Source organism: Lactuca sativa, chromosome 4 (assembly GCF_002870075.4).
Source record: "Lactuca sativa cultivar Salinas chromosome 4, Lsat_Salinas_v11, whole genome shotgun sequence".
NCBI lineage: Eukaryota > Viridiplantae > Streptophyta > Magnoliopsida > Asterales > Asteraceae > Lactuca > Lactuca sativa.
In genome coordinates, this window is record NC_056626.2 from 282,206,695 (window position 1) to 282,350,873 (window position 144,179).

The window sequence follows — 144,179 nt, forward strand, 5'->3', positions numbered from 1 at the left end:
CATCAAAGTCGCTCCTTTCGAAGCGCTATATGGACGTAAGTGTAGATCACCGTTGTGTTGGGCTGAGGTGGGCGACACCCAGCTAGCAAAGGAACTAGCATCAGACAAGACATTAACGGGATCGGAGATCATACGTGAAACCACGAAAAAGATAGTTCAAATCAAAGCTCGACTACAAGCATCGCGCGACCGACAAAAGAGCTATGTTGATAGATGGCGAAGGCCATTGGAGTTTCAGGTCGGGGATTGAGTATTGTTAAAAGTTTCTCCCTGGAATGGGGTCATTCGTTTTGGAAAACGGGGAAAACTGAACCCACAATACGTTGGACCTTTCGAGATTCTTGCCCGAATTGGTCCAGTGGCGTACAGACTGCATCTACCCACGGAGCTCAGCAGTGTACACCCCGTGTTCCATGTTTCCAATCTAAAGAAGTGCCTATCCGATGAAACTCTCGTCATTCCCCTTGAAGAAATTGAAATCAATGAGAATCTCATGTTCGTAGAAGAACCAGTTGAAATCATGGACAGGGAGGTGAAGCGTACTAAGTAAAGTTGCATCCCGATCGTGAACGTCCGGTGGAACGCAAAGCATGGGCCAGAATTCATGTGGGAACGTGAAGACCAAATGAAGCAAAAGTACCCTCATCTAATCTAGCATTCTTAAATCTAGCTTTCAAAAGAACTTCGGGACGAAATTCCCTCTAACGGGGGGATGATGTCACAACTAGAAATTTTTGGTGCGTTGTAACTACAACACTTATGACAACTATGAATCAAAAACATGAAAGCATGCATGATGCTTACTCTATGACAACAAAATTTCAATCAAACACTTCATACAAGCACTACAAATAGTCAACAAATAATTGGAAACCCTAGAAGTCCTTGTTTAAGTCCATTTTGGACTAGGACTTCCTTATTGGGCCCAATGGACGAATAAGCTTCCAATTGGAATATCATGGGCTTAGAGCTCTTGAATGGGCTCTAATTTGACCCACTTTGTAACAGCCCGAAATCCAGGTATTCTTCTTTTGCCCTTACATCTTGGTTAAGTTGATGATTTAGGGTTTTCATGGTAGGCGAGTACGTTGGGCGTACAAGGTGTACGCTGCGCGTACTAGCGCGCCTCATTTGGACGCGTTTCCCCTCAGGTATGCGGGGCGTACCCAAGGTTACGCCCGACGTAACTTATTCAGACCCAAACCTTAAATTCCTTTGATGGGGCTATAAAAGGAACATGTGGCTGGTCTTCTCAGCCACCATCCCTCAGAGTGAAACCCTAAAAAGAGTGTACCCTCGTTCTTAGGCCATTGTGTGAGTATTCTAAGCTTGGTGGTGTCATTTCAAGGTTGCAAAGGAGAAGAAGAGCTTGTTGGAGAGGCTAGAAGTGGTGCTCAAGTGTAGATCTGAACCTTGCAAGGGCTAAAGCTTCATTTCCAGGTATAAAGTTCGGATCTTGTCACTTGGTTCATGTTGTATGCTTAAAAGGTCATTTTCTAGGGTTTAAGTCCCAAAGGTGGAGACTTTTGTACAAATGGCCTCCATAAGCTTAGATACTTCATATTTCTGATCTATTGGGGTTGTAGACTCATAAAAATGGCATCTTGGATGTGGGGTTTGCACCATGCATGAGATCTAGGTCCTTGAGTTTGAATAAAGGGTTGTTATGTGATTATGGAGACTTTACAACCGTGCCAAGGCTTAAAGGTCTCGACTTTATGGGTTTAGACACACTAGAAGAGTCGGATCTAGAAGTGGAAGTAATGGCTTAACCGATTAAGACCAGAAATTGAGAGTGGCTGATTCTGGGGATTACGCTGGGCGTAACTTCCAGTACGCGCAGCGTACTGGGTGGAGACCCCGATCAGGGAGGGGTTGGCGACGTACGCCCCGCGTACTCTCAGGGTTTGACTTTGTTGACTTCTAGGGTTTTGATCAATTTGAGGACTTTAGGTCAAGGAAGGGTAAAATGGTCTTTTACCCACTGGGGAATGATGATAAGGAGTAAAGTTCTAAGTGGTGGAAGTCCTTGTGTAATAAATGATATTTTTATGTTTAGGCGAGGTTGAGCAGTCGTTCCGGGTCGGTGTTAGCGAGGACACGAGATCTTAGACTTTCCACAAGGTGAGTCTTCTCACTATACTATACCCGGAAGGGTTTGACTGTGTGATCGGAAGGTTGGATATGGTATGAGATATATGTGTTGTGTGTGATAAGTTAATCGTTATATGTGCCATGTATGATATGCTTGATATGGGCCGGAAGGCATTATGTTATGGGCCGGAAGGTGAATATGTTATGGGCTGGAATGCGTTGTAATGTGGACCGTAAGGTTGGCGTGGGTAGGACAGGAAGGTTTACCTAGTCGGGACGGAAGTCCCCTGAGACACATGGAGCGGAACGTCAAGGCCTGGAAAGGCGTATGTGCGTAGGTTGTATTTTGGGGAACTCACTAAGCATTTATGCTTATAGTTGTTGTGATATGTGTTTCAGGTACCAGCAAGGACCGTGGGAAGGCGCCGGCATGATCTGTACACACTGATGGAGGATTTATGATCTTGGGATTTATATGATTTGTATTATTACATGATACATTGGATCTTTATGACTTATTTTGGATGGAAATATATTTTTAAGAAATGAAAATTTTGTTTTAAAATTTTCTGTTGTTACACACTTTCATTTATTTTAATATTTTGGGCCATATTGGGCCTAGAATGAAACAAAATATTTAAATGAACCTCATTGGGCCATAACTAACCTAATTAGCCCTAATGGGCCATAAAAATCATTACTTGATTTATTTTGGGCCAATAGTTATCTAAATTAGCTATGATTTGGACTTAGGCATTTAAGGGCCCAATTCCTTCCTTTTTCTCTCGAAATCTCGGCCCAAGCCCAAGAGAAATGGAAGAGTTGACTTGTTGCATGCCACATCATCTTTGTATGGGGGATAACTAGGCATTACACTTCAAACATCCATGCACTTCTCATCTTTCCATGCAAGCTCACTCTCTCTCTCTCTCTCTTCTTCTCCCTCTTTCCCTTTCGGCCGAATCCAAACAAACACACACACACTTCACTCAAAATTCTCTCAAGGAAACTCTCTCCATTTCTCTCCAAACTTTCGAGATCTAAGAGACTTTCAAAGAGATTCTTCCACAAAATCATCATCCAAGTAAGTTGATTGTTTGATCCATGCTTTAACTCACTTCTTTTCATCAAAAGTCATCTCTTAATCCATTCAAACTCATGATCTTGCATCTTAGAGCACATTAAGTTCGAGATCCTTCAAGAAAGGTTGCTAGGATCGAATTCTTCTTCATCTTTTCCTTCCATTACCGAAACCACACCCAAGGTGAGTTTCATACCCCTTCCTTTTCGGTTTTTATGACTTTTATGGGGGAGAATACAAGTAAATGTGTAGATCTATGTGTAAATGTACGCTATGTGAGATTTGATGCATGTATGTGTGTGATATCATGTGTTTTATGATGAATATGTTATCAAAAAGTGTCTAAAAACCAAGATCTAAGGCATGAGAAAAGAAAGAAACATAACTTATGTTATTATACACTAATAAAGTCAAGAAAAATGGCTTATAAGGCCATGATGAACATAATCTAACATTAAACCCATCTTTGGGCTTAAAATGTCAAAATACAAAACTTAGGGTACAAACCGACAAATTTATAGTTTCTGGAGCGTCAAAAGGTTCCAAACAGTTTCTATAATAATTTTTATGAATAACAACATTTTTAAGGGACTTAAAGTGTAAAATTTGAACCTAATGGGCTAGATTTGGGCTTTTCGGCCCAATAAGCCTCAAAATGCGAGATTTATAAGTTTGAGGGGCTCAAAATGCAATTTTCTGTAAAACACGGGATTTGAAGTGTATTAAAACTATTTCAAAGGTCAAAATGCTTTTCAATTCAAAAAGGATAAAAAAAATGTAAAAATTTTCTATTTTGGGAGAAAATTGTAAAAGTTGCGAAACTGGGGGTTTTAACCGAGAAAACATCATTCTGGAAGGGCTAAAGCTGTTTACAAAATAAATTTTGGGTTAAAAATGTCTTTTCAACAAGTATATGATACAAAAGTGTCAAAAAATGTTTTAAGGACTAAAAATGAAATTCTTTTATATAAAGGACTAAAAGTGTTATTTTTATAAAAGAAAGGTTGTGAAAAGGTAAAAATCTTACTTTTCAACAAATTAATTCATTAAGACAAAATACAAGATCCACGACTACCGACGAAACAGAAAAACAAATACACTCTCAACAACAAATATCGTTACAAAACGAATTGATTCGGTCTCGAATCAATAACATAACAAAAATTAATAACCCAAGTAATTCGTTAAACACGCGGCAACTATGATGAGTCAACATACAAAATTTGGGGTTGAAAGTATCAAATCGTGCTTGTTGGGCCTTGCTAGCCCAATAACATGATCTTCGGGCCCGAAGGGAACACGCTTACATGTTAATGGGCCTCCTATGACCCAATTCCATATAAAAGGACATTCAATAGCTCTATTGTGCTATTGGGCCCTAATGGTCCATTAGTACTGCTAGTAAGGTCGAGAAGTCAAGAGAGTTGAGCCAAGTGCCTTTCGCATTCCCAATAGCCTTGAATACCTTATGGAAATAAAGGGGGCCTCATACCCTCCTTACTCCTCGGTTGACCGGCTTATGAGAATTCAAGTAAACAGATTCGTGGCGTTAATCAAGAGAAGTCAGGGTGGTTGGATTATGTGAGTAGTACGGACGACGCCTTAAGGATCGTTCGTAACCTGTAGTTATAAACTAGTCATTTTCATTAATGCGTGATTGTAACAACTCACAAACCCTAATTAATCCAATGTCACCTGGGTAATCAAAAACATTCGTTGTATCGGTATAACAATAAACAAGTCATGTAATTTGCGTATTGGGAAAACATCGGGTTTTCCCGGAAAGTGCAACATTTTCACCTATGTGATGTATACAAAGTTCAACAATTATACATGTTTTCAAAATCGACAAGCATATTTATGGATCTTCACACTTTTTATAAACAAATACTCTTTTCAAAAAATATCGGATTTTCTGGGTTTTTCAAACTTCACAAAAATCATTTTTCCATAACATTACATATGAACTCACCAACATTTCATATGTTGACGTTTTTCCAAAATAACTTGTATTCTCAGGTAACAGGTAAGCCGAAGAATAAGTATCAGGATATGTCATGGTGTTTTGTTTAAATTATATATCAGACAGTTTATGTAATGGAATTGTAATGTTTAAAACAATGTACTGAATGTAAACAATATCAGTTGTAATATTCCAATGCATGGTGATGATTTGTGTTATGATTCATGTATATTAATTGTGATGGTATTCAATTTGAGTCAGAAGAGCCCTTGGACGTTTCCGCCGTTCGGTTCGGGGGTGTGACAGAATAACCTTGAGAATAAGGATATTTTGGTTCTCTCTAGTGAAATAGGCTAGCCCTCTTAGTGTACCCACACTAGTGCCAATTTCACCAACCAAGGACATCTTTATATAGTCTGGAGACTAGGGTTAAACCCATGACCTTTCATTTCATATGATCCATGGGTTAAACACTCCATGGACTATCCATGAAAGCTTAGCCGAACCTAAATGAACTTGGCTCACCACACACACACACACACACACACACACACATATATATATATATATATATATATATATATATATATATATATATATATATATATAAGAGTCCATATTTAATTAGTTTCTTTTGATCACTTAATTAATTATAAATTAATTCCTGATCAATATTAATTAAATAATATGATTATATATTAATATATTAGAACTTATAATATATTAATATATATCACCAGTATCCTTTTTCCGCATCTTGTCTATCCAATTGTCCCGATGCCATGCAACCCAAATGGACCATGCCGGTTCGGGTCAAGTCATACCAATTATAGTTATGGACTTAGACATGAATCCAACAGTCTCCCACTTGGATAAGTCTAAAACTATTATTGCGTATGACTTCAGGAGCCGATCAACAATCGTAGCTCTCAAAAGCTTCTGTCGAACTCTGACCTTTGTCAATGACTTGTCCATTAGATAAGGGATCATATATTCCTCCATTCTAGATATCACATGGACTGAGACATGGACTATAAATCATTCTCTCTGTCCATTTGTTGTTTCCCGATTTCCGATTCATGATGACTGACTGATTGAACAGATCAAATTAGTCCAGGATTGGCCAAGTACTTATAGGTATCATCATTAAATCATCAAGGGGCCCATAGATATCTCTATTATCCCGAAGGTAAAAGCAATGGATAAACTTCGACTAATATGGCTTGTTCTACTACTTGTTGAATCATACACAAAGGCACGTTTTATAACATCGAGTTACCAATGTGTTTTCATGCAATCAATATATAACCAAATCATAGTAACAACTCATATCTCTAGGTTTGAAGAATATATGATACTACTGTCTCATGATCACTTGTGATAAAATCCATGAAGTGATTCAAATGAGCGTGGGTTGAATCCAATACTCAGAACTTATGAGCACTCATAAGTGCTGTAGCACCACTTTGTCCACCATCTTAGACCTCTACAAGCCAACCCATGACAGTCTTGATTCATATCTACTTCTAACATATGACCGATTATGGATGGTTTGAATAACTTAGTCATTCAGGAAGAATGACCTAGTTTATTCTAGAAGTCAAAACATGAAAAATGAAACACAAGAATAATTGAATCTAGTATGGTATCAAACCTATGAATATAAATAGAACACTTTTTATTTATCACCATATTGACTACTCGTTATTCATTGTTTTGGTTTTATCAACTTAATACTTGAATTAAAAACACTAGTAGTCCCATGCTCCAAGCATGTACACTATGTTTTTCTAAACAATAGCTTTGCCATACAGTAAGTATGCACTCTATGTTTGTCTATGATACTTACTTTGTGAAATAAACCAATTGAAGATAATTTCAATGATTCTAATTTCACATTCCCAAATCCTTATCGAAAATGTAAGAATTCCAAATTCCTATCATTTATCGAAATCTGTTAGATTTTAAACTTATATGCATTGATCCTCTTGTAATGACTATGCACAAAGTCACCAAGACTTGTCAAAAGACATTACAAAGTATTCCAATGGAGATCAATTCCATGGGAAACATCCTTCTTGCATTAAGTTTTCTAATCTTACACAAATTGAACAACTTCCACCTATGGAATCATTTCCATATTCCCATTTTAACTATCACTTCTGAACAAGAGTTGCCTTTTTTTAGAATATGTCAATATGGTCCTTCCATAAAATAACATTATACTTCCAACTGTCCCTGAGTAACCAATCATTGGTAAACCTTAGATTGTCCGACAATTGCTTAATCATTTTAGTCTTATCCAATTCTAGACATTTTCCCTTCTTAATGCCCCAGGCATTTGGAAAATTTTAGAGAGGATGAATATTATAGCACATGTAACCGATCCTATATCTGAAGCATATGGGACACGATTCATGATGGCTTACATAAAGACATGATTCTAGACCAGTCTTTTGCTACAATATTTCTATTTGCCAATTTCTCATAATTCAGATGATGAAAAGCGATGCCGTAATCATAATCGAATTTTTAGAACGCAAATAATAGACCCATATATAGAATTTCCTTATGTTGAGCCATTCCAACACAAAATTCATATATAACCTTGACTAAAGACGATTAAAACCTCAATCTAAGCTTTTAGAATTGAAATGAAGTATCATTTCCTCTCCCTTAATACTAGCAAAACAACTTTTTCAACCCCTGCAACCTCACGAATTGAAAATTTTGTTTTCTATAATTAAAATTGCTAACTTGCAATACTTATCATATTTATCATGCTCCCACTAACATGATGATTATTAGCATAACACATATGCTCCCAGTAGCTTTGACATGTACTCAGAAATCAGCTGGACTTCTAGAAGTCAATACTTTACTGACTTTCTTAAAAAAGTTCAGACTTCTGATACAAGATGCTTTGATAAAAACTTTATCAAAATCATACACCTTTCCTTATATGGCATGCATGTGTGTCTAAACAATTTCAGAACTATGAAAAGGGATGTTGTAGTCATAGTCTTAATTATTTAGATCTTTTGCCATCTGCTTCAAATCTACTTCGTGGATGTGTTTCCTCACCATCATTTTCATGAATCGGAGAGTAACCTTATGACCCTTAGATTTTATGGTGTATGTGTTCTTATCCATGTGAATTGTCAAAACCATAGTCACAAGACACGATTAATGATAAATCCAAACTCATATGGATTGAACTTGTGCAGTCTTATCTTCTTGCCACCTGGCAGCAAAAGGGCCTGCCATTGCTTCCAAGTTGTTATGCAACCAATTGAGAACTCTAAGAACTCATATGCAAAGCCAACTTTCACTGGAATGGGCACATAAATAGAAATATGTCAACACGACATGTTATAAATCTCACGACGTGTGCTAGTGTTAAACTACAGTTTTTTATTTTTATTCTTGATTAGATCTTGAAATTCTTCTAGGATCTTTAAGACTCCCACTATCCTCTTGACACATAAGACTCACTTGCCAAATATTCAAGAGATAGTTTGGATTCTTTATCAAGACAAACACTTCACACAACTGGTATTAGTTGGTCTTTGTTTTATCCAAAACATCACAACTTACCAATTTCAAATGTACAAGAGTAGGATACTTTTACTCTTACATTTGACTAGTGTTAATAAACCTTTCTTTAAGATTTGTCAATCAACTTACAGTCTTGGTGTATGACTCTAAGACTTGTTTTGTAATGAGGTATAAATCATCTTCTTGATTTGACCACTTTAACAATTCATAGCTCCTCTTCTTAGCTATCAGAATGCACTTAGAGGATGAATTGTGATAAGGTCTCTTAATCATTAAGATGATCATGTAACATGTTACTAAAGTACTCTCCCATCTTTTTAGATATGAGAAACTTTTATCCTTCTTCCTAATTTGATTCTTCTCGTTCGTTCTGCCATACATCGAAAATTTTTCCAATGTATCAGAATTACACTTAAATTGTAAGTGTAACCATATTTACTAAACTTTAGTAAATCACGACGAATAGTCTTATACATATTTTGTGGTGGGCTTGATCAGTGCACAAGAATGTATACTTGATTCAATAGTCCTTTACTTGACTCATACATCCATGTGAACAAGTAATTAGTCTTAATTTTCCAATACTTGAAAGTTCTCATTCATTATAATATACAACATGCATGATTCCAAGTTTCGGTCCAATTGAAACTTGGGTTATGAGAAACTTTCTTTCTTTGGTAAATTTAGACACTACCACAAATGAAAGAATCAAAACCATTTTCCTATATTACTAGCAATGGAATCATATAAACAACAATATGTTTCAAAAATGTTCTTGTAAGGATACTTAAAATAAATAAAATCAAGAATTTCCTTTTATTTTAAAACTTTTACGAAAAACTTATCCTTACAATCCATATGAAAACCTTGTTGTTATATATTCCGAAGCAATGTGTCATAACTCCTAAGTATCAGCTTCAAAATTCTAATGCGATCGAAGTCCATCTTCGCGATCAAAAGCAACATATACTTGCTTTAAGCTTTCTCTCTTTTCTTTGATTCTTATAACATCACCATGTGACTCAGTCACATTATGTAATAAGAATCTCCAAATAGGAGCTTAACAGAGTTAAGCAATGGACTTTACCTGAAGTAGAGTCAAACTTATTGACTTTAACATCCTTAGGTAAATTTGGCAGCTTCACAAACAATGCCCCTTCCTTTGGCAATTTTACCAAATGGACCCTTTGTTAATGGTACATCGGACTATCATAGACTTAGCATTTCTCTTTACCATTTGGTCAACCGAGTTGACTATGACCGATCCCTTTCCATTGGGAAGAGAATGATTTTTCTAGATTTCCAGTTTCATCATTGTCAATGTCCATAAAGTTTTGGGAAGTCGGTCTTCTAATTAAATTTGCTTTACTATCCTTCCAAATAATTATTGATTCAGTAGTAGCAAGCAAATAGATAAGATCATTAACAGTCTTGTCATAGTCTGTTTCATAGGAGTCCCAAAGGAACTCAGTATGTAACTTAGAAAGTGATTGAACCACTAACTTTCTCGAGACTTTGACACCCAACTCTCCCGGCTTGTCAATATGTGAATTCATCTCCAAGATGTGATCACACCTAGACCTTGCCTTGCCAATAGGGCTTGAGTGACCTTCAATTTGTGGGTTAGGGAGAATAAGTGGAGGAGGTGGAGGAAGTGAAGTTCCAAGAGATTTGGGAAGATCATAGATTTCTGAACTAGACATCGTTTGGAAGATATTCAAGTTTAGTTTATTTAAAGTCCTTAATGTAACACCCAATATGAAATATTAAGGCTAGGACCCAACAACCTATTTTTAACTGGAAGAGGGATGCTGTAATGCAAGTTATAAAATAGTTGAAAGTAGGTAAATGACGATTTACCAATTTCCACCATGAAAGACGAAATATAATTAAGTTTTAATTGGATTTGAAACTCCTAGATCTGTTGAGATACATTGAACTTTCAATGGCATGTTTGAATCTCAGTGTGCCCTCTCAAGTTTGTGACAGGGATGCCGAGGATCACAAACAAGGTGTGAATAACCATGCAAATTGACTTGGTACCCTTAGTTTTATCACCTAATCGATGTGCCGGTTAACCACATAAGCTCCACCGATCTATGATAAAACTTAAGTCACCCTTTTTCACCCATTTTCAGTCGCATGTTAGTGTGCTGGTTAACCACACACGCTCCACTAACGACTTAACAAAGGTACAAAGTGTAATTTCATGGGTTAGTACCAAATTCACATTTTCCTAAGTAACTAAGATTGGGTATTAATAAGAGTTTAGTTACTTAGTATTTATCATTAATACTTTTAATGAAGGGAGAATTATAGTCCTTGTCCTACCCGTTCGACTAACGACCCTCCACCAGTAAAGGAAGCGGTGGGTGAGAGTGGACACCCATTAAACTGTCATTTTATAGGCAGTAACTGTTGGATAAGGTGTCTAAGTCCATAACTTATTTGGTATATACTTGACCCGACCGGCATGGTCCATTTGGGTTGCATCTCATCCAAACTATTTATGGATAATTTTATGAGAGTTATACACATATGTTTATTAATATATTATAAGTTATAATATATTAATATGTAGTTATGTTATTTAATTAGTTTGAGTCTTAAATTAATTATGAATTAATTTAGAGATTAAAAGGAAGACTAATTAGATTATGGGCTATTGGGTTTATATGGTGTGGGCTAACACTCATTTGTTAATGGGCTAGGCTTGGATGGAAGTCCATGGATGATCCATGGAGCTTTTAACCCATTGGTCCTTGGAAAAGGAAAGGTCATGGGTTATTAGGGTTTCACCCTAACCATGTACACTATATAAGCATGCTTATGGAGCATGAAATGGAAACTAGTGAACTAGTGTGTGTGTGCTTGTGTGTGGCTGAAAATACAAAGTGTGTATACTCTCTCAAAGTTTTCCAAGAGTTTGTGGTGTTTTGTGATTCCATTTGAGGCATTCACACTATTGGTGCTTGGCCCTCAAACTCCTTAAGAACCAAACTCATCAAAAAGGTATGTAATCTCTTCTAACTTTTTATGTTGAAATGTTCCCCATGCCATGTTAGATAGGTTATTAACCTTGGAAAATTATTATTTTGCATGTATTTAGACAAACATAGATCCAAGGTTTATTAGGGTTGCATGCACACTTAGGAAGTGTTAGATTGCTCAAAAACCCAACAGTGGTATCAGAGCCTAGGCTTGCTTGTTTGATACTTGATGCAAAATAGTTGAAAAAGTCGAAAAAATTGTTGTCTGCCTGATGAACTCGCCGAGTCCATGGGGGGACTCACTGAGTCCATGTGTATCTTCAACCTACTCGCCGAGTAGGTTCATGCACTCGACGAGTAGGAGCGTCAGAGTGCAGATTTTTGACTTTTGCTGCTGGAAATGCACTAGAAACATTACCCTAAACTGTTTTGGTGTTTTAAAACTTGTTTTAGTTGGTGTAATGGTTGTTCTAATCCATTACAATAGCATATATCAAAATTCCATGTTTTTTATATGTTCATATAATTCGTGAAATTTTGATGACCATGTTCATGATCTTATGAATTTAGAAGATGATAGGAATTATTTGTTGAATTGTTTAGAATTAATTCTTGATCATTTATGTGTTTTAATGGAGTCCATAATTTGTCCTCAAGTTATGGATATCCAAAGGTCACTTTCTTTAACACACACATTTAAACACATAAGTTACATGAAAATGAAGAGTCTTCATTTTATGAACCTTTAATTCATAAGTTATGAAATGAAAAGTTTTGGATAGTTACAAAACTTGTCCTCAAGTTTTGGAATTTGTAAAGTTTCACACACTTTAATAAACTTTAAATCCAACCCTTAGAGTTTTAATAGTTAAAAGTCAACCCTTATACTATTTATAACATTAATGGTTAATTATTATATATATGTATAAGAATAAGTCGTTCTACCGTTAGTAGGCCTCATTCATGAAGCCGGTCTATAAGGTGGGTATAAGGTTGTTGCCTATAAAATGGCGACTTAATGGGTGTCCACTCTCACCCACCGCTCGCTTGACTGGTGGAGGGTCGTTAGCCGAACGGGTAGGACAATGACTTTAAATCCTCATTAAAAGTATAATGATTATTATAAAGTAACTAAACCTTTTTAATTCCCAATCTTAGTTATTTTAGGAAAAATGTGAATATGGTGCTAGTCCATGGAATTCACACTTTGTACCTTACCAAGTCGTTGGTGGAGCGTGTGTGGTTAACCGACACACTAACTTGGACTAGTAAGGATCACGAAGGGTGACTTAATGTTTGTCATGGATCAATGGAGCATGTGTGGTTTACCGGCACATTGATTAGGTGATAATATTAAGGGTACCAAGTGAATTAGCATGGTTATTCACACCTTGTTTTGTGATCCTCGGCATCCCAGTCACAAAACTTGAAGGGCACAATCGAGATTGAAACATGCCATTGAAAAGTTCAATGAATCTCAAAAGAATATAGGAATTTCAAATCCAATTAAAACCTAATAATTCATTTTGTTTTTCATGGTAGAAATTGGTGAATCGTCATTCACCTACCTTTCAAATATATTATTACTTAGATTACGGCATCCCTCTTCTAAGTATAATATATTGTGATTGGGTCCTAGCCTTAATATTACATTTGGGTGTCTTATTAAGGATTCTAAATATCTAATGTAAACTTGCTTTCTTCCTTCAGATGTCTTCCAACACTAATGCTTCAGGCTCTAACCCAACTGGTTCTTTCTCTCTCATGAATCTTTGTGGGAGGGTCATCTTTGATGATTCCAACTTCATGGATTGGATTAAGAGCATCAGGATGGTTACTCGTTATGAGGACAAGGAATATGTCCTTGATAAGGAGTTAAAAGAGCTTGATGAGTCTACTGCTACTCCTGAGGAGATCGCTGAATTCAGGACACATGAGAGAGATGCTACTAAGGTGGCATGTATCATGATGGCCATGATGACAGCCGAGCTCCAAAAGTCATATGAAGATTACTACCCTTTTGAGATGCACCAAGACCTGATGGAAAGTTACCATCAGAGTGCTCGTCAGGAGCGTTATGAAATAATATCCTCCATAATAACTACCCGCATGAAGGACGGTGATTCCGTCACGGCTCACATGCAAAAGATGCAAAGGTGTGTGGACCATTTGCTGAAGCTGAATGTGAACATCCCTGAGGAGTTGGCAATTGACATCGTTTTGCACTCCTTACCTTCTTGTTATGACCATTTTCGTATGACATATCATATGAACAAGGAGGAAGTTACCCTCAGCAAGCTTCAAGGACTCTTGAAGACCGCGGAAACCGGTCTTAAGTGCAAGGCGGTTGTTACCTCTACTACTCCTACTCCAACATCTACCCCTGTTTTGGCTATCGGGCAAGGCAAAGGGAAAAAGAGGAAGCACCCTTCGAAGGGTACCAAGGGAAAGTCTCTTGAAGGCTCCTGATCGAAGACCAAGAGCGGTTCTGTCACTCCTTCTGCCATTCCCAAAGATGCTGAATGCTTCTATTGCCATGAAAAGGCACACTGGAAGCGAAACTGCCCTAAGTACTTGCAGGATCTAAAGGATGGGAAAGTGAAACCCACCCATGCAGGTATTTACACTATATTGTCTAATTACTCATTATATTCTAACTCTTGGGTGCTTGATACAGGATGTGGTATTCACATATGTTCTGATATGCAGGGCCTAAGAAGAAGTGAGGATGTGGAGCACGGGAAGATAAACTTGATCATGGGGAATAGGAAGGCTTCACCTGTTTCCAAGATTGGAGTTTATACTTTGTTGCTTAATAATGGGTTAAAATTAGATTTGAATAAATCTGTATACTCGTCTGAAATGGCGAGAAATATTATTTATTTTCATGCTTTGTACAAACAAGGTTTTACCTTTTCGTTTGATAATGAATGTGGTGGTATTAATGCTTTCTTTAAAAATGTGTTTTATTTTAAAGCGTTACCTTGTGATGGTGTGTATGAAACTGTGTCGATTGTAGACAACTTAGGAAATAATGTGTTGTATATTGATTCTTCTACTAGCCTAGATAAATCATCATTGTGGCATTGTCGTCTTGGACATGTAAACAAGAAACGCATAGGCCAACTCCAAAAGAGTGGAGTTTTGGAATCATTCGACCTTAAATCGGATGATAGTTGTGAATCTTGTCTACTTGGAAAGATGAAAGGGGTGAGGGTTTTGTGGACCTAATACATACTGATGTATGTGGGCCATTCAAAACCGCCACAAGGGATGCTAATCGGTATTATGTGACTTTTATTGATGATTTTAGTAGATATGGGTATGTCTACTTAATCAAACATAAGTCAGAAACCTTTGAAAGGTTTAAGGAATTCAAACAGGAAGTAGAAAATCAATTGGGCAGGAACAGTAAGATGCTTCGATCCGATCGAGGTGGTGAGTATCTTAGTACCGAGTTCCTTGACTATCTTAAGGAGTGTGGGATTGTCTCACAATTGACTCCTCCCAGGACACCACAGCTGAATGGTGTAGCTGAGAGGCATAATCGAACCTTGTTGGACATGGTTCGCTCTATGATGAGTCGAGTTTCACTACCAATCTCTTTTGGGGGGTATGCCTTAGAGACTGCCGCCCATATCCTTAATTTAGTCCCTACAAAGAAGGTTACCAAAACACCTCATGAGATGTGGACTGGGAAGGTTCCCAATTTGAGCCACATCAAGATTTGGGGTTGCGAGGTTTTCGTGAGGTGTGAAACTCATGATAAGCTCGAACCCCGGAGTGAAAGGTGTATTTTCATCGGCTACCCACAGAAATCCTTCGGTTACCTCTTCTACAGACCCAGTGAGAATGTGGTCTTTGTAGCAAGAAGAGGGGTCTTTCGTGAGAGAGAATTTATAAGCCAAGGAGACAGTGGGAGGCAAATTGATCTTGAAGAAATTCAAGAAGCAATTGGTGAAGGAACCTCAGACACTAGCAATCAACCTGAGGAGGAAACTCCTGTTGAGCAAGCTAACATGTCTGTACCTCCGAGGCATTCCGCACGGGTTAGGGACACACCTTCGTTTTATTATGTCTTTCATATTACTACGGAAGGTGATACGTTTATCAGTGATAGTACACTAGTAAATTTGGATGAACCTAGCAGTGTTAAGGAAGCCATGGCAGGCCCGGAGTCTGCTAAATGGAAGGAGGCTATGGACAGCGAGATACAGTCCATGTATGACAATCAAGTTTGGAACTTGGTTGACAATGTACTAGGCCGTAAAACAGTCGGGTGCAAATGGATCTTCAAGAAGAAGACCGACATGGAAGGAAAAGTGCATACTTATAAGGCTCAACTGGTTGCGAAGGGTTTTACTCAGACTCAGGGTATTGATTATGATGAAACCTTCTCGCCGGTAGCAAAGATTAAGTCTATTAGGGTTATGCTGGCCATTGCAGCATTTCATGATTATGAAATATGGCAAATGGATGTCAAAACCGCTTTCCTTAATGGAAAGTTGGCTGAGGATGTGTACATGAATCAGCCAGAGGGTTTTGTTAGTGCAGAGTACCCTAATAGAGTATGCAAGCTTGAGAAATCCATTTATGGATTAAAACAAGCATCTCGTAGCTGGAATCTTTGTTTTGATGAGAAGGTAAAAGAGTTTGGCTTCTCGAGAAGTGAAGATGAGTCTTGCGTGTATGTCAGAGCTAGTGGGAGTATAGTTAGCTTCTTGGTACTGTATGTGGATGACATACTACTTATAGGAAATGACATCCCAACCCTGCAGGAGGTTAAGTCCTGGCTTGGGAAGTGCTTTGCTATGAAGGACCTAGGGGAAGCTACCTATATCCTAGGGATAAGGATATTAAGAGAAAGGAGTAAGAGACTAATTGGACTTTGTCAGAGTACCTACTTGGATAAGGTGTTGAAAAGGTTCAACATGCAGAATTCCAAGAAAGGAGATTTACCGATCCAAAGCAATGCCAAACTGAGTAAGACTCAGAGTCCGAGTATAAAGGCAGAGATAGCTAAGATGAGCCAACTACCGTATGCTTCCGCTGTTGGCTCGATCATGTATGCTATGACTTGTACCGGCCCTGATGTAGCATTTGCTTTGAGCATGGTCAGCAGGTATCAGGGGAACCTTGGAAAGGCTCATTGGACCGCGGTAAAGAACATTCTCAAGTACCTACGGAGGACTAAGGATTAGATCCTTACCCTTGGTGGGAGTGATGACTTGAGAGTATTAGGGTATAGTGATGCTGGTTTTCAGACTGATAGGGATAACTTCCGCTCTCAGTCGGGCTGGATCTTTACCTTAAATGGAGGGGCAATATCTTGGAAGAGTTCCAAGCAGGAGACGGTGGCTGATTCGACTTGTGAATCAGAGTATATAGCAGCGAGTGAAGCAACAAAGGAGGCGATATGGATAGAGAACTTCATCGGAGACCTTGGAGTTGTACCAACTATTAAAGAACCTATGGAAATTTTCTGTGACAACAATAGTGCGGTTGCCTTAGCCAAGGAACCAAGAGATCATGGCAGATCCCGACACATTGACAGAAAATATCACTTCATAAGACACAAGATTGAAGAAGGACTCCTCGTGGCAAGGAGGATATCGTCAGATGAGAATCCTGCAGATCCCCTTACGAAGGGACTGACGAGGGTTAAGCATTTTCAGCATGCGAGGCGCATCGAGCTGAGGGACGATATTAGTTTTACAGATTAGATAGTTTTCCTGAAACTTGTAAAATGTAATCGACGTTTGATGATGAATAAAATTTGTGATTTATTTATAAGTAAAGTGTTACTATCATTGTCAATTATTTACTATTGTTTCAGTTTTGCATGTTTTGACTTCCAGAATAATTAACTTATTCAAACCTCCACAATCGGTCATACGTCGGAAGTAGGTATGAATTAAGATTGTCATGAATTGGGATTGTAGATGGCTAAAGGTGTTTAGACATGGCAATGGTTGCTGCAACGTTCATGAGTACTCATAAGTTATGAGTATTGGTATAAACCCACGCTCACTTGTATCACTTCATGGAATTTATCTCGAGTGATCGTGAGACGATAATATCATATAAGTCTTCAAACCTAGAGATATGAGTTGTTACCTATGAGTTGGTTGTGCATTGATTGCACGAAAACGCATCAGTAACTTGATGTTATAAAACATGCCTTTGTGTACAATTCAACAAGTAGTAGAACAAGCATATGAGTCAAAGTTTATCTGTTCCTTCTAGAAATAGAAGCGATATCTAGGCCCCTCGATGATTTTGTGTTGACCCATGTACCGGGCCCGTTCAGAACTAAACTGATGTGTTCAGTAAAGTTCTTTGTCAAACAAATCGGAATTCGAGAAACAACTGCCAGACAATAAGCAAGACATAGTTCCATGTGTTTGTCCGGCTGATATCATGAGAACAGAGGATTAAATGATCACTTGTCTTAAAATGGCGCTTCATAGTTCAACGGAGTTTTCGAGAGCTACGATGGCTGGTTGGTTCCTGAAGTTATATAGGCAAATACAGTTATTAGACTTATCCAAGTGGGAGTCTGTTGGATAACATGTCTAAGTCCATAACTTATTTGGTATATACTTGACCCGATCGGCATGGTCCATTTGGGTTGCATCTCATCCAAACTATTTATGGATAATTTTATGAGAGTTATACACATATGTTTATTAATATATTATAAGTTATAATATATTAATATGAAGTTATGTTATTTAATTAGTTTTAGTCTTAAATTAATTATGAATTAATTTAGAGATTAAAAGGAAGACTAATTAGATTATCGGCTATTGGTTTTATATGGTGTGGGCTAACACTCATTTGTTAATGGGCTAGGCTTGGATGGAATTCCATGGATGATCCATGGAGCTTTTAACCCATGGGTCCTTGGAAAAGGAAAGGTCATGGGTTATTAGGGTTTCACCCTAACCATGTACACTATATAAGCATGATTATGGAGCATGAAATGGCAACTAGTGTACTAGTGTGTGTGTGCATGTGTGTGGCCGAAAATACAAAGTGTGTATACTCTCTCAAAGTTTTCCAAGAGTTTGTGGTGTTTTGTGATTCCATTTGAGGCATTCACACTATTGGTGCTTGGCCCTCAAACTCCTCAAGAACCAAACTCATCAAAAAGGTATGTAATCTCTTCTAACTTTTTATGTTGAAATGTTCCCCATGCCATGTTAGATAGGTTATAAACCTTGGAAAATTATTATTTTGCATGTATTTAGACAAACATAGATCCAAGGTTTATTAGGGTTGCATGCACACTTAGGAAGTGTTAGATTGCTCAAAAACCCAACAGTAACCTTATACCCCCTTATAGACTGGCTTCGTGAATGAGGCCTACTAATGGTAAGACAACTTGCTCTCATACATGCATATATATATATATATATATATATATATATATATATATATATATATTATTAACTTATAATATTATAAAGTATAAGGGTTGAATTTTAACTTTTAAAATTCCAAGTGCTTAACTTGGAATTAAAGTATTCATGGGAAAACTTTACAAATTCCAAAACTTGAGGGCAAGTTTTGAAACTATTCAAAACTCTTGGACTTTCATAACTTATGAGTTTAATTAAAGTTTTAAAACTTTAATTGAAGAGACTCTTGGACATCCATAACTTGAGGACAAGTTATGGAGCCATACAAACTATTTATAAGAAAAGACTCTTTATTTTTTTGTAACCTAAGGCATTTTTCTGAGTTTTAACAATCATAAGTGTGACTTTTCATATAACTTGGGGACAAGTTACAAAAAAACATTTTATGAACAAACTTTTGGATTAATTTTGATTAAAAACAACTAACACATATTTTTTATTAATCTAAAATAACTCATAAAACAAGGTAACACAAAAAAAACTTTTCGTAATCCATAACTTCTGGAGTTAAATGCTTGTTTTATGATGAAACTTTTCATGTTCCATAAATTAAGAATAAGTTATGGAATTCTTTTAAAACATTAACACCAAATTTTGTAACTCCATAAAAACTTTGAATCATTTTTTTAAACCTTTTCATATCTATAACTTATGGAGATTTAAAAAAAACACTTTAGATCAAACTTTTAAAACTAATAAAATAATCATATCATTTTATTTTTTTCTAAATTTGACCTAATTCAACTCATATAGCAAATGATTCAAATTTTACAAATAATTAGTTTTTCACAAAACAAGTAATTATCTTAAAATTTGACAAACGTCATGTTTTTTAATCCTTTTTTCCAACTCTGAAAATAATACATTTGCATCAATATAACAGAAAACAACCCATGCCTCTGATACCACTATTGGGTTATGAGCATTCTAACACTCCTTAGTGTACATGCAACCCTAAATACCTTGGATCTATGTTTTCTCTATTATACATGCAAATATGAATATTCCAAGGTATTACCCTAACTAGCATACAATATTTTGATACTTGGGTAATATAACAAGTTAGAAGACATACCTTGTTGATGTAGCTTGTCTTCATGAAGCTTGAGTGCCTAGTACCCCAAGTGTGACACCTCAAATGGTTTACACAACACCATGAACACTTGGAATAACCTTGAGAATAAGGATACTTTGGTTCTCTCTAGTGAAATAGGCTAGCCCTCTTAGTGTACCCACACTAGTGTCAATTTCACCAACCAAGGACATCTTTATATAGTCTGGAGACTAGGGTTAAACCCATGACCTTTCATTTCATATGATCCATGGGTTAAACACTCCATGGATATCCATGAAAGCTTAGTCGAACCTGAATGAACTTGGCCCACCACACACACACACACACACACATATATATATATATATATATATATATATATATATATATATATATATATATGTATATATATATATAAGAGTCCATATTTAATTAGTTTCTTTTGATCACCTAATTAATTATAAATTAGTTCTTGATCAATATTAATTAAATAATATGATTATATTTTAATATATTAGAACTTATAATATATTAATATATATCACTAGTATCCTTTTTCCTCATCTTGTCTATCCAATTGTCTCGATGCCATGCAACCCAAATGGACCATGCCGGGTCAGATCAAGTATTACCAATTATAGTTATGGACTTACACATTAATCCAACAGTCTCCCACTTGGATAAGTCTAAAACTATTATTGCGTATGACTTCAGGAGCCGATCAACAATCGTAGCTCTCAAAAGCTTCTGTCGAACTCTAACCTTTGTCAATGACTTGTCCATTAGATAAGGGATCATATATTCCTCTATTCTAGATATCACATGGACTGAGACATGGACTATAAATCATTCTCTCTGTCCATTTGTTGTTTCCCGTTTTCCGATTCATGATGGCTGACTGATTGAACAGAATAAATTAGTCCTGGCTTGGCCAAGCACTCACAGATATCATCATTAAATCATCAAGGGGCCCACATATATCGCTATTATCCCGAAGGTAAAAGGAATGGATAAACTTCGACTAATATGGCTTGTACTACTACTTGTTGAATCATACACAAAGGAACGTTTTATAACATCGAGTTACCAATGCGTTTTCATGCAATCAATATATAACCAAATCATAGTAACAACTCATATCTCTAGGTTTGAAGAATATACGATATTACTGTCTCATGATCACTTGTGATAAAATCCATGAAGTGATTCAAATGAGCGTGGGTTGAATCCAATACTCAGAACTTATGAGCACTCATAAGTGCTGTAGCACCCATTTGTCCAACATCTTAGACCTCTACAAGCCAACCCATGACAGTCTTAATTCATATCTACTTCCAACATATGACCGACTATGGATGGTTTAAATAACTTAGTCATTCAGGAAGAATGACCTAGTTTATTCTAGAAGTCAAAACATGAAAAATGAAACACAAGAATAATTAAATCTAGTATGGTATCAAACCTATGAATATAAATAGAACACTTTTTATTTATCACCATACTGATTACTCGTTATTCATTGTTTCAGTTTTATCAACTTAATACTTGAATTAAAAACACTAGTTGTCCCATGCTCCAAGCATATACACTATATTTTTCTAAACAATAGTTTTGCCATACAGTAAGTATGCACTCTATGTTTTTCTATGATCCTTACTTTGTGAAATAAACCAATTGAAGAGAATTTCAATGATTCTAATTTCACATTCCCAAATCCTTATCGAAAATGTAAGAATTCCAAATTCCTATCATTTATCGAAATTTGTTAGATTTTAAACTTATATGCATTGATCCTCTTGTAATGACTATGCACAAAGTCACCAAGACTTGTCAAAAGACATTAAAGAGTATTCCAATAGGGATCAATTCCATGGGAAACATCCTTCTTGCATTAAGTTTTCTAATCTTACACAAATTGAACAACTTCCACCTATGGAATCATTTCCATATTCCCATTTTGACTATCACTTCTGAACAAGAGTTGCCGTTTTTCAGAATATATCAATATGGTCCTTCCAAAAATTAACACTATACTTCCAACTGTCCCTGAGTAACCAATCATTGGTAAACCTTAGATTCTCCTCGACTATTGTTTAATCATTTTAGTCTTATCTAATTATAGACCTTTTCCCTTCTTAATGCCCCAGGCATTTGGAAAATTTTAGAGAGGATGAATATTATAGCACATGCAATCGATCCTATATCCGAAGCATATGGGACACGATTCATGATGTCTTACATAAAGACATGATTCTAGACCAGTCTTTTGCTACAATATTTCTATTTGCCAATTTCTCATAATTCAGATGATGAAACGCGATGTCGTAATCATAATCGAATTTTTAGAACGCAAATAATAGACCTATATATAGAATTTCCTTATGTTGAGCCATTCCAACACAAAATTCATTTATATCCTTGACTAAAGATGATTAAAACCTCAATCTAAGCTTTTAGAATTGAAATGAAGTATCATTTCCTCTCCCTTAATACTAGCAAAACAACTTTTTCAACCCCTGCAACATCACGAATTGAAAATTTTGTTTTCTATAATTAAAATTGCTAACTTGCAATACTTATCATAATTATCATGCTCCCACTAACATGATGATTATTAGCATAATACATATGCTCCCAGTAGCTTTGACATGTACTCAGAAATCAGTTGGACTTCTAGAAGTCATTACTTTACTGACTTTCTTACCAAAGTTCAGACTTCTGATACAAGATGCTTTGATAAAAACTTTATCAAAATCATACACCTTTACTTATATGGCATGCATGTGTGTCTAAACAATTTCAGAACTATGGAATGGGATGTCGTAGTCATAGTCTCAATTATTTAGACCTTTTGCCATCTTCTTCAAATCTACTTGGTGGATGTGTTTCCTCACCATCATTTTCATGAATCGGAGAGAAACCTTATGACCCTTAGATTTTATGGTGTATGTGTTCTTATCCATGTGAATTGTCAAAACCATAGTCACAAGACACGATTAATGATAAATCCAAACTCATATGGATTGAACTTGTGCAGTCTTATCTTCTTGCCACCTGGCAGCACAAGGGCCTGTCATTGCTTCCAAGTTGTTATGCAACCAATTGAGAACTCTAAGAACTCATATGCAAAGCCAACTTTAACTGGAATGGGCACATAAATAGAAATATGTCAACACGACAGTTTATAAATCTCACGACGTGTGCTAGTGTTAAACTACAGTTTTTTATTTTTATTCTTGATTAGATCTTGAAATTCTTCTACGATCTTTAAGAATCCCACTATCCTCTTGACAAATAAGACTCACTTGCCAAATATTCAATAGATAGTTTGGATTCTTTATCAAGAAAAACACTTCACACAACTGGTCTTAGTTGGTCTTTGTTTTTTTCCAAAAGATCACAACTTACCAATTTCAAACGTAGAAGAGTATGATACTTTTACTCTTACATTTGACTAGTGTTAATAAACCTTTATTTAAGATATGTCACTCAACTTACAGTCTTGGAGTATGACTCTAAGACTTGTTTTGTAATGAGGTATAAATCATCTTCTTGATTTGACCACTTCAACAATTCATAGCTCCTCTTCTTAGCTATCAGAATGCACTTAGAGGATGAATTGTGATAAGGTCTCTTAATCATTAAGATGATCATGTAACATGATACTAAAGTACTCTCCCATCTTTTCAGATTTGAGAAACTTTTATCCTTCTTCCTAATTTGATTCTTCTCATTCGTTCTGCCATACATCGAAATTTTTTCCAATGTATCAGAATTACACTTAAATTGTAAGTGTAACCATATTTACTAAACTTTAGTAAATCATGACGAATAGTCTTATACATATTTTGTGGTGGACTTGATCAGTGCACTAGAATGTATACTTGATCCAATAGTCCTTTACTTGACTCACACATCCATGTGAACAAGTAATTAGTCTTAATTTTCCAATACTTGAAAGTTCTCATTCATTATACTATACAACATACATGATTCCAAGTTTCGGTCCAATTGAAACTTGGGTTATGACAAACTTTCTTTGTTTGGTAAATTTAGACACTACCACAAATGAAAGAATCAAAACCATTTTCCTATATAAAGTTTTAAAATAAAAGGAAATTCTTGATTTTATTTATTTTAAGTATCCTTACAAGGATATTTGTGAAAAACATTGTTCTTTATATGATTCCATTGCTAGTAAACAGTGCCCCTTCCTTTGGCAATTTTGACAAATGGACCCTTTGGTAATGGTACATGGGACTATCACAGACTTAGCATTTCTCTTTACCATTTGGTTAACCGAGTTGACTATGACCGATCCCTTTCCATTGGGAAGAGAATGCTTTTTCTGGATTTCGAGTGTCATCATTGTCAATGTCCATAAAGTTTTGGGAAGTCGATCTTCTAATCAAATTTTCTTTACTATCCTTCCAGATAATTGTTGATTCAGTAGTACCAAGCAAATAGATAAGATCATTAAGGGTCTTGTCATAGTCTGTTTCATAGGAGTCCTAAAGGAACTCAGTATGTAACTTAGAAAGTGATTGAACCACTAGCTTTCTCGAGACTTTGACACCCAACTCTCTCGGCTTGTCTATATGTGAATTCATCTCCAAGATATAATCACACCTAGACCTTGCATTGCCAATAGGGCTTGAGTGACCTTGAACTTGTGGGTTACGGAGAATAATGGGAGGAGGTGGAGGAAGTGAAGTTCCAAGAGATTTAGGAAGATCATAGATTTCTGAACTAGACATCGTTTGGGAGATATTCAAGTTTAGTTTATTTAAAGTCGTTAATATAACACCCAATATGAAATATTAAGGCTAGGACCCAACAACCTATTTTTAACTGGAAGAGGGATGCCGTAATGCAAGTTATAAAATAGTTGAAAGTAGGTAAATGACGATTTACCAATTTCCACCATGAAAAACGAAATATAATTAAGTTTTAATTGGATTTGAAACTCCTAGATCTTTTGAGATACATTGAAGTTTCAATGGCATGTTTGAATCTCGAGTGTGCCCTCTCAAGTTTGTGACTGGGATACCGAGGATCACAAACAAGGTGTGAATAACCATGCAAATTGACTTGGTACCCTTAGTTTTATCACCTAATCGATGTGCTGGTTAACCAGACAAGCTCCAGCCTTTGCCACACATTTTCAGTCCCATGTTAGTTTGCTTGTTAACCACACACGCTCTACTAACGGCTTAACAAATTTGCAAAGTGTAATTTCATGGGTTAGCACTAAATTCACATTTTCCTAAGTAACTAAGATTGGGTATTAATAAGAGTTTCGTTACTTAGTATTTATCATTAATGAAGGGAGAATTATAGTCCTTGTCCTACCCGTTCGGCTAACGGCCCTCCACCAGTCAAGCAAGCGGTGGGTGAGAGTGGACACCCATTAAGCTGCCATTTTATAGGCAACAACCTTATACCCACCTTATAGACCGGCTTCGTGAATGAGGCCTACTAATGGTAAGACGACTTGCTCTTATACATACATATATATTATTAACTTATAATATTATAAAGTTTAAGGATTGAATTTTAACTTTTAAAATTCCAAATGCTTAACTTGGAATTAAAGTATTCATGGGAAAACTTTACAAATTCCAAAACTTGAGGGCAAGTTTTGAAACTATTCAAAACTCTTGATTTTTCATAACTTATGAGTTTAATTAAAGTTTTAAAACTTTTAATGAAGAGACTCTTGGATTTTTCATAACTTATGAGTTTAATTAAAGTTTTAAAACTTTTAATGAGGACAAGTTATGGAGCCATAAAAACTATTTATAAGAAAAGACTCTTCATTTTTTTGTTACCTAAGGCATTTTTCTGAGCTTTAAGAATCATAAGTCTGACTTTTCATATAACTTGAGGACAAGTTACAAAAACACATTTTATGAACAAATTTTAGATTAATTTTGATTGAAAACAACTAACACATATTTTTCATTAATCTAAAATAACTCATAAAACAAGGTAACACAAAAAAAAGTTTTCGTAATCCATAACTTCTGGAGTTAAATTCTTGTTTTATGATGATACTTTTCATGTTCCATAACTTAAGAATAAGTTATGAAATTCTTTTAAAACATTAACACCAAATTTTGTAACTCCATAAAAACTTTGAATCATTTTTTTTAAACCTTTTCATATCTAAAACTTATGGAGGTTTAAAAAAAACACTTTAGATCAAACTTTTAAAACTAATAAAATAATCATATCATTTTATCTTTTACTAAATTTGACCTAATTCAACTCATATAGCAAATAATTCAAATTTTACAAATAATTAGTTTTTCACAAAAACAAGTAATTATCTTGAAATTTGACAAACGTCATGTTTTTTATCCTTTTTTCCAACATTGAAAATAATACATTTGCATCAATATAACAGAAAACAACCCATGGCTCTGATACCACTATTGGGTTATGAGCATTCTAACACTCCTAAGTGTACATCCAACCCTAAATACCTTGGATCTATGTTTTCTCTATTATACATGCAAATATGAATATTCCAAGGTATTACCCTAACTAGCATACAATCTTTTGATACTTGGGTAATATAACAAGTTAGAAGATATACCTTGTTGATGTAGCTTGTCTTCATGAAGCTTAAGTGCCTAGTGCCCCAAGTGTGACATCTCAAATGGTTCACACAACACCATGAACACTTGGAATAACTTTGAGAATAAGGATACTTTGGTTCTCTCTAGTGAAATCGGCTAACCCTCTTAATGTACCCACACTAGTGCCAATTTCACCAACCAAGGACATCTTTATATAGTGTGGAGACTAGGGTTAAACCCATGACCTTTCATTTCATATGATCCATGGGTTAAACACTCCATGGACTATCCATGAAAGCTTAGCCCAACCTAAATGAACTTGTCCTACCACACACACACACACACACACACACACACACACATATATATATATATATATATATATATATATATATATATATATATATATATATATATATATATATATATCTAAGAGTCCATATTTAATTAGTTCCTTTTGATCACTTAATTAATTATAAACTAATTCTTGATCAATATTAATTAAATAATATGATTATATATTAATATATTAGAACTTATAATATATTAATATATATCACTAGTATCCTTTTTCCTCATCTTGTCTATCTAATTGTCCCAATGCCATGCAAGCCAAATGGACCATGCCGGGTCAGGTCAAGTGTTACCAATTATAGTTATGGACTTAGACATTAATCCAACAATTTGGATGCGGAGTCCGAAGTAATCAACCCCCTTACCCGATTAGGGTGCCCGCTCATCGGATGGGCCCCACTAGTCTTACATCCCCCTGGGGTATCGACCTTTGGAGGTGGAGCAGACAGCAGGGACAGCAACCCCCGTTCGACATGTCACCCGAGTTTAATGACTTGAGGAAGGGAGGACCGGCTGATCCCGCGCTTCCGTTCATGGTGAGACGATTGCGGAACACTGGCGATCTAGCTCAGAGCACCGCCGATCAGACGCACCAGATGCGGACTAGGGTCGAGCATGCAGAGCAGGAGACACGAGAGGTTTTCCGAGAGTTCCACATGAGGCTGGTTAGGTGGGAGGCCCGACTCCGATATGCGGAACGACATGTGGCTCACCTTCATGGAGCATCCACTTCCTCGGCACCACCCCCTGGCACATCCCACCATGACTAGGACTAGTTGTATCTGTCTTTAGTATTATGCTACTATGATCTATGTTATGTACCGTTGACTCTATGTTTAATTGATTACACTACTCATAGAGTCGTTACGCTGTCGAACTTTCACCGCTTATGTATGCTCTTTCGAGCAAATTTTCATGTATCAAAGTACGGATATTATTAGTGAAAAATATGTGTGTTCTATTGTGATATTGTTATCTGTTATGCGTTGAGTATCCATAATTGTATGTTAACATGTGAAAGAACTTAAGTACATGCACTACACCTAGTTTATAGGACCACAAACTCACAGAAATCCTAGACACTCAACATCTTTCCACTCCTTGACATAAAGATGACTCAACGACCAACCCGTGGAAACCCTAGGCCAACCCTACCCGAAGTCAACTCAGCTGCATTCTAAGCAGCTGTATATGTTGCGGTCACCACAGCCATGGCGCAAATTCACCAAGGGAACAATGGAGGAGGCAATGGACAAGAGGTTGGAAGTTCAAAAAATGGAATAAATCAAGGACCTACCAAGACATGCTCCTACAAAGATTTCACCAATGCCAAGCCACGAAGCTTTAATGGCACTGGGGGAATGATAACCCCAAAAAGATGGATTGAGAAGGTGGAATCAGTGTTCGAGATATGCGAGTGCCCTAAAAAGATGAAGGTGATGTTTTTCGCATGCACGTTCGTCGATCAAGCTCTCACCTGGTGGAACAGACACGTGGAAGCCATGACACTCCCCGTAGCCAACTCTATGCCATGGGCATAGATGAGAGAAATGTTGATGGCCGAGTACTGCCCGCGAGGCGAAATTTAGAAGATGCAACAGTAGTTGTGGAATCTCACCGTCCGAAATTCCGACATTGACGCATACATATCAAGGTTTAGCGAACTGTCTCTGTTGTTCCCTGGCATGCTTACTTCGTAGGGAAAGAAAATCGAACGATTCATCTGGGGATTAACTTCCCCAATTCAAGGAAATGTGATAGCTGCAAATCCCGAAACCTTCGACAGTGCCAAGAGGTTGGCTAAGAAGCTGTACGACCGCCACAGCAAGAAGGGCGATAAGCCAGGGGAAGCTGAAGGCAAAAGAAGAGTGACAACAAGAAAGGAAAGAATAACAAGAGAAAAGGATGACAAGGCTCAGAGTCGTCAAAGAAGCAACAGACAGTGACAGTTAATGTTGCAACCACCCAAGTTCCCTCCAAACCACATGCTCCAGTCTCAGCTGCTCCATGTGCTCCTAGGCATTATTCCGGAAATCTCCCAATGTTCAACAAGTGCAATCTCCATCATAATGGCGAATGCAGGGAGATGTATTGTACTAGTTGCAATCGAAAGGCTCACACGACAAAATATTGCAGGACCTATCCTCCCCATAACCAGCAGCAAGGAAATAACAACAACAACAACCGCAACAACAACAACAATAACACCAACAATAGTGGCAACAATGCACGACTGAGCCACACATGCTATGCATGTGGAAAGTCTGGGCATTTCCGTTGAAGCTACCACAACAAAAACTGTTGGGTTTTGAGCATTCTCACACTCCTAAGTGTACATGCAACCCTAAATACCTTGGATCTATGTTTTCTCTATTATACATGCAAATGAGAACTTCCAAGGTATTATCCTAATCTAGAATACAAAACAATGAATATAACAAGATAGAATACATACCTCTTTGATGTAGAAAGTCTTGATGAAGCTTGAGTGCCTAGTGCCCCAAGTGTGACACCTCAAATGGTTCACACAACACCAAATACACTTGGAATAAGTTGAGAGAAACTTGAACACTCCTTGAAATCGTCTAGCCCTCACACTCACACATAGTGCACGATTTCTTGAGCCATGGGATTCTTTTATATGGTGGCTATTAGGGTTACACCATGTAAATCATGACTTTACCCATTCCTTATGCTCCATGGATTTTAACCTCCATGGAGCATCCATGGGTCACCCCATGGACTTAGTCCAACATAAGGAATCTTGGATCACAAGCCCACATATATAAGAATGAATGATTTACACAATCAACCCACATATTTAATTAGTCTCCTTTTGATCACTTAATTAATTCCAAATTAATTCTTGATCAATACTAATTAAATAACCTTATTAATATATTAGAACTTATAATATATTAACAAACCTTAAGTGTTATTTCTCTCATTTTAGTCTATCCAAATGCATGATGTCATCCAACCCAAATGGACCATGTCGGGTCGTGTCAAGTCTTACCAATTATAGTTATAGACTTAGACATTAATCCAACAGTCTCCCACTTGGATAAGTCTAAAACTATTATTGTGTATGACTTCAAGAACCGACTGGCAATCGTAGCTCTCAAAAGCTTCTGTCGAACTCTGACCTTGTAGATGAACTCTAACCTTTGTCAATGACTTATCCATTAGATAACGGATCATATATTCCTCCATTCTAGATATTATATGGACTGAGACACAGATTCTAATCATTCTATCTGTCCATTTGTTGTTTCCCGATTTCCGATTTATGACGACTGACTAATTGAACAAATCAAATCAGTCCTGGCCCGGCCGAGCACTTCCATTTGTCATCATCAAATCATCGAGGGGCCCACATATATCGCTTTATCCCGAAGGTAAAAGGAATGGATAAACTTCGACTCATATGGCTTGTTCTACTACTTATTGAATCATACAGAAAGGCACGTTTTGTAACACCGAGTTACCGAATGCGGTTTCATGCAATCAATGTACAACCAACTCATAGTAACAACTCATATCTCTAGGTTTGAAGAATATAAGATATTATCCAATACTCAGAACTTATGAGCACTCATAAGTGTTGTAGCCCTTTGTCCAACATCTTAGACCTCTACAAGCCAACCCATGACAGTCTTGATTCATATCTACTTCCAACATATGACCGACTGTGGATAGTTTGAATAACTTAGTCATTCCGGAAGAATAACCTAGTTTATTTTGGAAGTCAAAACATGCAAAAATGAAACACAAGAATAATTAAATCCAATATGGTATCAAAACCTATGAACATAAATAAAACACCTTTTATTTATCACCATATGATTACACATTATTCATTGTATATTGTTTCAGCTATCAACTTTATTCTTGAATTTAAAACAATAGTTGTCACATGCTCCAAGCATGTACACTATGTTATCTAAACACTAGTCATGTCATACACCAAGTATGCATACTATGTTTGTCTATGATCTTTACTTTGTGAAATAGATCAACTGAACATACCTCCAATGATCCTCTTTTCACAATCCCAAATCCTTACTGCAAATGCAAAAATTCCAAATTCATGCGAGTCACTGAAATCTATTAGATTCTAAACTTTTATGCATTGATCCTCTTGTAATGATTATGCACAAATTCACAAAGACTTGGCAACAATCATTACAAAGTATTCCAAAGGAGATCAACTCCTTGGAAACATCCTTCTTGCATTAAGTTTCCTAATCATACAGATTGAATACTTTCTAACTTTGAAGCATTTCCATATTCCATTTTGACTATCACTTTTGAACATGAGTTGCCTCCTTACAAATTATGTCAATATGGTCCTTCCAGAATTATCACTATACTTCCAACTGTCCTTGAGCACCCAATCTTTGGTAAACCATAGATTGTCCTTGACAATTGATTAATCCTTTTAGTCATATCCAATTCTAGACCTTTTCCCTTCTTAATGCCCCAGGCATTTGGAAAATTTTAGAAAGGATGAATATAGCACATGTAATCAATCCTATATCCAAAGCATATGGGACACGATTCATGATGTCTCACATAAAGACTAAACCAGTCTTTTGCTATAACATTTCCATTTCTATTTGCCAAGTTCTCATAATTCAGATTATGAAAAGGGATGTCGTAATCATAATTGAATTTTAGAACGCAAATAATGGACCCATATACAAAATTTTTTTATGTTGAGCCATTCCAACATGAAATTCATATATATATATATATATATCCTTGACTAAATACGATTAAAACCTCAATCTAAGCTTTTAGAATTTAGATGAAGTATAATTTCCTCTCCCTTAATTATAGCAAAACAACTCCTTCCCAATTGAAACTTTTGTTTTCTATAATTAACATTGCTAACTTGCAATACTTATCATAATTATCATGCTCCCACTAACATGATGATTATTAGCATGACACTTATGCTCCCACTAGCTTTGACATGTACTCAGAAATCAGCTGACTTTCTTACCAAAGTTCAAATTTCTGATACTAGATTGTTTTGATAAAACTTTATCAAAATCATACACCTTCCCTTAGATAGATTATAGGTGTGTCTAAACAATTATGTAGAGGGATGCCGTAATCATAATGGTTGGACCTTTTTGCCACTTCTCACAAGACCAGGTTAGTGTGCCAGTTAACCACACACGCTCCACTAACGACTTTGAGAATGCAAATATCGCAATTGCTATCTAGCTAAAATCTACTTAGTGAAAGTGTTTCCTCACCATCATTTTCATGAATCAGAGAGAAACCTTATGACACTTAGATTTTTATGGTTTATGAGTTCCTACCCATATGAATGCTGGATTAATGTCTAAGTCCATAACTATAATTGGTAAGACTTGACACAACCCGGTATGGTCCATTTGGGTTGCATGGCATCATGCACTTGGATAGACTATAATGAGAGAAATAAGACACTTATGGTTATTAATATATTATAAGTTCTAGTATATTAATAATAAGAATAATAAGATTATTTAATTAGTATTGATCAAGAATTAATCTACGATTAATTAAGTGATCAAAGGAAGACTAATTAAATCTATGGGTTGATTGTGTAAATCATCCATACTTGTATAGTGGGCTAATGCTCCATGGATAATCAAGTTGGGCTAAAACCCATAGGATGGTCCATGGATGCTCCATGGTGTATTTGAATCCATGGATCCAAGGAAATGGAAAGTCGTGACAATTAGGGTTTACCCTAATTGTAACACTATATAAAGATCTTATTCCTGACAAAATCGGCGACTAGTATGATTCTAGAGAGGGCTAGCCGATTTCATGAAGTGTAGAATTCTCTCAAGTTATTCCAAGTGTATTTGGTGTTGTGTGAACCATTTGAGGTGTCACACTTGGGGCACTAGGCACTCAAGCTTCATGAAGACTTTCTACATCAAAAAGGTATGTATTCTATCTTGTTACACTCATTGTTTTGTATGCTAGATTAGGATAATACCTTGGATGTTCATATTTGTATGTATAATAGAGAAAACATAGATCCAAAGTATTTAGGGTTGCATGTACACTTAGGAGTGTTAGAATGCTCAAAACTCAATAGTGGTATCAGAACCTAGGCTTGTTTTCTTGTTATACTTGCAAAAAAAAGCTGGAAAATCGAGTTTTGATGCTGTCTTCCCAGCAGACTCGCCGAGTCCATGAATGGACTCGCCGATTCCAAGGCAAAAAGCATCCAACTCGCGGAGTTGGTTCGCGCACTCGACGAGTTGGACCCCCAAGCAGCATAAATTCGACTTTTTTGGCAGGAATTGGACTAGGAACATTACCCTAAGATCTTTTTTGAACTTATAAACTTGTTTTTGATGTGGTAATGTTCATGCTAATTCAATTTCAAAGATAATTGTCAATATATTCATGTTTTGTATTAGTTTAAGGTTTAGACTAATTACATGAAAAAGTTTGATTTGAATTATCTTGTTCTTATCAGTTGCTTAGATTAATAGAAAAGTTGAGTGAAATAGTTGTTTTCAATCCAAATTAATCTAAGAGTTGATTCTAAAATGTGTTTTTGTAACTTGTCCTCAAGTTATATGAAAAGTCACATTTAATTTTCATAAAACTCATAATAGTTGGCAAAGGTTACAAAAATGAAGAGTCTAGTTCTAATTAAATGGGTTTATGACTTCATAACTTGTCCTCTAGTTATGGAGGACCAAGAGTCTCTTCATTAAATAATAAATTTAAAAAAGTGTAACCTTATATAATTCCATAAGTTATAAAATAAAGAAAAGTTAATTCTTTTATTAGTTTAAAGTCTTCCATAACTTGTCCTCAAGTTATGGAACTTGAAGAGTTTTTGGATTAAAACTACTTTAAACACATAAGTTATGGAATTAATTAGTTTTGAATAGTTTCAAAACTTGCCCTCAAGTTTTGGAATTTGTAAAGTTTTCTCTTATGAATACTTTAATTCCAAGTTAGCCCTTAGAATTTTAAAAGTTAAAATTCAACCCTTATACTTTATAATATTATAAGGTAATAATATATATATATATATATATATACATATATATATATATATATATATATATATATATATATATATATATATATATATATAAGAGTAAAGTCAGTCTTACCGCTAATACACCTCATTCACGAAGCCGGTCTATAAGGTCGGTATAAGGTTGTTGCCTATAAATTGGCAACTTAATGGGTGTCCACTCTCACCCACCGCTTGCTTGTCTGGTGGAGGGTCGTTAGCCGAACGGGTTTGACAGGACTAGAATTCTCCCTTCTATTAATGATAAATACTAAGTAACTAAACTCTTAATAATACCCAATCTTAGTTACTTAGGAAAATGTGAATAAGGTGCTAATCCATGAAATTACACTTTGCACTTTGTTTAAGTCGGTTAGTCGAGCGTGTGTGGTTAACCGGCACACTAACTCGTATTTAACAAGGTAGGTAAAGGGTATCTTAATGTTTATCTTAGTATCGATGGAGCGTGTGTGGTTAACCGGCACATCGATTGAGGGGTAAACACTTAAGGGTACCAAGTAATTTGCATGGTTACTTCACACCTTGTTTTGTGATCCTCGGCATCCCAGTCACAAAACCTGAAGGGCACACTCGAGATTGAAACATGCCATTGAACAGTTCAATGAATCTCAAAGATCTAGTAATTTCAAAACCAATTAAAACCTAATAATACATTTTGTTTATCTTGGTGGAAATTGGTGAATTGTCATTCACCTACCTTCAAATATTTTATAGCTTGTATTACGGCATACCTCTTCTAAGTTATAAAATAGTTTTTTGGGTCCTAGCCTTAATATTTCATATTGGGTGTCATATTAAGGACTTAAGATCAACTATCTTGAATATCTCCCAAAAGATGTCTGCTTTAGACATTTATGATCTTCCCAAATCTCTTGAAACAAGCTTTTCTAATGAAGATGATGTCCCATGGATATCATACTTCTTCACCTCTTCAAATTATTCACCCTAACCCACAAGTTCTTGAAAAGTTTAAGGTCACTCAGGCCCTATTGGCAAGGAAATGTCTAGGTGTGGTCATATCTTGGAGATGTAGTCACATATTGACAAGCTGGGAGAGTTGGGTGTCAAAGTCTTGAGAAAGTTGGTGGTTCAATCACTTTCTAAGTCACATAGTGAGTTCCTTTAGGACACCTATGAAACAGACTATGACAAGACCTTTAATGATCTTATCTATTTGTTAAGATCAACTTCCTTAAAACTTGATGGACATTCACAATAGTGACATTGGATATCTAGTAAAGCATTCTCTTCCCAATGGAAAGGGATCGGCCATTGTCAACTCGGTTGACCAAATGGTAAAGGGAAAAGCTAAATCTGTGATAGTCCCATGTACCATTATCAAAGGGTCCATATGTTTATATTGCCAAAGAAAGGGGCATTGGTTGCGAAGCTGCCAAATTTTCCTAAGGATGTTAAAGTCAATAAGTTTGACTCTACTTCAGGTAAAGTCCACTATCTAACTCTGCTAAGTTTCGATTATGAGATTCTTGATACATGATGTGACTGGGTCACTTGTTGATGTTTAAGAATCAAAGAAAAAGTGAAGAAACTTAAAGAAAGAATATGTTGAATCTGATCGCGTAGATGGATTTCTATCGCATGGTTTGAAGATCGGATTCTTGAGCTACTTCTTTGGAGTTATGATATATTGCTTACGAATGGATATAATTAAAGTTTTCATGTGCTTTTGCACTGTAAGGATAGTTTTTCCGCAAAGTTTTAAAATAAAAGGAAAATTTTGATTTTATTTATTTTAAAAAATATCCTTATAATGCCATTTGTGGAAATTTTTGTTGCTTATAAGATTCCATTAATAGCAAGAGTGGAAATATGAAATTGATTCTTTCATTTGTGGTAATGTCTAAATTTACCAAATAAGGGAAGATTCTCATCACCCAAGTTTCATTTGGACCGGAACTTGGAATCATGCAAGTTGTATAGCATGATGAATGAGAACTTTCAAGTATTGGACAATTAATACTAATTACTTGTTCACATGGATGTGTGAGTCAAGTGAAGGACTAAGGGATCGAGTACACATTCTTGTGCACTGGTCAAGTCCACCACAAAAGATTGATAAAACTATTTGTCATAGTTTACAAAAGCTTAGTAAATATGATTATACTTACAAGCTTAACTGTAACCCTGAGACATTGGAAAAAGGTTCCAATGTATGACAGAGCGAATAAGAAGAATCAAATTAGGCAGAAGGATAAAAGTTTCTCAAATCTGAAAAGATGGGAGAGTACTTTAGTATCAGGTTTTGTGATCATCTTAATGATTAAGAAACCATAGCACAATTAGTTCTCTAAGGAAATCTTAGTGCATTCTTACGACTAAGAAGAGGGATCTTGAATTGTTGAAATGGTTAAATCAAGAAGATGAGTCATACTTCGTTCCAATACAAGTCTTAGAGTCATACTCCAAGATTGTAACTTGAGTGACATGTCTTAAAGAAGGTTTAAAACACTTGTCAAATGTAAGAGTAAAAGTTTCTACTCTTGTACATTTGAAATTGGTAAGTTGTGATGTTTTGGATAAAACAAAGACCAACTTAGGCAAATTGTGTGAAGTGGTTGTATTGATTAGAACCCACACTATCTCTTAAATATCTGACAAGAAAGTCTTATACGTCAAGAGGATAGTGGGAGTCTTAAAGGTCTTGAAAGTCTCAAGAACTAATCAAGAATAAAACCTGAAGTTCTTCTCTAGCACACGACTTGAGGTTTATAACCTATCGTGTTGACATGTTCTGTGCCCATTCCAGTTAAAGTTGGCTTTGCATATGAGTTCTTAGAGTTCTCAATTTGTTACACAACAACTTGGAAGCAATGGCAGGCCCTTGAGCTGCCAGGTGGCAAGAAGTTAAGATTGAGTTCAATCCATATGAGTTTGGATTTGTCATTATCCTTGCCTTGTGACTATGGTTTTGACAACTCACATGGATAACAACACATACACCATTAAATCTAAGTGTCATAATGTTTCTCTCTGATTCATGAAAATGATGGTGAGGAAACACTTTCACTAAGTAGATTTTAGCTAGATAGCAATTGTGATATTTGCATTCTCAAAGTCGTTAGTGGAGCGTGTGTGGTTTACCGGCACACTAACCTGGACTTGTGAGAAGTGGCAAAAAGGTCTAACAATTATGATTACGGCATCCCTCTTCATAATTGTTTAGACACACAAGTGTGCTATCTAAGGGAAGGTGTATGATTTTGATAAAGTTTTATCAAAACAATCTAGTATCAGAAATCTGAACTTTGGTAAGAAAGTCAGCTGATTTCTAAGTACATGTCAAAGCTAGTGGGGGCATACGTGTTATGCTAATAATCATCATGGTAGTGGGAGCATGATAATTATGATAAGTATTGCAAGTTAACAATGTTAATTATAGAAAACAAAAGTTTCAATTGGGAAAGAGTTGTTTTGCAATAATTAAGGGAGAGGAAATTATACTTCATCTCAAATCTAAAAGCTTAGATCGTGAGGTTTTAATCATTTTGTCAAGGATATCTATATGAATTTCATGTTGGAATGGCTCAACATAAGGAAATTTTGTATATGAGTCCATTATTTGCGTTCTAAAATTCGATTATGATTACGGCATCCTTTTTTTCATAATCTGAATTATGAGAACTTGGCAAATAGAAATGGAAATGTTATAGAAAAAGACTGGTTTAGTCTTTATGTGAGACATCATGAATCGTGTCCCATATGCTTCAGATATAGGATCGATTACATGTGTTATATTCATCCTTTCTAAAATTTTCCAAATGCCTGGGGCATTAAGAAGGGAAAAGGTTTAGAACTGGATATGACTAAAAGGATTAAACAATTGTCGAGGACAATCTAAGGTTTACCAAAGATTGGTTGCTCAAGGACAGTTGGAAGTATAGTGATAATTCTGGAAGGACCATATTGACATAATCTGGAAGGAGGCAACTCTTGTTCAGAAGTGATAGTCAAAAATGGAATCTGGAAATGTTTCAAAGTTAGAATTTTCAATCTGTTTGAGATTAGGAAACTTAATGCAAGAAGGATGTTTCTAAGGAGCTGATCTCCTTTGGAATGCTCTGTAATGGTTGTTGTCAAGTCTTTCTGATTTTGTGCATAATTATTACAAGAAGATCAATGCATATAAGTTTAGAATCTAACAGATTTCAGTAAATGACATGAATTTGGAATTCTTGCATTTGCATTAAGGATTTGGGAGTGTGAAAAGAGAATAATTGAAGTTATGTTCATTTGATCTAGTTCACAAAGTAAAGATCATAGACAAACATAGTATGCATACTTGGTGTATGGCATGACTAGTGTTTAGAAAAACATAGTGTACACGCTTGGAGCATGGGACAACTATTGTTTTAAATTCAAGAATAAAGTTGATAGATGAAACAGTATACAATGAATAATGTGTAATCATATGGTGATAAATAAAAGGTGTTTTATTTATGTTCATAGGTTTTGATACCATATTGGATTCCATTATTATTGTGTTTCACTTTGCATGTTTTGACTTCCCGAATAAACTGGGTTATTCTTCCGGAATGACTAAGTTATTCAAACCATCCACAGTTGGTCATATGTTGGAAGTAGATATGAATTAAGACTGTCATGGGTTGGCTTGTAGAGGTCTAAGGTGTTGGACAAAGGGCTACAACGCTCATGAGTTCTCATAAGTTCTGAGTATTCGATTCAACCCGCAATCATTGGAATCACTTCATGGATTTTATCACAAGTGATCATGAGACGATAATATCTTATATTCTTCAAACCTAGAGATATGAGTTGTTACTATGAGTTGGTTGTACATTGATTGCACGAAAACGCATTTCGTAACTCGGTGCTATAAAACGTGCCTTTGTGTATGATTCAACAAGTAGTAGAACAAGCCATATGAGTCGAAGTTTATCCATTCCTTTTACCTTCAGGATAAAAGCGATATCTGTGGGCCCCTCGATGATTTGATGATGACAAATGGAAGTGCTCGGTCGGGCCAAGACTGATTTGATTTGTTCAATTAGTCAGTCATCATAAATCGGAAATCGGGAAACAACAAATCGACAGAGAGAATGATTATAATCCATGTCTCAGTTCATATGATATCTAGAATGGAGGAATATATGATCCCTTATCTAATGGACAAGTCATTGACAAACGTCAGAGTTTATCTACAAGGTTAGAGTTCGACAAAAGCTTTTGAGAGCTACGATTGTCGGTCGGTTCTTGAAGTCATACGCAATAATAGTTTTAGACTTATCCAAGTGGGAGACTGTTGGATTAATATCTAAGTCCATAACTATAATTGGTAAGACTTGACCCGACCCGACATGCTCCATTTGGGTTGCATGGCATCATGCACTTGGATAGACTATAATGAGAGAAATAAGACACTTATGGTTATTAATATATTATAAGTTCTAGTATATTAATAATAAGAATAATAAGATTATTTAATTAGTATTGATCAAGAATTAATCTACGATTAATTAAGTGATCAAAAGAAGACTAATTAAATATATGGGTTGATTGTGTAAATCATCCATACTTGTATAGTGGGCTAATGCTCCATGGATAATCAAGTTGGGCTAAAACCCATAGGATGGTCCATGGATGCTCTATGGTTTATTTGAACCCATGGATCCAAGGAAATGGAAAGTCATGACAATTGGGGTTTACCCTAATTGTAACACTATATAAAGATCTTATTCTTGACAAAATCGGCGACTAGTATGATTCTAGAGAGGGCTAGCCGATTTCATGAAGTGTAGAATTCTCTCAAGTTATTCCAAATGTATTTGGTGTTGTGTGAACCATTTGAGGTGTCACACTTGGGGCACTAGGCACTCAAGCTTCATGAAGACTTTCTACATCAAAGAGGTATGTATTCTATCTTGTTACACTCATTGTTTTGTATGCTAGATTAGGATAATACCTTGGATGTTCATATTTGTATGTATAATAGAGAAAACGTAGATCCAAGGTATTTAGGGTTGCATGTATACTTAGGAGTGTTAGAATGCTCAAAAATCAACAATGAATTTGTCAAAACCATAATCACAAGACAAGGATAATGACAAATCCAAACTCATATGGATTGAACTCAATCTTAAGTTCTTGCCACCTGGCAGCGCAAGGGCCTGTCATTGCTTCCAAGTTGTTGTGCAACCAATTGAGAACTCTAAAAACTCATATGCAAAGCCAACTTTAACTAGAATGGGCACAGAATATGTCAACATGATAGGTTATAAACCTCAAGTCGTATGCTAGTGAAGAACTTCAGGTTTTATTCTTGATTAGTTCTTAAGACTTTCAAGACCTTTAAGACTCCTACTGTCCTCTTGACCTATAAGAGTCCCTTGTCAAACATCCAAGAGATAGTGCGGATTCTAATCGAGACAAACACTTCACATAATTGGCCTTAGTTGGTCTTTGTTTTATCCAAAACATCACAACTTACCAATTTCAAATGTACAAGAGTAGGGAACTTTTACTCTTACATTTGACAAGTGTTTTAAACCTTCTTTAAGACATGTCACTCAAATTACAATCTAGGAGTATGACTCTAAGACTTGTGTTGGAACGAAGTATGACTCATCTTCTTGATTTAACCATTTCAACAATTCAAGATTCCTCTTCTTAGTCATAAGAATGCACTAAGATTTCCTTAGAGAATTAATTGTGCTATGGTTTCTTAATCATTAAGATGATCACAAAACTGATACTTAAGTACTCTCCCATCTTTTCATATTTGAGAAACTTTTATCCTTCTTCCTAATTTGATTCTTCTTATTCGCTCTGCCATACATTGGAACCTTTTCCAATGTCTCAGAGTTACACTTAATCTTGTAAGTATAATCATATTTACTGAGCTTTAGTAAACCATGACGAATAGTCTTATTGATCTTTTGTGGTGGACTTGACTAGTGCACAAGAATGTGTACTCGATCCCTTAGTCCTTCACTTGACTCACACATCCATGTGAACAAGTAGTTAGTCTTATTTTTTTTTTCAATGCTTGAAAGTTCTCATTCATCATGCTATACAACTTGCATGATTCCAAGTTTCTATCCAACTGAAACTTGGGTGATGAGAATCTTTCCTTATTTGGTAAATTTAGACACTACCACAAATGAAAGAATCAAATTCACTTTCCAATATTGCTATTAGTGGAATCTTATAAGCAACAACTTTTCACAAATGCCATTATAAGGATACTTAAATAAATAAAATCAAAACCTTTTTCTTTTATTTTAAAACTTTGCGGAAAACTTATCCTTACAATCCATATGAAAACCTTGTTGTTATCTATTCCTAAGCAATATAAATATCATAACTCTTAAGTAATAGCCCAAAATTCTGATCACCGAACCATGCGATTGAAATCCATCTTCGCGATCAGAATCAGCATGAACTTAATAGAGTTAGACAATGGACTTTACTTGGAGTAGAGCCAAACTTATTGACTTTAACATCCTTAGGTAAATTTGGCAGCTTCGCAACCAATGCCCCTTCCTTTGGCAATAGTTACCCATGGACCCTTGATAATGGGACTATCTCAGACTTAGCCTCTCTCTTTACCATTTGGTCAACCGAGTTGACTATGGCCGATCCCTTTCCATTGGAAAGAGAGAGCTTTACTGGATATCAAATGTCATTATTGTCAATGTCCACAAGTTTTAGCAAGTTGATCTTAGCAAATAGATAAGATCATTAAGGGTCTTGTCATAGTCTGTTTCATAGGAGTCCCAAAGGAACTCACTATGTGACTTAGAAAGTAGTTGAGGCACCAACTTTCTCAACACTTTGACATCCAACTCTCCCGGCTTGTCAATATGTGACTACATCTCCAAGATGTGATCACACATAGACCTTTGCTTGCCAATAGGGCTTGAGTGACCTTAAAATTTTCAAGAACTTGTGGGTTAGGGAGAATAATTGGATTAGGTGAAAGAAGTATGATTTCGATGGGACATCATCTTCATTTAGGAAAGCTTGTTTCAAGAGATTTAAGAAGATCATAAATGTCTAAACCATACATCTTTTTGGGAGATATTCAAGATAGTTGATTTAAAGTCCTTAATATGACACCCAATATGAAATATTAAGGCCAGGACCCAACAAATTTTATAACTTAGAAGAGGGATGCCGTAATCCAAGCTATAAAATATTCGAAGGTAGGTGAATGACGATTCACCAATTTCCACCAAGATAAACGAAATGTATTATTAGGTTTTAATTGGTTTTTGAAACTCCTAGATCTTTTAGATTCATTGAACTTTTAAATGGCATGTTTCAATCTCGAGTGTGCCCTTCAGGTTTTGTGAATGGGATGTCGAGGATCACAAAACAAGGTGTGAAGTAACCATGCAAATTACTTGCTACCCTTAAGTGTTTACCCCTCAATCGATGTGCCGGTTAACCACACACGCTCCATCGATAATATGATAAACATTAAGTTACCCTTTGCCTACCTTGTTAAATACGAGTTAGTGTGCCGGTTAACCACACACGCTCCACTAACTGACTTAAACAAAGTGCAAAGTGTAATTTCATAGATTAGCACCTTATTCACATTTTCCTAAGTAACTAAGATTGGGTATTTATAAGAGTTTAGTTACTTAGTATTTATCATTAATACTTTTAATGAAGGTAGAATTCTAGTCCTTGTCCTACCCGTTCGACTAACGACCCTCCACCGGTCAAGGAAGCAGTGGGTGAGAGTGGACACCCATTAAACTGCAATTTTATAGGCAGTAACGTTATAACCCCCTTATAGACCAGCTTCGTGAATAAGGCCTACTAACGGTAAGACTGACTTTACTCTTATACATATATATAAATATTATTAACTTATAATATTATAAAGTATAAGGGTTGAATTTTAACTTTTAAAATTCTGAGGGCTAACTTGGAATTAAAGTATTCATGGGGAAAACTTTACAAATTCCAAAAGTTGAGGGCAAGTTTTGAAACTATTCAAAACTATTAGATTTTCATAACATATGAGTTTAATTAAAGTTTTAAAAACTTTACTGAAGTGACACTTGAACATCCATAACTTTAGGACAAGTTATGGAGTCATAAAACAATTTAATGAGGAAAAAGACTCTACATTTTGTAACCTATGGCAACTTTTATGAGTTTTAAGATTCATAAATGTGACTTATAAGTTACATAAACACATTTTATGAACTTCTTTTAGATTAATTTGGGTTAAAACCAACTATCACATAGTTTTATTCATTAATCTAAATTCAATCATAACACAAGGTAACACAAAAAACTTTTGGTGATCCATAACTTATTCTTAAGTTATGGAATCCTTTAAAACATTAACACCAAATTTTGTAACTCCATAAAAACTTTGAATCAATTTTTTTTAAAACCTTTTCATATCCATAACTTATGGAGGTTTCAAAAAATAAAACTCTTTAGATCAAACTTTTAAAACTAATAAAATAATCTTATCATTTTATCTTTTATTAAATTTGACCTAATTCAACTCATAAAAAAATTATTCAAATTTTACAAATAATTAGTTTTTCACAAGAACAAGTAATTATCTTAAAATTTGACAAACTTCATGTTTTTTTTCCCTTTTTTTTTTTGACTTTGAAAATAAAATATTTGCATCAATATAACAGAAAACAACTCGTGTCTCTGATACCACTATTGGGTTTTGAGCATTCTAACACTCCTAAGTATACATGCAACCCTAAATACCTTCGATCTATGTTTTCTCTATTATACATGCAAATATGAACTTCCAAGGTATTATCCTAATCTAGCATACAAAACAATGAATATAACAAGATAGAATACATACCTCTTTGATGTAGAAAGTCTTCATGAAGCTTGAGTGCCTAGTGCCCCAAGTGTGACACCTCAAATGGCTCACACAACATCAAATACACTTGGAATAACTTGAGAGAAACTTGAACACTCCTTGAAATCGTCTAGCCCTCACACTCACACATAGTGCACGATTTCTTGAGCCATGGGATTCTTTTATATGGTGGCTATTAGGGTTACACCATGTAACTCATGACTTTACCCATTCCTTATGCTCCATGGATTTTAACCTCCATGGAGCATCCATGGGTCACCCCATGGACTTAGTCCAAAATAAGGAATGTTGATCACAAGCCCACATATATAAGAATGAATGATTTACACAATCAACCCACATATTTAATTAGTCTCCTTTTGATCACTTAATTAATTCCAAATTAATTCTTGATAAATACTAATTAAATAACCTTATTAATATATTAGAACTTATAATATATTAACAAACCTTAAGTGTTATTTCTCTCATTTTAGTCTATCCAAATGCATGATGCCATGCAACCCAAATGAATCATGCCGGGTCGTGTCAAGTCTTACCAATTATAGTTATGGACATAGACATTAATCCAACAAAAACAACCCTAGGAATGGAGGAACAGGAAGAGTGTTGACCATGGGTCAGGGAGAAGCAGTTCAGGACCCCACTTTTGTCACGGGTACGTTTCTCCTAAACCATACTTATGCATGCATCCTATTTAACACCGGATCAGAACGAAGCTTTGTGAGCAATAGATTTAAACACGTGTTAAAACAACAACCCCAGAAGCTTAATGAAACCTTTACGGTGGAAATGGACATTGGGAAAACAAAATCCATTGGGGAAATCTATATCGGATGTACCCTAACCTTGAACCAACATTTCTTTCAAATAAACTTAATGCTTGTTTCCATTAGGAGTTTTGATGAGATTATTGGCATGGATTGGTTAAGCCCCCACCATGCTGAAATTATGTGTCACGAGAAGGCCGTTCGCCTTCACCTTCCAAATCGCAAAACCCTGATTGTATACGAAGACAAACCCAACATAAACCTCCGTCTTATCTCATGCATTAAGGCACAGAAGTATCTACGAAAGAAAGACTTGACGTTTCTGGCTCATATAGTGGATAAATCTAAGGAAGAGGTCAATATTTGAGACATTCCAGTAGCTTGTGAGTTCCCGGATGTCTTTCCTGAAGATCTTCTGGGGATACCCCCAAAGAGACAAGTCAAGTTTCGAATTTACCTTGTGCCAGGAGCTACTCCCATTGCCAAATCGCCCTACAGATTGGCTCCTGCAGAGATGAAAGAATTGTCCAACCAACTCAGTGAGCTTTTGGACAAAGGATTCATCCGACCCAGTTTCTCACCCTGGGGAGCTCCGGTTCTCTTTGTTAAGAAGAAAGACGGATACTTTAGGATGTGCATTGACTACAGGGAATTAAATAAGCTCACTGTCAAAAAACGCTATCCACTTCCGCGAATCGATGATCTATTTGACCAACTTGAAGGCGCAAGCTATTTCTCCAAGATAGATCTACGGTCTGGATACCATCAACTCAAGGTCCGGGAAGAGGAAATCCCCAAAACCACTTTCCAAACTCGTTATGGACATTATGAATTTGTCGTAATGCCCTTCGGTCTAACGAATGCCCCTGCCGCATTCATGGACCTAATGAATCGAACCTGCCGACCATTCCTTGACAGCTTTTTCATCGTTTTCATTGACGACATTCTAGTTTACTCACGAAGCGAAGAGGAGCTTGGCCAACATCTCCGAAAAATCTTGGAAACCCTACGAAATGAAAAGCTATATGCAAAACTCTCTAAGTGTGAGTTCTAGTTCCATAGTGTGAACTTTTTGGGTCATGTTGTTAGTCAAGAAGGGATACACGTGGATCCTTCTAAGGTCAAAGCCATCGAAGGATGGGCGATCCCAATGACACCCACATAAATTCGCCAATTTTTAGGTCTCGCAGGCTATTACAGGAGGTTCATCCAGAACTTCTCTAAGACAGCCAAGCCACTTACCATGCTTACACAAAAGGGTGTACCCTTTGAATGGACAGATAAGCAATAGGTTGCATTACGAACTCTGAAGCAAGCACTCTATAGTGCACCGATACTATTGCTACCAGAGGGATAAGAAGACTTCGTAGTTTACTACGACGCGTCGAATCAGGGTTTAGGCTGTGTACTCATGCAATGTGGGAAGGTGATAGCTTATGCATCCCGAAAACTAAAGACACATGAGGTGAACTATACGACCCATGATCTAGAATTGGGAGTTGTGGTCTTCTCCATAAAAATTTGGAGGCACTACCTTTATGGTACGAAGTGCACCATTTTTACAGACCACAAGAGCATCCAACACACCCTAAATCAAAAAGAGTTAAGAATGAGGCAACAAAGGTGGGTTGAGCTACTAAACGATTGTGAGTGTGAAATCAAGTACCACCCAGGCAAGGCTAATGTGGTAGCTGATACCTTGAGTCGGAAAGAATACTCGAATCGTCGTGTAAAGACTCTCTCCATAACCTTTCAATCCCACCTGACCTCACAAATCAGAGCGGCCCAGTCTGATGCCATGAAGACGGAAAACAAAGCAAGCAAAGCATTACGTGGAATGGAAAAGAATTTCGAAGTGAAGGGGGACGAAGCATATTATTGTATCAACCGCATTTGGATCCCTAAACTTGGGGGATTCAGAGAAGTGGTCATGGATGAAGCCCACAAGACACGGTACTCCATCCATCCGGGTTCAGATAAAATGTACTTGAATATCAAGCAATATTATTAGTGGCCCACCATGAAGGCAGAGATTGCCACCTATGTTAGCAAATGCCTTACTTGCGCTAAGGTAAAGGTGGAATATCACAAGCCCTCAGGATTACTACAACAACCAGTTAGCAGGAAGACAGGCATCAAGCAATGCATTAACGGGACCGGAGATTATACGCGAAACAACAGAGAAGATAGTTCAAATCTTAGCTAGACTACAAGCATCACGAGACCGACAGAAGAGCTACGCTGATAAACGGCGAAAGCCCTTGGAATTTCAAGTCGAGGATCGGGTGTTGTTAAAGGTCTCTCCCTGGAAAGGGGTTATTCGTTTTGGAAAACGGGGACAGTTGAACCCACGATATATTGGACCCTTCGAGATTCTTACACGAATCAGTCTAGTAACTTATAGACTGCAGCTACCTGCTGAGCTCAGCAGTGTACACCCCATGTTCCACGTTTCGAATCTGAAAAAGTGTTTATCCGACAAAAACCTCGTCATTCCAATTGTGAAAGTACGGTGGAACGCGAAGCGGGGGCCAGAATTCACATGGGAACGCGAAGACCAGATGGAGCAGAAGTACCCTCACCTATTCTAGCATTCTCGAATCTAGCTTCAAAAAGAATTTCGGGACGAAATTCCCTCTAACGGGGGGATGATGTCACAACTAGGAATTCTATACCGTGTAACAACAATAATGATAACATTTGGGAACAAAAAATGTGAAAGCATGTAATGATACTTATTCAATAACAACAAATTTTCCATCAAACACTCTATACAAGCATTTCAAATAGTCAACAAAAGCTGGGAACCCTAAAAATCTCAGTTTAAGTCCATTTTGGACTAGGATTTTCTTGTTGGGCCTAATGGACCAATAAGCTTCCAATTTGACTATTTTGGGCTTAGAACTCTTAAATGGGCCCTAATTGGACCCACTTTCATTTATTTTAACATTTTGGGTCATAATGGGCCTAGAAAGAAATAAAATATCCTAATGGACCTTATTGGGCCATAACTAACCTAATTAGCTTTAATGGGCTATGAAACCCATTATTTTTGACAAATTGGGCCGTAATCCATCATAGGAGCCCAATGGGCCAAAAATCATCAAAAATGGGCCCATAAGATGGAATTAAGCACCAAAGGCCCAAAATTCTTTTTCTTTCTTCCCTTTTCTTGGTCCAAGAAGAGAACAAAAAAAGAGAAAATAAGTGAAATAAGAGAAGAGTTGACTTTGGAGTGCCACCTCCGTAAGATCTAACATGCATCAAGGCTTTAAACCACCATGCAACCAAGAAAGTCACCTCACCTTTCTCTTTCCCTCTCTCTTTTCTTCCTCACGGCCGAGACCTCACAAACACACTCAGACTTCCAAATTCTCTCAAACACTCACAAGAACACTCTACACTTCCTCTCTAATTTTCAAGAATTTGCACATCTTCAAGAAGAGTTTCATCATAAAAAATCATCAATTCTTGGTAAGTCTTACCACACTTAAGTTGTATGACTTCATTTTCATGTTAGATCACTCATTCTAAGTAAGTTTTTCATGATCTACTCCTAGAATCTTCTTAAATTCGAGATCTACTCAAGGGAGTTGCTAGGACCAAAATCTTCTTTCAATTCTTCTTCAAAACCGAACCCACAAACTCAAGGTGAGTTCATACCCCTCTATTTTCTGTTTTCATATGTTTTATGGGGGAGAATACAAGTAAAATGTGTAGATCTATGTGTATGTGTATGTGTATGTTATGTGTGATTTCATGTGTTTATGTGATAAATATGTAACAAAAAGAATGGAAATCTTGAGATATATGAATCTAAGAGGAAGATAAACATGATCTAGAACATCTTACACTAAAAAAGTTAAGAAAATACCCTCTAAGATTAAAGTATACATATTGCAACATAAAACCCACTTTTGGGCTAAAATTGTCATACAAACGAAAGTTGAATTAAAAAATTGCTATTCACGGTTTTCTCAAGGATTAAAAGAGTCAAAACAGTAAAAATAAGTGTTTTTATGAATATCATACTCTTTAAAAGGTTAGAAATGAAGTTTATGGCTTAATGGGCCAAAACTTGGGGTTTTCGGCCCAATGAGCCAAAACTTGCGAAATTTTCAACTTTCAAGGGGTTGCAATGATAAACTTCTCAAAATAGGGGGCAAAAGGGTGAATAAAACTAATTCAGGGGTTAAAATGATGTATTTTCCAAACAAGGATCAAAATTGTAAACTTTTTGGATTTTGGGTCAAAATTGTAAAAGTTGCAAAAAGTTTGGGCTTTAACTGAAAAATACTTTTCTCGAAGTGCTGAAACTGCCAAAGAATAAGTTTTGAGCTAAAAATATCACTTGAACAAGTCTTTGTGTCAAAGGTGTCAAGAAAATGGTTTAAGGGCTTAAAATGTCTTTTTATAGATAAAAAGGATTAAAATTGTCAATTTTACCAAAGAAGGCTGAAAGGGGTTCAAACAAAGATTTTGTGTCAATTATTTTATTTTAATATATTTGGTTTAAAATAAAAATACCAAACTACAATTCATGAAAATGGAAAGATGAAAACACGTATAATTCCAACATCGTTAAAAATAACCGAATAGCCTTGTTCCGGTGCGAAATTAACAATTACCCAATCAAACTATCCAACAATTAAACTATACCTAAAACTGTTGGGTTTTGAGCATTCTAACACTCCTAAGTGTACATGCAACCTTAAATACCTTGGATCTATGTTTTCTCTATTATACATGCAAATATGAACATCCAAGGTATTATCCTAATCTAGCATACAAAATAATGAATATAACAAGATAGAATACATACCTCTTTGATGTAGAATGTCTTCATGAAGCTTGAGTGCCTAGTGCCTCATGTGTGACACCTCAAATGGTTCACACAACACCAAATACACTTGGAATAACTTGAGAGAAATCTACACTTCATGAAATTGGCTAGCCCTTCCTTTTCACTCACTAGTGGCCGATTTTGGTCAAGAATAAGATGCATGTATAGTCAGGGTTACACCATGTAAACCCTAATTAACATGACCTTTCATTTCCATGATCCATGGATACAAAAACACCATGGAGCATCATATGGGTTTTAGCCCAACTAGATAATTCATGGAGCATTAGCCCACTATATAAGTATGAATGATTTACACAATCAACCCATATATTTAATTAGTATTCTTTTGATCACTTAATTAATCCTAGATTAATTCTTGATCAATACTAATTAAATAATCTTATTATTCTTATTATTAATATACTAGAACTTATAATATATTAATAACCATAAGTGTCTTATTTCTCTCATTTAGTCTATCCAAATGCATGATGTCATGCAACCCAAATGGACCATGTCGGGTCGTGTCAAGTCTTACCAATTATAGTTATGGAGTTAGACATTAATCCAACAGTCTCCCACTTGGATAAGTCTAAAACTATTATTGCGAATGACTTCAAGAACTGACTAGCAATCGTAGCTCTCAAAAGCTTCTGTCGAACTCTGACCTTGTAGATGAACTCTGACCTTTGTCAATGACTTGTCCATTAGATAAGGGATCATATATACCTCCATTCTAGATATTATATGGACTGAGACATGGATTCTAATCATTCTATCTGTCCATTTGTTGTTTCCCGATTTCCGATTTATGACGGCTGACAAAGTGAACAAATCAAATCAGTCCTGGCCCGACCGAGCACTTCCATTTGTTATCATTAAATCATCGAGGGGCCCACAGATATCGCTTTTATCCCAAAGATAAAAGGAATGGATAAACTTTGACTCATATGGCTTGTTCTACTACTTGTTGAATCATACACAAAGGCGCATTTTATAACATCGAGTTACCAATGCGTTTTAGTGCAATCAATGTACTATCAACTCATAGTAACAACTCATATCTCTAGGTTTGAAGAATATAAGATATTATCATCTCATGATCACTCGTGATAAAATCCATGAAGTGATTCCAATGAGCGCGGGTTGAATCCAATACTCAGAACTTATGAGCACTCATGAGTGTTGTAGCCCTTTGTCCAACATCTTAGACCTCTACAAGCCAACCCATGACAGTCTTAATTCATATCTACTTCCAACATATGACCGACTGTGGATGGTTTGAATAACTTAGTCATTCAGGAAGAACAACCTAGTTATGCTGGAAGTCAAAACATGCAAAATGAAACACAATAATAATAGAATCTAACATGGTCTTAGAACTTATGAATATAAATAAAACACCTTTTATTTATCACCATATGATTACACATTATTCATTGTATACTGTTTCAGCTATCAACTTTATTCTTGAATTAAAACAATAGTTGTCCCATGCTCCAAGCACGTACACTATGTTTTTCTAAACACTAGTCATGCCACACACCAAGTATGCATACTATGTTTGTCTATGATCTTCACTTTGTGAATTAGATCAATTGAACATAACTCCAATGATCCTCTTTCACAGTCCCAAATCCTTACTGCAAATACAAGAATTCCAAATTCATGCCATTTACCGAAATCTGTTAGATTGTAAACTTATATGCATTGATCTTCTTGTAATGATTATGCACAAATTCACAAAGACTAGGAACCAATCATTACAGAGTATTCCAAAGGAGATCTGCTCCTTGGAAACATCCTTCTTGCATTAAGTTTCCTAATCTTACACCGATTGAATAATTTTTAACTTTGAAACATTTCCAGATTCCATTTTGACTATCGCTTCTGAACAAGGGTTGCCTCCTTACAGATTATGTCAATATGGCCCTTCCAGAATTATCACTATACTTCCAACTGTCCTTGAGCAACCAATCTTTGGTAAACCTTAGATTGTTCTCGACAATTGTTTAATCCTTTTATTCATATCAAATTCTAGACCTTTTCCTTTCTTAATGCCCCAGGCATTTGGAAATTTTTCGAAAGGATGAATATAGAACATGTAATCGATCCTATATCCGAAGCATATGGGACACGATTCATGATGTCTCACATAAAGACTAAACCAGTCTTTTGCTATAACATTTCCATTTCTATTTGCCAAGTTCTCATAATTCAGATTATGAAAAGGGATGTCGTAATCATAATCGAATTTTAGAACGCAAATAATGGACCTATATACAGAATTTCCTTATGTTGAGCCATTCCAACATGAAATTCATATATATATCCTTGACTAAATGATTAAAACCTCATGATATAAGCTTTTAGATTTGAGATGAAGTATAATATCCACTCCTTTAATTATAGCAACACAACTTTTTCCCAATTAAAACCTTTTGTTTTCTATCATTAACATTGCTAACTTGCAACCTGTATCATAATTATCATGCTCCCACTAACATGATGATTATTATCATAACACTTATGCTCCCACTAGCTTTGAATTGTACTCAGAAATCAGCTGACTTTCTTACCAAAGTTCAGATTTCTGATACTAGATTGTTTTGATAAAACTTTATCAAAATCATACACCTTCCCTTACATAGCACACTTGTGTGTCTAATCAATTATGAAGAGGGATGTCGTAATCATAATGGTTAGACCTTTTTGTCACTTCTCACAAGTCCATGTTAGTGTGTCGGTTAACCACACAGCTCCACTAACGACTAGGAGAATGCAAATATTACAATTGCTATCTAGCTAAAATCTACTTAGTGAAAGTGTTTCCTCACCATCATTTTCATGAATCGGAGAGAAACCTTATGAAACTTAGATTTACTAGTGTATATGTTCTTATCCATGTGAATTGTCAAAACCATAGTTAATTAGTCTTCTTTTGATCACTTAATTAATCCTAGATTAATTCTTGATCAATACTAATTAAATAATCTTATTATTCTTATTATTAATATATGTCACACCCCGAAAACCAAAGGCGGAAACGTTCCCGGGGTTGACTCCACGTTGAGTATCAATTCCAATGTACATAGTAATCATAGTAAACAACCATTACATTACATATATATGAAAGTTTACATTTGGTTCAAAAGTAAATTGTACAAAAGTTATACATATATCATATCAACAAAATGAGACGAGTCTTCGGAGCACTCCGTCTTCACCAAAAGATATCGCCGGGTACCTGTCTAACTTGGACCTGAGAATACAAGCAGTTTGAAAATCAGCATAAAGCTGGTGAGTTCATAAGCGGTTTTGTTTTGTGAAAATGTATCGGTTTCCTTTAGTTTTCCGAAAAGTTTTGTGATTCCAAGAAAATCCCATATTTTCTTATGTTAAATAGTTTCGTTAACTTTCGTTACAGTTCTGTTACAAGTTATAAGTTAACCCTAGGAAAATCCCATATTTTCCTAAATGTAAGATTGATTAAGAACACAGAGTATAGTTTAATATACAAAACTATAATTTAGACGAACTGTAGATAAAAAGTGTTTTGAAAACCTTGGGACTAACATCCCGAACCAGTTATAAGATAATTCGATAAAGACCATGGGATCACTATCCCGAAAATAGTTATAAGATAGCTTGATAACAACCATGGGATCACTATCCCGAACTAGATATATGATGGATTGATAAAATCATGGGATTGTCATCCCGTATAAGATTTAGTTTCAAAACCATGGGATTATCATCCCGAACTAGATATAGACACAAGATCATGGGATTACCATCCCGAACAAGATATAGATTTAAAACCATGGGATTACCATCCCGAACGAGATATAGATACAGAACCATGGGATTATCATCCCGAACAAGATATAGATTCTAAACGAAATCCTAGCTGTGAATAAGTTTATATTAATACGTATTGTGAGTCGGGTAACCATGCTGATACGACAACGAGACCTCCTTGACGTTAGTCAGACGTCGGACGATATACAGAATTTGTCACCCCAGGCGTGCCCGCCTAACTGTAGCTAGCAGTTAAGGTGTGGGATTGTCAGTCCCGAATAGATCTATTCACAAATTCCTCGCTCTCCCTCCAGGAGACTCTGGTTACACTTCCGGAGAGGATTTACTTGATCATCCATAAAGGGTAGTGACTATTTCACAAGCTAGTATTAAACTATTCACAGGATTCTCATACGATACCAAACATACAAAGATTTTAAGACATGATATAGTGAAAAATAGATACAGTGAAAAATAGATACATACAATGAAACTATCTGGCAAAACATTCAAATGATACGGAGATAAACTGAACCAGACATAGTTTATCTAATAACTTAATACAGATATCAGTACATGATATAAAGAGAAACATAGAACCCCAAATTATTCCCATAATAATTTGATTAGTTTGATTATTTTCATAACTAAAATCCATTTAGTTGTAATCGATAAATCATTCCTTATGCTCAACATAATACATAAGGAGTAAAAGAGTTTATAAGTTTGCCAGATATTATTTGAAACACATAAATGTTATGATTTGAAAACAGTTATGGTTTGCTTGTATTCCCCCCCTGAAAACAGTTAAAAACAGTGAAAAAGGCGTAGGGGTATGAACTCACCGGACGAGAAGTATGACGATTCGGATGTTAAGAGTTGATCCGGGGCTTGTAAATACACGAGGTTCCTAATTATAATGTAAAGATACATATTTATATCTAATTAGGACTTAGTTTATTTATATGTTAGGGACACTTGCTTCAAGTCGCGAAAACAGTCCGATACAAGTGTTTGGAAGGACCCGGGTGGCGTTTAAGGACGTGAAATGACACTAGGGACTTGGGACTTGAGTTTACTCCCCATGAGTAAACTAATATAATAGTTTTGGTCTAAAACACCCATTCCCCATGAGTTTACGGCCGTAAACTCATGGTGGGGGGTGGTTTATGGTGCTAAATGACTTCTAACACTTAGGGGATAATTTCTAGACTTGGTTTAAGGACTTGGAATGTTTTCAAAGCATCAAATAGACCCTCTTATGGGAGTTTACGGTCTAGCATGGCTTCCTGGCCGTAAACTCCTATTTTCTCATGAAAATGGTGTTAAATGGTTCCAAAACAAATCACATGTGATTAATAGAATTATTCCAAGGCCTAACATGATTTTGCAAGGGACATATGAGGGATTTATGGAGTTTACGGCCTATGAGACCCCCCTCATGGCTGTAAACTCTTCTATAGGGTGCTACAAGGTGTTTCAAGGTCTAAAACTTGCATGGAAGGGCTTCTAAAATTCATCTAAAGGCTTTAGGGGTGTTTAGTTAGCATTCTAACACCATGAATTATGGAGTTTACGGCCCAAGAACAAGCCTTGGCCGTAAACTCTTAAAAATCCCACAAATAATGTGTTTAAGGCCTTTAAACTATTTTTGGTTGGTCCTTTGATTTATTCCAAGGCTTTTGGTGGTGTTGGATGGCTTTCTAACACCTTAGAATTGAATTTATGCCTTGTTTAGGGGAGTTTACGGCCCAAGCACACACCTTGGCCGTAAAATCATATAAGTCCCTCAAAAGTCATGTTTCAAGTGTCCAAATGCTATAACTATTGTCCTATAATTCATATCTAAGCTATAGTAGTGATTTGGAAGGGTTTAAGGGCATGAAAAACCACATTTACATGAGTTTACGGCCCAAGCTTATGCCTTGGCCGTAAACTCCTTCAAATGACTCAAAATCAATGTTTTAAATGTTCTAAGTCCATATCTTGAAGTCCCTTAGCCATATCTAAAGTCCAAATGAGTTTAGGAAGGAGTTTAAGGGCTTAAAACCCTTCAAAATGGTGTTTACGGCCTAGGCAGCCTCCTGGGCCGTAAACTCACATATGATGTCCTATTTCATGTTTAAATGTCAAATTTGGAAGTCAAATATGCTATAGATTAAGGCTAGGAAGGTACCTTAGGGATTTGAGGCCTTAAAATTTAGTTTTGGACCCTTAATCTTTGGATTTAGGAGAGAGGTTAGAGAGAGAGTAGAGAGAGAAGGAAAAAGCTTCAAATGAGAGGTTAAACATGTTTATATAGTTCCTAAAACTTGGACACGGTGGAATTCTACCCGATACCGGCCTTAAACAATGCTTTAGGTCGCACCCGATTGAGTTTCCGTCACCCGGCGAGGATATTTCTAAAACTTATGAAATAAATGTTTTGGGCTAAATTCATGAGTTCCTAAATGATTTCGACTCTCAATGAATGATAATAAACATATAATTTTAGTTAACTAAACCCAAAAACGATATCGGTACATTTCGATCTCCGACGAGTTATACGGGTAGAATGGGTTTTCGGCGATGAACAACTTCGGGTTGTTACATTATCCCCCCGTTAGAGGGAATTTCGTCCCGAAATTCAAAGAATAAGATACAGATCATGGATTGGAATGAAACACGAATGGATTTGTTGCTTCGGATCTTCACTTTCTCAAGCGGAATCTGGTCTGTATTGGGCGTTCTAACGAATTCTCATTATCGGGACATGCCTTGGTTTCGTACTTTGACTCTCTCTCAATTTACGATATTAATCTGTTTTCTCATGGAAGTTCCAACCCTGGACGACTTCGGTTCTTTCAAGGAATCACTAGGGTTTCGTTGGGCAGACACTTCTAAGGATTCGAGATGTGATGGTCTAGATAGATGTTACCAAGCTCTAAGGGCATCCAAAACTTGAAGGTTGCAGAATTGATCTCTACGAAGATCTCGAAAGGTCTGATGTGAGACTAAACTAGACGCTCGAAAGAAACTCCCGGAAATTCTTCAGGATAGACATTTAGAGGAAAGGCTGCTAACTTCCCGTTTCTCAATGATCACAGAAACGAGGGATGCGTGGTAATTCACATTGGGAAAACTTTTAAGTTCTAAGGCATAGAATGATACGAAAGTTTGATGCCGAAGATCACGAGAACAGGGTCGAGGAAAAATCTAGACGAGCGACCCTTTCGAAAGTAAAGATAACAACGTGAATGAGACTCGGTCATTTCTTGTTAAACATAGCATCAAAGTATTTTCATGGAAAGTTTCTCCATTTTTAAATAGAATGGAAAGGATTAGTCCTCCGGACTGAGGATTCAATCTATAGGTACGAAGTTAGTGTTCTCTATCTCACTAGTTAGTCGTCTCGACGGTACATGTTTCGATTACATACAAAGGATTGAGTTTAGAAATTGTTCGAATAGATAGATAACAGGTTTCCCTTTTTGCACCCAAAATCGAAAAGAGTTGCAAGTATAAGAATTATCAAAGAGAGATATACCTGCGGCAGCAGAGGGATTTGTGGTTGTAGCTGTCTTGGGACAATTCCTTTTGAAGTGCCCAACTTCACCACAATTGTAACAGGCCGGACTGATTCCCGTTCCGGATGATTGGTTCGTTGGCTTGGCTGGTTTTCTGCAGGTTCGAGCAAGATGGCCCTTATTGCCACAGTTGTCGCAGATCCTTTCGTGACATGGACCAGGAATGCGGTGGTGGTAGTTGCACTTACCACACCAAGGAAGGGTACCAGTGTATCCGCTGGCGGGAGTTTGGGCTGTGGAACCGACAGCTGAAACAGCAACAGGGGCAGTAACAGCATGGATTGCTACCGTTTGCTGTTTCTTAGAAGACCCTTGCGTACTCTGGGCCTTTCGCTTATTCCAGGATTTCTTTTTACTTCCGCCTCCACTAGTGACTGGCTCGGGGGTAGTAGCTTCTTCATCAGAGTTGTCTTCGTGATCTATCAGGATTTTTGCAAGACATTTGGCACTGTCATATGTGTCTGGCTTCGCAGCCAAGACATTCCCCTTTGTTGGCTGGGTCAACCCCCAGATGAACCTCTCTATCTTTTTACTCTCCGGGGTAACCATTCCCGGACAAAGTAACGCCAGATCGTCAAATCTTGAGGTATAAGCAGCTATGTCGGAACCCTTCATCTTAAGGGTCCAAAGTTCGTGTTCTAGCTTCTGGAGTTCGCCCCGAGGGCAATATTCTGCGAGAAGAAGCTCCTTTATAGCTTCCCAACCCATAGCATTGGCTACAGGTAAAGTTAAGGATTTGACTCGGCCATTCCACCAAGTCAGGGCTTTTTCTAGGAAGGTACAGGCGGCAAACTTGACTCTATCAGACTCCGAACAGCCACATATTTCAAAGATTTATTTGATTCTCTCGAACCATCGGGTTAAAGCAATGACACCCCCTGTGCCATCGAAGAATGTCGGTTTTGCGTTCATGAAGTCTTTATAGGAACCCCCTCTTTGGTGTCCCTGGCTATCATCTGGGTTTTGGGTTTCACCTCCCGAACCCCTAGAGTTCAGTTGAGGTAGGAGAGCTGATATGGTAGCAGTAATGGTTGCCCGAAGTGTTTCCAAATCGATTTGAATAGGAGGTGGTGGCGGAGGAGGATTGTTGTTGTTCGTTGAGTTGGGTCTCTTTCTTGGAGGCATCTTGATCTAAAAAGATCAGGAAAGAGAGGATCATAAGTCCTCTGAATTGAACCAAGAGATATGGGACAGGAGATATCTCATCAAGGCAAATATAGCATCATACTAAGCGATAAAGCAGGAAGGAGTTATCAAGATAGAACATTTTATCGTTAGAGAAATAATCAAGGAATAACGCGTCTACGAGGATTTCAACAAAGGATCGGCTCGAGAAATACTCCCATAGTATTTCATTGTTCGCTGCAGCGACGATTCGTTGTTTGGGATATTAGGTAAGTTTTAGGTATGCCGCATACCACAGTCACTCCCAAGCACATGTTGGCCGTGTCTCGAATGAATATAGTTGGCCAGGCTATATTGACCCTAGACACGACTACATAACTGCCCAGGTTTAACCGCAGCGTACAACACCCATTTACTTATGTTTTGTTCTACTTGTAGTTACGGATTTCGACGGCTCGACATACTTAAATACTTTTGAAAATACTTATATTTTGTAGGATACTTTTAGTTCAGAGCACTTAGGACCCTTAATGTTTATAGTTTTATACCATGTAAGGTTTGGTATACTCTGTTCACTATAAACAAGGGCTCTGATACAAATCTGTCACACCCCGAAAACCAAAGGCGGAAACGTTCCCGGGGTTGACTCCACGTTGAGTATCAATTCCAATGTACATAGTAATCATAGTAAACAACCATTACATTACATATATATGAAAGTTTACATTTGGTTCAAAAGTAAATTGTACAAAAGTTATACATATATCATATGAACAAAATGAGACGAGTCTTCGGAGCACTCCGTCTTCACCAAAAGATATCGCCGGGTACCTGTCTAACTTGGACCTGAGAATACAAGCAGTTTGAAAATCAGCATAAAGCTGGTGAGTTCATAAGCGGTTTTGTTTTGTGAAAATGTATCGGTTTCCTTTAGTTTTCCGAAAAGTTTTGTGATTCCAAGAAAATCCCATATTTTCTTATGTTAAATAGTTTCGTTAACTTTCGTTACAGTTCTGTTACAAGTTATAAGTTAACCCTAGGAAAATCCCATATTTTCCTAAATGTAAGATTGATTAAGAACACAGAGTATAGTTTAATATACAAAACTATAATTTAGACGAACTGTAGATAAAAAGTGTTTTGAAAACCTTGGGACTAACATCCCGAACCAGTTATAAGATAATTCGATAAAGACCATGGGATCACTATCCCGAAAATAGTTATAAGATAGCTTGATAACAACCATGGGATCACTATCCCGAACTAGATATATGATGGATTGATAAAATCATGGGATTGTCATCCCGTATAAGATTTAGTTTCAAAACCATGGGATTATCATCCCGAACTAGATATAGACACAAGATCATGGGATTACCATCCCGAACAAGATATAGATTTAAAACCATGGGATTACCATCCCGAACGAGATATAGATACAGAACCATGGGATTATCATCCCGAACAAGATATAGATTCTAAACGAAATCCTAGCTGTGAATAAGTTTATATTAATACGTATTGTGAGTCGGGTAACCATGCTGATACGACAACGAGACCTCCTTGACGTTAGTCAGACGTCGGACGATATACAGAATTTGTCACCCCAGGCGTGCCCGCCTAACTGTAGCTAGCAGTTAAGGTGTGGGATTGTCAGTCCCGAATAGATCTATTCACAAATTCCTCGCTCTCCCTCCAGGAGACTCTGGTTACACTTCCGGAGAGGATTTACTTGATCATCCATAAAGGGTAGTGACTATTTCACAAGCTACTATTAAACTATTCATAGGATTCTCATACGATACCAAACATACAAAGATTTTAAGACATGATATAGTGAAAAATAGATACAGTGAAAAATAGATACATACAATGAAACTATCTGGCAAAACATTCAAATGATACGGAGATAAACTGAACCAGACATAGTTTATCTAATAACTTAATACAGATATCAGTACATGATATAAAGAGAAACATAGAACCCCAAATTATTCCCATAATAATTTGATTAGTTTGATTATTTTCATAACTAAAATCCATTTAGTTGTAATCGATAAATCATTCCTTATGCTCAACATAATACATAAGGAGTAAAAGAGTTTATAAGTTTGCTAGATATTATTTGAAACACATAAATGTTATGATTTGAAAACAGTTATGGTTTGCTTGTATTCCCCCCCTGAAAACAGTTAAAAACAGTGAAAAAGGCGTAGGGGTATGAACTCACCGGACGAGAAGTATGACGATTCGGATGTTAAGAGTTGATCCGGGGCTTGTAAATACACGAGGTTCCTAATTATAATGTAAAGATACATATTTATATCTAATTAGAACTTAGTTTATTTATATGTTAGGGACGCTTGCTTCAAGTCGCGAAAACAGTCCGATATAAGTGTTTGGAAGGACCCGGGTGGCGTTTAAGGACGTGAAATGACACTAGGGACTTGGGACTTGAGTTTACTCCCCATGAGTAAACTAATATAATAGTTTTGGTCTGAAACACCCATTCCGCATGAGTTTACGGCCGTAAACTCATGGTGGGGGGTGGTTTATGGTGCTAAATGACTTCTAACACTTAGGGGATAATTTCTAGACTTGGTTTAAGGACTTGGAATGATTTCAAAGCATCAAATAGACCCTCTTATGGGAGTTTACGGCCTAGCATGGCTTCCTGGCCGTAAACTCCTATTTTCTCATGAAAATGGTGTTAAATGGTTCCAAAACAAATCACATGTGATTAATAGAATTATTCCAAGGCCTAACGTGAGTTTGCAAGGGACATATGAGGGGTTTATGGAGTTTACGGCCTATGAGACCCCCCTCATGGCCGTAAACTCTTCTATAGGGTGCTACAAGGTGTTTCAAGGTCTAAAACTTGCATGGAAGGGCTTCTGAAATTTATCTAAAGGCTTTAGGGGTGTTTAGTTAGCATTCTAACACCATGAATTATGGAGTTTACGGCCCAAGAACAAGCCTTGGCCGTAAACTCTTAAAAATCCCACAAATAATGTGTTTAAGGCCTTTAAACTATTTTTGGTTGGTCCTTTGATTTATTCCAAGGCTTTTGGTGGTGTTGGATGGCTTTCTAACACCTTAGAATTGAATTTATGCCTTGTTTAGGGGAGTTTACGGCCCAAGCACACACCTTGGCCGTAAACTCATATAAGTCCCTCAAAACTCATGTTTCAAGTGTCCAAATGCTATAACTATTGTCCTATAATTCATATCTAAGCTATAGTAGTGATTTGGAAGGGTTTAAGGGCATGAAAAACCACATTTACATGAGTTTACGGCCCAAGCTTATGCCTTGGCCGTAAACTCCTTCAAATGACTCAAAATCAATGTTTTAAATGTTCTAAGTCCATATCTTGAAGTCCCTTAGCCATATCTAAAGTCCAAATGAGTTTAGGAAGGAGTTTAAGGGCTTAAAACCCTTCAAAATGGTGTTTACGGCCTAGGCAGCCTCCTGGGCCGTAAACTCACATATGATGTCCTATTTCATGTTTAAATGTCAAATTTGGAAGTCAAATATGCTATAGATTAAGGCTAGGAAGGTACCTTAGGGATTTGAGGCCTTAAAATTTAGTTTTGGACCCTTAATCTTTGGATTTAGGAGAGAGGTTAGAGAGAGAGTAGAGAGAGAAGGAAAAAGCTTCAAATGAGAGGTTAAACATGTTTATATAGTTCCTAAAACTTGGACACGGTGGAATTCTACCCGATACCGGCCTTAAACAATGCTTTAGGTCGCACCCGATTGAGTTTCCGTCACCCGGCGAGGATATTTCTAAAACTTATGAAATAAATGTTTTGGGCTAAATTCATGAGTTCCTAAATGATTTGGACTCTCAATGAATGATAATAAACATATAATTTTAGTTAACTAAACCCAAAAACGATATCGGTAAATTTCGATCTCCGACGAGTTATACGGGTAGAATGGGTTTTCGGCGATGAACAACTTCGGGTTGTTACATTATCCCCCCGTTAGAGGGAATTTCGTCCCGAAATTCAAAGAATAAGATACAGATCATGGATTGGAATGAAACACGAATGGATTTGTTGCTTCGGATCTTCACTTTCTCAAGCGGAATCTGGTCTGTATTGGGCGTTCTAACGAATTCTCATTATCGGGACATGCCTTGGTTTCGTACTTTGACTCTCTCTCAATTTACGATATTAATCTGTTTTCTCATGGAAGTTCCAACCCTGGACGACTTCGGTTCTTTCAAGGAATCACTAGGGTTTCGTTGGGCAGACACTTCTAAGGATTCGAGACGTGATGGTCTAGATAGATGTTACCAAGCTCTAAGGGCATCCAAAACTTGAAGGTTGCAGAATTGATCTCTACGAAGATCTCGAAAGGTCTGATGTGAGACTAAACTAGACGCTCGAAAGAAACTCCCGGAAATTCTTCAGGATAGACATTTAGAGGAAAGGCTGCTAACTTCCCGTTTCTCAATGATCACAGAAACGAGGGATGCGTGGTAATTCACATTGGGAAAACTTTTAAGTTCTAAGGCATAGAATGATACGAAAGTTTGATGCCGAAGATCACGAGAACAGGGTCGAGGAAAAATCTAGACGAGCGACCCTTTCGAAAGTAAAGATAACAACGTGAATGAGACTCGGTCATTTCTTGTTAAACATAGCATCAAAGTATTTTCATGGAAAGTTTCTCCCTTTTTAAATCAAATGGAAAGGATTAGTCCTCCGGACTGAGGATTCAATCTATAGGTACGAAGTTAGTGTTCTCTATCTCACTAGTTAGTCGTCTCGACGGTACATGTTTCGATTACATACAAAGGATTGAGTTTAGAAATTGTTCGAATAGATAGATAACAGGTTTCCCTTTTTGCACCCAAAATCGAAAAGAGTTGCAAGTATAAGAATTATCAAAGAGAGATATACCTGCGGCAGCAGAGGGATTTGTGGTTGTAGCTGTCTTGGGACAATTCCTTTTGAAGTGCCCAGCTTCACCACAATTGTAACAGGCCAGACTGATTCCCGTTCCGGATGATTGGTTCGTTGGCTTGGCTGGTTTTCTGCAGGTTCGAGCAAGATGGCCCTTATTGCCACAGTTGTCGCAGATCCTTTCGCGACATGGACCAGGAATGCGGTGGTGGTAGTTGCACTTACCACACCAAGGAAGGGTACCAGTGTATCTGCTGGCGGGAGTTTGGGCTGCGGAACCGACAGCTGAAACAGCAACAGGGGCAGTAACAGCATGGATTGCTACCGTTTGCTGTTTCTTAGAAGACCCTTGCGTACTCTGGGCCTTTCGCTTATTCCAGGATTTCTTTTTACTTCCGCCTCCACTAGTGACTGGCTCGGGGGTAGTAGCTTCTTCATCAGAGTTGTCTTCGTGATCTATCAGGATTTTTGCAAGACATTTGGCACTGTCATATGTGTGTGGCTTCGCAGCCAAGACATTCCCCTTTGTTGGCTGGGTCAACCCCCAGATGAACCTCTCTATCTTTTTACTCTCCGGGGTAACCATTCCCGGACAAAGTAACGCCAGATCGTCAAATCTTGAGGTATAAGCAGCTATGTCGGAACCCTTCATCTTAAGGGTCCAAAGTTCGTGTTCTAGCTTCTGGAGTTCGCCCCGAGGGCAATATTCTGCGAGAAGAAGCTCCTTTATAGCTTCCCAACCCATAGCATTGGCTACAGGTAAAGTTAAGGATTTGACTCGGCCATTCCACCAAGTCAGGGCTTTTTCTAGGAAGGTACAGGCGGCAAACTTGACTCTATCAGACTCCGAACAGCCACATATTTCAAAGATTTATTTGATTCTCTCGAACCATCGGGTTAAAGCAATGACACCCCCTGTGCCATCGAAGAATGTCGGTTTTGCGTTCATGAAGTCTTTATAGGAACCCCCTCTTTGGTGTCCCTGGCTATCATCTGGGTTTTGGGTTTCACCTCCCGAACCCCTAGAGTTCAGTTAAGGTAGGAGAGCTGATATGGTAGCAGTAATGGTTGCCCGAAGTGTTTCCAAATCGATTTGAATAGGAGGTGGTGGCGGAGGAGGATTGTTGTTGTTCGTTGAGTTGGGTCTCTTTCTTGGAGGCATCTTGATCTAAAAAGATCAGGAAAGAGAGGATCATAAGTCCTCTGAATTGAACCAAGAGATATGGGACAGGAGATATCTCATCAAGGCAAATATAGCATCATACTAAGCGATAAAGCAGGAAGGAGTTATCAAGATAGAACATTTTATCGTTAGAGAAATAATCAAGGAATAACGCGTCTACGAGGATTTCAACAAAGGATCGGCTCGAGAAATACTCCCATAGTATTTCATTGTTCGCTGCAGCGACGATTCGTTGTTTGGGATATTAGGTAAGTTTTAGGTATGCCGCATACCACAGTCACTCCCAAGCACATGTTGGCCGTGTCTCGAATGAATATAGTTGGCCAGGCTATATTGACCCTAGACACGACTACATAACTGCCCAGGTTTAACCGCAGCGTACAACACCCATTTACTTATGTTTTGTTCTACTTGTAGTTACGGATTTCGACGGCTCGACATACTTAAATACTTTTGAAAATACTTATATTTTGTAGGATACTTTTAGTTCAGAGCACTTAGGACCCTTAATGTTTATAGTTTTATACCATGTAAGGTTTGGTATACTCTGTTCCCTATAAACAAGGGCTCTGATACAAATCTGTCACACCCCGAAAACCAAAGGCGGAAACGTTCCCGGGGTTGACTCCACGTTGAGTATCAATTCCAATGTACATAGTAATCATAGTAAACAACCATTACATTACATATATATGAAAGTTTACATTTGGTTCAAAAGTAAATTGTACAAAAGTTATACATATATCATATCAACAAAATGAGACGAGTCTTCGGAGCACTCCGTCTTCACCAAAAGATATCGCCGGGTACCTGTCTAACTTGGACCTGAGAATACAAGCAGTTTGAAAATCAGCATAAAGCTGGTGAGTTCATAAGCGGTTTTGTTTTGTGAAAATGTATCGGTTTCCTTTAGTTTTCCGAAAAGTTTTGTGATTCCAAGAAAATCCCATATTTTCTTATGTTAAATAGTTTCGTTAACTTTCGTTACAGTTCTGTTACAAGTTATAAGTTAACCCTAGGAAAATCCCATATTTTCCTAAATGTAAGATTAATTAAGAACACAGAGTATAGTTTAATATACAAAACTATAATTTAGACGAACTGTAGATAAAAAGTGTTTTGAAAACCTTGGGACTAACATCCCGAACCAGTTATAAGATAATTCGATAAAGACCATGGGATCACTATCCCGAAAATAGTTATAAGATAGCTTGATAACAACCATGGGATCACTATCCCGAACTAGATATATGATGGACTGATAAAATCATGGGATTGTCATCCCGTATAAGATTTAGTTTCAAAACCATGGGATTATCATCCCGAACTAGATATAGACACAAGATCATGGGATTACCATCCCGAACAAGATATAGATTTAAAACCATGGGATTACCATCCCGAACGAGATATAGATACAGAACCATGGGATTATCATCCCGAACAAGATATAGATTCTAAACGAAATCCTAGCTGTGAATAAGTTTATATTAATACGTATTGTGAGTCGGGTAACCATGCTGATACGACAACGAGACCTCCTTGACGTTAGTCAGACGTCGGACGATATACAGAATTTGTCACCCGAGGCGTGCCCGCCTAACTGTAGCTAGCAGTTAAGGTGTGGGATTGTCAGTCCCGAATAGATCTATTCACAAATTCCTCATTCTCCCTCCAGGAGACTCTGGTTACACTTCCGGAGAGGATTTACTTGATCATCCATAAAGGGTAGTGACTATTTCACAAGCTAGTATTAAACTATTCATAGGATTCTCATACGATACCAAACATACAAAGATTTTAAGACATGATATAGTGAAAAATAGATACAGTGAAAAATAGATACATACAATGAAACTATCTGGCAAAACATTCAAATGATACGGAGATAAACTGAACCAGACATAGTTTATCTAATAACTTAATACAGATATCAGTACATGATATAAAGAGAAACATAGAACCCCAAATTATTCACATAATAATTTGATTAGTTTGATTATTTTCATAACTAAAATCCATTTAGTTGTAATCGATAAATCATTCCTTATGCTCAACATAATACATAAGGAGTAAAAGAGTTTATAAGTTTGCTAGATATTATTTGAAACACATAAATGTTATGATTTGAAAACAGTTATGGTTTGCTTGTATTCCCCCCCCCCCCCCCTGAAAACAGTTAAAAACAGTGAAAAAGGCGTAGGGGTATGAACTCACCGGACGAGAAGTATGACGATTCGGATGTTAAGAGTTGATCCGGGGCTTGTAAATACACGAGGTTCCTAATTATAATGTAAAGATACATATTTATATCTAATTAGGACTTAGTTTATTTATATGTTAGGGACGCTTGCTTCAAGTCGCGAAAACAGTCCGATACAAGTGTTTGGAAGGACCCGGGTGGCGTTTAAGGACGTGAAATGACACTAGGGACTTGGGACTTGAGTTTACTCCCCATGAGTAAACTAATATAATAGTTTTGGTGTGAAACACCCATTCCGCATGAGTTTACGGCCGTAAACTCATGGTGGGGGTGGTTTATGGTGCTAAATGACTTCTAACACTTAGGGGATAATTTCTAGACTTGGTTTAAGAACTTGGAATGATTTCAAAGCATCAAATAGACCCTCTTATGGGAGTTTACGGCCTAGCATGGCTTCCTGGCCGTAAACTCCTATTTTCTCATGAAAATGGTGTTAAATGGTTCCAAAACAAATCACATGTGATTAATAGAATTATTCCAAGGCCTAACGTGAGTTTGCAAGGGACATATGAGGGGTTTATGGAGTTTACGGCCTATGAGACCCCCTCATGGCCGTAAACTCTTCTATAGGGTGCTACAAGGTGTTTCAAGGTCTAAAACTTGCATGGAAGGGCTTCTGAAATTCATCTAAAGGCTTTAGGGGTGTTTAGTTAGCATTCTAACACCATGAATTATGGAGTTTACGGCCCAAGAACAAGCCTTGGCCGTAAACTCTTAAAAATCCCACAAATAATGTGTTTAAGGCCTTTAAACTATTTTTGGTTGGTCCTTTGATTTATTCCAAGGCTTTTGGTGGTGTTGGATGGCTTTCTAACACCTTAGAATTGAATTTATGCCTTGTTTAGGGGAGTTTACGGCCCAAGCACACACCTTGGCCGTAAACTCATATAAGTCCCTCAAAACTCATGTTTCAAGTGTCCAAATGCTATAACTATTGTCCTATAATTCATGTCTAAGCTATAGTAGTGATTTGGAAGGGTTTAAGGGCATGAAAAACCACATTTACATGAGTTTACGGCCCAAGCTTATGCCTTGGCCGTAAACTCCTTCAAATGACTCAAAATCAATGTTTTAAATGTTCTAAGTCCATATCTTGAAGTCCCTTAGCCATATCTAAAGTCCAAATGAGTTTAGGAAGGAGTTTAAGGGCTTAAAACCCTTCAAAATGGTGTTTACGGCCTAGGCAGCCTCCTGGGCCGTAAACTCACATATGATGTCCTATTTCATGTTTAAATGTCAAATTTGGAAGTCAAATATGCTATAGATTAAGGCTAGGAAGGTACCTTAGGGATTTGAGGCCTTAAAATTTAGTTTTGGACCCTTAATCTTTGGATTTAGGAGAGAGGTTAGAGAGAGAGTAGAGAGAGAAGGAAAAAGCTTCAAATGAGAGGTTAAACATGTTTATATAGTTCCTAAAACTTGGACACGGTGGAATTCTACCCGATACCGGCCTTAAACAATGCTTTAGGTCGCACCCGATTGAGTTTCCGTCACCCGGCGAGGATATTTCTAAAACTTATGAAATAAATGTTTTGGGCTCAATTCATGAGTTCCTAAATGATTTGGACCCTCAATGAATGATAATAAACATATAATTTTAGTTAACTAAACCCAAAAACGATATCGGTAAATTTCGATCTCCGACGAGTTATACGGGTAGAATGGGTTTTCGGCGATGAACAACTTCGGGTTGTTACATTATCCCCCCGTTAGAGGGAATTTCGTCCCGAAATTCAAAGAATAAGATACAGATCATGGATTGGAATGAAACACGAATGGATTTGTTGCTTCGGATCTTCACTTTCTCAAGCGGAATCTGGTCTGTATTGGGCGTTCTAACGAATTCTCATTATCGGGACATGCCTTGGTTTCGTACTTTGACTCTCTCTCAATTTACGATATTAATCTGTTTTCTCATGGAAGTTCCAACCCTGGACGACTTCGGTTCTTTCAAGGAATCACTAGGGTTTCGTTGGGCAGACACTTCTAAGGATTCGAGACGTGATGGTCTAGATAGATGTTACCAAGCTCTAAGGGCATCCAAAACTTGAAGGTTGCAGAATTGATCTCTACGAAGATCTCGAAAGGTCTGATGTGAGACTAAACTAGACGCTCGAAAGAAACTCCCGGAAATTCTTCAGGATAGACATTTAGAGGAAAGGCTGCTAACTTCCCGTTTCTCAATGATCACAGAAACGAGGGATGCGTGGTAATTCACATTGGGAAAACTTTTAAGTTCTAAGGCATAGAATGATACGAAAGTTTGATGCCGAAGATCACGAGAACAGGGTCGAGGAAAAATCTAGACGAGCGACCCTTTCGAAAGTAAAGATAACAACGTGAATGAGACTCGGTCATTTCTTGTTAAACATAGCATCAAAGTATTTTCATGGAAAGTTTCTCCCTTTTTAAATCAAATGGAAAGGATTAGTCCTCCGGACTGAGGATTCAATCTATAGGTACGAAGTTAGTGTTCTCTATCTCACTAGTTAGTCGTCTCGACGGTACATGTTTCGATTACATACAAAGGATTGAGTTTAGAAATTGTTCGAATAGATAGATAACAGGTTTCCCTTTTTGCACCCAAAATCGAAAAGAGTTGCAAGTATAAGAATTATCAAAGAGAGATATACCTGCGGCAGCAGAGGGATTTGTGGTTGTAGCTGTCTTGGGACAATTCCTTTTGAAGTGCCCAGCTTCACCACAATTGTAACAGGCCGGACTGATTCCCGTTCAGGATGATTGGTTCGTTGGCTTGGCTGGTTTTCTGCAGGTTCGAGCAAGATGGCCCTTATTGCCACAGTTGTCGCAGATCCTTTCGCGACATGGACCAGGAATGCGGTGGTGGTAGTTGCACTTACCACACCAAGGAAGGGTACCAGTGTATCCGCTGGCGGGAGTTTGGGCTGCGGAACCGACAGCTGAAACAGCAACAGGGGCAGTAACAGCATGGACTGCTACCGTTTGCTGTTTCTTAGAAGACCCTTGCGTACTCTGGGCCTTTCGCTTATTCCAGGATTTCTTTTTACTTCCGCCTCCACTAGTGACTGGCTCGGGGGTAGTAGCTTCTTCATCAGAGTTGTCTTCGTGATCTATCAGGATTTTCGCAAGACATTTGGCACTGTCATATGTGTCTGGCTTCGCAGCCAAGACATTCCCCTTTGTTGGCTGGGTCAACCCCCAGATGAACCTCTCTATCTTTTTACTCTCCGGGGTAACCATTCCCGGACAAAGTAACGCCAGATCGTCAAATCTTGAGGTATAAGCAGCTATGTCGGAACCCTTCATCTTAAGGGTCCAAAGTTCGTGTTCTAGCTTCTGGAGTTCTCCCCGAGGGCAATATTCTGCGAGAAGAAGCTCCTTCATAGCTTCCCAACCCATAGCATTGGCTACAGGTAAAGTTAAGGATTTGACTCGGCCATTCCACCAAGTCAGGGCTTTGTCTAGGAAGGTACAGGCGGCAAACTTGACTCTATCAGACTCCAAACAGCCACATATTTCAAAGATTGATTTGATTCTCTCGAACCATCGGGTTAAAGCAATGACACCCCCTGTGCCATCGAAGAATGTCGGTTTTGCGTTCATGAAGTCTTTATAGGAACCCCCTCTTTGGTGTCCCTGGCTATCATCTGGGTTTTGGGTTTCACCTCCCGAACCCCTAGAGTTCAGTTGAGTTAGGAGAGCTGATATGGTAGCAGTAATGGTTGCCCGAAGTGTTTCCAAATCGATTTGAATAGGAGGTGGTGGTGGAGGAGGATTGTTGTTGTTCGTTGAGTTGGGTCTCTTTCTTGGAGGCATCTTGATCTAAAAAGATCAGGAAAGAGAGGATCATAAGTCCTCTGAATTGAACCAAGAGATATGGGACAGGAGATATCTCATCAAGGCAAATATAGCATCATACTAAGCGATAAAGCAGGAAGGAGTTATCAAGATAGAACATTTTATCGTTAGAGAAATAATCAAGGAATAACGCGTCTACGAGGATTTCAACAAAGGATCGGCTCGAGAAATACTCCCATAGTATTTCATTGTTCGCTGCAGCGACGATTCGTTGTTTGGGATATTAGGTAAGTTTTAGGTATGCCGCATACCACAGTCACTCCCAAGCACATGTTGGCCGTGTCTCGAATGAATATAGTTGGCCAGGCTATATTGACCCTAGACACGACTACATAACTGCCCAGGTTTAACCGCAGCGTACAACACCCATTTACTTATGTTTTGTTCTACTTGTAGTTACGGATTTCGACGGCTCGACATACTTAAATACTTTTGAAAATACTTATATTTTGTAGGATACTTTTAGTTCAGAGCACTTAGGACCCTTAATGTTTATAGTTTTATACCATGTAAGGTTTGGTATACTCGGTTCACTATAAACAAGGGCTCTGATACAAATTTGTCACACCCCGAAAACCAAAGGCAGAAACGTTCCCGGGGTTGACTCCACGTTGAGTATCAATTCCAATGTACATAGTAATCATAGTAAACAACCATTACATTACATATATATGAAAGTTTACATTTGGTTCAAAAGTAAATTGTACAAAAGTTATACATATATCATATCAACAAAATGAGACGAGTCTTCGGAGCACTCCGTCTTCACCAAAAGATATCGCCGGGTACCTGTCTAACTTGGACCTGAGAATACAAGCAGTTTGAAAATCAGCATAAAGCTGGTGAGTTCATAAGCGGTTTTGTTTTGTGAAAATGTATCGGTTTCCTTTAGTTTTCCGAAAAGTTTTGTGATCCCAAGAAAATCCCATATTTTCTTATGTTAAATAGTTTCGTTAACTTTTGTTACAGTTCTGTTACAAGTTATAAGTTAACCCTAGGAAAATCCCATATTTTCCTAAATGTAAGATTGATTAAGAACACAGAGTATAGTTTAATATACAAAACTATAATTTAGACGAACTGTAGATAAAAAGTGTTTTGAAAACCTTGGGACTAACATCCCGAACCAGTTATAAGATAATTCGATAAAGACCATGGGATCACTATCCCGAAAATAGTTATAAGATAGCTTGATAACAACCATGGGATCACTATCCCGAACTAGATATATGATGGACTGATAAAATCATGGGATTGTCATCCCGTATAAGATTTAGTTTCAAAACCATGGGATTATCATCCCGAACTAGATATAGACACAAGATCATGGGATTACCATCCCGAACAAGATATAGATTTAAAACCATGGGATTACCATCCCGAACGAGATATAGATACAGAACCATGGTATTATCATCCCGAACAAGATATAGATTCTAAACGAAATCCTAGCTGTGAATAAGTTTATATTAATACGTATTGTGAGTCGGGTAACCATGCTGATACGACAACGAGACCTCATTGACGTTAGTCAGACGTCGGACGATATACAGAATTTGTCACCCCAGGCGTGCCCGCCTAACTGTAGCTAGCAGTTAAGGTGTGGGATTGTCAGTCCCGAATAGATCTATTCACAAATTCCTCGCTCTCCCTCCAGGAGACTCTGGTTACACTTCCGGAGAGGATTTACTTAATCATCCATAAAGGGTAGTGACTATTGCACAAGCTAGTGTTAAACTATTCATAGCATTCTCATACGATACCAAACATACAAAGATTTTAAGACATGATATAGTGAAAAATAGATACAGTGAAAAATAGATACATACAATGAAACTATCTGGCAAAACATTCAAATGATACGGAGATAAACTGAATCAGACATAGTTTATCTAATAACTTAATACAGATATCAGTACATGATATAAAGAGAAACATAGAACCCCAAATTATTCCCATAATAATTTGATTAGTTTGATTATTTTCTTAACTAAAATCCATTTAGTTGTAATCGATAAATCATTCCTTATGCTCAACATAATACATAAGGAGTAAAAGAGATTATAAGTTTGCCATATATTATTTGAAACACATAAATGTTATGATTTGAAAACAATTATGGTTTGCTTGTATTCCCCCCTGAAAACAGTTAAAAACAGTGAAAAAGGCGTAGGGGTATGAACTCACCGGACGAGAAGTATGACGATTCGGATGTTAAGAGTTGATCCGGGGCTTGTAAATACACGAGGTTCCTAATTATAATGTAAAGATACATATTTATATCTAATTAGGACTTAGTTTATTAATATGTTAGGGACACTTGCTTCAAGTCTCGAAAACAGTCCGATACAAGTGTTTGGAAGGACCCGGGTGGCGTTTAAGGACGTGAAATGACACTAGGGACTTGGGACTTGAGTTTACTTCCCATGAGTAAACTAATATAATAGTTTTGGTCTAAAACACCCATTCCGCATGAGTTTACGGCCGTAAACTCATGGTGGGGGGTGGTTTATGGTGCTAAATGACTTCTAACACTTAGGGGATAATTTCTAGACTTGGTTTAAGGACTTGGAATGATTTCAAAGCATCAAATAGACCCTCTTATGGGAGTTTACGGCCTAGCATGGCTTCCTGGCCGTAAACTCCTATTTTCTCATGAAAATGGTGTTAAATGGTTCCAAAACAAATCACATGTGATTAATAGAATTATTCCAAGGCCTAACATGAGTTTGCAAGGGACATATGAGGGATTTATGGAGTTTATGGCCTATGAGACCCCCCTCATGGCCGTAAACTCTTCTATAGGGTGCTACAAGGTGTTTCAAGGTCTAAAACTTGCATGGAAGGGCTTCTAAAATTCATCTAAAGGCTTTAAGGGTGTTTAGTTAGCATTCTAACACCATGAATTATGGAGTTTACGGCCCAAGAACAAGCCTTGGCCGTAAACTCTTAAAAATCCCACAAATAATGTGTTTAAGGCCTTTAAACTATTTTTGGTTGGTCCTTTGATTTATTCCAAGGCTTTTGGTGGTGTTGGATGGCTTTCTAACACCTTAGAATTGAATTTATGCCTTGTTTAGGGGAGTTTACGGCCCAAGCACAAACCATGGCAGTAAACTCATATAAGTCCCTCAAAATTCATGTTTCAAGTGTCCAAATGCTAAAACTATTGTCCTATAATTCATATCTAAGCTATAGTAGTGATTTGGAAGGGTTTAAGGGCATGAAAAACCCCATTTACATGAGTTTACGGCCCAAGCTTATGCCTTGGCCGTAAACTCCTTCAAATGACTCAAAATCAATGTTTTAAATGTTCTAAGTCCATATCTTGAAGTCCCTTAGCCATATCTAAAGTCCAAATGAGTTTAGGAAGGAGTTTAAGGGCTTAAAACCCTTCAAAATGGTGTTTACGGCCTAGGCAGCCTCCTGGGCCGTAAACTCACATATGATGTCCTATTTCATGTTTAAATGTCAAATTTGGAAGCCAAATATGCTATAGATTAAGGCTAGGAAGGTACCTTAGGGATTTGTGGCCTTAAAATTTAGTTTTGGACCCTTAATCTTTGGATTTAGGAGAGAGGTTAGAGAGAGAGTAGAGAGAGAAGGAAAAAGCTTCAAATGAGAGGTTAAACATGTTTATATAGTTCCTAAAACTTGGACACGGTGGAATTCTACCCGATACCGGCCTTAAACGATGCTTTAGGTCGCACCCGATTGAGTTTCCGTCACCCGGCGAGGATATTTCTAAAACTTATGAAATAAATGTTTTGGGCTAAATTCATGAGTTCCTAAATGATTTGGACCCTCAATGAATGATAATAAACATATAATTTTAGTTAACTAAACCCAAAAACGATATCGGTACATTTCGATCTCCGACGAGTTATACAGGTAGAATGGGTTTTCGGCGATGAACAACTTCGGGTTGTTACAATATACTAGAACTTATAATATATTAATAACCATAAGTGTCTTATTTCTCTCATTTAGTCTATCCAAGTGCATGATTCCATGCAACCCAAATTTACCATGCCGGGTCGGGTCAAGTCTTACCAATTATAGTTATGGACTTAGACATTAATCCAACAAAAACAAGTAAGCATTAAATTCTTTGGTTTGAAAGTTCCAAACATGCTTGTTGGGCCTTTGTGACCCATTAACATGATTTTTGAGCCCAAGGGATAACAATAAATGTTATTAGGCCTTCTATGACCCAATTTCATATTTAAGGGACCCTTAGTGGCTTTTAAGTGCTATTGGGCGTTAGTGGCCCATTAGCATTGATAGTAAGGTCCAAGTGAATCAAATGCGAAATGGGCCAGCAAGTCCTTCGTATATCCAATAGCCATAAATAATACGTGTGATTACTAGGATTTTGAAATCCTCTTCTCCTCATTTATTAGGCCTATCGTCAATCCAAGTAAACAAATACAGGTCAATAATCAAAAGTAATCAAAGTCAATTGGGATTTAGTGAGTAATAACGGGTGGCACCAACGTGTATCGGTGGTAGTATGTAGTTATAATCAAAGTCTCCGGGGGTGAATCCCCCACACCTCAGGGTGACAAAATCTTAAGATCAATTACGGTGTTGACCAGAGTGCCAAGACAGACGAATTAGTCATTATCATGCATGGTTATAACGACTCACATAAATAAATCCAATAATAATCAAGTAATCATGGCAAATAAAAAATCATTCAAGTGATGGAATAACAATTCGAACCGTTATATGATATTTTTATTATTATCGGAAAACATTAGGTTTTCCAAGGAAGTTCAACATTTTCACTGGTACTTTTAATACGAAGCTTTTCAACTATACACGTCTGGAAATCATCATGCATATATTTACGGATCTTCACACTTTTATATAAACAATGGACTTTTCAGAAAATATCGGATTTTCTGGGTTGTTTTCTTTCAAACTACACAAAACATTTTTCATATCAAACCTGCTTATCAACTCACCAACATCCCATATGTTGACCGTTTTTCAAAATAACTTGTATTCGCAGGTAACAGGTAAGCTGAGGAGTAGTACCAAGTATGTTAGGGTGTTGTACTTTTGAAAACTATCAAACTCTTTATGTTATGGATTTGTAATGTTAAAACAATGTACTTGATGTGAACAATGTCAGTTTATGTTATGATTCATGTATATATTCATTGTGATGATATTCAATTTAAGTCACGTGAGCCCTTGGATGTTTCGGCCGTCTAGTTTGCGGGTGTGACAGATTGCAATCAAACCAAGTTAATAAGTGTGATCAGCTTAACGTGATTAAGTCAAGAGTGACTTGCTCCGAGGAGAGGTTATGATCTTTAGATAAGAAATTTAAGTTCACCAAGATTTTAATAGTAAGAGAGTAATAAGAGATAATATAAGATGTGAGGAAGATGTGTATTGCAAACGAAGTTGGAGGCTCTACTTATAGAGCTCCAAGAAAGTTATAGATGAAATAAACAAAAGATAAAGAAGTGTCCATGCAAGGTACACTGGACAATACAATGTTAATACATATGTTAAAAAGCTAAGTCTTTGTTCTGAAAGAAGGATGCAGATGACATCTTAGTTTTTCGTTGCGGTATCAGCAGCTGCATTGCGGTAGTGAGGAGACTTCGGATGGAAGTTCAAGAGGGTCACTTCTTGCTTCAACAATTTCCCCTAAGCGACCTCTTTAACCTTTTCATTTGTTAAGCTTTAGAAACTTTATCAACATCCACCAGAATTTTCTAACTTCTCCTAGCCATTTGATTCTTCGAGTGATTTCAAACTTGATTTCGTCTTTTGTGTGCTTTGATCTTTCAACCGAAGTTAGAGTGACTTCAAGTTGTCTTCGGGTCAGTCGGTGCATGGCAGTGATGGGAACTAAGTACTTAACATCACTATTAACTCTTTTGAATAGAACTCCTAGTTCTAGGAAGTTGGTTGCACCCAAAGAATGTTCTTCATATCCTTCAGTGTAGACTAGTGCAGGATCATGTGGAGGAAGTTTGAACTTCTGAACCAGGGTCGAGTGAATGCCAGCATCTATTTTTTCAAAATCTCATACTGCACACCATAGATACTCACAAGATTTTTCATATGCTAACTTAATTTTTGGATGTTTTCTGGATTTGAGTTGAAACACCCTTGCGATTAAAAACACTTCTTCCGGATTCATACACAGAAAGTTAGCTTGAGTTCGGATATAATAACAACATCTTCTTTTCAACATGTATTGAATAAACTCGAACTTCATGAATTTTTCGACATTGTAGTTCTTGACTCCGAAAGGCTTATCGTTTGGCCATATGTCCTCGAATTTGGATCCATGCTTTCCATGGAACTTGTTGAGACGTTCAAACTCCAGAGGCGGCCTTTGATCATCAGGGAGGCTTAGGTCAAATGGTTCAAACATAGTAAAAAACACTGCATTAGGAGAAATGGGAATGACCCAGTAGCCATCTTCCAGGGGCTTAGCGTATGCCATCACAAGCCTGTAGTCATCATCCAGCTGCTTGCGGGTTGGATTAACCCATGAGTTAATGAGAGTTTCATCCATGGTAGTGTCGAACCCATGCTCTCTCCATATTTTCTTTGTGAACTTGGCTGCATTCCAGTCCTTCTTTCTTTGCTTCGTTGCAGGAGAGTCATTAAAGTGCTCTTATGACATAGTTGGTGCCAAGTTTCTAAATTGAGGAGGGGTTTCATGGCAAGGATGAGATTCATGTTGCTCAGTTTGAATCTGCGGAGGAGATTTTGGAGAAGAAGGCACCGGAGTGAGAGGTTTAGCTTGACCAGGAGTTAAAATTGGGGATTGGTGCACTTCAGGAATTGCAGTTGGTTGATTTGTAGCGAAGTGAGATGGAAAAAAGTCTCGTGTGACCCGATATTGATGGAGCTGCGGATCAGAGTGCTCACTTCCCCCTTTTGAGGAAGTAGCCTGTTGGTCCTCAAACCAGTGACAGAGTCCATCAATCTTTGAGAATACATCGTTGAATTGGGACTTCAAAATATCATATAGCTGTTGATTATCGGGAATCTTGGTGTTGAACAGCAACTGGTGAATATATTTGGTGAGATTGAGACTCTCCTGACCATGAGTGTTTGCGGTCACGGAGCGTCAGAGGTTGTTGATTGTTGACTGGAGTATTGAAATGGTTGACTCATACGCGTTGTGAGTTTCCTCAACAAGCTTTTTGGATTGGGTTGCCTGATCCATAATTGTTGATTGTAGTTCTTTTTTTATTGTGGTGACTTCTTGAATGAGTCTCTCAGTAGTGGCTAAGAATTCTTTGTGGTCTACTGTGCGATTGTTATCAAGACCTCGGATTCCCATTTCAACTTTGAGGGCAATCCTTTCAGCAGCCAGGCATTCTCTTGCCTCCAGGCATTCAAGTCTTTCAGTAACAGATTGAGGGCCATCAGCTTCTGATTGTGGAGGGGTTGATACTACGGCTAAGATTTTATCAACCTTTTCTTGGAGACTTAGAAACTCTTTGCGAGTCACAACCATTTTCTTATTTTTCTTCTTCTCTTTAGGTTTGGAGGTTGAATGCTGAGAGCCGCTTGAATCTTCATCATCAAACACCATCATGAAGTCATCTGACTAAGGTGGTTGATTAACTTCAGTCATATCAATGTCATCCAAATCAAAGGTTGGTCCGGAGCTGACTTCTATTGTGGTGTCATCTTCTTTGGATGCATGAGTTTCGATAGGTTGAGAGGGCTCGAAGGGACTTGCACCGCTATGAAGGGCTTGAGCCTTCTGAATAGTTTCAGCCATTGAGGCCATCCAATCTTGAACTTTAATGATTGTGGCCATGGTGTTTGCATTGTTGATCGCATCCACCCAGTACTTGGCCACAGTTTGAATTTCCCGCTCCTTTAATTGTTGCTGTTTAGTTTGCTAATCTTTTCCGGCCTAGAATGCCCTTCTGAAAGCTTCATACTTCTTGACTTCAGATTCAGTCTGAGGTTTATACTGAACCCAAGAGTCATCAGATTCATAACCATCAAATCCCTTTTGTCGCACTGGCGTGTCCCCTGGGTTCATGGATCCTTGCACATTTGTGCTCACCATGCCTAAACCACCTGATTATAAGGCAAGCAGACTAGGATTTCCTAAGCTTCCTCAGTCTCCTTGACCTGTAGTCAAGTTTGGCCTCGATTCAGTTCTGGAAAGGGATGAAGAATTGCCCCACGTTTGCGAATGTCTTTCAAATGTTATGATTACGGAATCAAGAATGGAGTGCAACTCCTATTCGTTAAAAAAGTGGAGATGGGAAGCCCTGGAGACGTTAGGGCATTTAGAACCAACTAGATCATCTTGGGATTCAATTGGGGTCGTGTCTCCATGATCAGATGAAACAGACACACTTATTGCGTATCAGAGTGGTTGGAGGGGGTTGAAGCAAATGGGTCTGATAGGAATTGGGTTTGTTTTACATTTCTTGCGAACAAGAAGTGGATAGGAGTCACTATCTGATTCTTCTACAATGTGTATAGGAGAGTGGTGCGTATGAGGAGGGGATTCATCTGAGGACACAACTGCTTTTCGTTTGTTTGAGAACTAAACTTTATTTGATTTGCAGTGAGGAGCTTTCTTTGAGGAAACCAACTATTTTTTTCTTTGGGCTGAAGGTTGACTTGAGTGTGTAACAACCTGAAATTCCATATCACTTCTTGTAACTCAAATTGTAATCCAATTCGATCAACCAAACGTCGTTTCCAAATCCGTTTACGATTTCGCCGTTTAATTAAGTCATTATTTTGTATTAATCTAAAATGACTTAATGGGTGTCTTAATGCCATTTGAAATCATTCTAACACCCCATAATAGTTATCGGAATAATTCTAGAATCGACCATATCGGGTTACGGCAATTTGGTCGGGTGCGACCAAAAGCCTCGCCTAACGCCGGTATCGGGTAGAATTCTGTCGTGTCCAATTCCCGAGCACTATATAAAGGACTCAAAACTTTCATTTGAAGCTTTTGGCCATCTTTCCTTAATCACTCTCCAACCTCTCTCCTCATTCATAATCAAAGGTCCAAAAACAAAGATTTAAGGCTCCAAATCAAAGAGGTAACATCCCTAACTTGTTATCTAACCTCTTTAGCCTTCAAATTGATGTTTAATTTGAGTTTTAGGACCTGGAACATGTGTTTACGACCAAGGATCAAGCTTGGGCCGTAAACACTTAAAAATGGGGTTTTTAAGCCAATTAACCCTTCCAAATCATTGTTGGGACTTAGATACGACTTTGAGGCTTACAAATCGGGACTTGAAACACTTAAAACGTGAATTTTGTGGGAAAAAAGAGAGTTTACACCCAAGGCATGTGCTTGGGCCGTAAACTCCTCAAACATGGGGAGTAAACACCTTTATACATGTTAGAATGCCTTGAAACTTAACCAATAGCCTTGGAATAAATCATAGAACCATCTAAAAATAGTTTGGAGACCTTAAACATATCAAAACACCACATATAAGAGTTTACGGACATAGAACATACTCCAAGGCCGTAAACTCCAAATTATATGTCATTTGATGCCTTTAAACCATCCTAAAGCTTGGAAAATTAACTAGAATCACATGTGATTGCTTTAAGTGCCGCAAATCAATTTTCTCTTGACCATAGGAGAGTTTACGGCCATAAAATTCAATTTTACAGCCGAGAACTCCCTTTTAAATGGTATAAATCCAAACAAATTAATCCAAGGCATTTTAGAAATTCATTCCAACATTCCCTTGTCCATTTAAGCCATTTTAGCACCCAAAACTACCCAAACATGAGTTCACGGTCGTGAAATCATGTGTGTGTGATATATGGCTGTAAACTCCCTAATATGTTTACTCTTGGGGAGTAAACTCAAATTCCAAGTCCCTAGTGTCATTACACGTCCGAAGATGTCACCCGGGTCACTCCAAACGCTCGTGTTGACGTGTTTAACCTTGTTGGAGTGTAATGTTCCATATAATAAGTGATTGTAAATCTAATTGGATATATATGGACATTATTACATTTTACATAGGGACATCGCGAGTAATCAAGCCCCGAACCAACGTCTAGTGTCCGAAACCGTCGCATTTCCGAGTCTGGTGAGTTCATACCCCTACCTTTTTTTCACTGTTTTCATTGTTTTCAGGGGGGAACACAAGCAAAGTACAAGGGTTTCTTGTACTCAAAAACTTGTTTTCGTGTGTGTGTTATACATTTTATATGCTTTTAATACTGATTGATACAACTGATAACCATTCGAACATGCTAATCACGTAAACATTTATTTGTGAAATGAGTTTTTATAAACTGTTATGTTTTATATATTTCACAAATGTTTTTCCACATTTTATCAATTAAAAGCATGACATTAGAACACGTGAACAATATAACTTGTACACTGTTTGTCCTCGGTAACACTCCACAGACATACGCGAGTGGAGGACTATTATATTATTACTAGTAAATTTGTTATTCCTGTATGATTGGAGACACGTCCTCGGCGAACACTCCACAGAGATACGCGAGTGGAGGACTACACCCGTAACCAGAATCTCTGGGATTTAGAGAGCATGACTTGAGTGTATAGATCTATACGGGGCTAACTACGCCACACCTGGCTGCTAGCTACAGCCGAACTGAAATGGTTCAAGGGTGACGAAAGTCATAAGGATGTGGACTACTTATTGCCACAGGTTCAGTCTATAGTATGATTATGGAACTCGCAATTAGGATAACAAAGATTTACTTATAGTAATAATGAATATCTTTATACACTTCACAAGATATCTAGGTTTTTGGTATACATCTTTTACATTGATAACTCACATTCAGGAAAGTATGGGACTTTCCTAGGAAACCTTGTACATAACCAGGTCTAACCAGAATACATCTTTTACATCATTTACAAATGGTAACCAACATTCAGGAAAGCATGGGGCTTTCCTAGGGAAAACATTTACATAACTCGAAAAGTGTAACAAACTGGATAACCTTACATGTTTTACAATTGGTAATATACAATCAGGAATATATGGGACTTTCCTGGGGATCCATTGGTACATAACCAGAACAAAATAACAAAACAGATAACCTAAATGTACATTTTCACAAGGGTAAACATGTTTTCAGTGTACAACCTTACTTTAAATAAAGTGAAACAACAACCACCCTTTTTAAGAAAATGTGAGATTTTCTTGGCGTGTGTTACATTTTCAGAAACAGAAAGGAAACTTGAACATTTTCACAAAACAAAAGCCACTTATGAACTCACCAGCGATATGCTGATTTTCAAACCGCTTGTGTTCTCAGGTCATTGATAGAACAGGTACCGAAGATCCACTTGATCCAGGATGGAGTGCATATAAGATCAGTTCGTTTTGTTTATGTTTATACTATGTATCACAACTGTATAACTATATCTTTTGAAACAAATGTAAAACTTTTCTATATGTAATGTAATGGTTGTTCTACTTTACTTACTATGTACATTGGATTTGATACTCAACGTGGAGTCAACCCCGGAAATGTTTCCGCCTTCGGTTTTCGGGGTGTGATAGATTGGTATCAGAGCCCTTGTTTATAGTGAATAAAGTATACCAAACCTTACATGGTATAAAACTATAAACACTAAAGGGCCTAAGTGATCTGAAATAAAAGTATCTTCAAACTATAAGTATTTTCAAAAAGTATATAAGTATATCGAGCCGTCGAGATCCGTAACTACAAGTAGAACAAAACATAAGTAAATGGGTGTTGTGTACTACGGTTAAACCTGGGCAGTTATGTAGTCGTGTCTAGGATCAATATAGCCTGGCCAACTATATTCATTCGAGACACGGCCAACATGTGCTTGGGAGTGACTGTGGTATGCGGCGTGCCTAAAACTTACCCTAATACCACAAGCATCGCGTCAGTGTAGTATCGAATCATGAAATACTATGGGAGTATTTCTCGAGCCAATTCTTCATAAGAATCCTCATTCGCGTATAGATCCTTGATCAATCCATTAGCGATAAGTTACCTGCTTTGATAACTCTTTCCTGCTTTATCGCTTATTTGGAATAAATATCTGTCATATCTCTCGACTCAATTCAGAGGACTTATCATCCTCTCTTTCATGATCTTATTAGATCAAGATGCCTCCCAGAAAGAGACCCATCTCAAATACCAACAACCCTCCGCCACCACCTCCTCTTAAAATTGACCCCGTGGTATTTCAGGCAGCTGTTACCGCCGCGGTGGCAGCTGCTATGTCTCAATTGAACACCGGTCGTTCCGGTGGTTCGGGAGGTGGTACTCAAGATCAAGAAAGTAACCAGGAACGCCGACAGGAGGGTTCCTACAAGGACTTCATGAATGCGAATCCTTCATCCTTCGATGGCACTGGAGGTATTATTTCCTTATCCCGATGGTTCGAGAAAATCAAATCCATTTTCGAAATCTATGCCTGTGCTGAGTCCGACAAGGTCAAATTTGCAGCATGTACCTTCAGTGATAAAGCCTTGACTTGGTGGAATGGCCGAGTCAAATCCTTGACCCTAGCCGTAGCCAATGCCATGGGCTGGGACGCCATGAAAGAACTCCTCCTTGCCGAATACTGTCCCCGTGGTGAAATGCAGAAGCTAGAGCACGAGCTCTGGAACCTGAAGATGAAAGGTTCCGACATTACTGCATACATTTCCCGATTTGATGATCTCGCACTCCTTTGCCCTGGTTTGGTCACTCCTGAAAGCAAAAAGATCGAGAGGTTTATTTGGGGGCTAACCAATCCAACAAAAGGTCATGTCTTAGCTGCTCGCTCGGACACATATGATAGTGCTAAGACTTTAGCCCAAGCAATAATTGACCTCAGTGATGATGTCGAGGAAACCACCACCGCTCCTGAGTCGACTAAAAGCAGTGGTGAGAAAAGAAAATTTTGGAAGAAGAAGAAGGGTCAATCTTCTCAAGGATCCTCCAAAAGACAGCAAACAATAGCAGTCCATGCTGCTACTACCCCCGTTGCTGCTACCTCTGTTGTGGGATCCACAACTCCAACTCTTACCAGCCGGTATGCTGGTAATCTCCCTCTCTGTGACAAGTGCAAGTATCACCACAACCCTGGCCCCTGTCGAGAACTTTCCTGTACCAATTGTGGTAAGAAGGGGCACACGGTCCGATTTTGCAAGGCTCCAGCCCAATCGGTCAATCGATCTTCTGGAACAGGCGTTGGTCAAGCCTGTTACAACTGTGGTGAAGCTGGGCACTTTAAAAGGAACTGCCCCAAAAAGTCTACAGCTGACAACACCAGAAGGGTCCTCGCCATAGGACGGGAGGAAGCGGTCGCCGATCCCACTGTTGTCTCGGGTACGTTCCTTCTCGACAACTCATATGCTAATATTCTTTTTGACTCGGGTGCCGAGAGGAGCTTTATTAGTCATGCATTCAAACATAACCTAAAACATAATTCCCGACCTTTAACCGAAACGTTTACCGTCGAGATAGCGAACGGTGAGAAAGAAAGTGCGAGCGAAGTATTCGTAGGTTGTACCCTTACCCTGAACGACCATTCGTTTCCTACCGATCTCATGCCGGTATCCATAAAGAGCTTTGATGTCATCATTGGCATGGATTGGTTGAGTCCCAATCATGCGGACATCCTTTGTTTCGAAAAAGCAATCCGTCTCAACCTTCCTTCGGGTCAAACTCTAGTAATCTATGGCAATAAACTCAGTTCCAACCTCCGTATCATTTCCTGCATCAAAGCTCAGAAGCTCCTGCGAAAGGAGTGTATTGCATTCTTGGCCCATGTAATCAACGAGAAGCAGGAAGTTAAAGACCTCACGAGCATCCCCGAAGTCTGTAACTTTGCTGATGTATTTCCCGAAGAACTTCCAGGAATTCCTCCCGAGCGTCAGGTTGAGTTCCATATTGACCTAATTCCTGGAGCTACTCCCGTAGCGAAGTCTCCGTATCGCTTAGCTCCAGCAGAAATGCAGGAGTTATCCATTCAACCCAACGAGTTGCTCAGTAAAGGATTCATTAGACCGAGTTCCTCACCCTGGGGAGCTCCGGTATTGTTTGTCAAGAAGAAATATGGATCCTTTCGAATGTGTATCGATTATCATGAGCTGAACAAGTTGACTGTCAAAAACCGATATCCTCTTCCGCGAATAGATGACCTCTTCGATCAACTCCAGGGAGCCAGTTATTTCTCCAAGATAGACCTTCGGTCAGGGTACCATCATCTACGAGTTCATGAAAGTGATGTGTCCAAAACAGCTTTCAGGACTCGATATGAACACTACAAGTTCGTAGTGATGCCCTTTCGTCTAACCAATGCACCGGAGGTGTTCATGGACGTGATGAACCGGGTGTGTCGTCCTTATCTGGACAAGTTTTTCATTGTGTTCATTGATGACATACTCGTCTATTCCCAAAGCGAAGAAGACCACAAACAACACTTGAGGCTAGTGTTGGAAACCCTGCGATCCGAGAAGTTGTACGCGAAATTTTCCAAATGCGAGTTTTGGATTTGGAAGGTAACTTTCCTTGGTCATGTAGTAAGCGAGGAGGGTATTCATGTAGACCCTTCCAAGATAAAGGCGATAGAGAATTGGTCAGCACCGAAGACACCCATAGAAATCCGGCAATTCTTGGGTCTCGCTGGCTATTATCGAAGATTCCTTCAGAACTTTTCCAGAATCGCCAAACCCTTAACCACTCTAACATAGAAAGGAGTACCCTTTTGTTGGAGTGATAAGCAAGAAACCGCATTCCAAACGTTGAAGAAAGCCTTGTGCAGCGCGCCTGTTCTGTCCCTACCCGAGGGGACAGAGGACTTCGTTGTCTACTGCGATGCGTCTACTCAAGGCTTAGGCTGTGTGCTTATGCAAAGAGGAATTGTGATTGCTTATGCCTCTAGACAGTTGGAAGCACACGAGGTCAACTATACCACACATGACTTGGAGTTAGGGGTCGTAGTCTTTGCGTTGAAGATTTGGAGACATTACCTCTACGGAACCCAAGTGCACGATCTTCACCGATCACAAGAGCCTGCAACACATCTTTGACCAGAAAGACTTAAACATGAGACAAAGGCGATGGGTAGAACTACTCATTGATTATGAGTGTGAAATCCGTTACCATCCCGGCAAGGCCAATGTGGTAGCAGATGCCCTTAGCCGAAAGGAGAGTGCAGGCTGTAAAGTGAAGAACCAGACGATAACCATCCACTCCAACCTACCCATGCAAATCCGAGAAGCCCAGTTAGAAGCCTTCAAACCTGAGAATGTGTCGACCGAAGCCTTGAGAGGAATGGAAAAGAAATTAGAGATCAGAGGTGACGGAGTCGATTGTTTCATGGATCGGATCTGGATTCCCAAGTTCGGAGGATTCAGAGAGATAGTTATGGAGGAAGCGCACAGAACCAGATACTCTGTTCACCCTGGCTCTGACAAGATGTACTTAGATCTCAAGAAACAATATTGGTGGCCAAACATGAAGGCTGAGATAGCTACATTTGTGGGCAAGTGTCTGACTTGCGCCAAGGTAAAAGTTGAGCACCAGAAACCCTCGGGTCTGCTCCAGCAACCTGAGATACCCGAATGGAAATGGGAGATGATCACCATGGATTTCATCACCAAACTACCCAAGTGTCCGAGTGGGTATGATACCATTTGGGTGATTGTCGATCGTTTGACAAAGTCCACTCACTTCGTTCCGATCAAAGAATCATGCAAGATGGAAAGACTCGCGTGGATTTACATCCAAGAGGTAGTCCGACTGCACGGTGTACCTGCATCCATTATCTCTGATCAAGATAACAGGTTTACCTCCCGATTTTGGCAGTCTCTTCAAAAAGCTCTTGGAACCAAACTTGATATGAGCACGGCGTATCATCCTCAGACCGATGGACAAATTGAGAGAAAAATCCAAACCCTAGAGGACATGCTTAGGGCATGTGTCATTGACTTTGGAAATTCGTAGGACACACATCTACCTATAATCGAATTCTCGTACAACAACAGTTACCACACCAGCATTAGGGTTGCCTCGTTTGAAGCCCTATACGATTGCAAGTGCAGATCCCCTATGTGCTGGGCCGAGGTGGGGGATACACAGTTAGCCAAGAGTCGAGTCTCGGACAGTGCTCTCACTGGTCCTGAAATCATCCGTGAAACCACCGAGAAGATCATCCAAATCCGAGAACGACTGAAAGCTTCACGTGATCGCCAGAAGAGTTACGCTGATAACCGTCGGAAACCACTGGAATTCCAGGTTGGAGACCGTGTTCTGTTGAAGGTCTCGCCCTGGAAAGGGATTGTACGCTTTGGTAAGCGTGGGAAACTTAATCCAAGGTACATTGGACCTTTTGAGATCCTTGCTAGGATCGGTCCGGTAGCCTATAAACTTAGTTTACCTCACGAGCTCAGTAACATCCACCCCGTCTTCCATGTTTCAAATCTCAAGAAGTGCCTATCCGATGAAACCCTAGTGATTCCTTTAGACGAGATCGAGATCGATGAAAACCTCAACTTCGTGGAGGAACCGATCGAAATCATGGATCAAGAAGTCAAGCGTACGAAACAAAGTCACATCCCGTTAGTGAAGGTTCGCTGGAATGCCAAGCGGGGACCGGAGTTCACTTGGGAGCGGGAAGACTCGATGAAACAGAAGTATCCGCAACTCTTTCTAAATCCATGATTTGTATTTTGTCTTGTATCTTGTCTTGAATTTCGGGATGAAATTCCCTCTAACGGGGGGATAATGTAACAACCTAAAATTCCATATCACTTCTTGTAACTCAAATTGTAATCCAATTCGATCAACCAAACGCCGTTTCCAAATCCGTTTCCGATTTCTCCGTTTAATTAAGTCATTATTTTGTATTAATCTAAAATGAATTAATGGGTGTCTTAATGCCATTTGAAATCATTCTAACACCCCATAATAGTTATCGGAATAATTCTAGAATCGACCATATCGGGTTACGGCAATTTGGTCGGGTGCGACCAAAAGCCCCGCCTAACGCCGGTATCGGGTAGAATTCCGTCGTGTACAATTCCCGAGCACTATATAAAGGACTCAAAACATTCATTTGAAGTTTTTGGCCATCTTTCCTTAATCACTCTCCAACCTCTCTCCTCATTCATAATCAAAGGTCCAAAAACAAAGATTTAAGGCTCCAAATCAAAGAGGTAACATCCCTTACTTGTTATCTAACCTCTTTAGCCTTCAAATTGATGTTTAATTTGAGTTTTAGGACCTGGAACATGTGTTTACGGCCAAGGATCAAGCTTGGGCCGTAAACACTTAAAAATGGGGTTTTTAAGCCAATTAACCCTTCCAAATCATTGTTGGGACTTAGATACAACTTTGAAGCTTACATATCGGGACTAGAAACACTTAAAACTTGAATTTTGTGGGACAAAAGAGAGTTTACGGCCAAGGCATGTGCTTGGACCGTAAACTCCTCAAACATGGGGAGTAAACACCTTTATACATGTTAGAATGCCTTGAAACTTAACCAATAGCCTTGGAATAAATCATAGAACCATCTAAAAATAGTTTGGAGACCTTAAACATATCAAAACACCACATATAAGAGTTTACGGTCATAGAACATACTCCAAGGCCGTAAACTCCAAATTATATGTCATTTGATGCCTTTAAACCATCCTAAAGCTTGGAAAATCAACTAGAATCACATGTGATTGCTTTAAGTGCCTCAAATCAATTTTCTCTTGACCATAGGAGAGTTTACGGCCGTAAACTTCAAGTTTACAGCCGAGAACTCCCTTTTAAATGGTATAAATCAAAACAAATTAATCCAAGGCATTTTAGAAATTCATTCCAACATTCCCTTGTCCATTTAAGCCATTTTATCACCCAAAACTACCCAAACATGAGTTCACGGTCATGAAATCATGTGTGTGTGTGTGATATATGGCCGTAAACTCCCTAATATGTTTACTCTTGGGGAGTAAACGCAAATCCCAAGTCCCTAGTGTCATTACACGTCCGAAGATGTCACCCGGGTCACTCCAAACGCTCGTGTTGACGTGTTTAACCTCGTTGGAGTGTAATGTTCCATATAATAAGTGATTGTAAATCTAATTGGATATATATGGACATTATTACATTTTACATTGGGACATCGCGAGTAATCAAGCCCCGAACCAACGTCTAGTGTCCGAAACCGTCGCATTTCCGAGTCTGGTGAGTTCATACCCCTACCTTTTTTTTCACTGTTTTCATTGTTTTCAGGGGGAACACAAGCAAAGTACAAGGGTTTCTTGTACTCAAAAACTTGTTTTCGTGTGTGTGTTATACATTTTATATGCTTTTAATACTGATTGATACAACTGATAACCATTCGAACATGCAGATCACGTAGACATTTATTTGTGAAATGAGTTTTTATAAACTGTTATGTTTTATATATTTCACAAATGTTTTTCCACATTTTATCAGTTAAAAGCATGACATTAGTGCACATGAACAATATAACTTGTACACCGTTTGTCCTCGGTAACACTCCACAGAGATACGGGAGTGGAGGACTATTATATTATTACTAGTAAATTTGTTATTCCTGTATGATTGGAGACACGTCCTCGGCGAACACTCCACAGAGATACGCGAGTGGAGGACTACACCCGTAACCAGAATCTCTGGGATTTAGAGAGCGTGACTTGAGTGTATAGATCTATACGGGGCTGACTACGCCACACCTGGCTGCTAGCTACAGCCGAACCGAAATGGTTCAAAGGTGACGAAAGTCATAAGGATGTGGACTACTTATTGCCACAGGTTCAGTCTATAGTATGGTTATTGAACTTGCAATTAGGATAACAGAGATTTACTTATAGTAATAATGAATATCTTTATACACTTCACAAGATATCCAGGTTTTTGGTATACATCTTTTACATTGATAACTCACATTCAGGAAAGTATGGGACTTTCCTGGGAAACCTTGTACATAACCAGGTCTAACCAGAATACATCATTTACAAATGGTAACCAACATTCAGGAAAGCATGGGGCTTTCCTGGGGAAAACATTTACATAACTCGAAAAGTGTAACAAACTGGATAACCTTACATGTTTTACAATTTGTAATATACAACCAAGAATATATGGGACTTTCCTGGGGATCCATTGGTACATAACCAAAACAGAATAACAAAACAGATAACCTAAATGTACATTTTCACAAGGGTAAACATGTTTTCAGTGTACAACCTTACTTTACATAAAGTGAAACAACAACCACCCTTTTTAAGAAAATGTGAGATTTTCTTGGCGTGTGTTACATTTTCAGAAACAAAAAGGAAACATGAACATTTTCACAAAACAAAAGCCACTTATGAACTCACCAGCGATATGCTGATTTTCAAACCACTTGTGTTCTCATGTCATTGATAGAACAGATACCGAAGATCCACTTGATCCAAGATGGAGTGCGTACAAGATCAGTTTGTTTTGTTTATGTTTATACTATGTATCACAACTGTATAACTATATCTTTTGAAATAAATGTAAAACTTTTCTATATGTAATGTAATGGTTATTCTACTTTACTTACTATGTACATTGGATTTGATACTCAACGTGGAGTCAACCCCGGAAATGTTTCCGCCTTCGGTTTTCGGGGTGTGACAGAGTGTGTAGTGGAAGTTAGGGATGCGGCACTCTTTGGACTATGTGGTTCGGACGAGGCTAAAATAGACTGATTGGGTAGAGGCAAGGTAGAAAGGTATGGGTCAATACCTTCCGTAGCCTCTATATGGTACGTGACTTCTTGGGTTTCCAGTCCAACAGAAATTAACAAGTATATGGGTAAATGTCTCTGAGGTCCAAAAATAGATTCATCTTTAGAGGGAGGATACCTTTTGAGATCACGAGTGATGAAAAAGTTTATGTCGTTGCCCATGTTGATTCCTGCATTATGATGAAGGTCTAAAATGCACAAGGACCAGAAGCGTGCCAACGTGAGTTCTGTTGCGCCTGCCCTTGGATGCTCCTTGGGAATATATTGAAGGAATCTGTCCTACAATATTTGACTGTAGTTGACGTCGTTCCCAGTAAAGAAGCTCCAGACAATTTCAAGTAACTTTAGGCCCATGTTCTTAGTTCCTCCGGTTGTACTAGAGAGACTCCGGATGATGAAGTAACAAAGAAACTGTCAGACCGCAGGGGGAGGAGCTGGTCGGGGCTTTCAGTATCGGGACTTCGATAATACGAAGCCTCCCACCTTCGATGGAGTTCAGGACCCGATTCTTGCTATAAGGTGGTTATTGGACGTGGAGGGGTGTTTCTTCACATGTTCATGCCCTGCTGAGCAGAGGGTGAGGTGTGCTCTGAACCTGTTGAGGCTCGGGGCGAAGGATTGGTGGAGATTGACCACGGGGTCATATTCGGATGCGCAGAGGGTTGTCGTCTCATGGGATCAGTTCAGGGAGATGTTCAGCACTCACTATGTTCCGCGTGTTGAGAGGGAGAGATTGGCTCAGGAGTTCCTTGAGCTGAAGCAGGATTCTGAGTCGGTGACTGAGATCACCAGGATGTTCACTGAGAGGGCGATGTTCTGCCCTGAGTTCGCTTCAGATCAGGCTCAGATGTCTCAATATCTGAGCATGCTCAAGAGGGATATCAGACAGTTTGTGTCTACGTAGAGGTGCAAGACCTTGTTGGAGTTACAGGAGGCCGCCAGGCGGCGCGAGTTCGAGATTGAGTTGCAGATGCGTGAGTTGAGGCAGACTCCAGTGCAGTTGCAGCCGGCGCCAAAACGGTCCAAGACCGTTGATTCTAGAGTGGGGGATCTGAGTAGCCACACTTGTGGGAAGTGTGGAAGGAGTCACACCGGAGTTTGTAGGTCCGGTACTGCATGCCGCATGTGCGGAAAGGAGGGGCACTATGCGAGGGATTGTCGGCAGACAGCGCCGGTTCGGGATTTGAGGATTTGTTACCATTGTCATCAGGTTGGACATTTGAGGGTCAACTGTCCACAACTCGCTGCAGGACCGATGCGGGCTCCAGCATCGGCCACTTTGAGGATCATGGGTGGCGGTCAGGGTGGAGCAGAGCCCCCAAGGGCTCAGGGTCGTGCTTTTCAGCTTGCAGCAGAGGAGGTCATAGCAGTGCCTGATGCGGCTGCGGGTATGTTTCTTCCACGATGTCTTGTTATCGTATGATTATTGTGGAGTATTGTTTATGTGCTAGTATCTTTGTGCGGTTCTTGGTGTGGTATTTGTTGTTTTTGAGAGTTGGTATGATTATGGGTTAGTGTTGGGAATTTTGTTGGTTATCATTCATGGGGTTGTTAGTGGGAATCTGGCGTTGGTCTGAATGTCGGGTAGCATCCGCCTTCTGAGGAGTGGTTAGCTATAGATTGAGTTTCTTTCGATCGGGAGGATCAGTGTGAAAATGTGATTTTGTGAAGGTTGCTAGTGCTAGTATCAGTCCGCGTGTAAGTGTGGTGTTGTGCAGGCTTGTTTTGGGAGGTCGGTGATAGCGACCGGTGGTTGATAGTCAGTGCCTTAAGTGGGGGAGAATTGGAAAATTCTCCGGATGATCGATGAGTATGTGAGATCGTTGAGCTGTCTGGGATTCAACAGTGTTTTGTCAGCCAAGAGCGTAGGTTGGCATGAGTAAGTGGCAGGCATGCCAGGCGGAATACAGACCAAGGGTACTTATTTGCGGAGGGTCTGGGATTAGACCGGGATTGAGTTGTGTGATGGAGATAGCGTTCGGAACCCCTAGAGGGCTAGAACGGTATGCATGGGAAGATTTCCCGGGGAGATAGCTCGGAATGATGAATGCTAGTTGAGCGGTCCGGATAGACTGAAGGCCGGTAGGCGTACCAGTCAGGCCAAAGGCTCGGAGGACGGTCCAGCCAGACTGAAGGCACTGAGAGCGGTCCAGATTGGTTGAAGGTTCTGAGAGTGTTCCAGATTGGCTGAAGGCCTGGTGAGGCGGTCCAGTCATACTGAAGACTCTGCAGGTATTGTTGGATCGGTGCGAGGATGTGGATTGTGTATGTTGTGGTGTGACAGCATTAGGAGGTCTGGCCCCGGGTAGTGATCTTGATTAGTTGAGTTAGTGCATGGGCTTGAGAGTCCCTGCGATCAGATTCAGAGCATGAGTGTTGGATGGATAGCGGTTACGCTATGAAGGAGTGGTGTAGCATTGAGCGAGCACTGTGGCACTTGTCGGAGTGACAAGGTGGCCAAGTGGATTCCTTCGTAAAGGAATGAGAGAGGAGTGTAACTCCGAAAGGGAGTGCGAGTTCACGGAAGTGAAAACGGTAGAGCAGAGTTATGATTAGAGTGATACGAGTATGGTCATTGAGCAGCGTGTTTGCGACAGTGGAACAGAATCACATCCGGGTTGGGATGTCAGCTGAGCTCACGGAAGGAATTCTGTGGGTGTAGAGCCATGAGGCTCGGAAGGGATGAAAGGAGGGAGTCTCGGACTCTCAGTGTAATTCTGATCAGGGAAGTGCGTATGTAGTAGTGGTTCATCCTTCGGGATGTTTGGAGTTGTCATCAGTGTATCGGGTTTTCCCAACCTGAGGGTCCTTGAGCTAGTTCAGCATGTGTATGTGATTGCAAGAGGAGAACTCATGGGAGTTGCTCTGAAGAATGTGTCTTTCTGTCAGCAGAATGCCTAGAGTTGGATCGAATCGGGAATCCGGTGGTGCATGGTTATTTCTAGCTCATATGGGTCGAGTGATGATTGTGATTGGAGTAGTGTTGCATCATGAGTAGTACTTAGTTGTTAAGTGGAGTTATCAGTGGGTAAAGCCGGTGGCCGGCTCGAGACGGTGGTCAGGACACCGCAAGGAAGGAGAAGGCGAGTTTTGGGTTTCGGCGGTTGTGCCTTGAGGAACCTGGTGTGGCTAATGCCATGTGGCGCGTGGCGGGAGTATTTCTGGAGTTAAGTTGTCGTAGGCTTCGAGGACGAAGCCCAATTTAAGTGGGGGATAATTGTAACATCCCGAATCCAGGGTTTGCTAGTGCAGGGTTCAAAATGAAAATGTATAAGGGAAACTCTGCGAGTCCATGGGTGGACTCGGCGAGTAGAGTCGCGACTATGGTCGTGTGTTAAATGGCCAACTCGGCGAGTCGGCGGCTGGACTCGGCGAGTTGGTGCTGAGTGGAGAAAACCTTAAATCCGGAGGTTGAGCCCTATATAAAGAACATAACATCCTTTCCCCCAACCTCTCTACTCTCTCTTAAGTCCAGAAACCCTAGTTGTCTTGTGTGAGAGGATCAAAGTGCATTTGGAGGCTTGAAGAAGTGATTATTGAGGAAATCTTGAAGGTTAGGAGGCTTGGAACAAGGGGCTTTGCTTAGATTCGGGTTTCATTGTTGTTGGGGCTTCTTTTCTTGAGGTATTATCTCATTCTTGGGCTGTATTCATATAGATGCATCATTTTGGGGTTCATGGGGAAACATATCTTGTGATATATTGGAGTTTAGAGGTTAGATCTGAGGTTGCTACCTCAGATCTGGAATGGAGAAAGGCTTGAATGCATAAAAGTCCCTGTTGATGAGTGTTTGAAGGAGCTATTTGTCCCAAACCCTAGCCCTAGAGTGTAAAAGGCCTAGATCTCTTTGGATTCACGTAAAGTTTGCCACTTTACGTGATGGATGGCCTTAGGAAGGGTAGATCTATGGTTTGGATCATCTGCATGGCTTGGAGAGCCTCTGTATGGATTCAGACCCGGTGCTACTCGGCGAGTCACATGGGTGGACTCGGCGAGTTGCTTGAAGATAGGTTGGAACTCGACGAGTTGGAAGAACAACTCGGCGAGTTGGATGCAGATGGCCTGGAACCCGACGAGTTGGAAGAACAACTCGGCGAGTAGGTTGAAGATAGCCTTAGACTCGACGCGTCTGTTCTTGGACTCGGCGAGTCTTGTCGAAGAGTCCCAATCTTTTCTGGTTGAGCCGTGAATCGGTGAGTCAAGGGATGACTCGGTGAGTTGTGTGTGAGTGGACTCAGAGTTGTTGGACTCGGCGAGTCTCGGGGTGACTCGGCGAGTTGGGTCGCGGATTGAAAGAATGCTGAGCATGGGGACTCGGCGAGTCATCGGGTTGACTCGGCGAGTAGAGTCAGTCAGGGGTTGACTTTGACCTTGTCTTTGTCCAAGGGTTGACCAGTTGTCTTCCAGGGGTATTTTGGTAATTATGGGTATTTAATGAGTTCAGTGCTTTGTTGTTGTTCAGTGGAGGAGTTCGTGTCGGAGTTTAGAGTAGCGGGATCTTATCCTTTCAGCCGACAGTTTTGAGGTGAGTTATCCTCACTATATCAACAGGGTCTAAGGCAACAAGGCCGGCCCTTATCAGATTGAGATCCGGGTAGTTGTCTTTATGTTATTGCTTTGATATGTTTGCATCCTGGTAGCTAGGATGGAGAGACATGATTGAGATCAGTATCTTGAGAGATAGGGTGATGCTATGCTAGTGACCAGTTAGGTCGGTATCCTGGTTAGGATGATGATATGTTATGTGATCTGTTTGATCTGCTTGTTGACTGTGAATTGCTATATGATTGTATGTGTATGTGCACATAGTTGTTTGGACTGGAGTTGGGTTGAGGCGGGTCCTGCTTTGTGCTATAGGCCAAGATACCCAGGGCGGACCGGTTGTCCCGAAGGCTCAGCAAGCGGTCCGGATAGGCTGTAGGCCCCAAGAGGGCTGACCAAACGTGCCGAGGCTCGGAGAGTGGACCAGGCCGACTGAAGGCCCGGTGCGGGCGGACCAGTCATACTATAGACTCAGAGAGTGGACCAGGTGGATTGAAGGCCCGGTGCGGGCGGACCAATCACACTGCACTCTCGATGTATGTGGTTAGATTCGGAGAGTGGACCAGGTGGATTGAAGGCCCGGTACGGGCGGACCAGTCACACTGTAGACTCGAGGTATATGGCTAGACTCGGAGGGTGGACCAGGTGGACTGTTAGCCGGTGCGGCGGACCAGTCCCACAGTAGACCGTAAGTGCATGGCTGTTCTGTGATCGGATATGTTATGGCATGTTATGCGTGTATGGTATATGTGGTTGGTATTTTGGGGGTATCTCACTAAGCTTCCGGGCTTACAGTTGTGGTTTAATGTTTTTCAGGTTCTCCAGGAGACCGTGGCAAGGCGAAGGCATGATCGTACCGCTCCTCGTGTTTATATTGTGATGAGATTCTAGGAATACTTAAAATAAATTGTATTGAAAACCTTTTTGTAATAAACTTTAATGGAATCGGGTTGTTTTCGAAAATTTTAAATTGGTTGAATTTTTTGGTCGTTACATCATCTAAATGTCATAAAGCGTAAAACTTCATTGGGAGGGAAAAAGGGGCTTTTATAGTTCCGGATTCCAAACGGGTATTAAATTTACCCTATCTATGGTAGTTAATGATAAAAACCTTTGGGTTTTAATTATCATTAGCCGTAAATAAAATAAACCAAAAAAAAGTTATTATATTTTTATTTTTCCAAAATTGGGGCATTTAATGATTTGTCAGGCCCATTGACATATGTTTGGAGATCATGTGGTGAGGGTCAAGAATCCATTGAATAAAGGTGGAATATGGAACGGATTTGACAACTTGAGGTAAAGGATCTTTAAAACCATTTTGTAAAGGAGATTGGACAGTTTAATGAAAAAGATTTCTTTTATGGAAAACTGTTTTATTTGTCATTATCCCTAAAATAGGTCTATCACCAAAAGATCATATAGAAGGGACTGAAACATTGTATGCTATAAAAGAATGTTTAAAATTAATATGAAAGAATTTTTATTTAATGAGAAACATTAAATAGCACACAATGTTTTTTTATGATAAAAAGAAGTGGTTGAAAATCATTAAGTGTGACTGCAGATTGATTCTTCACGTCGGTGGATGAGCATGTGACTGCGGTAGTACAAGCTGAGGAACACTTGAAAAAGTATCAGAAATAACAAACAATAAGAATCAAAGAAATATAAGTATGATATATGGTTACGGTACACAGAGTATACTGAAACCATGTATGATAGATATATTTAACTAGGACCGCAACGGAGACCAGAAGAGGTCTGCGGTACCTATCAATTCAAGAAGAATTGTGGATCCGGATTCATCATTCCTAACATTTGTAGAGAGGTGTTGAGTTTTGTTGCATCAAGTGCTTTTGTAAACACATCCACAATCTCTTCGTGAGATGGAACAAAAATTAGTTCAATGTTACCTTTCAATATATGATCTTTGATGAAATGGTACCGAAGTTCAATGTGTTTTGTCTTTGAATGGTGAATAGGATTATGAGAAATCGCTATTGCACTCTCTGAATCACAATAAATTGGTATCCGCATCATTCTGTATCCGTATTCCATCAGTTGGGTTTTCATCCAAAGAACTTGAGAACAACAGCTTGTTGCGGCCACGTACTCGGCTTCTGTGGTAGACAAACACACACAATTTTGTTTCCATGAAGACCAGCTTACCCATCTTCCTCCATGAAATTGATAGCCACCAGAGGTGCTTTTCCTATCCAATATTCATCCGGCATGATCTGCATCTGTAAAGGCTTGAAGGCCGTTCCCTGCAGGATACCATAGTCCTAGAGCTTTGCTTCCTTTTAAGTATCTAAAGATCTGTTTGACTGCGGTTAAGTTCGATACTTTGGGGTCGGCTTGATATCTGGCACATAAGCCTTTTGCAAAGAAAATGTCTGGTCTACACACATTGAAGTACATCAACGAACCAATCATTCCTCTATAAGTCTTGTGATCTGCTGATTCTCCGGAAGGATCAGCAGAAATCTTATATCCGAAGGACATAGGAACCTTGGTTAAGGAACAATTGTCCATTGATTATTTCTTTTGTAGTTCAGAGCTATATTTTTCTTGATGAATGAATATCCCTTGAGGGACTTGTTTCACTTGGAGTCTTAGAATGAAGTTGATCTCTTTATTCGTGCTCATTTGGAATTTCTTGGTCATGAGCAATGTAAATTCATCCACCATACCTTGATCTGTTGACCCAAAAATGATATCATCCACATAGATTTGTATAAGCATAAGGTGATTACCATTTCCCTTTTGAAACAATGTGGGGTCAAACATTCCTCTTTTGTATCCTGACATGACAAGAAACTTAGAGAGAGTCTCATACCATGCCCTCAGGGCCTGCTTAAGACCATAGACTGTTTTCTCAAGCTTCAAACAATAATCTGGGAACTCTAGACTTTCAAAGCCTAGATGTTGTTGCAAATAAACTTCTTCTTTCAATTGACCATTCAGGAAAGTGCTTTTTACATCCATTTGATGTACTTTGATAATTTTGTGTGTTGCATACGCTAAGAAGATGCGTATTGCTTCCATCCTGGCTACAGGGGCATATGTTTCATCGTAGTCAACACCTTCTAATTGACTATACCCCTTAGCAACTAACCTTGCTTTGTTATGAACAACCGCATCGGATTCATCGAGTTTGTTTTTGTACACCCATCTTGTTCCAATAATAGTGTGTCCTTTAGGCTTCAGATTCAAATTCTACTAATTCTTCTTGCATGGCAGAGATCCAGTCAGGCTCCAGAAGAGCTTCCTTGATAGATCGAGGCTCGACTACAGACAAAAAGGTTGCATAGTGGCAGTGGTCCGTAAGATCATGAGAAGATCGAGTCGATACACCTGCCGATGGGCTTCCGATGATTTGACCCGGAGGGTGTTCTTTTGTCCAGACATGTAAACGTGGTTGTTGATGATCAGTAACTGCGGTGGAAGGAATGTCAACAACGTCAGAGGATGCTGCAGTTGGAGAAGGCAGTTCCCCCTCGACTTGTGAATAACCTGTAGAGGTGTCTTGGACTTGGACTGAAGGGTCAGGATCAGAATGAGGTTCCCCCTGGATTACGGATGGGAGTTCCTCTTGAACCGAAGATGGTTCCCCCTGGGATAAAGAATGTGTGATAACCCTTGAGTCAGTTCTTGTTTCAATATGTTCTTCTTCATCTGAATCAGAGGATGATGGATTGGAGTCTCTACGGATGGATCAGAAAATCTTATCCATACACACCAACAACCAATTTCATTTCGAAATTGTGCTCTTTGGTTCTACAATCGAGGGGGAGATTGTGAACATGGTTAGTTGTTGGGGACTGATCACATTCAAAGATTGGGATTTCATACTTTTATTCAGAGATTAGGGTTTCTCTATTTGTTCTTTGATGCTAGAGATTCCATTGGCAGATTCCGAGATCACGACTGCTTCAGCACCAGACCCATCGGACCTGCCTGTCGGATGTTTTGCCTTTTATCACTGCTTTTCCCTCACCATTTCCTATCATTTAGGGGGATATTGTTGGAGCATGAAAATGCTCTACAATGTTGAGTGTTTATTAGGTTAGAATATTCCCTTGTATGAAAAGAATATTCCCTCCACTAGTATATAAAGTGGAGGTGATGGTCATTTTTAGTAAGTGTTCGATATGTAGACTTTGTAGTTTAGAGAGAGTGTGGTGAGATCTCTCCCATCATGGGAGAGTTATCTCTCCCAACCATGAGTGTTCTTGTAGTATTTTATATCTCTCTATTTATCTACTACAGTTTTACTCACATATTATGTTCTTCATGTTCATATACGATTATCTTCTTGGTAAGATCTTCCGCACCGATCCAATCGATAAAATGGAAACCTACAGATTCTAGAGTATATCAAGAGATAAAGAAATCAACAATATACATCATTCTATTCATAAAAAAAATCCAGATTCAGATATAGTTTCTAAAATAACTGAGTTCACTACTAGAAACATTAAGAAAGCAGTTTGGTACACATAGATCCATTAACATAAGTTCGATAATACAACAAACGCCGACATAAAAATATTGGCAAAGTATTTTTAAAAGTATAAAAAACCTATGAGCTCACTAGGATTATGTTGACCTTTCAAAACCCACATGTATTCTTAGGTCACTAATGGAGATAGAAGATCTTTCAACAAAAGCTTGTAAAGTGGTTGCAGTCTACCAAAGAGTATAGTTATCATGATAAATGGAAATGATATTTATGTTATGAAAATATGCATATGTGATCTAACATCCTAACATCGTGCCTCCTGGCGTATCCGCCGCCAGGCCGGGGGTGTGACAGATTGGTATCAAAGCTTAATGTTATAGCGAATTAGTAATTCTTTAGGAACTACAACTATAACCTAGGGACTTCTATTGTGTAAAGTTCTGTCCTCATATCTACAAATAAAGGTATAATTATTACTTGCGCTGCCGATAGACTAATTATGGAAGAGGTGGCTAGTTTGAACTATCGCTTGGGTTACTGGATTTCACAACAACTATTTGCTAAAATGGCCATGCCCTTCGATACTTCTCACCTGGATGATCCTTATTTGATAGTCTTGAAAGTACAAACCAAAAATTAATAAAATACACCATAGGATTTTCTTGGATTCTATATTTTACATCAAATACCCTAAATAAGTTTTATAGTACATTGGTCGAACTAAGACTAGACATAGAACTAATCATCTATGTTTTATTTTGGATACGGCTAATGAACTACTAAATTGGAATATAGTAATTGATATACTAAAGACTTTTGAAATTCAAAGAGCATAAACAAAAACAAACCAACCATGATAAAAAAGAGAGAAAAATTATAAAGTAGTCTACAAAAGAAATGTCTACACCCATACAACATAGCCTAGATATACAAAAGATAAGAGTATCCAAAGTAACCTACATAAATACATCATGTCCAAAAGTAACGATAAAGACAAAGAAATAAGTATCCATGTCATCATACTCCTCATCAACATCTGTTGGATTAATGTCTAAGTCCATAACTATAATTGGTATGTACTTAACCCGACCCGGCATGGTCCATTTGGGTTGCACTTCACCCAAACAATTTATATGGATAATCTTGTAAGAATAGTATAAGTTATGATATATTAATATATTATAAGTTCTAATATATTAATATGAAATCATATTATTTAATTAGTATTGATCTTAAATTAATTTGGAATTAACTTAGTGATCATAAGTATGACTAATTAAATATGGGCTCAAGTATTTATATAGTGTGGGCTAATGCTTATTTGGAATGGGCTAGGCATGCATGGTATGTCCATGGATAGTCCATGGAGCTTAACGCATGGATCTCATGGAAATGAAAAGACATGGGTATTAGGGTTTACATGGATGTAACCCTAATCCACCACACTATATAAAGGAGTACTTGGCACCTAACATGGCACTAGTGTATGTGTAATACAAGGTGTGGCCGATTTCTACTTATGTGTTACTATTCTCTCAAGTTTCCAAGGTTTGTGGTGATTTGTGATTCCAATTGAGGCTTCCACACTATTGGGGCTAAGCTCTTAAAAGCACTAAGGAAACAACCACAATAAAAAGGTATGTCATCTAACTAGTACTTTGTAGTATAAGAGCTTCATAATATGCTAGTTAGGATTAAAGCCTTGGAAAGTTCTTATTTGCATGTATGATAGAGAAAACATAGATCCAAGGTTTACAAGGTTGCATGTACACCATAGGACTGTTAGAATGCTCAAAACCCAACAGTGGTATCAGAGCCTAGGCTTGTTTTCTTGTTATACCTGCTTAAACTGCTTAAAAATTGAATTTTTTGTTCACTACTCGTATGAACTCGCCGAGTCCATGGGGGGACTCGACGAGTCCATGAAGAAATGCATGCTACTCGTTGAGTCTGTTCATGCACTCGACGAGTAGAGGCTGCAGTGTCCAATTTTTCGAGTTTTGCTGCTGGAAATGGACTAGAAACATTACCCTAAACTGTTTTGGTGTTATAAAACCTGTTTTAGATGGTGTAATGTTTATACTAATCCATTTACAATGGCTATTATCAAAAATTACAAGTTTATGAGTAATTTAAGATTCTTGAAATGTTCATATTCATGTTCTTGAACTTAAGAAGATTAGATGATCATAGGAATTGTTTGTAACCTACTTGGTAGTTTAATTCATCGTTATTATGTGTTTTTAATGGAGTCCATACCTTGTCCTCAAGTTATAGAAAACCAAAGGTCACACTTTAATAAAAACCATTAAAAGAACACAAGGGTTATAAAAAATGAAGAGTCTTCATTTTTAATACTCAATTAAATTCATAAGTTACAAGAAATGAAGGTTTTTGAAAGTTTACAAAACTTGCCCTCAAGTTTTGGAACAAGTAAAGTCATGATTAAAACTTTAGTTCCAACCCTTAGAATTTTAAAAGTTAAAATTCAACCCTTATACTTTATAATATTATAAGTTAATAATATTTATATATACGTATAAGACTAAAGTCAGTCTTACCGTTAGTAGGCCTCATTCACGAAGTCAGTCTATAAGGGGGGTATAAGGTTACTGCCTATAAAATGGCAGTTTAATGGGTGTCCACTCTCACCCACCGCTTCCTTGACTAGTGGAGGGTCGTTAGCCGAACGGGTAGGACAAAGACTATAAATTCTCCCTTCGTTAAAAGTATTAATAATAAATACTAAGTAACTAAACCTTTTATAAATACCCAATCTTAGTTACTTAGGAAAATGTGAATAAGGTGCTAATCCATGAAAGTACACTTTGCACTTTGTTTAAGTCGGTTAGTGGAGCGTGTGTGGTTAACCGGCACACTAACTCGTATTTAACAAGGTAGGCAAAGGGTAACTTAATGTTTATCATAGTATCGATGGAGCGTGTGTGGTTAACAGGCACATCGATTGAGGGGTAAACACTTAAGGGTACCAAGTAATTTGCATGGTTACTTCACACCTTGTTTTGTGACCCTCGGCATCCCATTCACAAAACCTGAAGAGCACACTCGAGATTGAAACATGCCATTGAAAAGTTCAATGAATCTCAAAAGAACTAGGAGTTTCAAATCCAATTAAAAACCTAATAATTTATTTCATTTTATGGTGGAAATTGGTGATTCGTCATTCACCTACCTTCAAATATTCTATAGCTTGGATTACGGCATCCCTCTTCCAAGTTATAAAATATTGTGTTGGGTCCTAGCCTTAATATTTCAAATTGGGTGTTATACTAAGGACTTTAAATCAACTATCTTGAATATCTCCCAAAAAGATGTCTGGTTCAGACATCTATGATCTTCCCAAAAGGCAAGGTCTAGGTGTGATCACATCTTGGAGATGAAGTCACATATTGACAAGCTGAGAGAGTTGGGTGTCCAAGTCTTGAGAAAGTTAGTGGTTCAATAACTTTCTAAGTCACATAGTGAGTTCCTTTGGGACTCCTATGAAATAGACTATCACAAGACCCTTAATGATCTTATCTATTTGCTTGGTGCTGCCAAATCAGCAATGATTTGGAAGGCTAGTAAATCAAATTTGATTAGAAGATCCACTTCCCAAAACTTTATGGATATTGACAATGATGGCACTGGAAATCCAGAAAAAAGCATTCTCTTCCCAATGGAAAGGGATCGGCCCTAGTCAACTCGGTTGACCAAATGGTAAAGAGACAAACTAAGTCTGAGATAGTCCCATGTACCATTACCAAAAGGTCCATTTGTTAAAATTACCAAAGGAAGGGGCACTGTTTGCGAAGCTGCTAAACTTACCTAAGGATGTTAAAGTCAAAAGTTTGACTCTACTTCAGGTAAGTCCAATATCTAACTCTGTTAAGTTCCCAGTTGATGATTCTTAATACGAAATGTGACTTGGTTGCATTTTGATATTTAGAAGGATCTAGCAAAGGGAAGGAAACTTAAAGAGGGAGTATGTTGAATCTGACTGCGAAGATGGATTTCTATCGCTTGGTTGAAGATCAGATTCTTGAGCTACTTCTTAGGAGTTATGATAGATTGCTAGGAAACATGTAATAGTATTGTTTTCATTTCAAGTTACATTGTAAGGAAAAAGTTTTTTCCGCATTTTAAAATAAATAAAAGTTTGTTTTACTTTATTTTTATCTCCTTACAATGGCATTCATGAAAACTTGATGTTTGTATGTTTATAGCAATATTGGAAATATGAATTTGATTCTTTCATTTGTGGTAGTGTCTTAATTTACCAAATAAGGAAATATTCTCATCACCCAAGTTTCAATTGGACCGAAACTCGGAATCATACAAGGTGTTGAGTGTGATGTGTGAGAATTTTCAACTTTGGAAAATTAAGACTAGTTCTGTGTTCACATGTATATATGACTCAAGAGAAGCACTAAGTGCACTTGTCAAATCCCACCACAAAAGATAGATAAGACTATTCGTCATGATTTACTAAGGTTTAGTAAATATGATTATACTTACAAGCTTAAGTATAATTCTGAGACATTGGAAAGAATTTCAATGTATAACAGAACAAATAAGATGAATCAAATTAGGCAGAACGATAAAAGTTTCTCAAATCTGAAAAGATGGGAAAGTACTTTAGTATCATGTTTTATGATCATCTTAATGATTTTGAGTTCTTATCACAATTCATCCTCTAAGCGCATTCTGATAGTTAAGAAGAGGAGTTATGAATTGTTGAAGTGGGTAAATCAATAATATGATTCATACTTCGCTCCAAAAACAATTCTTAGAGTTATACTTTAAGATTGTAACTTTAGTTACATGTCTTGAAGAAGGTTTAAAACACTTGTCAAATGTAAGAGTAAAAGTTTTCTACTCTTGTACTTCGAAATTGGTAAGTTGTGATGTTTTGGATAAAACAAAGAGCAACTAAGGCCAATTGTGTTAAGTGTTTGTCTTGATTAGAATCCACACTATCTCTTGAATATTTGGCAAGAAAGTCTTATAGGTCAAGGAGACAGTGGGACTCGAAAAGATCCTGAAAGGGTTTCAAGAAGTAATCAAGAATAAAAACCTGTATTTCATCACTAGCACACAACTAGAGGTTTATAACCTATCGTGTTGACATTTCTATGCCAATTCCAGTTAAGTTCGCTATACATTTGAGTTCTACATGTTCTCAATTGTTTTCATAACTACTTGGAAGCAATGGCAGACCCTTGTGCTGCCAGGTGGCAAGAGGTTAAGATTGCACAATTTCAATCCATATGAGTTAGGATTTGTCACTAACCTAGTCTTGTGATTATGGTTTGACAAATTCACATGGATAAGAGCACATACACCATAAACTCTAAGTGTCATAAGGTTTCTCTCCGATTCATGAAACTGATGGTGAGGAAATTCTTTCACTAAGTAGATTTTAAGTAGATAGCAATTGTGATATCTGTAGTTCTGAAAGTCGTTAGTGGAGTGTGCGTGGTTAACCGGCACACTAACATTGAATTTTGAGAAATGGCAAAAGGTCTAAACAATTGAGACTATGATTATGGCATCCCTTTTCATAGTTCTGAAATTATTTAAGACACACCTATGAGCTATCTAGGATAAGGTGTATAAGTTTGATAAAGTCTTATCAAAGCAATCTAGTATTAGAAATCTGAGCTTTGGTAAGAATGTCAATAAAGTATTGACTTCTAGAGGTCCAGTTGTTTTCTGGATACATGTCAAAGCTAGTGGGAGCATAAGTGTTGTGCTAATAATCATCATGTTAGTGGGAGCATGATAATTATGGTAATTATTGCAAGTTAGCAATGTTAATTATAGAAAACAAAAGCTTCAATTCGTGAGGTTGCAGGGGTTGGAAAAGTTGTTCTGCTATAATTAAGGGAGAGGAAATTATACTTCATCTCAAATCTAAAAGCTTAGATTGAGGTTCTAATCGTATTTTGTCAAGGATACATATATGAATTTCATGTTGGAATGGCTCAACATAAGGAAATTCTATATATGGGTCTATTAGTTGTGTTCTAAAATTCGATTATGATTACGGCATCCCTTTTCATAGTCAAATTTTGAGAATATGGCAAACAAAATTTATTATGGCAAAAGACTGGTCTAGAACCATGTCTTTATATGAAACATCATGAATCGAGTCCCATTTACTTTGGGTACAAGATCGATTGCATGTGTTATAATATTTATCATTTCTGAATTTTCCAAATGCCTTAGGGCATTAAGGAGGAAAATGTCGAGAATTGGATATGACTAAAGTGATTAAGCAATTGTCGAGGACAATCTAAGGTTTACCAAATATTGGTTGCTCAAGGACAGTTGGAAGTATGTTGTTAATATTGGAAGGACCGTATTGACATAGTCTGAAAAGAGGCAACTCTTGTTTAGAAGTGATAGTCAAAGTGGGAATATAGAGTTGTCTCCATAGGTTGAAGTTATATGTCTAAGATTAGAAAACCTTAATGCAAGAAGCATGTTCAAAGCAATGTACTTTGAATATGAGACTTAATTTCAATGAAGTTGATCTTCATTGAAATACCTTGTAATGACTATTGACAAGCCTTTGTGGCTTTGTGCATAATCATTACTAGAGGAACAATGCATATAAGTTTAAAATCTAAACAGATTTCGATAAATGATAAGAATTTGGAATTCTTACATTTAAGACAAGGAATTGGGAGTATGAAAAGAGGATCATTGAAATTATGTTCAATCGATCTAGTTCACAAAGAAAAGGATCATAGAAAAACATAGAGTGCGTACTTGGAGTATGGCAAAGCTATTGTTAAGAAAAACATAATGTACATGCTTGGAGCATGGGACACCTAGTGTTTTAGTTCAAGTATAAAGTTGATAAAACCGAAATAATGAATAATGAGTAATCATTATGGTGATAAATAGAAAGTGTTTTATTTATATTCATAGGTTTTGATACCATATTAGATTCATTTATTCTTGGGTTTCACTTTGCATGTTTCGACTTCCATAATAACTAGGCTATTCTTCCGGAATGACTAAGTTATTCAAACCATCCACAGTCGGTCATATGTTGGAAGTAGATATGAATCAAGACTGTCATGGGTTGGCTTGTAGGGGTCCAAGTTGGTGGACAAAGTTGTGCTACAACACTCATGAGTGCTGATAAGTTCTGAGTATTGGATTCAACCTGCGCTCATTTGAATCACTTCATGGATTTTATCACGAGTGATCATGAGACAATAATATCTTATATTCTTCAAACCTAGAGATATGAGTTGTTACTATGAGTTGATAGTACATTGATTGCACGAAAACACATTGGTAACTCGATGATATAAAACGTGCCTTTGTGTATGACTCAACAAGTAGCAGAACAAGCCATATGAGTCGAAGTTTATCCATTCCTTTTACCTTCAGGATAAAAGAGATATATGTGGGCCCCTCGATGATTTAGTGATGACACTTGTGAGTGCTTGGCCAAGCCAGGACTGATTTGATTTGTTCAATCAGTCAGTCATCATAAATCGGAAATCGGGAAACAACAAATGGACTGGGAGAATGATTATAATCCATGTCTCAGTCCATATGATAACTAGAATGGAGGAATAGATGAGCCCTTATCTAATGGACAAGTCATTGACAAAGGTCAGAGTTCGTTGACAAGGTCAGAGTTCGACAGCGGCTTTAAGAGCTACGATTGTCAGTTAGGTTTTGAAGTCATACTCAATAATAGTTTTAGACTTATCCAAGTGGGAGACTGTTGGATTAATGTCTAAGCCCATAACTATAATTGGTATGTACTTAACCCGACCCGGCATGGTCCATTTGGGTTGCACTTCACCCGAACAATTTATATGGATAATCTTGTAAGAATAGTATAAGTTATGAATTTTGGAATTCTTCTTCATCATCATATTCAACATCTGCTTCATATGACTGCGGTGAATAGTCATATGAAAGTGGGTAGGATGATTCAGTAGGATATGAGTATTGTGGGGTTTTGGTTTGTGGGGCTTGAGCTATCAGGGCAAGTGGACCACCGAGATCAGCACAGTATTTTAGCATTGTTGATTCTTATGCTTGGAGTTCTCCATACAACTTAAATAATGACAAAGTATGAATCTTCCTATCACCTTGCACAATCATCTTTGCAGTAGACCAATGTCTTCCCAAACCATTGAGAAATTGAAGGTTTGTTTCATGGTTACTTTGGACTCTACCAGCATTTGACAGTTTAGTGATGATGAGATTGAAACATTTGGACGAATCATAAAGGCTTTCTCCTAGAAGATCTTTGAAGTTGTTAAGCTCATTTAGGGTAGTGGGGAGTTTCTTATTGTGTGTCTGTTCTGACCCTTGATACAAATTCTTCAGCACATCCCAGATTTTTTTCGCCGATTTGCAAATGATGATAATGTCAAAGTTTTTAGGAGCAACACCATAGGAAATTTCATAGAAAGCAATGGCAACATTTTCCATTTTGTCTAGATCATCTTTGGTTGGTCGATTCACTGCTCCTTGACCACCACCTAGTCGAACTTGAGCACCGTCATCTTGAACTGGAGTAAGAATAGCGACATGAGGTCCTTCTTCCACTGATCTCCATACATCTCTTCCAAGTCTTTTCAGATACCTCTCCATCCTTTGTGACCAGTGATGATATTCATTTTCCACAAGTATTAGAGCTCTATTCGAACCTCCAACACTGTTGGAAACGTTTAGTGATAAAGCTTGTGGCATAATTCCTTTGTTTTTTTTTTTTTGAGAAATATGAGCTTCAGTGGTATAGAAGAATTTTCAAAATCAGAGTTTTGTTTAAAAGCAACCACTTTGGCTCTGATACAATTATTGAGAGAAAAAATTTTGAGAAACAAATGAACAAACGTTAGTACAAGATAAGGTTGTGGAATAAGTTCATCTCAAAGGATCATAAAAGCTCAACAATAATAAGAAGTTAGATTTGTTAGATAGTTGTGGAAATGTAAAGTGCGAAAAGTAAAGGAAATATAAATGACAACAAGTTATATACCAAGTAAACACTAAACTGATTCTTAACAAGGTTTGCATTCAAACACAAGTTAGTATATGAGATCAGTTAAAGGGAAAGGAGTCTCGAAGACAAGATGAGATAAGAGCACGATATAAATATTTGGAGTGAAAGTTCAGAAAGATCTTTCAGATTGATAATTAAAAGGTAAGAGATAGAAGATAAGAGATGTAGAGATTTATATTCAAAAGTGTAAGTTACAGGAAGATGAAGACTCTATTTATAAAGTCTCAAAATGTTACATTGGAAATAAACAAGTATTAAACTTCTGACTTAACATGACCATGTAAGGTTCACTGGATAAAATAATGCATATAAGACAAGTCAAATGATGTAACTGAAATCTTCATTGTGGATGGGTAGTTGTGGTAGACATCTTTAGATTGCGGTTGCGGTAGCAAAAGACATTGCAGTAGGAGAAGTGGTTGCGGATCATCAGTTTTAAGAGAGTCACTTTGTGTATCAACAAGTCAAACATGCACAAGCGAACTTTGAGCTCTTAATGCTTGGGATTTTGATGTCCAACTTTAGATCTGAGTCCATTAAGATTTCTTAAGGCATAAAGTTGACAACTTTATGCCTTTTCATGTTCCCTATGTTCCCAACAACCCCCTTATAACCCATTAAGACCTTACCAAGGGTCTTAACTCATGCATGAGGTCAAATTACTCATCAAGACTGCATTTTTATGGTATGAATGAACTAAGGGACCTCATATCTACTCTTCCTAAGCTCTGGAGTTCCTCAAACTCCCAAGAGATGATCCATGAACACAAAAGGAACAATATAGCAACCCCTAGCTCAATCTAATGAATAAGATGGCAAGATTAAGACTTTATACCTCCAAAAGCTCCTCAGGGTGAACTAGATGCAGGATCTTGAAGCTCAATGCCACACCAAGCTTGCTCACTAACCTATTCTTCTTGAATAATCTCTAAAATGGCCAAAAATACACTCTTTATGCTCAGGAACACTGTTACAAGGAAATTATGGGGTAAAAGGGTGAAATGAGGCTATGGAGGCTGACTAGGGTTTGGTCCAAGAGGCTAAGGATTTTTATTCAGAAGTGTAAGTTCCATGAAACACGAGTAGATATGAGGTCCCTTAGTTCATCCATACCATAAAAATGCAGTCTTTATGAGTATTTGACCTCATGCATGAGTTAAGATGCTTGGAAAGGTCTTAACGGGTTATAAGGGGGTTGTTGGGAACATATGGAACATGCAAAGGCATAAAGTTGTCAACTTTATGCCTTAAGACATCTTAATGGACTCAGATTTAAAAATGGACATCAAAATCCCAAGCATTAAGAGCTTAATGGTCGTTTGTGCATGTCTGACTTGTTGATACATAAAATGACCCTCTTAAAATTGACGATCCACAGCTACTTCTCCTACCGCAATCTAATCTTTCTACCGCAATCTATTTTGCTACCGCAACCACAATCTGAAGATGTCTTCCGCAACTACCCATCTGCAATGAAGATTTCAGTTACATCATCTAACTTGTCTTATATGCATTATTTTATCCAGTGAACCTTGCATGGTCACGTTAAGTCAGAAGTTTAATACTTGTTTATTTCCAATATAACTTTTTGAGACTCTATAAATAGAGTCTTCATCTTCATGTAACTTACACTTCTGAATACACATCTCTACATCTCTTTTCTTCTATCTCTTACCTTTCAATTATAAATCTGAAAGAGGCTTAAGGATGTTTAAATAGGTGTCAAGTCTGAGGATTAGGGTTTTTCTATTCTGTCTCATACGCCCCACGTACCTCTTGGTTTGCCCAGCATATGTGGCCACCATCCGCGATCATCTATCCTTAGTATGCTAAGCATACTCCTAAAGTATGCCTACCATACTAAGGGACCATTATGTTATAAGTTGTTAATTCAAGAGTTCAAATGGTAATTACCTGATTTGCAGTGTTACAACTCTCCCCCACTTGGACTAGACTTTGTCCCCGAAGTCCGCAGACGCAAACAAATATGAGTAATGCTCCCGCATCTCATCCTCTGGCTCGCATGTCCATTTGGATCCTTTTCGGTGTTGCCATTGCACCTTTACTAGCTACACATCCTTCTTACGAAGAACCTTAGTCTTCCTATCCAAAACCGCAATGGATTTTTCAACGTAGTTCAGGCTCTTGTCTACCTGGATGTCGTCCAACGAGATAACTGCACCCTCATCAACACACTTCCGAAGCTAGGACACGTGGAAGGTGTTATGAATCTAAATCAGCTCATCCGGGAGGTCCAGTCGATAAGCAAACCTTCCGACTCGGGCAGAAATCCTAAACAGACCAATAAATCGGTGCCCCAACTTGCCCCTCTTCCAAAACCTAATGACACCCTTCCATGGTGACACTTTCAGCAAAATGAAATCTCCCACCTGAAACTCGAGATCCGGTCAATATAACTTTTCTGACAGCTCTGTGCGACTCAAAGTCTGTCGCACACCTTCTGAGTCAACTTGGTAGTCTTGAACACCACCTCGGTGCTTCCCTTGACTCGATGCCCTACCTTGCCCTAGCATACGAGAGTCCTGCACCTCCGACCATACAACATCTCAAACGGGAGTCGGTCAATACTAGCATGATAACTATTGTTATATGAAAACTCTGCTAGTGGGAGGTTTGTATCCCAACTCCCACCAAAGTCCAATACACAAGCTCGAAGCATATCCTTGAGTGTCTGAATTGTCCACTCACTTTGACCATCGGTTTGAAGGTGGTAAGTGATGCTGAAATGTAATTAGGTGCCTAATTCTTCATGAAACTTCCTCCAAAATTGGAAGGTGAATAGGACATCACGGTTCGAGACCACGGATACTGGCACTCTGTGCCTGACCACCATCTCTTACACATAGATATCTGCTAATTTCTCAGCAGAGATACTCTCGAAGATTGAAATAAAATGGGCACTCTTCGTCTATCTATCCACAATGACCCAAATGGAATCCACTCCCCTCGTCGTCCTCGGTAACTTCGTGATGAAGTCCATGGTGATCTCTTCTCATTTCCACATGGGAATCAGTAGAGGCTGGACCTTGCCAAGAGGCCTCTAATGTTCGGCCTTGACCTTCCTGCAGGTCAAGCACCGCTCCACGAACCATGCGACCACCCGCTTCATGCAAGACCACCAGTAACTCAACCTCAAATCTCTTTACATTTTCATAGCCCCTGGATGTATAGAGAACTTGGACTTGTGTGTCTCCTCCAAGATCTTCTGTCTCACTCCCCCAGATATCGGTACCCACACTCGTCCACATTGTGTCAAAAGACCCCGACCATCCCGAACAAACAAGGGAATCTAACCCCAATTCCATTCTATCTTCTAGTTCTCTTTCTTCAAACCCTCCACCTAAGCCTCCTTGATCATATCCAAAAACAGGTAAATCACCGTCATTCTTAAACAAACATCTCTAATCGGAGCACTCTCTGCTTTGCAGCTCAAGGCATCGGCCACCACTTTGGCTTTCCCGGGGTGGTAAAAAACCTCGCAATCATACTCTATCAATACATCCAACCACCTCATCTGCCGCATATTCAGGTTCTGTTGATCCATTAAATATTTCAAACTTTTGTGGTCAACATAGATGGTGCACTGAACTTCGTACAAGTAATGCCTCCAGATTTTGAGGGCAAACACAACCGCCCCCAATTCCAGGTCGTGAGTGGGGTAGTTCGCCTCATGAGGCTTCAAATGCCTCGAGGCGTATGCGATCACATGCCCCCTCTACATCAAAACAGCCCCTAACCTTGTGATAGACGCATCACAATACACCACTAAATCATCCAACCCCTTGGGTAGTGCTAAAACTGCGGCCTCACATAACCTCTGTCTCAATGTCTCCAAAGCCAACTGCTGATCCGGGCCCCACCGAAGAGTCACATTCTTCTTGGTCAAGTGAGTCAAAGGTACGAAAATCTTGGAGAAATCCCTTATAAATCTCCAGTAATAGCCTGCTAGGCCTAAGAAGCTAGGGATATTAGATGCATGCTTTGGTATTTCTCATCGCATCACTACCTCAATCTTGGTTGGATTAACCAAAATACCCTCTTGGTTGATGATGTGCCCCAAAAACTACATCTCCCCCAACTAGAAATCACACTTTCAGAACTTGGCATAAAGCTTTTCCGTCCTCAGTGTCTCAACACCTCCCTCAAATGTTGCTCGTGTTGCTCCTTTGTCTTAGAATAGACCAAGATATCATCGATAAAAACAATCACAGATCGATCCAACATCGGTCTACACACCCAGCTCATGAGATCCATGAACGTTGCTAGGCCATTGGTGAGCCCGAATGGCATCACCACAAACTCATAGTGATCGTACCAAGTCCTGAATGTTGTCTTTGGTATATCCCTATATGATGGTACCCCAACCGAAGATCAATCATGGAAAACCAAGATGCACCTTGAAGCTGATCGAACAAATTATCGATCCTCGGAAGCGGATAACGGTGTTTCATCGTTAACTTGTTCAGCTCCCGATAATAGATGCACAACCTGTGTGACATGTCCTTCTTCTTTACAAACAGGATTGGTGCTCCCCATGGAGAGCTACTCGAACGGATAAACCCTCAGTCTAGCAGCTCATGAAGCTGCGTAGACAGCTCCTGCATCTCAAGCGGAGCTAGCCGGTACGGTGCCTTGGCTATTGGAGCAGCACCCGGCACCAAATTAATGTAAAACTCTACCTGCCTCTCCGGAGGCACCCTAGGCAACTCCTCAAGAAAGACATCTTGAAAATCCCTTACAACTGGTACACTGTCCATAGGTCTCAACCCTCGTGTCTGAGATATATGCCAAAAATCCCGAACAACCAATGGAGAAGTCTCCTAGCCCTCGCAGCTGAACAGAGGGTTGGCCCCTGTGAGGCCCTCTCCCCATGAATAACCAGTTCTCCCCCACTTGGAGTTCGAACTCTCACCAGTTGGCGCTTGCATTCTATCATGGCCCCATTGGCCCCCAACCAGTCCATCTCGACCATCACCTTCAGCCCTCTCAACGGTATCGGGAACAAATTAACACGGAACCTCTCCCCAAACACATTGAGGACACAATCTCGATATACCCTCGCAGCAATCACGATATGGTCATACGCAATCTTAACCTCCAACAGGAAATCCAAAGTTCATATATTATCCCGTAGCTTCTTACTAAGCGCAAGAGATACGAATCATCGGGTAGCTCCCGAATCAAAAATAACATAAGCAGACATACCATTGACTAAAAAGGTCCCTACACAAGCACACATATATATACATTTAAGCATAACAAATAATACCAAATAGGAAAAATAGATTACGTACCAGCCACGACGGTTGGTGCAGCTCGCGCCTCCTCTGTGGTCAGCTGAAATGCACGGCTCTTCACCGCAATAGCTTCCGCCTTGGCAGGGCGGCCATCAGTGATCTTCATTATGGCAGGCGCAGGCACCGCCACTGCTCCCCCTCCTCCCTACAACCTCGGACACTCAGCCCTTTTATGGCTAGTCTGGTTGCAATGGAAACGAATCAAGCCCTTCTTGGGGTAATCCCTCCTCAGGTGGCCCGGTTGGCCACACTCTTAACATCCCGAGCCCACTGCTCGACAAGCCCTATTATGCGGCTTACCGCACTTGGCACACCAGCCACATCCCTGTTGGCCCCTACAGGAAGAATCAGAGGTCCTAGGCTTTTTAGTCTGACCTACAGCTGTCTAGACCTGCTCTGGCTTCCGCTTGGTGCGGAACTCCAACTCAATCTCCCACTCTCGGGCCTTCTACACCATCTCATTCAAGGTTTTGCACCCTGAAAAGCTCATGAACTCACGGATATCATTCCTCAGCATGGAAAGATACCTCGTCCTCCTTATATCCTCATTAGCAACATATTGTGGGATCAATAGTGCTCGTTCCCGAAACTTGGCGGTGATCTCCACACAGTCTAGGTGGTCTGTTATAGCTCCTGGAACTCCCTCACAATCTGTTGCACCTCGATGGATGGTGCAAACTCCAACTCAAAACGCCTAACAAACGCCTCCCATGACATCTCAGCCACTCCAGCTACTCCCACCTGGTGGGTCACCTCCTCCCACCAGTCCCTAGCTCGTTCCCTCAGCATGTACGAAGAAAACCCCACTTTTTCCGCCTCGGAACAAAAGCTCGTGCGCTTGGCATTCTCCATGTCTGCCACCCAGCGTCGACTAACTATGGGGTCCCTAACCCCAAAGCACGCAGGCGCCCTGCAAGCCTTGAACTCCCGGAACGAGGGAGTTCCATCCCCGACCTGGCCTGTAGCAATCTCGGATCGGAAAGACCTGATCTACTCCTCCATGATCTCCATCATCCCCTCCTTGATGGTCCCGAAAATCCTTGGGGTAGTGTAAAGAATGCCCCTCGTAACCTCGGCTGCGATAAGCTCGCGCAGCCTCTCGTTAATGGGATAAGTAGTGTAGCCCGACCCAGATCCTGATCCCAATCCCCATGCTCCGTGACGTTTCATCACCATACTGCACTAAAATACCATAAGACAAAATAATCAAGATATTCAAAAAGGGGATCCTTCCACACCAGTTCTCTTTAGAGCTTCCAAATCTAACATTAGATCGGGTACAGGTCTTGTGCTTTCAGTAGTACGAGCCTAATACTACCTTCCACACCTACATGTAACTTCCCCAAGGCTATACCTGATAACTCTAATTCGTCCCAGAACAAAATATATCTCACAACTACTACATAGCTCAAATCCTAGGCTATCCTAAGATTTGCTCAATCCTATCAATCCCGAACTCAAATCAATCATAACGGGTTGCCTTATGCATGAAAATTATACACAGAACAGGATCAAATACACTATCGAATAGCAAATTCTAAGCCTTGAACTCCCGGAACGCGCATTACACTCTCCCTTTTTCGGTTTTTAGAAGTTTTAGCTTTGATTTTTTGAAAACAATTTGACCATTTCCTTAGTTTGTGTCCTGACACACCCAAGAGTGTGCCCGAATCCCTCGAACCAAGGCTCTGATACCAACTTGTAATAGCCCAAATTTCCAATAAAATATTTTTCATTTTAAATAACCAAAAAGTTTCCAAAAGATATAAAATTCCAAAAACATTTGTTTTCATAATCCATAACATCAGATAAATTATTCATAAAATCAAAGTGTCCCAAAGAAAGTGACAGAGAGTGCACGTCGCGCCTTCACGTCGGACTCTTGCCCTTAGATCCTGAAGCGCTTGAAACAACCAACAAACTGTAAGCTAATGCTTAGTGAGTTCCCCAGAGCATACCCCCACATAATCATATAATCCATACCAATCACATAATTCATGCATATAAATATATAAGGATGTCATGGGCTCCTCCCAGGGTCTTACTCCAGGATGTCGTAAGCTCCCCCCAAGGTCTTACACCTACGTGCCATGGGGTTCCCCCATGGTCTTTATGTGGAAAGCCATGGGCTCCCCCACATGGTCTGACATCTAAGTGTCATGGGCTCCCCCCATGGTCTTTACCTGGAATGTCATGGGCTCCCCCACATGGTCTGATATCCAAGTGTCATGGGCTCCCCCCATGGCCTTTCATGCAAATATCACATAAACAACTAGCATACCACATAGCATATAACCAACTAGTATACCACATATCACTACATCAACTAGTGTACCACATATCACAAAATGGGCCAGCCTTGGTGCCTTCGACCCATTGGTATGGTGAGGAGACTCACGTTACTCTGTTGAACACGAAAGTTGCTCGCCTAACAATCCGAAACCACCCATGGTGAACAATAATTACATTAACCCAAAATTGATTAAATACAATCTAATTTAAAAATCCCAATTACTTAAGCCCAACTCCTTCCATAATGGCCCAAGAGTCTTTCCTTTACTAATGGGCTAAAAGTCCATGTCCAAAGCTATTAATGGGCCACATGGCCCAATGAGGCCCAACCAAAATCACTATGGCCACAAACTACCAAAATCAGCCCAAAACTCAAAAATGATTCCAAACCCAATGTTGAATAAGGCCTGATGGCTTGCGCGCCCAAAACTCATCTGAGAGTGTACGCCTTGCGTACCACTCCAGTACGCTCAGCATACTAGTTCCTTAAGCAGTACATGTTGCTTACATGCTACTATGCGCAACGTACAACTCAGACACGCACAAACGACCATTAAGCTCTTAATGCTTGGGATTTTGACATCCAACTTTAGATCTGAGTCCACTAAGATGTCTTAAGGCATAAAGTTGACAACTTTATGCCTTTTCATTTTCCATATGTTCCCAGCAACCCCCTTATAACCCATTAAGACCTTTCCAAGGGTCTTAACTCATGCATGAGGTCAAAATACTCATCAAGACTGCATTTTTATTGTATGAATGAACTAAGGGACCTCAGATCTACTCTTCCTAAGCTCTGGAGTTGTTCAAACTCCCAAGAGATGATCCATGAACACAAAAGGGACAATATAGCAAACCCTAGCGCGATCTAATGAATAAGATGGCAAGATTAAGACTTTATACCTCCAGAATCTACTCAAGATGAACTACATGCATGATCTTGAAGCTCAATGCCACACCAAGCCTGCTAACTAACATCTTCTTCTTGAATAATCTCTAAAATACACTCTTTAAGCTCAAGAACACTCTCACAAGGAAATTTTGGGGTAAAAGGGTGAAATTAGGCTATGAAGGCTGATTAGCGTTTGGTCCAAGAGGCTTAAGGATGTTGTCAAGTCCGAGGATTAGGGTTTTGCTCTTCTGTCGGGTACGCCCCACGTACCTCTTGGTACGCCCAACGTACGCCGCCACCCTCCGCGATCATCTATCCGTACGCTAAGCGTACTCCTGAAGTACGCCTAGTTTAATAAGGGGCCATTAAGTTATAAGTTGTTAATTCAAGGGTTCAAATGGTAATTACCTGATTTGGAGTGTTACATTCGCAATATGATTATGGCATCCCTTTTCATAGTTCGAATTGTAGAAATGGCAAGGAACTGTTTGAACATTCAGGACTTATATCTATAAGCTCCGAAAGGATTTAAACACACACATATGCTATCTAATGAAGGTGTATAAGCCTGAGAAGTCTAGATGAAGACATATTAAAGCATCAATTTAGTAAGGAAGTCAAACAATATTGATTTCTAGAAGTCCAGTTGATTTCTAGATACATGTCAAATTTAGTGGGAGCATAATTGTTATGCTAAGTGTTGCAAGTTGGCAATACTATTTGTACGAAACAAAGTCCACAAATTTGCAGTCTGATATCCTTGTGATGAGGATCGGTTCTTATTATAGATTAGACGCAATCCCTTTAATCAAGGGATATACTTATATTGATTAGTATACAATCTACATTAGGTTAAACCTTAATGTGGACAGTTCGTCTTTGTGACCATCTTTGTGAAAACCGGTGTTCTTGGTGAAGACAAAACCCTTTCTTGGTGAAAGACAAGTTTAAGAACTCCCTGTGTTTATTTTCTGTTCTTTTTTTTCTTAGATTAGTTTACTTTTGTTCTTTATACTTGAAGTGTATCTGATCGATACAAACCTTCATATTCAATATTCAATTGCTTCTTCGATATCCTTGAGCTTCGATAATTATTTTTACGATTTGATGTTGCGATTTTGATTTGAGAAATAAACGATCTAATGCTCTGATTTGAAGAAATATATCAAACTGGCAACAAGTTCAGAAAAATAGGAACATTTAAATACGAATTTCAATAATGTTAAGGTTTTGATGAGTCTATTAAAGGAATCGAACACACATATACGAGGAATAAGTCAAAATAGGGTATGTTGTTTTGAATGTCACTGACGGATAAGATGAAATATGATGATTCCAAAATTAAAACACAAAATGAAGAACGTACACATGTATCACATAAATATAAACACACATGTATCCTTAGAGTGATTGGTTGTATTGATTCTTATAAATCAAGGTATAAAATCCTGACAACACATAAATCCACATTTGTAAAATCAATTCATTTGAAATTTAAACTTATATCACTAATCATCATACCAAACGATAATATCATCAAATTGTAGAAGCATAATATCATTTTGAAAAATACATATGATAAAATCAAATACTAGATAAATTCCATGCCCCTGAGAATGTCTAGATGTAGAAATCATGTCGGCTCCTTCCCCTTCAACACACCAGACGATCCTACTATAAAAATATTAAGTAGGAACCATAAGCCTAGGGCTTAGTGAGTAATCAAAAAACTCGCCCATTATACAGATCATATGCAATACACATCATAGCATATAAACAGTACGTAATAACTCACATATTACATATTATCATATTATGTAACATGAGCTAGCATAAACATATCTACTTACCAGATCAACTAGATTTCCACCATGAGGCTTTTCTCTAAATCGCCATACCATGACCACTTCCCTCCAAGAGGCTTTTTGTGATCAAACACCCTAACATCATATCATTACACTTACATGTATGACTACATTTTCTCAGTGAGTCTTTTCTATAGTTTCCCAATTCACATGCACTTTCCTCTAAGAACCTTTTCATGATCTAACATCCTAATATCACGTAGTCCACATAATAAAAGAGTTCGTGAAAACACAACTAACTAGATTCCACACCTAGAGCTAGGTGGCACCAAAACTTCCTTGAACCACTCCACAAAAATATAACCTTAATTTAGCAAACAATGTACAACACTTACTTTCCTTTCTATTAGAATCTTAGGTTGATTACTTTTACTCTTTTGGGAAAAACACCATTTTTCCCTTCAAAACATCATTCAAGACCTAAACCAATTACAGATCACCAACAGTCAAACTGGTTAAAAAAACTGATGGTCCATAGTGTCGATCATTGTGCTAAGACCCAACTGTTGGTCACGTCCCGCTCAAATCATGAAAAAATAGTTACAAACCTCATACGACTCCCAAGTTGCAACATATCTATAACATTCATAAAATTTCATACAAATTTAAACTTTTCCAAACCAACCAAAAATCATAATTGTTTACATAATAGTTTTCAAAACATGTTTATCATCAGAGTTTTTCCAAAAATCCTAAATCATAACATAAGGAGGTACATGATCACACCTTTGCCTTTCCACGATCCTCTGAAGTACCAGAAACATAATCCAAAATTGTAAGCCCAAAAACTTAGTGAGTTTCCCCCAAAGTACCAACACAACATAAAACCAGAATAATACAATAAACAACATGCATACAGAGCCTTCAGTCTGACTGGAACGCCCCACCGGCCTACAGTCGATCTGGTACGCTCACAGAACCTTCAGCATGACTAGTACACCAGTTCGGGCCTGCAGCCTATCTGGAACATTATTCGGCCCTTTGGCCTGACTGGTACACCCCACTCTCCTTCAGTCTATTTGGGATGCCCTAGTTTTGTTGGCTTTCACCACAAAGCAGATCCGCCTCAACCCAACCACTCATACCTGTGTCGATATATATATATATATATATATATATATATATATATATATATGTTGGGCTGAAGTTCTATTTTGTATTGCGTCTTTTGGGCTCGTAGATTAGCCTTGTATTCACCGGTTTGGGCCTGTCCAACCGAGAGCCTTTTATGTATAGTATATAAGTTATCGCTTTCATGCATATTAGGTTAAGATTCAAGATTTCTGTTTTAGCGCTTCAGAGTTTTACGTATTTGCTCTCTTGTAATCTTCTAATCCTTTACAGTTGATGTTCTTAATCGAGCTCTTCTAAGGATTTTATTTAAATCATTCAACACGTTTGATTCAAGCTGTTTGCTCTTAATATTGCGTTCTTCCTTGTTATTTACATTGTGTTCTTACAGTTTCACTTTCACACACTTGTTCAAGATCTAATCGATCTTTATAGATTAAAAGCAATTGTGTTTTAAATCTCATCAATTGGTATCAGAGCAGGAGGCTGTGTAATTGATACACTTCTTTTCTGTGAAGAAGATTTTCATTAGGGTTTTCCGCAATCATCGATATTTATTGAGCCGTCATCTTAATTGACGTATCTTAGTATTTATTGTTTTGCCCTAATCTGCTTTATTACAAGTCTGATCTTTGAACAGGTTATTACGATCATTATGGACGCAACGCAATCAAACCCTATTAATATTTCCAACAGCATTGGTTCGACGACAAAGATTCCAATCTTATACACCCATGACTATGAAGTATGGGCACATCATTTTGAAGATTACGTGATTGGATCGGAGGACAATGGTTTTCTCATATGGGAAGCCATTATCAATGGACCATTTTCTCATTCAGCGACATCCAGAGTTATTAAGACGCAAAAAGAATACAACGATTTGCTCAAGGACGTGACGAATCTTGCACAGGATGAGAAAGATAAATTCCAGTGCAACATTAAGGCACTAAGGTTGATCAGATTCGCCCTTCAGTCCGACACATTCAGACTAGTTAGCTCATGCTCTACGGCGAAGGAAGTGTGGGATAGACTTCGCGAACTGTATTCAACAGACGAAGATCTTGAACACTCAATCCAAACCTTGCTTCTATCTGAGTTTGGAGAATTCAGGAAAGGAGCCGAAGAAACCGTGACCCAGACGTTTGATCGCTTCAATCATCTTCTCAGCAAGATGATCAAACACGACATTGAAAGGAAGCTCATCGAACAAAAGGTTACCTTCTTGAACGGACTGAGATCGGAATGGAGAGCAGTAGTTTCCACAGTCAAAGCCCATGAACAGTTTAAATCATACTCTTTGGCGAAACTGGTGGGTATTCTAAAGTCCCAAGAGAAGATTGTAGTTCAAGAGAAGAACGTGGTGTCTAGTCTTGGTTCGTTGGCCCTCCTATCTAAAAGTAAAGCCGTGATGGAGGATGAAGAGCTCAACTTGGAAGAATATGACCTCACAACTGAGGATTATGCCATGATGGTATCCAATCCTAAGAGGTTCATAAAGAAGAGGTTCCCCAGCAACAAAAACCGAAACTGGCAGGGGAGTTATAGCTCTGAGAAGGCAAACAATGAACCAAAGGCTGAGGAGTCCAAGAAGGAACCGAAGGCAGATGGCGATTCCGGAGTAAGCTGTTTTTACTGTGGTGGCAAGAACCACTATGCTAAGGACTGTGTCCTTAAAAAGATGGCTGAAAAGGATGACGGAAAGGATGAGGAAGCCGTACTGCAGAAGAGGTTGGACGAGTTAAGGAAGAAAAAGTCTACCGCTAACCCTTCTATTAATGCTCTTATTGTGCAGGGTTCGGTTAATAATGATGAGTTCGGTAGCACCGAAGTTTGGTCTACTGACTCAGAAGACGAAGAAGTGAGGAAGCCTACTCATGGAAAGGCTTACATGGCTAAGGAGGAAAGCAGTGGTGGAAAATGCTTCATGGTGTCAAGCGCATCTCAAATGAGGGGATACAACACCGATGGAGGAAGCACTGGACCGAAAGTGCAGGAAGATATGTGCTTCACAGCCAAACCACTCAGCCAACAGTTCAATGAGCTTGATGAACTGATAAAGAAGGTACAATCTGTTTTTATTTCATCTAAAGTACCATCATCCTCATATGAGAAAGAACTAAAAGGCGTTAACACAAGAATTTCTCATTTAGATAGTAGCTTAACTCAAACTAAAGTCACCAATTCTAACCTGACTGATCAATTAAGCAGGGTGGCGTCGAAGAGTGAGGAGCGGCGTATGTGGATTGAGTTAAAAGAGTCGGAATTAATTAAAGTCAAAGACGAAAACATTTATTTGCAGAGAGACAATTTGAAATTGTTAAAACAACGAAATGTTTTTTGTTTAATAGCTAAACGTTTATATTCCAATATTACTCAGCTGCATTTGGACTGTGAGATAGGCAAAAAGATCCACCGTATGATTTTACCATTCCTAGAATTTAAGGAAGATGAAATCGATGCCGAAGCTTACAATTGTGAAAGTGTGATTTCATCTGATGATGTCAACCCATCTTATCAAATTGGACTAGACAAAATTGAGTCCTTCATTAAATCCAAAGACCATAAGGACATGCTCAAAAATCTATTGGACGAAAATGATAGACTTAAACTGAGAACCGAAACCATACAAAAGTTTGACTCTCTAAATGCCAAAGTAAGCTCAGAAAATAAAATTGATGTTGAAAATGCATCTGAGCTTAATGAGGACGAAAACATGAGTGAAATTTCTGTAGAGGATACGGTTGACTGCTCAGAATTTGTGAAAAGCGAAACTGAAAACCACAAAAATCTTATTTCTGAAAATTCTGTGGAATTCGCTAGATTGTCCCAACAAAAGTCCCTGAAATTAGTAGAAAAGGCTGTTGTCTATCAAAAGGTCAGAACCACTCCGAATCAGGTATACAAAGTGACTGGAGTAACCGAACATCAGACAGCTGAACTCACGGCTATTGTTAATGAAGACAATGCTGATGGCTGTGATGAGTTCTTCTGGGAAGCTCCTATTGACAATGGAAACGAAACCGTTGGCCTATCTGAAAGAACCTCTTGGATGAAGAAAGGGAGATACATACCTGAACCTTTGAACAAGCCTGATAGATTCAGTGAACCAAGCACAAGTGGTACTAAAGACACTCCTCAAGAGGATGATCATTCAGCAAAAGAAGACATTCCTTCAACGCCAACAGCTCGAGGTGAAACTTCATCAGATACTCCTTCCACTTCCTCAGGGCAAACTGAGTCTTCGTCAAACATTCCCTCTGTACCCTCAGCTCAAAGAAAAACTCCTAAAGATCAAAAGGAACCAGCCAAGGTGACATCGAAAGCGAAAGCGAACGTTCATCATCAACCCAAACAGATGAGAGATAGAAAGATAGAAAGGAACCTAAGATACAGGAAAAACCTTTCTGAAAGGAAACAATTCTGGCACTCCCAGAATGCATACTATTCACACAAGGAGAAGAATCTGGAGTATGAAAATAATCCCGTAAGAAAGCATGACGATTCCAACAACCGAAAGCCAAGGTTCGGTTCGCAAGAAGATACCAACCGAAAGCCAAGGTTCGGTTCGCATGAAAATACCAACCGAAAGCAAAGGTTCGGTTCTGAAAAAGATTTCAACCGAAACCAAAGGTTCGGTTCCAAGAACTACTCCAACCGAACTCAGAGGTTCGGTTCTGAAGTCAGAAGAAAACAAGACTTAAAGGTTAAACCCACCGACGATCAAAAGCAAAAGGGTCACCTAGAGTCATCAGCAAGGATGACACGTCAATCCCCATCCAAATTCTCTCAATCTAACTCTCCTCGTCATTCTACTCCTACTCATTCATCTTCATCCTGCTCTAACGCTAATCCCACTTTTCTTCAAAAATCTCACTCATCAGCTGAACAGAAGGGAAAGCAAAAGGTCGATGAATCCAAGCCTGAGCCTAAAGGAAACCAACCTAATCTTAACAAAATAAAAGTTTTCACCATTAAAAAGAAAGATGAAACAACTTTGATTAAAAGAACATATCTTGTTGATATCTCTCTAACTATTCCTGTTCCCATGAAATCCTCACATGGACCCAAGAAACTTTGGGTTCCTAAATCTGCTTAACTTTTGCAGGTTATAAGTGACGAGCAGTTTGACGAAGAATGGTACATCGACAGTGGCTGCTCGCGTCACATGACAGGAAGGAAGGAGGAACTCAGGGAATACAGATCTCTTGCAAATGGTGGCAACGTTAAGTTTGGAAATAACTCTTACGGTACCATAAAGGGATATGGGATGATAACGAATGGTGATTTTACCATAAGAAAGGTGGCTTATGTGGAAGGACTTCAACACAACCTCATTAGTGTATCTCAGCTTGTTGGAGGTACAGGTCTCAAAGTTTCATTCGATGATGAAGGTTCTGAAATCATAGAGAAAACAACAAAGAAAGTGATTCTGAAGTCAGAGCGAAAGGGTGAAATGTTTCCGCTGAACATGAAACCCATCAAAGGGAACCCAGCAATCTGTCTGCTATCAAAAGCTCAATCCGACGAAAGCTGGTTATGGCACAGAAGACTCTCTCATCTCAATTTCAAAGATATCAACCGACTTGTCACTGGAGGTCATGTTAGGGGTCTTCCATTGCTCAAGTTCGACAGAGAACATTTATGTGCTGCATGCGAAATGGGAAAGCAGAGTCGTCAAAGTCACCCATCTATAATCAACACAAAAGTTGTTGAACCACTCGAATTGCTTCATATCGATTTGTGTGGTCCTTCATCTATAGAAAGCATCGGTGGTAGCAAGTATATTCTTGTTATCGTTGATGACTTTTCACGATTTACATGGGTGTTCTTTCTAAAGCTCAAATCTGAAGCGACTCAAAAGCTGAAAGTATTTATCAAGCAAATTGAACTCCAGCTCAAGAAGGTCGTTCGGAACATCAGAAGCGACAATGGTCTCGAATTCAAGAACAAGGAGTTTGAAGAGTTTCTTGCAGAAAAGGGAATAAGTCATAATTTCTCAGCTCCCTATACACCACAGCAGAACGGAATAGTCGAAAGACGAAACCGATCTCTGTGTGAAGCTGCCCGAACTATGTTAAGTTTCGCTTCCTTACCTCTTTATTTTTGGGCTGACGCTATTTCTGCTGCTTGTTATACACAAAACAGGTCCTATCTCAACAAGCGATTCACGCTCACACCATATGAGATACTGAACAACAGGAAGCCCAATGTGAAATTTTTCCACGTTTTTGGCTCAAGGTGTTTCATCTTTAACTCTAAAGAACACCGTAACAAGTTTGATGTCAAAGCCGACGAGGGAATCTTTCTGGGTTACTCACTCACTTCAAAGGCGTACAGGGTCCTAAACAAACGATCAAGAAGGATTGAAGAAACATACTACGTGACCTTCGACGATAGTTATGTCAAAAAGCTACAAGCCATAAATGACACTGCCAGGGAAATCTTCCCTCAAACTGGTCAAGTCACAATCCCAATCGCCAATATGTACGAGCATTTTCTGGATCTCTTTGATGAACCGGAAAAAGCTTCTTTCTCAGAAGCAGGGGCAGCCGACAACAAAATAGATCATATGAAGCAGATTGTCGAAGATGCTACAAGAAGAATGCATGAAGGAGAAACGCCTACTGTTGAATCTCCAACCAACAATGCTTCAGTCGAGGGGGAGCCAAGCTCACAAGTCCAGGGGGAGCCAAGCTCTACTACTTCAACCGAAGGTCCTTCACCAACCGAAGGTACTTCTCAAACCGAAGATGTCCCTCCAAACGAAGGTGCTTCAATGCCTGAAAGTTTAGCACCGCAAAAAACCCCTGAACCTCATGTTTCTCAAGACTCATCGATTGAGGGGGAGCATGATGATATGACGCTTGATTTCGATAGCCAATCTGAGCCTGAAGAGATGATCTACGCGGAACTAGATCCATCCTTTGATCCGAATTACCCTCCTCTTACAAAATGGACCAGAGATCATCCTATCTCTCAAGTAGTTGGTGATGTATCAGACAAGGTTCTGACCCGATCTCAACTGAAGGCAAAACAGACATCCTTATTCTCAAAAGTTGAGTTTTGTATGTTTAACTCATTTGTATCAAAAGTCGAACCGAAGACAGTGAACACTGCCCTCGATCACTCTGATTGGGTTCAAGCTATGCAAGACGAACTAAACGAGTTTGAGAGGAACAAAGTCTGGCGCCTCATTCCAACTCCTCCGGATGCTTCGGTTGTTGGTCTCAAATGGGTTTTCAGAAACAAAATGGACAAGGAAGGTAATGTCATAAGAAACAAGGCTCGCCTTGTTGTCAAAGGATACTGTCAGGAGGAAGGGATAGATTACGAAGAGACGTTCGCTCCAGTAGCTAGGCTAGAATCGGTTAGAATATTTCTAGCCTATGCTGCTCACAAAAACTTTGAGGTATTCCAAATGGATGTCAAGTGCGCATTTCTCAATGGAGAACTTGAAGAAACGGTGTATGTAGAGCAACCTCCTGGGTTCGTGAACGAAAAGTATCCACATCATTGCTACATTCTGGATAAAGCTGTGTACGGCCTCAAACAAGCTCCGAGGGCCTGGTATGAAACGCTTACAAAATTTTTAAAGATGTCCAAATTCAAACAAGGTTCGGTTGACCCCACCTTCTTTCGCAAAAAGGAAGGTAACCACCTTATGATAGTTCAAATTTATGTCGATGACATCATCTTTGGCTCTACGAATCCCAGCTTAACAGCTGAATTCAGAAAGTTGATGGAGACTAAGTTTGAAATGAGCTCAATGGGTCCTATTAATTTTTTCCTTGGTTTAAATATAAGACAGGGACCCGAAGGCATCTTTATCAATCAGGAAGCTTACACGAAGACTCTCCTAGCAAAGTTTGGCATGATGGGAGACTCAAAAGTCAAAGTCCCTATGGCATTCGGCACCAAACTTACCCCTTCACTAGATAAACCGGCCGTCGACATCACGCTCTATCGTCAAATGATTGGCTCACTGATGTATCTAACTGCTAGCAGGCCTGATATCATGTTTTCTGTATGTTATTGTGCTCGATTTCAGGCTAACCCACGCGAACCTCACATGCTAGCAGTGAAGAACATCCTACGCTATCTCAAGCAAACCGCCTCCTTGGGTCTATGGTATCCATCCAACTCCGGCTTCTTCGTTCAAGCCTATTCTGATGCCGACCTTGGAGGATGTGGACTCGACCGCAAAAGCACAACTGGTGGCTGTCAATTTCTTGATGGGAAGTTGGTCAGCTGGCAATCCAAGAAACAAACATGTGTGTCGCTGTCTACTGCTGAAGCGGAATACATTGCCGCTGCATCCTGCACATCACAAGTGATTTGGATCCAGAGTCAACTTCGAGACTATGGACTCAATATGAAGAAGATCCCTCTATATTGTGATTCTGAAAGTGCAATTAGGATCTGTCATAACCCGGTGCAACACTCTAAAACCAAACACATAGCACTGAGGTATCACTTCATCAAAGTGTTGGGTTTTGAGCATTCTAACACTTCCTAAGTGTACATGCAACCCTAAATACCTTGGATCTATGTTTTCTCTATTATACATGCAAATAAGAACTTCCAAGGTATTATCCTAATCTAGCATACAAAACAATAATGTAACAAGATAGAATACATACCTCTTGATGTAGAAAGTCTTCATGAAGCTTGAGTGCTTAGTGCCCCAAGTGTGACACCTCAAATGGAATCACAATCATCAAAACACTTGGAATGATTTGAGAGAATTCATCACTTTTCAAAATCGGCTAGCCCTTTCTTCAATACTACTAGTGGCCGATTTTTCCTCAATAATAAGATGCTTATATAGTTACACAATTAGGGTAAACTCTTAATTGTCATGGCTTTCCATTTCCTGGGATCCATGGGTACAAATACACCATGGAGCATCCATGGACCATCCTATGGGTTTTAGCCCAACTTGATTATCCATGGAGCATTAGCCCACTATACAAGTATGGATGATTTACACAATCAACCCATATATTTAATTAGTCTTCTTTTGATCACTTAATTAATCCTAGATTAATTCTTGATCAATACTAATTAAATAATCTTATTATTCTTATCATTAATATACTAGAACTTATAATATATTAATAACCATAAGTGTCTTATTTCTCTCATTCAAGTGCATGATGGTATGCAACCCAAATGGATCATGCCGGGTCGGGTCAAGTCTTACCAAATATAGTTATGGACTTAGACATTAATCCAACAGTCTCCCACTTGGATAAGTCTAAAACTATTATTGCGTATGACTTCAGGAACCAACCGGCAATCGTAGCTCTCAAAAGCTTCTGTCGAACTCTGACCTTGTCGATGAACTCTGACCTTTGTCAATGACTTGTCCATTAGATAAGGGATCATATATTCCTCCATTCTAGATATCATATGGACTGAGACATGGATTATAATCATTCTCTCTGTCCATTTGTTGTTTCCCGATTTCCGATTTATGACAACTGACTAATTGAACAAATCAAATCAGTCCTGGCCCGGCCGAGCACTTCCATTTGTCATCATCAAATCATCGAGGGGCCCACAGATATCGCTTTTATCCCGAAGGTAAAAGGAACGGATAAACTTCGACTCATATGGCTTATTCTACTACTTGTTAAATCATACACAAAGGCACGTTTTATAGCACCGAGTTACCAAATGCGGTTTCGCGCAATCAATGTACTATCAACTCATAGTAACAACTCATATCTCTAGGTTTGAAGAATATAAGATATTATCGTCTCATGATCACTCGTGATAAAATCCATGAAGTGATTCCAATGAGCACGGGTTGAATCCAATACTCAGAACTTATGAGCACTCATGATTGCTGTAGCCTTGTCCAACACCTTAGACCTCTACAACCCATCATGACAGTCTTAATTCATATCTACTTCCAACATATGACCGACTGTGGATGGTTTGAATAACTTAGTCATTCCGGAAGAATAACCCAGTTTATTCGGGAAGTCAAAACATGCAAAGTGAAACACAATAATAATTGAATCCAATATGGTATCAACTCTTTGAACATAAATAAAACACCTTTTATTTCTCACCATATGATTACACATTATTCATTGTATACTGTTTCAACTATCAACTTTATTCTTGAATTTTGAACAATAGTTGTCCCATGCTCCAAGCATGTACACTATGTTTTCTAAACACTAGTCATGCCACACACCAAGTATGCATACTATGTTTTTCTATGATCTTTACTTTGTGAACTAGATCAATTGAACATAACTTCAATGATTCTCTTTTCACACCCCCAAATCCTTACTGCAAATGCAAGAATTCCAAATTCATGCCATTTACTGAAATCTGTTAGATTCTAAACTTATATGCAGTGATCCTCTTGTAATGATTATGCACAAAGTCAGAAAGACTTGACAACAATCATTACAGAGTATTCCAAAGGAGATCAGCTCCTTGGAAACATCCTTCTTGCATTAAGTTTCCTAATCTTAAACAGATTGAAAATTCTAACTTTGAAACATTTCCAGATTCCATTTTGACTATCACTTCTGAACAAGAGTTGCCTCCTTACAGACTATGTCAATATGGTCCTTCCAGAATTATCACTATACTTCCAATTGTCCTTGAGTAACCAATCTTTGGTAAACCTTAGATTGTCCTCGACAATTGTCTAATCCTTTTAGTCATATCCAGTTCTAAACCTTTTCCCTTCTTAATGCCCCAGGCATTTGGAAAATTTTAGAACGGATGAATATAGCACATGTAATCGATCCTATATCCGAAGCATATGGGACACGATTCATGATGTCTTACATAAAGACTAAACCAGTCTTTTGCTATAATATTTCCATTTCAATTTGCCAAGTTCTCATAATTCAGATTATGAAAAGGGATGCCGTAATCATAATCGAATTTTAGAACGCAAATAATGGACTCATATACAGAATTTCCTTATGTTGAGCCATTCCAACATGAAATTCATATATATCCTTGACTAAATGATTAAAACCTCACGATCTAAGCTTATAGATTTGAGATGAAGCATAATTTCCTCTCCCTTAATTATAGCAAAACAACTTTTTCCCAATTGAAATTTTTTGTTTTCTATAATTAACATTGCTAACTTGCAATACTTATCATAATTATCATGCTCCCACTAGCTTTGACATGTTCTCAGAAATCACCTGGACTTCTAGAAATCAATACTTCATTGACTTTCTTACCAAAGTTCAGATTTCTGATACTAGATTGTTTTGATAAAACTTTATCAAAATCATACACCTTCCCTTAGATAGCACACTTGTGTATCTAAACAATTATGAAGAGGGATGCCGTAATCATAATGTTTAGACCTTTTTGCCACTTCTCACAAGTCCAAATTAGTGTGCCGGTTAACCACACGCGCTCCACTAACAACTTTGAGAATGCAAATATCACAATTGCTATCTAGCTAAAATCTACTTAGTGAAAGTGTTTCCTCACCATCATTTTCATGAATCAGAGAGAAACCTTATGACACTTAGATTTAATGGCGTATGTGTTCTTATCCATGTGAATTGTCAAAACCATAGTCACAAGACAAGGATAATGACAAATCCAAACTCATATGGATTGAACTCAATCTTAACTTCTTGCCACCTGGCAGCTCAAGGGCCTGCCATTGCTTCCAAGTTGTTGTGCAACAAATTGAGAACTCTAAGAACTCAAATGCAAAACCAACTTTAACTGGAATGGGCACAGAATATGTCAACACGATAGGTTATAAACCTCAAGTCGTGTGCTAGTGAAGAACTTTAGGTTTTACTCTTGATTAGTTATTGAGACTTTCAAGACCTTTAAGACTCCCACTGTCCTCTTGACCTATAAGACTCCCTTGTCAAATATCCAAGAGATAGTGCGGATTCTAATCAAGACAAACACTTCACACAATTGGCCTAAGTTGGTCTTTGTTTTATCCAAAACATCACAACTTACCAATTTCAAATGTACAAGAGTAGAAAACTTTTACTCTTACATTTGACAAGTGTTTTAAACCTTCTTTAAGACATGTCACTCAAGTTACAATCTTGGAGTATGACTCTAAGACTTGTATTGGAACGAAGTATGACTCATCTTCTTGATTTAACCACTTCAACAATTCAAGATCCCTCTTCTTAGTCATAAGAATGCACTAAGATTTCCTTAGAGAACTAATTGTGCTATGGTTTCTTAATCATTAAGATGATCACAAAAACTGATACTAAAGTACTCTCCCATCTTTTCAGATTTGAGAAACTTTTATCCTTCTGCCTAAATTGATTCTTCTTATCGATCTTTTGTGGTGGACTTAATCAGTGCACAAGAATGTGTACTCGATCCCTAAGTCCTTTACTTGACTCACACATCCATGTGGCCGAGTAATTAGTCTTAATTTTCCAAAACTTGAAAGTTCTCATTCATCATGCTATACAACTTGCATGATTTCCAAGTTCCGGTCCACTTGAAACTTGGGTGATGAGAATCTTTCCTTATTTGGTAAATTTAGACATTACCACAAATGAAAGAATCAATTTCATACTTCCACTCTTGCTACTAATGGAATCTTATAAGCAACAAAAATTTCCACAGATGCCATTGTAAGGATATTTTAAAATAAATAAAATCAAAAATTTCCTTTTATTTTAAAACTTTGCGGAAAAACTATCCTTACAATCCATATGAAAACTTGTTGTTATCTATTCCTAAGCAATATCTCATAACTCCTAAGAAGTAGCTCAAGAATCTGATTTTTCAAACTATGCGATAGAAATCCATCTATGCGATCAGATTCAGCATATTCTTCCTTTAAGTTTCTTCACTTTCCTTTGATTCTTAAACCATCACCATGCGACCCGGTCACATCATGTATCAAGAATCTCAGAATAGAAACTTAACAGAGTTAGATAGTGGATTTTACCTGAAGTAGAGTCAAACTTATTGACTTTAACATCCTTAGGTAAATTTGGCAGCTTCGCAACCAATGCCCTTTCTTTGGCAATACAAACATATGGACCCTTTGATAATGGTACACAGGACTATCACAGACTTAGCTTTTCTCTTTACCATTTGGTCGACCGAGTTGACTATAGCCGATCCCTTTCCATTGGGAAGAGAATGCTTTACTGGATATCCAATGTCATCATTGTCAATGTCCATAAAGTTTTAGGAAGTTGATCTTAACAAATAGATAAGATCATTAAGGGTCTTGTCATAGTCTTTTTCATAGGTGTTCCAAAAGAACTCACTATGTGACTTAGAAAGTAGTTGAACCACCAACTTTCTCAAGACTTTGACACCCAACTCTCCCGGCTTGTCAATATGTGACTACATCTCCAAGATGTGACCACACCTAGACCTTGCCTTGCCAATAGGGCCTGAGTGACCTTAAACTTTTCAAGAACTTGTGGGTTAGGGAGAATAATTGGAGGAGGAGAAAGAAGTATGATATCCATGGGACATCATCTTCATTAGGAAACCTTGTTTCAAGAGATTTGGGAAGATCATAGGTGTCTAAACCAGACATCTTTTGGGAGATATTCAAGATAGTTGATTTAAAGTCCTTAATATGACACCCAATATGAAATATTAAGGCTAGGACCCAACAAACTATTTTATAACTTAGAAGAGGTATGCCGTAATCCAAGCTATAAAATATTTGAAGGTAGGTGAATGACGATTCACCAATTTCCACCAAGATAAACGAAATGTATTATTAGGTTTTAATTGGTTTTTGAAACTCCTAGATCTTTGAGATTCATTGAACTTTTCAAAGGCATGTTTCAATCTCGAGTGTGCCCTTCAGGTTTTGTGACTGGGATGCCGAGGATCACAAAACAAGGTGTGAAGTAACCATGCAAATCACTTGGTACCCTTAATAAATTACCCCTCAATCGATGTGCCGGTTAACCACACACGCTCCATCGATACTATGATAAATATTAAGTCACCCTTTACCTACCTTGTTAAGTCCAAGTTAGTGTGCCGGTTAACCACACACGCTCCACTAACGACTTAGACAAAGTGTAAAGTGTAATTTCATGGGTTAGCACCTTATTCACATTTTTCCTAAGTAACTAAGATTGGGTATTATTAAGAGTTTAGTTACTTAGTATTATCATTAATACTTTTAATGAAGGGAGAATTCTAGTCCTGTCAAACCCGTTCGGCTAACGACCCTCCACCAGTCAAGCAAGCGGTGGGTGAGAGTGGACACCCATTAAGTTGCCATTTTATAGGCAACAACCTTATACCCACCTTATAGACCGGCTTCGTGAATGAGGCGTACTAGCGGTAAGACTGACTTTACTCTTATACATATATATATTATTAACTTATAATATTATAAAGTATAAGGGTTGAATTTTAACTTTTAAAATTCTAAGGGCTAACTTGGAATTAAAGTATTCATAAGTGAAAACTTTACAAATTCCAAAACTTGAGGGCAAGTTTTGAAACTATTCAAAACTAATTAATTCCATAACTTATGTGTTTAAAGTAGTTTTAATCCAAAAACTCTTCAAGTTCCATAACTTGAGGACAAGTTATGGAAGACTTTAAACTAATAAAAGAATTAACTTTTCTTTATTTTATAACTTATGGAATTAATTAAGGTTACACCTTTTTTTTTATTTTATTAAATGAAGAGACTCTTGGTCCTCCATAACTTGAGGACAAGTTATGGAGTCATAAAACCATTTAATTAGAACTAGACTCTTCATTTTGTAACCTTTGCCAATTTTTATGAGTTTTATGATTCTTAAATGTGACTTTTCATATAACTTGAGGACAAGTTACAAAAACACATTTTAGAATCAATTCTTAGATTAATTTGGATTAAAACCAACTATCACATAATTTTATTCATTAATCTAAATTCACTCATAAAACAAAGTAACACAAAAAACTTTTGGTGATCCATAACTTATTCTTAAGTTATGGAATCCTTTAAAACATTAACACCAAATTTTTTGTAACTCCATAAAACTTTGAATCAATTTTTTTTTTAAAACCTTTTCATATCCATAACTTATGGAGGTTTCAAAAAATAAAACTCTTTAGATCAAACTTTTAAAACTAATAAAATAATCATATTATTTTATCTTTTATTAAATTTGACCTAATTCAACTCATAAAGCAAATTATTCAAATTTTACAAATAATTAGTTTTTCACAAGAACAAGTAATTATCTTAAAATTTGACAAACTTCATGGTTTTTTTTTTTTCCAACTTTGAAAATAAAATATTTGCATCAATATAACAGAAAACAACCCGTGGCTCTGATACCACTGTTGGGTTTTGAGCATTCTAACACTTCCTAAGTGTACATGCAACCCTAAATACCTTGGATCTATGTTTTCTCTATTATACATGCAAATAAGAACTTCCAAGGTATTATCCTAATCTAGCATACAAAACAATAATGTAACAAGATAGAATACATACCTCTTGATGTAGAAAGTCTTCATGAAGCTTGAGTGCTTAGTGCCCCAAGTGTGACACCTCAAATGGAATCACAATCATCAAAACACTTGGAATGATTTGAGAGAATTCATCACTTTTCAAAATCGGCTAGCCCTTTCTTCAATACTACTAGTGGCCGATTTTTCCTCAATAATAAGATGCTTATATAGTTACACAATTAGGGTAAACTCTTAATTGTCATGGCTTTCCATTTCCTGGGATCCATGGGTACAAATACACCATGGAGCATCCATGGACCATCCTATGGGTTTTAGCCCAACTTGATTATCCATGGAGCATTAGCCCACTATACAAGTATGGATGATTTACACAATCAACCCATATATTTAATTAGTCTTCTTTTGATCACTTAATTAATCCTAGATTAATTCTTGATCAATACTAATTAAATAATCTTATTATTCTTATCATTAATATACTAGAACTTATAATATATTAATAACCATAAGTGTCTTATTTCTCTCATTCAAGTGCATGATGGTATGCAACCCAAATGGATCATGCCGGGTCGGGTCAAGTCTTACCAAATATAGTTATGGACTTAGACATTAATCCAACACAAAGATCATGTGGAAGATGGAAATGTCGAAGTTCACTTCGTAAGAACCACTGATCAACTGGCTGATGTCTTTACCAAAGCTCTTCCTGAAGCATCATTCAATAAAATATTGCAAGGGCTCGGTATGATGGAATCAGAATCAGTTCCTCACACTACCACTCAATCTCAACAGTAAGAAGCGAAACAAACCGCACGTTCGGGTTCGGTTCAACTATCTGACTCGCTCATTACTTCAAAGGTAGTTTTTCTGTGTTGTATATCTCTTGTGCAAAATTTATTTTCTTTATGTATAAAGTTTTTTTTTATTGCATATCTTAACTCCTTGGTTTCTTAAAATTTTCAAAAACCGAAACCTCCAGAAGGTTCGGGTTCGGTTTTTCAAAATTTTCAAGAACCGAAACCAACCGAAGGTTCGGGTTCGGTTTTTCAAACTTTTCAAGAACCGAAACCAACCGAACGTTCGGGTTCGGTTTTTCAACTTTATCCAACCGAAACCAACCGAACGCTCGGGTTCGGTTTTTCAATCTTTTTCATAATTTTTTTTAATTATTTTTTTTTACTCTTCCATAATTTTTTTTATTATTTTTATTTTTAATTTTTTTTATATATATATAAATTTCAAAAAAAAAAAAAAAAAAAAAAAAAAAAAAACTACAAAAATATTTTCTTTTATTTTTCTTTATGTGCTTGTTTGTTTATGGGAATATATCTGCTGAATTACTTAAGTGTCCCTAGAAACATGCTGCTGTATGTGTCTCAAGCCTCATAAGATTTTGAATAATAGCCTTCACGACTTGGTATACACAAACCTTGTCTTCCCAATAAGGCTAACTTATTTATTCTAATCGTGAGCTACCTCACTCTATTCTCACCCGAGATGAGAGTCTCCTGCTTGGTCCTTTTATTCGCAGCAGAGGTACTATGTCTTCTTCCACCATCTCTATTACAATTCTCCATAACATTCGTTTCATCACTGTAACCCTTGAGACTCTCAGAAACTACCACTGAGGGTTTATGGTTACACATCTTCTGTGTTTATGATCTTAGTTTCGTGCCACTACGAACTAAGTGAAACCCAAAATTCAACACCAATGAACTGACGATGACCAATTAACTTGATCAAGTTTTCACCAATGTATTGACGAATGTACCTACATGAAATCTCAATTTCTTTTCTTTCTGCGTGATTCCAATGAAATTGTTACACACCATAACATTTCTTCCCAAGGGATCCAGTTTTAAATTTTTATCTGAGATTTCATCTTTGTCCAAGCCACTTAAACATCAACTCCAAACCTACTTGTTCAACAGACTACACTGGTCTCACAAGTACTTTCTTCACATTCGTTCTTATATCAAGAATTGAATTGATGAATCAAAGCGAAACCACCCTTAATTTGCCTTATTAAAAGAAGCCTTTCAACATTTATTAATGAATGTTTGATCGTAATTCAACGGGAATCCACACTAACACTTCGAGGCCTCTCTTGACCTTGAAGGAAGAGATTCGTGCCCGGGATCATCAGTTTCGTGTCATTATTGACATAACAGATCATCCTAAAAAGAGTTGCTTTATTTCTTTTTCTTTTACACTCTTTGCACGAAAATCCAAGATTTTCAAAATTCCGTTACTAATTATTTTACAGGCTGGATATTTACTGGATAATTACAAATGAAGCTATGGTCAAAATTAGCCACGTGGATCATTAATTCCAAACAGCCGTTTAAAAAGGGAAAAGACAAAACATGCTGACGCGGCGGAAGTTCAAAGGATAGGAATTCAAACGACGGTAAAAAGTAGGCGCGTGATTTTGAAGAGGCCGCGCTTTTTCTGACACGATTGGACGCGTGTGCAAGTATTGAAGCGTCATCCATCAAGCATTAATGGCGCGTGTGGAAATAGAAACGGTTTCTCTCTCTCAACCAGCGCTTATTGGGCGGCGTGATCCTAGGAATCTGACACTCTCTCTCCTACGTGATCATCGCACGTCCCAACTGTCACCAATCAGTCACTCAAATACCCTTCCATATTCCCATAAAAGATTTGAATCGATCTTTCTCTCTCCTATCACCTACTATAAAAACCCATCCAGACCACCTTTTACCTCTTTACTGCCCCCATAATTTCCAAAGCAAAACACTTCCAAACTCTCTCCCGGTCATCTTCTTCTCCACACCTGCAACAATGGCTGAATCCTCTTCCGTCCATGCTACTTCTCAGATTCTCCCCATCAGACCTCAACAATGCCTTGTCATTGATCTGAACCCAGAAGCCTATGATCCCTACATGTCGCCGATTATTGAATGCCTCAAGTACTCCCAACTTGCTCCGGCATTGTCCAAGATTGAAACGGTGCCAATGGTGGCTCTTTCTCAGGTCTATGCCACGGCCTACTACGACAAGGGCGTCGACAGGATCTTTTTCGAAGTGGCGGAACACAAGACGTCAATTTCTCGTCCCCGCTTCTGCTCTATGCTTGGGTTTGCCGCTGACCCATCGCGTGTTCACCCGGAAACAATTCCGGTTGGTATGTTCTACAGCATGTTCTACAACATGGGCTACACGGAAGTTCTCACCTCCGTCGCCAGATTCAAGAAATCATGCCTACCGCCCCAATGGAATGGGTTATTCACAGTCCTCTTTAAGGGACTGTCAGAACGAAGCTCAGGATCGGACGGGACCAGTCGTCTGTTTCTGTCGATCATGTATGGGGTGTACAACGGGATCAATCTGGACTACGGATTTGTTCTTTGGCAACAACTAATTCAGAGCCTCTCTTCCACTTCCCGACACTCCGAGGTGTCACTAGCTCGGTTCTGGATCTTGATCACAAGATGGGCTATGGACAAGTTCGATGTCCAAACTGCTGACGGTGCACCGATGTCTTCGGTTGGTACGTTCCACACCACGAAGATCATCGTCTCAGCTGCATCAAAATTCTCCTTCATTGGCTCTATCCCGGAGTCGATGTATGGGAGTGTACCATCAGAAAGCAGCTTTATCAAGGCGATCAAGGAGTTAGGGCCATCTGGTCCGAGGGAACTGACTCCGGACATGTTGAGATCGATCCATGATGCCGACAAACCGGTGGCAAGGGGAAAGAAGGCCGACAAGGGGAAGAAACCATCCAAAGCCCCAAAACCTACTCCCAAAAAGCGCAAACAACCAAAGGCTGCCTCGTCACCACAACCGAAAAGGAGGAAGACCCAACAAAAGCGAAAGCTAATCCTTTCCTCCTCATCAAGTGAATCCGAAGGTGGGAGTTCGGGCTCTGAGGAGTCACAAGGAGACGAATCTCCACAAAGAGGCAGCACACCTCCTCGTTCCCCAACCCCGGAGATGGAACTTCACCAATCCCCAGTTCCTTCCCCTCCACCCATAATTCCTATTTCCATTCCCACCATAACCCCCACTATTCCACCAACCTCATTCCCTATTCCTCCACCCATATTCACCACCTCAACCGAAACACCACCTGTCACCGAAACCACTCCCGTAACCGAAACTCCACAAACCGAAACCCATACACAACCACCACCCGAAACTCACCCTCCACCCACTCAACCAGCACCCACCAAACCCATAACACCCCCAGCATCACCACCACCATCTCCAGAAGACGCCACCGATGGCGATGATCAATACCTAGGTGGTGATCACCTGAACTTTGATTCGGTCTACTACAGTCCGTTTCAAGTTCAAAGCGATGAGGAGGATGATGCTCCTGTTACTAAGAAGCATCTCCGCGAGCTGAACGAGAAGGTTGATCAACTTCTCGCCTCCTCTTCCAATCAGCAGTCATCATTATCTGAAGCAGCCCTTCAGAGGATAGTTGATGCCTTCTCTAGGGCTCAACATGACTCAGTGGCCTCTGCTACTGCTGCTATTGATGCCTCCACCCGTGCTTGTGAGGCAGCGACCGAAAAAGTCGATAAACTATTCCACGACGCTTCCATCCTGCTGCAGTCTATGCAGGAAAGCGCCGAAGCCAACAAAACAACACTGGAACCTCTCGTTAATCAATTGGCCCAGTTTGTGAAGACGGAGTTATCCTCGTTCGCTACCCTAAGACAACACCTTAGCGACGACAACTCGGCACTCCGTGCCTCCATTGAAGCCCGCTTGGCAAAGCTACAAGAGGATCTTGCGGCTGAAAACAAATTGATGGACGTCCTAGCGAGTAAGACCACTGCCCTCAAGGTCAAGAGCACCCAACTTTCCAACTCCGAACAACAATTGGAGGCTCTTCGATCCGAAAGGGAAATAATCAAGACGTGTGTTTCGGATGTCCACGCGGCTCTATCCAACATCCTGGAAGCACACGATCCAATCCTGAACCACTCGGTGAGGCGTACCCTCGCTGAGAAACTCTCTCCGGCCATGGCTCTCTTAAGTAAAATTGAAGGCCTACCCAGTTTCGTGTCCATTCCGAAACAAGGGGGAGATGAGAAGACTGGATCGAAACCACCTCCTTCCTCAAAAGCAACTCACACAACCGAACCAACCCCAACTGGTCATGCCTCGGGTTCGGGTGTGAAGGACAAGGGCAAAAATATTGCAGAGGGAGGAGATGAAGATGAAGATGAAGAAGAAGACAAGGAGACTATTGCGGACATGTTGAAAAGAAAGAACAGTCGCAATACTCATGACGATGTCAATCGTGTGGCACGTGAAGCTGAAGAAGCCGAACGTAAACAGAAAGAAGCCAACGATCTCCTTGAGAGCCGAAAGCTGCTCTTCCCTGCCTGGACCAGGGATCGACTGATAAAAGAGGCCATACAGACTCCAAGCATACTGTGGCTCGAGCCGGTGATATCATTCGACTGCATCAACTCGGTCGATTCGCAATTTGATATGCCGCTGACTCGAAAGGCGTTCATCTTCCACGCCTTCTCCAACATTTACGAAGTCCCGCATCCGAACGATGAGCTTGACAGGGAGCTCATTGACTTTTATCTGGAGGCCGCTCGCCCTCAATTCCTTACATGGAGCGCCCAGAAGATTGTCAGTGTTCGGGTGATGAAGCCGTATGCCGTGGGGAGATTCACCAACGTCAAGTTCAAGCTTATCCGAGGATCTGCAAGAACTGCTCACATGATCTCTCTGGCGGATCTGCCCAATCTGAACCCTCACGATTGGATAGTCTTGTACAACATCTTGCTGACAAACGAAGCTGAATACAGTCCCATCTTGGACCATGTCAAAAGGATGCTGGCATGCTATATCATGGAGGTGGCCCTAATGGATCAGGAGGTTGCCACAGTGTTTAAGAAGAAACCGAAAGTCAAGCCTGTGGGATCGGCCAGTGATCTAAACACGATGAAAATGGGCAAGATAGATTCGAGGCGAAACTCTGTGATGTTCACCAGAGCCGAAGGACAGAAATGTCTGTTCGCGTTAGCTGACAAGCACCTCTACACCACTCCCTGCTTGGAACACGTCCTATCTATCATCAAGCGGTGTAAGGAAAATTCGGCCGATGACATCAAATATTTTGAAGACATGATCAATTGGTACATCCGGTTTAGACAGACCATCCTTTCAATAACCAAGTGTCTGTTTAGTACCGTGAAGAAGAAGGTACCAGCTTCAGCCGCCGGCCCAAGTAAGAAGTGAAGGTCTCGCTCCAAATTGACGCAAAGGGGGAGATTGTTGGGCTGAAGTTCTATTTTGTATTGCGTCTTTTGGGCTCGTAGATTAGCCTTGTATTCACCGGTTTGGGCCTGTCCAACCGAGAGCCTTTTATGTATAGTATATAAGTTATCGCTTTCATGCATATTAGGTTAAGATTCAAGATTTCTGTTTTAGCGCTTCAGAGTTTTACGTATTTGCTCTCTTGTAATCTTCTAATCCTTTACAGTTGATGTTCTTAATCGAGCTCTTCTAAGGATTTTATTTAAATCATTCAACACGTTTGATTCAAGCTGTTTGCTCTTAATATTGCGTTCTTCCTTGTTATTTACATTGTGTTCTTACAGTTTCACTTTCACACACTTGTTCAAGATCTAATCGATCTTTATAGATTAAAAGCAATTGTGTTTTAAATCTCATCAATTGGTATCAGAGCAGGAGGCTGTGTAATTGATACACTTCTTTTCTGTGAAGAAGATTTTCATTAGGGTTTTCCGCAATCATCGATATTTATTGAGCCGTCATCTTAATTGACGTATCTTAGTATTTATTGTTTTGCCCTAATCTGCTTTATTACAAGTCTGATCTTTGAACAGGTTATTACGATCATTATGGACGCAACGCAATATGGGCCCAAGCATTCAAGCCCAAAAGGTGGCCCAACACTCGAAGCCTAAAATCTGAAATCCAACAGAAGGCGTATGTGGGGTGTACTCCTTCGGTACATAGGGCGTACACCTAGCCTCGCATTGACCCACAACGGGGTGGCTGACCGAGTACGCGGGGTGTACTTCACCTTACGCGGGGCATTCCCTCGCAGAGTCCAAAATCTCAATTAGTGCTTAATGGCTTAAGAACTTAAGCCCAAACTTTAGATCCATGTTCCAAAGTCTCCAACTTTATGACTTTAGAAGTCCAAAAAGTCCTTAATACATGGTCTTAATCCATTAAGACCTTCCATAAGAAGCATAGATCCAAACTAGCTAAAGGGACCTCATATTTATAGCTTAGAACCCATCCTAAGGTCTGAAGCGACAGCCCAAAACGACCAACACAAAGCATGCACAACAATGGGACTTTTTGGGACAAAAGAACATCATAAAGCTACCAAGATGAAATCTAAGAAAACCAAGCATAAAGGTAGCATCTTTTTACCTTCTGGAGCTTTCCAAGAAGATAACGATCCAAGATCTACAAGCTTGCTTTTCTTTCTAGACTCCTTGATGCACTTCCTTCTCCTTTAAGAACACAAATAACTCACTTTAATCTCAAAACACTCTATTGTGGGGTTAGGGTTTGCTAATAACGACTCAAGAACTTGGAGGCTAAAAGGATGAGGCAAAATGATCCATAAAGGTGTTTAAATACTCCTCAAACCCTAAAAAGTAGGGTTTCACCTATACATTTGTACGCCCAACATACATATGTGTATGCCCAGTGTACTAGGGCATGCCCTAGTACTCTTAGCGTACTCAAATGTACGCCTAGCGTAATATTTATACTCCCAAAAATTACTATTTTGCAACTAGGGCTCCCTAGGGCTACATCTTTATAATCCAAGGACCCCAAATGAAATACTTAAAACCAAAGGAAGGATTCGAAAATACCTAAAAACCCGCGATGTGACAACACTCCCCCACTTGATCTACACTTCGTCCTCGAATTCTGCTGCAGCAAATAAATCTGGATAATGCTCCCGCATCTCAGCCTCCGGCTCCCAGGTCCACTCGGAGCCCCCCCGATGTTGCCATTGTACCTTTACCAAAGGTACTTCCTTGTTGTGAAAAACCTTCACTTTTCTCTCCAGAATAGCTAGGGACCTCTGAACATAGTTCAAGCACTCATCAACTTGAATATCGTCCAATAACACAATTGCATCCTCATCCAATATGCACTTTCGCAGTTGCAAAACATGGAATGTGTTATGGATCTGACTGAGCTCCTCCGGAAGATCCAACCTGTAGGAGACCTTGCCAACCGTGGAAATAATCCGGAATAGCCAAATATATCAAGGACCTAATTTCCCCCTCTTCCTGAAGCGAATCAGATCTTTCCAAGGTGAGACCTTTAGTAACACCATGTCATCGATCAGCATAGCTCTTCTGGTGACTCTAAGCGGTTTGCATAGCTTTTCTGCCAACTCTTAGTGGTCTGCAATCTCTACCTGATCTGCTGAATCATCTCCATAGTCTGGAGGACCACCTCGGTCCGCCTTATGAGCCTGTGACCAACCTCGCCCCAACAAACTGGGGTACGACACCTCCACCCATACAATAGCTCAAAAGGCAGAGCACCAATGCAGGACCGAAAACTGTTGTTGTAGGAGAACTCTGCAAAAGGTAAGGTAGGAGTCACAACTCCCACCAAAAATCAATAACACAGGCTCAAAAAATATCCTCAAGAGTTAGTATCGTCCACTCACTCTGGCCGTCGGTCTACAGATGATAAGTTATGCTTAAGTGCAACCTCGTGCCTAGTTCCTCATGGAACTTCTACCAAAAATAGGAGGTGAGCTGAACATCGCGGTTAGAAACAATGGAGACCGAAACTCTATGGTGAGCAATGATCCCGTGAATATACACATAGGCCAACTTCTCGGCCGAAGAACTCTCCTGAATTGCCAGGAAATGGGCACTCTTGGTCAATCGATCCACAATGACCCAAATAGCATCAAAACCCTTTGCCATCTTCGGCAACTTGGTGATGAATTCCTTCGGAATTTGCTCACATTTCCACATGGGAACCTCCAGAGGCTGTAGCTTGCCATGCAGCCTCTGATGCTCAGCCTTGATCATCCTGCAAGTCAAGCACCTCTCAACATACCAGGCGAGCTCCCTCTTCATGTACAACCACCAATAGCTCCATCTCAGATCCCGAAACGTCTTGGTGGCCCACGGATGGATAGAAAAATGAGACTTATGAGCCTCCTACAACACAATATCTCTGACCCCACCAGACATAGAAACCCATACTCGACCACAACAGGTCAACAAACCACGACTATCCGGAACAAATTTGGTGATCTCGACCCTGATCCTCTCAATCTTCCAATTCTCTTCCCAAACACCCTCACAAGTGGAGAATCCACAGATATCCTCATACATGACACCCCAACAGAAGGTCCAGCCAACTTGTGGCTTAAGGTATCCGCCACCACATTCGCTTCACCTGGAAGGTAAGTATCTCGTAATCATAATCCTTGACTAGGTCCAGCTACCTGTGCTGCCTCATGTTCAGGTCCGGCTGATCCATAATGCGCCTCAAGCTCTTATTATCCGTATAGATAGTATAGTGGACCCCATAAAGATAATACTTTCAAATATTAAAGGAAAACCCCATTGCCCCAACTCCAGGTCATTCGTGGGATACCTCGTCTCGTGCGGCTTCAACTGTCATGAAGCATAAGCTATTTCCCGTCCTCTCTGCATGAGGATCGCCACTAAAATAGTGATGGAAGCATCACAGAATACCACAAAATTCTCAGTCCCCTCTTGGAGGGTCAAAATCAAGGCCTCATATAATCTTTGTAGAAGGGTCTCGGATGCTGACTGTTACTCAGGGCCCCACCGGAAATCCACCCCCTTCCTTGTTAGATGAGTGAGGGGTACTGCAATCTTGGAGAAATCCTGAATAAATCTCTGGTAATACCCTGCCAACCCCAAGAAACTCCTGATATTCGAGGGAGATTTTGGAACCTCCCAATGCATCACCGCCTCGATCTTGGTTGGATCGACCAATATATCATCTTGGTTAACAAGGTGTCCGGGGAACTAAACCTCTCATAACCAAAACTCACACTTCAAGAAATTAGCATAAAGCCATTCTCGCCTCAAAACCCCCAGAAGCTCGCAAAGATACTCCTCATGCTGCTCTCTGGTCTTGGAAACCGAACGATGAAGCATCGGC